The 109,620-nt window shown below is 39.5% G+C and overlaps 1 protein-coding gene across 2 annotated transcripts; it reads right to left on the minus strand.

Moving 5' to 3' along the window:
* Window positions 1-3,134: 3,134 nt before the first annotated feature.
* Window positions 3,135-93,972, minus strand: PRTFDC1 (phosphoribosyl transferase domain containing 1). Of its 2 annotated transcripts, XM_087825560.1 has the most exons (9): window positions 93,887-93,972; window positions 86,833-86,939; window positions 81,422-81,605; window positions 19,339-19,404; window positions 11,805-11,822; window positions 10,314-10,396; window positions 9,784-9,830; window positions 6,633-6,709; window positions 3,135-4,567 (listed from the first exon to the last, which is right to left on the minus strand). In XM_087825560.1, exons 1-9 carry the CDS (start codon window positions 93,932-93,934, stop codon window positions 4,520-4,522), a joined length of 678 nt encoding a protein of 225 aa, XP_087681686.1. In that variant the 5' UTR covers window positions 93,935-93,972; the 3' UTR covers window positions 3,135-4,519. The 2 variants fall into 2 exon arrangements, with proteins under 2 accessions (XP_087681686.1, XP_087681693.1); XM_087825567.1 differs by lacking the exon at window positions 19,339-19,404.
* Window positions 93,973-109,620: the final 15,648 nt, after the last annotated feature.

The following is a 109,620-nucleotide window of genomic DNA, read 5'->3' on the forward strand; positions in this document are numbered from 1 at the left end:
TACCCTTTCCATTGCAGATTTCACCTTCAGTTTTCTGAAGATGGCCACAGCGGTATGTGCCTCATTCCACTTGATCTTCTTACGATACGATGCTGCTATCCTTCTATTGAGTGGTGGCAGTCTGTGTTCCCTCCCCTTGAACTCTTTGTCATTGCCTTGACTAACACAATGTGAGGGAAGTGAGCCTGTCATATAAAAGGCAATATTGCTTCCACCTGCTTCTCTGTGTCTGTGTCTCTGTCTGCACTTGCTTTTGGAACCCAGCCACCATGTTGTGAGGAAGCCCAAACACAAGGGAACACACTTAAAACTTCCAACCGACCGCCTCAGCTAAGATTCCAGCTAACAGCCAACATCAATCACTAGACAAGCCTTCAGAGCAGATACCTGCAGGGCCTTCTGTGATCATGGGAATTTCCTCGGTGCTGTCCAATACGGTAACTTACCACACGAGTCTGTTGAGCAATTATAATGTAGCAAGTATGAATGAGGGAGTGAATTTTTAATTTTGTTTAACTTGAGATAATTTAAGTTTGAAAACTACATCTGGCTAATGGCTGCCGCATTGGATGGTTTAGCTTCATAGCCTTTGAGTCTTCCAGCTGAAGCAACAGACATCACGGAGCAGAAACAAACCATCCCACCGTGTCTTCTCTGTGCTCCTAGCTCTTGTAAACCATGGGAGATAACAAATTAATATTGTTGTTTAAGCTACTCAGTTTTGAAGTGATTTGTGACACAGCAATCAATAACAAATACACACTTTCTATAGCTTTTTCACTTATGTTTGTATTTTGTTCTTATAGAAAATAAAAATGCACAAATCTCTTCCATCTTTAAAAGCCCTCTAGCTATGGTTATGTGTCTCTGCTTTTTGCAGCCAGTTTTTTAAATGAGTCATATACACTTATCATCTTTACCCACAACTTCTTCACTGGTCAACAGCTACTAGACTCTGGACACAAATGAGGTCACAGTAACATTAGTTCAGGCTTATTTCTCCCACTTAGAAAATGCAGGGCCTCAGCACCCCACCCTGCCTAATGCTCTCCCTTCCTTACTTCTGATTAAAGTCCGCTTTGGCACAAACAGCCACCCCCCTCTGGCTGAGAAATTGCAAAAAAAAAAAAAAAAAAAATCTATTTTGAGCAGACTAGAAAAAGATACCCCTTTTAGGAAAAGGCACTTCCTCTGGAGGGCTGATGCAGTCCTCAGCCAGGGTCCAAGTGGAGTGTGGCTGGCTTTCAGGCCTTACCTGCTCCCCTGTCAAATGTCCTTGTGCAGAGCACCAGCAGCACAGGCTGTACAACCATATGCAGTAGCTGTTTTGGGGTGCTCAGAGCCTCCTCACAGGCATCCATCAACATTCCTCTCGCACTGCTCTGGTCTCCTGTGGATGCCTCTGGCCCACGAAACCTCTGGACGGTGGCATCTTGTGAAGCACCCTGGATGTGGACACCCCTTCCAGCCCAGAGTGCCCCCCAAACTGCAGAATCCTTGGGATCCTAAAATGGAGCTCTTTGCCACTCCTCTCTATACCAAAGCTGTGCCATGATCCTCACTGAGACATCGAGAGTGACGTGTCTGCCCCACCATGTGGCACAAAGGCTACCATGAAAACAGCTCTGTCAGCTGGAGTCCTTGTCTGCTTCTCTTCACAGGGTTCGGGATCAATCATAGGATACGATCAGGGCCAAGAAACAATGCAGCCCTCTCTGTGTATATCTTCTTTCCTTTCTGCACAACTCCCAGCATCAGTGAGCAAATCTCCCTTTCACAGTCCCCTTTCTCCCTTCCTGAAACTAGCCGGCCCCCAGGCCTCGGACATCATCTGGGGATCCCAAAGTAACTCCTTGATAACAAAGTAAATAACACTCCCAAATACTACTTTTGTACAAATTTGCCAGACATCTGGGTGGAGAATGTGGTTTAGGGTTTTGATTTCCTAGAACATAATACCTCTATTACAAAAGTGACGAAATATTTGCATGACACCAGCTGTCCAGAAGTGGGATAGGTTACCTTCTCTCTCCATTGGGAAAACACAAGTTCACCCCACGGGAGGCTGACTAAATGCCTGTTTGTGCTCTGAAGGGCTGTTTGCAGTCTCAGAAGGCATATTTATGGAAAAAAATCCGCATATAAGTGGACCTGAGTGGTTCTAATCTGTATTGTTCAAGAGTCACCTGTATTTGCCGTTCACATTGGCGGTATGTACACAGTTCAATATGTGATACAGTTCAGTCTAGAGAGAAAGGTCCAATTTATAATGAGGGGTTCTAATTTGTTTGGAAGATTCCAAAGTATTACTAATTATGTTACTTTATGACTATAGTAAAAGTATTATGAATTATTGTAACTAAACCTACATTTTTCCAATAAAACATATCACAAACCTTTTCTTTCTACTCATCAATTTTGGAACACTGACTTAATAAATTTATTGGTTATTAATCAGGCAATAAGCTTTCACGTTGTTTGTCTAGGTTTAATAAACTCAGTGGTATTAAACAGAGTTTTGCAAGAGAAAAAGAAATACCATTTTCCCCAAGATGACATTCTTAGATATCACTGTCAAAATATTATCTGATAGAAAAATGTTGTAAGAATGATTAAACTTCTAGTGTATTTAATGATTTTTTCTTTTTCAGCATTAACTAGGGCAAGTCCTCAAAATCTTGTGAAGTATATTATCCTTTCAATTTGAATAAACATAAAGCTGTCAAAAATGATATTGTTATTAAAATTCAAAAATTTAAAGATAATATTTTAATAAATCATACTTTATAGATAATCTTATACTTAAATCAAATGTGTCTAGATTATTTTAAGTCTTCTGATATAAATGTGGCATAATAAAAAATTGTGTTTAGAACATTAATTTTGCTAGATCAAGAAATAGGCCAGCCAGTTAGAGAGAATAATCTATCTATTATTCAGATCCTGTGTCTTCTATGGAACAAAGCTAGAAGGAATTCCCTTTACTGGTTTCCCCCTTGAGATATCTGGGTGTGGTTTATTTTCTTCTCTGGCTGGAACAAAAATATGCAGGAAAATCTTATTCTACAACTAAAATTCCTTGTTCTTACAAACAAACTTAAGGAGGAAAAAAGCAGCAGATCAAGTCTGGCATAATCGTTTGCTTATACTGGTGCATATATTGGATTTTTTCCAGGTTAACAAAAATAAAGCCACAGGGAAGATATATGCAATAATATATTTAAGCTACCAGCTCACACACATTTTAATAGCTGAAAGTATATAAAAATATGAAGATGGAAGAAAAACAGTAAGCAGTTATGAAACATAACATGGTTTCTTATTCTTTATTAGTTTAAAGGAAGCTAGAACCTGATAACAATCTGCCACATGCAGTTCAGAACCAAACAAAGGCTGCTTAGTTATTTATTTGTGCTTGCTCCTTTTAGGAAGTGAGAAAAAACAGCTCTATGGGCACTCAAGTTTATTTTCACTTAAAATCCCCGTAATTTATAAAGTATCTTATAAAACAGGGAAAATGGAAAAATATTATTCAGAAAAAACTTCCTTAAGTATGCTTTTTTTCCTATAGTGCCTTGGATTATATGATCAGTCTTAGAAGGCTACTTAAAATAATAATTCAACCTCTGTGTTCTTGTTTAGGATAACACATAATGTTTTTTTCCTTTGGTGCAAATAAGAGGAAAAATTTATTCTTACTTAGTTTTGAGCATCGAAAACACTTGCCCCTTGCCCAAATTCTGCCATTTGCTCATGTCCCACAAGAATAAAAGGATGCCACTTAGAAACCGGGGCCTTGCTGCCATTGTATTTTTTCTAATTAAAATTCAGAGTATTAAGCACAGTTGAGTACATCCATACATCCATGACTTACCGTTATCACACACCGGAAGCTCCAATCAAGAGCACTGAGCAAAGCTCATTTCATAACATCATTAACATTCATTGTATGCTGTGGTTCAGAAAGGCTTTGTCAAAGCAGATAATAATGGCCTGTCAGAACAGCGCAAACAGAAATTTATATTAAATTGTCCTTTCCCTCCTTTTTTACTATGGGAATCTAGTTGCATTTCCAGTATATGGGCTCAGAGCTTAACTTAAAAGCCTTCCAGTTTCTTAAGACTGCAAAATATTACCAAAAATAGAGCATATTTTTTAAAAAGTTGAGTGAGAAGTATTTGAGTAACTAGGTGGGGGTCAAGTATTCAAGCACAAAGACTATGAATGAAAACAAAAGAAGGCGTAGCTCAGGAGTGTGAAGGGAGATAGAACTCGTGAGTCACAAGGTGCAGTGTTTAATTTGGAACACGTCAAATGAAAACACTGCTTTCTTTTCCTTAAGAACTTTTGATACTCTCTGTTATAATTTCAGAAAAGAAAGCTCTGTCATCAAAACATTTTTTTCGTTTCTACCCTGCTGAGTGAAGATGCCTGGAGAGACAAACTTGACACGGTGGTTTTCTGAATGAAGTTGTAAGTATGATGTTATCTGGAGATTTGATGGTGAGAATTTACTTCTTTAGACTCGATACTTTTCTTTGCCGTGTTCATTGATCACGCATATGTGCTGAAAAAATAAACAATTTAATAATGCATCAGTTTCTTAATAAAATAGGAGCAGAAAATGTTATGCAATAATAACAGACTATCATCTCATAATTGGTTACTGTTTATTTAAATATAAGAGTGCATTTATATGTGTGTGTGTGTGTGTGTGTGTGTGTGTGTGTAAAATCTAAAGAGAACCATTCAAATGCTTGACAAAAATGTCTTCATTGTTTTAGTTTTGAGCCTTTTTCTGAATTTGGCTCCTTGGGTCTATAATAACCAGAAACGCTGAGGGAGGAGTATAACTAACTGTTGTGGAGATAGAAGTCTCCTATGGTATAGCCCTGAGGGTGAATAGAGAAATAGCCACAATAAAAATAATATGGACTCGTATTTGATTCTTTTTGGATAGCAAGATGTGCCAGGAATATTTTGATTGCAAGCAACAGAAATGGAGTCAGGCTAACATAAGCAAAATAGGGAGATTTACTGATAAGATACTGGGTAGCTCACAGAAGCAAAGAAAGGGCTGAGCAATGAAGGAACTGGAAGGCAGGAACAGGGGTGGCTCCAGACTTCAGTTCATTGCGTAAGCCCCAAACTCCTTGGTCTCTGTGATTTTGCTTTAAGTTTCTAACTCTTAGGAGAGAGAGGGACTGGTTGGTCTATTTTGGATAAGATATCTAGGTCATTCAGTAATGGTCAGGATCACACAGCTGGGGGCCATGTCTATATGTTAAAATGTTAAAACTGTGGTAGGCAATTAGACAGACACGAGCAGAACAAGGACGATGGGCCAGGTACAGAAGGTCACCTGGGCAGAAAACCCTGGGTGCCTAGCAAAGGACAATTGTAGCATAGGACCTCATCCCCAGGGTGACCTTTCCTCTCCTAGCATATTGCTGGTCATGCAGCTTGGACCCCCTGACCTTTCTTCCCTAGGGATAACATCTAGGTCTCAGTTGTATTTCAGCTCCAGGCCCAGAAAAGCAGCAAAATCAGACAAGCAATGCCACGGCCAAGGCTGACCTCAGGACCAGCTGCACTGAATAATGACCCCCTATTCTGGTACCCTGTCCTGGAGCAGGGCAATTAATCAGGGGAGACCCCGACCCTGAAAGGACACACCTGGAAAGCTGCTGAATATTCTACTGAGGTTTTACCCTGGGACCTCCCCTAAAATCTCCACCCTGAACTCTTAGGACCCAGTGCCCTCTCCCTCCTGGAAACACCCCAGCACTTTTCCCCTCTACCTTCCCATTTTCCCAGGTGTGTCACCTTTACCTTCCTCAGTTCTAAGTTCCAAGGGCCCTTCCTTTGCCTCCATAACTTGTTTCCTAGCCCATTTCTTCTACACATTACTTCTTCTACCTCTGTGATTTTCCAAATAAATGGTCTCCTACAGTTTGAGTCTTGGCTCTGAATTCTTTCCCAGCCAGAACCCAAGTACTGAGGTTGCTGAACCTAGATCTGGTCTGACCCCATAGGTCTAACACCTGGTGCCATTCCCACCAACAAAACCACTGCTCCCAAATTGGGAATAGTTAGGAGCTAGCTGCAGGCCACTCTAATGGGTACCTGCTAAATTTCAAGCACCAACACAAAACAGTTTATAGAATACTGACTATTACTGGGGGGGGGGGGGGGGCAGGGGTGGAGGGAGTCAATGGGGAAAAAGGAAACATCTGTAATACTTTTAACAATAAAGATAAATTAAGAAAAGAATATTGACTATTACTATGGGTGAGTAGGCATAGTCAATGACTTGGAGAAAAATCAATATCAAGCCATAGTTCTGCTTTTAGCTTCTTTTTTTCTTTAGTATAAAATAGATAAAAAAAAAATTTTTTTAAAAAAGAAATAAAATAGAGATAATCATAATTGCTCCTATCACCCTAATTCCCACCTTGCAGGGTAGGGGGGAATGAATTCAGATTATGCATGCAAAGTGCCCAGAATATTCCCGACATAGAAGTTACTCAATAAATGGCAGCCATCATTACTACTATTTCAATAATTTGTTAAATTGATGGAACTATTAAGTTCTGGTGAAATGGGGGTGGGGATTTGCATGCAAGACTTACATTCAGATCTCTGAAGTATTCATTGTAATCTAAGGCATAACCCACGACGAATAAGTCTGGAATCTCAAACCCAGTATCTGAGCAGAGGAAGAGAAGAAAAAAAAAAAAAAAAAGAAACAATTTAGATAATTCAAATAAGTATAAAGCCACCCTATGCTAGTGTTGACATGTCAACTGTGAGGACTTTTTATTTAGGCAGAAGCAAGTGAGAAAAGTGATAAGCAATGCATAGGATGAGCCGGGCAGGGTCCTGGACCAGAGTGAGTACTCAGGGAGACAAGTCAAACAAGCCAACATACAATAAAGATGACTGTACTCCTGGTATCCGGACCTGAGAGAGGCTCAGGCAGCCCAGGAGTGAAGAAGAAATAGGCATGAGTTAGTCATGTAGCCCTGTTGTTCCAAAGCAGTGCCCACTGGTATAATGCCAAAGGAAACACTCTGGAAAGCACGAAGCGCAGTTCACACTGCAGGTATTACAATACTGAGGTAAGGGAAGAGGTGTGCAGGCTGTTGCAACTAAGAGGTGATCCTCCCGCTGTCCTCAGTGTCCTCAGTGGGGGGGTAAATGGCTGGGAAGCAAAACCTGGGAGACAGCGTGACAGCAAGTGGGACCGTTCAGCTTGAGGAAGGGAATGCTTGGAGCTCACAATGCAGAGGACAATAATTAGCTCTTTATCTCTATTAAGGGCAGGAGGAGAGTAGCTGGATTTAAATGCAGTGGAAGGTACTTAGGTTAAGCAAAGGAAGAATTTATTGAAAGGAAGATGGTTTTTATTGAAAAGGATTTTTAAGAAACAGACCATAGCTCTCTGTTTTTGGAGGTCTTGAAACAGAATACGTGTGTTTGTGGACCAGCGATTTTCAAACTCTTTCCAGTGTTTTGGAATCTATGTTTGTTAATCAGAGTATTGCAGATGAGAGATGTACTTGTTTACTTTTATGAAACCGTACTTTGGTGCAGCCAATGGACTTATAACCCAGAGAAAGTTACTTCCACGGCACTGCCCACCACCATTTTGATCCCTATGATCAAAGACGCTTTCACATAGAGAGATCAACTGGTTCCTGCTCACAGAACATGCTAGAGGCGAGGAACTTATCTTCTGGGGAACTACCTTATGTGTCACTGTTAGGAAGCCATTTGATCATCCAAACTGTAGGTTCTTGAGAAAAAGAATCAGAGGAGATGGACGAGCAGAAGAAAAGAGGTCATTGAGTATAGAGGAAAGAGTCAATTAGGGGGAAGGAACAAAAAGTAAAAAGACTCAGAAATCCAGACAGAAAGAAGAAACAGAGATTCTGAGCAAGCTAAAAGAATATTAGGAAACCCCAGGAAACCCTGGTTGTAACAATAATAATGACCTGACAGCGAGCAATGCAAACCCGAGAACAGGTGTGGCAGCTCAGACTGGGAAAAGCCAGTGGGGAAAGCCAACCTTCAGAGCTGCATGGAGTAGAAGGGCTTGGATGAGTAGTCTGGGAACCAGAGTGACCTATCTCTAGCTGGTAAATGTGTGCAATTCCTACTCCTGTGTTTGCAATTGCAGGTGTTACAGGTATATTGCAAGTGGAAGAGCAGTGATTAAAACCAGACTACCTGGGTTCAATACTGACTCTACGCTTACAACTATGCGACCCTGGCAAGCTTTTAACCTTGTTATGTTCACTTTTCTCGTCTGTAATGTGGGCCTATCAATAGCACCTACCTTAGAGGATCAAATGTGTTAATCTCTGTGGAGCTCTTAGAACAGGGCAGGGAACATCATCATCTTTTACTAGTGTTCACTGTTATTACTTTATTAATGTAATAAATAAATATTGCTATAAGTTGCTATAAGTGATGCAAGAAATTTGTAATTAACTGGATGTCTGAAGTGAACATCTTTCAATTTCAGTTAAAACCTTTGCTGTACAGTGTCTTACATTATTTCCTTAGAAGGCTTCTGTTTACTAACCTTGTCCAACTTTAAGTACATCCAGATTATATTCCCCCAAACCGGTACCTGGACAGGAACACACTACTGGGTCTATCTGCCCAGAACTGACGCTGTTTAGATTTAATACATCCCACACTGGAATGAAACTTGTTTTTTAGAATGAAGAGTCACTGGCTAAATGTCACTGGCACATTACCCATCCATAGCATTCTCCTCTCGCTGTAATGTTTGTTCAGCTTGCTGATGAGAACCGTAGCCAAATTATCCCAGAGGCTGTAGAGCAAATGTAAGTTATAAAAAGCAAGCTGAAGTCTGCCTATGCAAGTGAAAAAAAAATCACCTCCAGTGTTAGAATAATAAATAATCAAGCTGCTTATTTATCCTTCTGCCCCAGATGAGGACAGTCTTCCAGAACACACGTCTGAAGGCAAGCGTGAAGACAGCATCTATAGATATTTGCCCTGTGAATTCTCTGTTTTTGTTCGGCTTCTGTGAAGTTATATTTATTTTTTAATTTTTTAATTGAATTATAGTCGGCATACAATATTAGATTGGTATCAGGTGTACAACATAGTGGTTTGATGTTCTTATACATGCAAAATGATCAGCACAGTAACTCTAATTACCATCTGTTATCATACAAAGTTATTATACTATTATTGACTATATTTCCTCTGCTGCCCATTTAATTCTCTGTGTTATTGAACTTTTGTTTAGAGGTGGTGGGGAGATGTCTTGGGTTTCCCCTTCTCTGTGCTAAAATTCGGGCTCGCTGAAGGTCAGCATTGTGCACTGCCTGTAACAGTTCCTGGGGATGGTATGAGAATACCCCTAACCATTACAAGTGTCTCTCTATGTCTGATTGGTGGGGACAGCGGTCACAGCAGGACGCCTGTGCATCCCAGTTAGTGCAGAGAGGTCGAGTCTCTGCACCACCTGAAACCTATCATCTGAATTCTTTGGAGTTAAGGTGCTAAGGAAAACCAAGCACGCACACAACTGAGTTCCTGTGAAAGATGCGAGTCAGAAAAGTTAAGCCCCTTGTAAAGAGTTCTAGCCTCCCGAGCAAGGCTGGGGAGATCAGGGAATATGTGTGAGTCTGTCAAACCTATGCAGCTTCCACGAATTCCTATTCGTCAAATAGGAATTTCTTAAACACAAACCACCACTAGGAAGCAACCCATTAGCAAACAAACACCAAAAGCACTTACAGTCAGGTCTAAAGCCATCACTTCTAGGTGTTCTCTTCACCAACAAACTATCATTAAAAAAAAAAAAAAAAGCTTTAGTGATCCACATAAAATCTCTGTGAGTGGCAAATAGAATGAAACATCATTAAAATACGTAGTTTTTAAAATATGTATTTTTTCCCTTGAGCATATGGGGCATCGTCACAGCCCTCCAATTCATGCTTCTGCCACTGTGGCACCACCTCAGTGACTGTGGATGAAAGGAAGGGAGGGGGCCCTGGCACGGGGGGCCCAGCCAGCTGCTCCTGGAAACAGCTAGAGGCACAGTCAAGAGGGGCTCAGCCACAGCAAAGCACGTCCGTTCCCTTTTCTCTCTCTCAGGCCAACAGTCAAATGGGCTATGTGTACAGTGTGGTGAAGCTGGAACACCCCAGAGCAAAGGGTCAATGGTTTGGAACAGACTGCACTCTCTGGACACAGCATCCTGTGTTAGCATCCCTCTAGGGCTGGTATGGAAAGTCAGAAACAACAATGATGTGTGTCCTACTCACCTGGCCACCTTAATCATGTTGGGCTTGTATTTTTTTATGCTGCTGAGCAGAACTTTCATGGTCCTCCCTGTTCCAACAACATCCTTTGCAAAGAGAACAGACAAATTCAACCAAATGCAGTTGGGCAGCACAGTAGATTTTTCATTCAGACAGATAATTATATTCCTTATTAATAATGCATCATAATTAGAATTGCAATCAAACTGGAGTCAAAGTAGGAGGCAGAAATGGTTCTATTTTTTTTAGATAGGTGCTTCTTTCTGGAAGCTGCATTTGGGGAAATACATTGGTAATTATATCTTTGAATCTTTGAGCTGGGTTGAAAGGCTAAATTCAGCCTTTGGAGAGCATGTGGGGCTCCTCACTGAGTACATTCGGACTCGGGCAACGCACATTCAAGGACTGCATTTGGCCCCGAGGTTATGTAACACAATACAGGATGCATGAATTTTCATGGACCTGGGATGTACATCTGAATACACTGAATGGATAAACACCTCCTCCTTACCCTCCCCGCTCAACAGGGGACTCTATGGCTAGGAAGTGAGATGTGTCTGGACAGCAGCTGGTGACAGCCCTTGAATTCTGAGAGTGCGGGCCTGCCGTGAGCTGAGGCTCATCTCCGCTGATGAGCTGCTGCTCAATTAGAGTAGAATGGGCAGCAGAAATTTATTGTCCTCGGGACAGAAATCAGCTGTCAGGAGCTGATTATCAAAACAAGCGGTCTGAATTTAGCCAGAGTTGGGCAATTCGTTTGGCTAGAGGGTCTACTTCATGGGTTATGTCTGAGCCAGAAGAACTGCACATACATATGGCACACAGGGCGACCGTGTAACAAAAGCTTGAAGACGGCTCCCCTGAATTTCTGCCAGCTGATAAGACAGGTGTGCTCCTGAGGGAAACAGGGACATTTGCTGTATTAGTCCATTGCTGCCACAGGGCCTGTTTTTTCTTTTTTCCCCCCTATATTCCTTCTCTTTCTCTCTTTTGTTCTCTCTCTCTCCCCCCCTTCCTTCCTCCCTCCCTCTCTCCCTTCCTTTTTAAACAGAACCAATTAAATTAATTCATAGCTTTACTTTGGACCGACATTTTAAAATTGATTATATTTATGATTTGCATGCTGAAGGCAGAGTTGTTCAGTCATTAGAAGTCATTAGCAAGAACACTGAGTTAAGGGTGAAGAGGGTTCTAACCTTGGTTTAACTATTAGATAAACTTGGCTTTGTAGGTTGTTTTTCTCTTCTGTAAAAATGTCTGGCTCACAAATAGGTGTAATAACCAATTTAGACGTGTAAAAGGAAATATATAAGAGCTTTTTTATAAGTTATTTCAAGTTAGCGACTCTAGTTGGCTCCTAATCAATGAATTTGGAGAACCATGGACACAGAGGGAAGTCAATAAATTCTTGGACAGTTTGATAACAAGTTCTATATTTTAAAACTCACTGTTCATCCTTTCAACTTCCAAATATGGGTAAAAAAGTCAGCTTACCTCAACAATGAGGACATTCTGAGGAAACAAAAACAAACAAACAAACAAAAACAAACAAAAACCCCAGTTATTTTAGGATCTCGTGCAAATCTGGCTCACAGGATAAACACACATTTTGCTTATAGTTGGAATTTTGCAGTTTACTTACTTGGTCTTCCCCATTCATCTAACCTAAATGCTGGAGGTAATCTAAGCGACCAGACTCATTTTAACAGTCTGTCTGCAATGACTTGCTGCTGCAATATTTTCTACTATCTATATTCAGGTTAGGAGCAGGCTTATCTGAGGCCCTGTTACCCGTCTAAAGAGCTATCCTCTGTCATCCCACCCAGCACTCTTTGGTATGCAAAGCTTACTATGCATTTCCCAGGAAAACAAAGCTCACATAAACTGCCTTGGTCATGGAGACAGTGCTCGGTAGAGGGATCATGCATTCGTCTGGGACAGCCCTATTTCTGCATAGCCACCAACATCACTGGGGACTCTGTACTTTCGAATTTTCAACCCTGAGGAAGGGGGTGGGATGCAGAGAGGGCTGTCAGGTGCCTGGTTTATATTTTCAGCAACATGGTTAGGTTCCTTGCTATGCGCTTTCAAGTCATTCATTGACTTCTGCCCTAAGAGCACTGGTTATATTTCATTTAAATTTCTTGTTTGATACCTGTGTTCTCCACTAGAGTATAAAGTCCATGAGGGTGGGAATCATGTTTATCTTGCTTATTACTGTATTCTCAGTCCCTCAGCACCTGTATATAGAGGCTAAGCAATTAGTTGTTGGATGAAGGAGTAATAACTAATTATACTTATTAATGAGTTAAAATCAACCAATTAAATGGATTAGTAGTTACATGTCAGTACTGTCCCACCAAATTAAAACATGACCGTGTTATTATGCCATTCCAATTAGCCGAGCAGTGTGGATATTTCCTCAGGGTATTGGTTTCTTTTTTCAGATGAACTTTCATTTATCCCAATGATTCAGATAGTAGCTTAAAAATGGGATCAAACCTTACACTTTATGTATCTTACTTATAGCTAATGCGAAAGAGATGTGATAAAAATGTTAACCAGCCAACCAAAAACTCTGTTAAATTTGCACCATGTTACTTTAATGTGTCAATTGCATGCTGAGGCGAAATTCTTTCTGGAGGTGTTTTTCTCTCATGTATGGTATTTTATTCATTAAATCCGTTTTCAATCTTAATTTTGTCATTACAATGTATGATTATTCTGTCAATTTTTGAAGCAGGTGATATTCCCAGTATCCTCTCTACCCTGAGAATATGACTCACCCCAGTATTCTAAACACATGTGCTCCAGTCTTAACCACCACTCGTAACAGTTAGTCAGGATGTGATTTTTAGTCTGATTGAGATGTACCGACGATGCTCATGAACCAACAAGAATACTTGGAGAATATCTATCTGCAAGGCTCCCCACTCAAAAAAAGGCTGGAGGGTGGGGGATTTTAGATCTCCTAGTGCCAAATTAAAATCAGTAGTTCGCAGTCTCTTTCTGTTTTAATCTGATAATGAAAAACTTTCCAATTCTTTCATTAGTAGTATATGCCACTGTCTGGATTTTTCAGTGGCCCATATGTTATGTGAAAAGCTCACCTCCAACCAAAGCAATGCCTTTCGCCCCTTTGGAAGCTTGATTCTATCATGTGAAACAAAAAGTAGCCCAAGAGGAGAGATAAAGCAACCACCCCAATTTGGAAGCATTTTTACCAGTGTCTAAAAGAACTAATCTCTTTACGTTTTCCTATAGCTTTACAAGATAAGGCTAACTCATCTTATACGATCAACATATAACATGGAGACAGGTATAGAGCAGTTGCTCAAGAAATGCCTGTGGAACAAATCAACAATTCTGACCTCATTTCTTTCCCTTTCTCTAGTTCACTATACTTTCGATACACCCCCCCATTTTTTCCTTAAGGATGTACAACTCCTCTTTAATTGAGCTACACTTAATGTCTACTGATTTTAATTTGGCACTAAGAAATCTTCTAAAATTCCCTTTTTTTTTTTTTTGAGTGGGCAGCCTTGCAAATTTCTTCAGAACACATTGTGCCTCCTAAACACTTGCAATCCGACAACTGATCACTGAATCTGATACGTTCGCCAGTTTCTGTCTTAGTCATCTCATCACACCTAGCTCATTTCCTCCCAGAAAGCCGGCAAAATCTGCAGCCTGGGGCCACCAGCGAAATTCTATGCGGAATCTCTGAAGTGTTTTCTTTCTCTGCTATTGCATGATCCTAATTGAAGCTAATCACGTCAAGCTTACTAAAGAGGAGGGAAGAAGCAAAGAAGGAAGGAAAGAATGATACAAATCTAAATGGTTTTCTTAAACAGGTTATTCCTACTTTCAGTCTTTTAAAATAAAAAAATTATATCACAGATCTAATCGGCAGCAGCGCAGTGTTGCGGCTGTGGTCACACCACGCAGAGGGGATGCCAAGCAGGAGTGTGAAGGTAAACCCTGGGGAGAAAGAGATGTAATTCAGCATTCCATTTTATGTGATAATTCACGAAATTGCCAGAAACATCAGTCGGTGGGCATTTCCATTATTGTTCTCAGCCTAGTCATATGCAATAAAAAGGAATGATTTCAAGAGTTAAGGCAGCCAAGGAGGACATGTTGGCAGGCTCCCATGTTCCGCTCTGGCATTGGATTAGGAACTTACTTGGGGCTGGGGGTGGGCACATCTCCCGAATCTTGCACTTAACCTGCACATCTGTGTTTTCCCCTTGCCAGGCCTGAGCTTGTTTCCGTGCATTTGGTTTTAGTCCACCCTTTCAGAGATTTCTCTTGAACATGAATAAAATCTTCTTGCTCTACAGACATTTTATGAAGTGCCAGGATTAAATCAACTTTGAATAAAATCAGCCAGAGAGCAGGGTGCACCGACAGCTTAAACTCACTGAGTAAAATGCTTTTAATACTGTGAGTGAAGAGACTATTGAACTTCATTATTGAGGGCTCCCTTTATTCAACAGCCATGACCTATTTAAAGGCATGACTCAGCCAGCTTCCCTTGTGAGCTTCTCTCTCTTTGCTACATAAAAAAAGAGGAGAGAAAGAAAGAATGAAAGGAAGGAAGGAAGGTAGGAAGGTGCATGGGGGCTGTCTAGAATCTCCCTTTTCTCAATCTTTAAACCCACAGGTCTTTAGAGGGTTTGAGAGTTATATAGGACAGTTATGGGGCTTATAATGCTTCTAACTCATAGCATGAAATTACACAGGTAAGCTATTTTCCCTTTTTTTTTTTTTTTAATATATCTTTATTGATTTCAGAGAGAGGAAGGGAGAGGGAGAGAGAGAGAGAGAAACACCAATGATGAGAGAGTCATTGATCGAGCCCACAGCCCGGGCATGTGCCCTGACCTGGATAGAACCTCGATCTCCTGGATCCTAGGTCGATTTCAACAGCTGAGCCACGCCCGAAGTAGTTCAATTACGCTCAGGTTTGCTCCACGCACACCACCTCCTGGCTGGCCTCCCTGCTGCAGTCTCTCTCCCTTCCTTCTGTCAACTCGACCCTCCTGCCAGGTTCATGTTCCCAAAACACAGCATCATGATGTCAACTCCACTCAACAAATTTTGTGGCTCCTCTCTGCTTTTCTGAGCAATTCAAGCTCTTTATTGAGAAATTCAATGTATTCTACACACCAAATCCAATTTACATGTTCAGTTTTTTGAATTATTGTTTCCCTACTTCTGACTAATTTCCTTCACTCGCACTGGTCCATACCTGTCCTCTGCTCTCCTCTCCCCTCCCCTCATTCCATGCTGTTCTTCCTCTCTCTTATGTGTTATTCTTGGACCTTCTGGTCCCAAGGAGAACCTCATCTTTCTCTCACTAAGACAGTTACAGTCCCAATAAATCATTCCTTCTTTGAATTTCTTTAAGCTCAAGGAAAGAGCCTTGTGTAGAGAGTATTTTAGACAGAGAGCCAGGGAAGTTCTCTCTTACGTAGGAGACTGTAGGCTGAGACCTGAAGGATAGGACACTGGATTCCAGGTGGTGGCCACAACTTGTCCAAGATCTTGGCAAGAAGGAGGTTAGGCAGTGTGGTTATAGCACTGTGAGGAGGTTAGGGTGGTGTTCAATGGTGCTGGGAAGGAGACAAGGCCAGATCACCCAGGTTTTACAAGCTGTAAGGAGTTTGGGTCATAATCTCAAGTACTGGGTGTGGGGCTGCCAGGTGAAATACAGAACACCCAGTTCAATTTCAATTTCAGATAAATAACAACTAACTTTTTAATTGAAGTTTGTTCCAAATGTTACATCGGACATACTTAAATATTTCATTATTTATTTGAAATTCAAATTTAACTTGGTATCCTGTTTTCCATTGTTTTTGCTAAGTCTGATAACCCTAATTGAGAGGTTGCTCAGAGGTTTTGGTAGGCAAGTGGTGCGATCCAATTTGTATTTTAAGAAGACCCCTCTGGCTGGTTTAAAGAGTGACAAAAGTTAAGTAAAGGTAGAAGTTCAGGGAGATGAGTCAGTCTATCATAGGTGGCCTCGCCCTGGAAGACCTGTGCTTCTCAAACCTTAATGTCCAAAGAAATCATCTACGGATTTTGTTAAAATGAACTTAGTTCAGAAGATGTGGGGTGGGATCTGAGATACTACATTTCTAATAAGCTTCCAGGTGGTACTGACCTTGCTGGTTCCTAGATCAGAGGCTGGCAAACTGTGGCCCATCAGCCAAATCTGGCTCACTGTCTATTTTTGTAAATAAAATTTTATTGAACTATCGATACTTGTTTCCATGTTACCTATGGCTGCTTTCATGCTATGACGGCAGAGTTAAGCAGTTGCAACAGAGACTGTATGCCCCACAAAATCTAAAAGACTTACTATCTAGCCCTTACTTGAAAAGTTTGCTGAACCCTGCCTAGATCACACTTTGAGAAGCACGGGTCTAGATTTGGGCACTTACCAAGGAGATGAGGGAAGTGGACAGATTTGAGATATACTTGAAGGCACAGAGTGTGGTCTACACTGGCATATTCGCATTCCCTTCTGCTGTGAGCTAGGCTCCTTGAATGGCAGGATCTTTAACCTTACAGTGTTGTGATGGTTGAGAACCTGGCTAATTGATACTGATTCATCTTAGAAATACTAACCCAGTGTGTCCTAAGCCCAAGGGGTTTTACTTGGCATATGCTGAAAAACATATAGAAACACATCCATGGACACACGGAGGGTGTGAAGATGCTGCAGAATGGTACCTGGCAACCTGAAAGAATCATTTATGAGGCTAGCAAAAGTCGAATCTGACTGTTGGCTGGTTTCCCCTCTCTCCTACCTGAACTTCCATGATCTCTACTTTCTCATGAGGGTGGCCTTTGTAGTAATTACAGGAGGGGATACTGAGGCAAAGAGCTATCACCCTTTCTGCTCACTTTACCCCCAGTAAGAAAGTATCCTTCCTTCAACCTCTTTTCTGTCTCTTCAGGGGAAGGACTATCCAGTACTTACCTAAGAGGTAAATCACTCTAAAAGGAAATAGAAGATGATTTTAGAAGGAAGGACAGAAGGACCACAATTCTGTGTGCAGTTTTTTTCATGGAGGCATTCATTTGAGGTTCTTAGAGTGTCCAAATTGACAGACCCCATGGTAAAAGCACAAGGCACATTTCTATTGTGCCATAAACCTGTAAGGCAATGTCATACAATGAAGTACTAAAATGTCTTACCATGTGAACTAGATGTTAACTAGACTTATGTTGGTCATTTTGCAAATACTGAAACATTGTGTGGTACATCCGAAACTAATATAATGTTACATGTCAATAGTACCTCAAGTTTTAAAATGTGTATTCACTTAGAACACAGTTGCTATTTATAAACTTATCTACCTGAGCTTTCATTCAGCTCTTAGGAGAAAAAAGTACAGTAATAATATTAGCTCGGTATAATGACTTAAATTAGGTTTGCCTCATCTTTTCCTAAATGAAAGCAATGCTTCATATAGAACTAACATTTGCTTACAAAAACTATATAAAACAGATGTAGTTTCATATTGGGCTGTGTTCAGTATCACTTGCCAGCTTTTGACCTTCAGGAATTCTAATGACATATTTCCACAATATTAGTGGCTGCAACCTAGCTTTACCTCTGTTGTTTACTTCCCCATTTGATAAGAACATAATGCTTAAGATGGGTGATCTGATACCACACACATTAAGTTAACTATAAAAGTATAACTATAGACTTACACATGTATACATTGATGTGTTATAGAGTCTGAAATGATTGATACATGCAAATTTTCAAATATCAATAAAATTACACATTTCATAAAGATAAAATAAAGGTAAGTGAAAAGATTTTTAAAAAATGACATCGTTTAAAGACCATTCCAGGGGTGTTAAAAGTTATGAATTTCTGGAAATTACTTTGAGTATTTTAGCTTTCTAGGATGTTATTTTTATATATTGAAGAAGTAACATTAAATGGTGGCCTAGTGATACATTAACATCAAGTTAATTCCAATTTCTATGGGACATAATTTACTGCTAGATAGTAATTTAACACTTGAATGCCCCAAGCTGCCTTCAGAATAGAGGGAAGTAGCTGTTTTGTCGTGAGCCCTTGTGGTGGTAGAGTGTCCCCAGTTATTACTCATTTTTGTATCAAATGTGACTGATACTCCTTTCAACCATCCGCTCATTGCATAACAATAACAACCACAAATCTGAGAGATTAAGCTTGTGCAACAGACTGAGCATTTTACTTAGAAATCTGTTGTTCAGAGATAATGAATACAAGATATATCAGGAGAGCTGAACAAAAACAAATTCTGTGTTGCTTTCATTCACGGCAAAACTTTCACTTAGGTCACACTGCAGCGAAGGGCATCTGCTTTAGGACACAGCTCTTCTCTCAGATGCACACATTTCTGTCAGAATCCAAACTTTTTTTTTCACTTGACTACCAGCATTGGCAAGTTTTGGGATACTATGTTAAAAATGAAAGCATTTCCCTCATGATCTAATGGGTTAAATCTTTTTAATAATGGGGAAAAGGGCAAAGGGCTGAAAAATGTGCTGTCACAAATGTCTTTTTTTAAAATTCCTCCCCAAATTTTGTACATTTCAACAAACCCGTTTATTAAATGTCTTACTGAAATGCCTGGGTGCTTAGGCAGAGATGAGAGGCATAAAGCAGACAAATAAAGGGAAAAGCTTCCTTTTCAGGAGGTACCTGAAAGGGTGAGCAGAAAAGAAAGAACAAGGAGTGCCAAGAGGTTTTGTAATACGAGGTTGTCTGAAATAAGATTGGAAGAAAGCTCGCAGACGAAAGATTGGGTCTGCATCATGTCCTGGAAGCATTATAAAAGGAGTGTTTTATAAAGGAGAAATCATTAAAAGAGTTCACACATCCATTTGCATGAATTAGCAAACCCTGGAGAGTGTCTGAAATGTACTGCAAGTGCTGACCTGCGATGAAGGTCACTGATTTCCCCACATCACACATCGGTGCGAACTGAGCAGAGTTACATTAACAAACCTTTCCAGCCAGGGATGAGAGATCATAGCCTCCAATTATCTGCATCTCGCCCATGAACTGGTCGTTCTAAAAAAAAGAGAAGCCGATATTTTACTGCACAAGAAAACCCGTAGAGCATATTTTCCCGTCTACCCAGCCAGTGGCTGGATTGCTCCGCACAAAGATAGCGCACATAGCTAAGGCAGGTTCTTGGTTGCCTATGGTTACCAATAGCCTGGCTGCTCCCTGCTTGAGACAGAGCATCCTAATGACTGCGGGAGAGGCGACGGGAGGAGTGGAGAGAGGACAGACAGACCTAATTTGGGAACAAAAAACTGGAAGGTGTCTCAACCTCTCCTGAGGCAGACAGAATGGGAGAAGACCTCCCCGGGGTGCAGAGGGCCACGGGAGCCCCAGGAGTGGGCCAAGCATTTGTCAACTGTGCCAACACGTCCCGGTCATAGTTCTGCAGTGGGGAATTAGATTGTGATTCCCAAAGCAATCAGAGGCCTCCTCCACTACCTACCAGCACAGGTCATTTTCCTCAGTAGATGTCAAGGGCAGGACTAACAGGCCGCAATCAAGAGATGACAAAGCCTCAGGAACTCCCTGCACTTCCAGGAAAATGAGACCCAGAACCTTCTGTGGAAGACTTTTCACTGAAATCCCCTCAGAGGTTATGAGCATTTGCCTTCCCAGTGTTTGTGTATGGTACATCATCCTGCCCTAATTAAAGCTCCCATACTCACAATAAACAAAATATGGGTTGTTAACTTAGTCAACATCACAACAAAATAACATGGGGGCAGGACAGCAGCCAGAGTGCAGGCAAGTTGTTTTCTGGCCTGTTACGGAGACACATTCAAGGAACTGAAGCAGATACTCTCCAGGCAACTGGCTCCCCGACCTAGCAAGACTGTAGCGATGTTGCAACGCCTTGATGCAAACAATGACCTCAGGGAGAAGACGGCAATGTAGGCACCACGCGTACACCGTGTGGAACCAGGACGCCTCTTCCATTACTGCTGTGGGCGGCTCTTGCTTTTGCCAGTTCAGTGCTCTCCTTTTTTTTCTGCCAAGGCGGCCCCGTCTCTTTCTGAGGGGAACTCATCCCTCATGGGTCAGGTGGGCCTAGGCCTTAACCACGCAAACCGGCTGTGCCTGAAGATACACCCAGCCTTGGACGCTCCACCCACTGAGGCTAGTTTATGCCCCTAGGAATTTCCTTGGGTTGGTTTGAACTGGACTCTGTCACTTGCAACTGAGTCTCATTCTACACATAGAGTTACTTTGTCATAGAATTGTTCATCTGGGAAGGGGAACAAACAGCCAAACGACCAATGTAACAGTTTAGCCAATAAATCAGGGTTTGTCTTTTTACCTTTTTGCTCAAGAGGAAAAAGAAATGACCTTAACATGCTTTTACTTCTGCTTGGTAAAGCATTGTTCACTCCTTACTGCAAAGGGGTGGAGAGAGTTCTTGAAAGTGGCCCACCACCCTAGCTGGTTTGGCTCAGTGGTTAGAGCATCGCCCTGTGGACTGAAGGGTTTTGGGTTCGATTCTGGTCAAGGGCCCCAGCTGGGGAGCCTGAGGGAGGCAACCAATTGATGTCTCTCTCTCACATCAATGTGTTTTTCTCTCTCTCTGTCACTCTCTCTGAAAAGCAATGGAAAAAATATCCTCTGGTAAGGATTAAAAAAAATTTTTTTTTTAAAAAGAAAGTGGCCCACTAAATTAGATAAAACCAATAATTTTCTTCTTATGGGAACAGATCTCAAAAGGAGAAAATCAAAGAATATCCAGAATTTCCAGATCTTTTGCTGCTTTTGTACAGGCATATATAATCATATATCAGCAAGGCATTATGTCAATAGGAAGAACTTGTAAAAAATGCTGGAGAAAGTTTTGTCATTTCTAGAGGTGCTGAGATATAGGAGTTAATATAGGAGTTAACATATGGAGAATTTCTTCATATTAGACTCAGATATGTTTTTATTTTTTTAAGACGTGTTTTTATTGATTTCAGAGAGGGAAAGTGAGAGGGAGAGAAATACTGATGTGAGAGCAGAACATCGACAGGCTGCCTCTTGCACAGCCCCTACTGGGGCCTGAGCCTGCAACCTGGGCATGTGCCCTGATGGGGAATCGAACCAGTGGCCTCCTGATGCATGGGACGGTGCTCAACCAACTGAGCCACACCAGCTGGGCTCAAATATGTTCTTAATAGCAGCTGGAAAAATAAAATTTCAATACCTCCAGAGGACTGAGGTATGCAGAACTGGATACAACTATTAAACCACAAAGTTTGATGTAACAAATGAGATTTGCCAGAGCAGTGTATTTCACAATACTTCTATCATCATCTCTATTCTATTGATTAAAAACAAAAAAACTCCCACAATATCTCAGAAAGCTAAATAATGTACTCTAAGTCACACAGTGGTGTGTGTTGCTAAGCAAGTCTTAGTTCAGAAAGTCCTACTTAGTCCAAGTTTATATCATGTTTTATTTTTTATGTTTAGTTATTTATTGTTGACAGTATTACAGAAAACCTCCATTTTCTCCCCCTTTACCCACCTCCACCCAGCCTCTCCCTCTGGCCATCACCACACCGTTGTCTGTGTCCATGGGCTACACATATATGTTCTTTGGCTAATCCCTTCACCTTCTAGAACATGTTTTAAATATTGGATTTGTCGTATTCATGTGGAATTTATATCTTCCAAGTATATGTATAGTCAATTGTTGGAATACCATTTATTTAATTGTTTATTTTTTCCCCTACTGGTTTGAAATGTCATTGGTTTTGATTTGATAATATTTAATTTGGGATTGTTCATCTTATCTTCATAAGTAATACTGGCCTTTAGTTTTAAAGCAAAGTGATATTGGCTTCATATAATGAGTTGGGTGGTTCTTTATTTTTTCTGTTTTAAATTTTATTTTTCAATTACAGTTGACATTCAATATTATTTTGTATAAATTTACAAAGTGATCGCCCTGATAATCCAGGTACCCACGTGGCACCATATATAGTTATTACAATATTATTGACTTTATTTCCTATGCTGAACTTTACATCCCTATGACAATTTTGTAACCACCGATCTGTACTTCTTAATTCCTTCAACTTTTTTATCCAGTGCCCCAACCCCCCTCCACTCTGGTAACTATCAGTCTGTTCCCTGAATCTACGAGTCTATTTCTATTTTATTTGTTCATTTATTTTGTTCTTTATGTTCCACATATAAGTAAAATCGTATGATATTTGTCTTTCTCTGTCTGATTTATTTCACTTAGCATAATATCCTTTAGGTCCATCCACGCTGTCACAAATGGTAAGATTTCATTCTTTTTTATGTCTAAGTAATATTCCATTGTATATATGTACCACTACTTTTTCTATCCACTCGTCTGTTGATGGGCACTTGAGTTGCTTTCATATCTTGGCTATTGCAAATAATGCTGCAATGAACATAGGGGTGCATATATTCTTTGGAATTAGTGTCTAGGATTTTTTCAGATATATGCCCACAAGTGAAAATTGCTGGGTCATAAGGCAGTTCCATTTTTATTTTTTGAGAAACCCCATTCTGTTTTCCATAGTGACTGCTCCCATATGCCTTCCCACCAATACTGTATAAGAGTTCCCTTTTTTCCACATCCTTGCCAACACTTGCTATTTGTTAATTTATTGATGATAGCCATTCTGTCCGGTGTGAGGTGATATCTCATTGTGGTTTTAATTTTTATTTCTCTGATGATTCGTGATGTTGAGCATCTTTTCATATATCTATGGGCCATCTGTATGTCCTCTTTGAAGAAGCGTCTATTCAGGTCCTCTACCCATTTTTTAATTGGGTTGTTTGATTTTGGGGTGCTAAGTTGAATGAGTTCTTTATAAATTTTGGATATTAACCCGTTATTGGATGCATACTTGGTAAATAGGTTGTCTTTTGATTTTGCTGATGATTTTCTTTGCTGTACAAAACCTTTTTAGTTTGATGTAGTTCCATTTGTTTATTTTTTCTTTTGTTTCCCTTGCCTGAGGAGATATATCAGAAAAAATATTGCTGAAAGAAATGTCAAAAAGTTTATTGCCTATGTGTTCTTCTAGAAGTTTTATGGTTTCAAGTTTCATACTTAAGTCTAATTTATTTTGAGTTTACTCTTGTATATGGTATAAGAAGGTGGTCTAGTTTTAATTTTTTTGTATGTATCTGTCCAATTTTGCCAACACCATTTATTGAATAGACTTTCTTTACCCCATTGTATGTTCGTGTCTCCTTTGTCATATATTAATTGACCATAAAGGCATGGGTTTATTTCTGGGCTTTTTTTTGTCTGATTACTGTGACTAACACTTCCAGTACTATTTTGAATATGAGAGGTGAAAGCAGACATCCTGCCTGGCCTGCATGGCTCAGAGGTTGAGCATACCTATGATCCAGGAGACTGAGGTTCAATTCCCACTCAGGGCACACACCCAGGTTGTGGGCTCAACCCCCAGTGGGGGAAGCGCAGGAGGCAGCTGATCAATGACTCTCTCATCATTGATTTTCTCTTTCTCTCTCTCTCTCTCTCTCTCTCCCCACCTTCCTCTCTCTGAAATCAATGAAGACATATTTTTTTAAAAAAAAAGAAAACGAACTTCCCTGTCTTGTTCCTGATCTTAAGGAAAACAATTTTAGCTTTTCTCTGTTAAGTATGATGTCAACTGTCGGTTCATTGACCTTTACTATGTTGAGGTATGTTCCCTCTATTCCTACTTTGCTGAGAATTTTTATCATAAATGGGTGCTCAATTTTGTCACATGCTTTTTCTGCATCTATTGATACGATCATATGATTTTTATTCTTCCTTTTGTTTATGTGGTGTATCACGTTAATTGATTGCAGATATTGAAACAAACTTGCATCCCAGGAATAAATCTGACTTGATCACAGTGTATGACTTTTAATGTATGGCTGTATTTGGTTTGTTAATATTTTTTGAGAATTTTTGCATCTATATGCATCAGAAATATTGGCCTATAATTTTCTTTCTTGTAATGTCTGTCAGATTTTGCAATCATGATAATGTTGGCCTTGTAAATGAATTTGAGAGTCTTTCCTCTTGAATTTTTTGGAATAGTTTGAGAATAAGTATTAATTCTTTGAATGTTTGGTAAAATTTACGTTTGAAGCCACCCATTCCAGGACTTCTGTTTGCTGGGAGATTTTTGAATACAGAATTGATTTTGTTGGTTATAATTGGTCGGTTCAGATTTTCTGTTTCTTCTTGATTTAGTCTTGGAGGATCTGTATGTTTCTAGGAATTTATCTTGTTGGCATATAATTGTTCATAGTGTTTTCTTATAATCCTTTGTATTTCTGTGGTGTCAGTCATCACTTCTCTTTCATTTATGATTTTATTTATTTGGGTCATCTCTCTTCTTTTCTAGATGAGTCTGGTTAAAGGTTAATCAATTTTGTTTATCTTTTCAAAGAACCAGCTCTTCGTTTCATTGACTTCTTGTACTGTTTTTTTTAGACTCTGCTTCATTTATTTCTACCCTGATCTTTATTATTTTCTTCTCTTTACTCACTTTGGGCTTTGTTTGCTTTTTTTTTTTCTAGTTTCTTTAAGTTAAGGTTAGATTGTTTATTCGAGATTTTTCTTACTTCTTGAGATAGGCCTGTATCACTATAAATTGCCCTCTTAAGGCTGCTTTCGGTGTGTGTAATAGATTTTGTGTTGTATTTTCATTTTCATTTGTCTCAAGGTATCTTTTGATTTCTTCCTTGATACCATTGTTAGCCCATTCATTGTTTAATAACATGTTAGTCTCTGTGTGTTTTTCAGTTTTTTCTTGTAATTGATTTCTAGTTACATACCATTATGGTCAGAGAAGATGCTTGATATGACTTCAATCTCCTTAAATTTATTGAGACTTGTTTTGTGGCCTAATATGTAATCTGTTCTGGAAAATGGTCCATGTGCACTAGAAAAGAATGTAATGTCCTTCTTTGTTCGTTATTATAGCCTTTGTTTTAGTCTAGCTTATACGATATAAGTATTGCTATCCCAGCTTTTTTGTTTCCATTTGCATGAAATATCATTTTTTATGTCTTTATGTTAGGTCTTTGTGTGTCTTTCGATCTGAAGTGGGTCTCTTATAGTGGGTCTCTTATATATCAGTCTTATTTTCTTATCCATTCAGCCCCCTTTGTCTTTTGATTAGAGCATTTAATCCATTTACATTTAAAGTTATTATTGATAGGCATTTTATTTTTTATATTATTATTTATTATTTATATTTATGTTCCTTTTCCCCCCTTTTTCTTCTTATAATACTGGTTTGGTGGTGATGTACTTCTTTAGCTTTTTCTTGCTTGGGAAGCTCTTTATCTCTCCTTCAAATTTAAATGATAGCTTTGATGAGTAGAGCAGTCTTGGTTATAGGCCCTTGCTTTACATTACTTTATTTCTTACCACTCCCTCTGGCTTGCAATGTTTCTGTTGAGAAATCAGCTGATAGTCTTATGGGAACTCCTTGGTAGGTAACTAACTGTCTATCTTTTGTTGCTTTTAAGATTCTCTCCTGTCTTTAACCTTCGCCATTTTAATTATGATGTGTCATAGTGTGGGCCTCTTTGGGTTCATCTTGCTTGGGACTCTCTGTGCTTCCTGAATTTGTGTATCTTTTTCCTTCACCAGGAAAGTTTTCAGTCACTATTTCTTGAAATATGTTCTCAGTTCCTTGCTTTCTCTCCTCCTTCTGGTACTCCTAGGATATGAATGTTGTTATGCTTGATGTTGTCCCACAGGTTCCTTAAACTACCCTCATTTTTAAAAAAAAATCCTTTTTCTTTCTGCCCCTCTGATTGGGTGTTTTCTGCTACCAAATCATTGAATTGATCTTCTACTTCATCTAATCTCCTGTTGATTCCTTCTACTGTATTCTTCATTTCTGACTGGTTCTTTTTTATGCTTTTTATGTCCTTTGTTATGCTATTGAAGTTCTCACTAAATTTCTTGAGCATCCTTATAACCATTGCTTTGAACTCTGTATCAGGTAGATTGCTTGACTCCATTTTATTTATTTTTCTGGAGACTTCGCCTGTTCTTTCATTGAGGCCATGTTTCTTTGTCTCCTCATTTTGGCTGCCTCTCTGTGTTTGTTTCTGTGTATTATGTAGATCTGCTATGTCTCCCAGTCTTGGTAGGGCGGCCTTATGTAGCAGGTGTCCTATGGGGCACAATCATGCTGTCTCGCCGATCACCTTAGCTGGGTGCTCCAGGAATGTCTCTTGTGTGGTTTATGTGTTCCTTCCTGTTGTCATTGAGTCTTGACTGCTGTTGGGACATCTGTGGATTGACCCTAGGTTAGCTGGCTGGCTATGAGGACTGGCTACAACCACAATGTATAATCTGCTCTGTGAAGGTTGACCCGACGAAGCCAAATTTGCCCCATCAGGGTCTGGTGCCTACTGAGGCCTCTCTTTGGGTGTGCCACTTGTGGAGCTAACTGAGTGGTGCTCTATTGTTATAGCCTCAAGCCAGCCTCCAGTTGTGTTGGTTCTGGAGCCTTTTGAGAAGGACTCCAATGCAGATTAATATCAGACCCTGCCAGTGACCAGCACTGGCCTACTTGTTAGGAGCTACAAAGTAATCCATGGTTTGTAGCTGCCTCTGCTAGACCTGTGCACATGCAAGAGGCCAAGCTGCCAACTGAGGCCATCTGCCTCCAGTACTGGTCCTGGGGCAGGTCAGTAAAAGGCCCAAGGTACCTGAGACCTGGTGCTACCTGCTTTTAGGCTCAACCACTGTAAGATCCTCAGGTAGTGAGTTGTGTGTGGCAGATTCTCAGGGAATCACCAGGTAGGGGTGAGTGGTGTTTACCAGGTTAATAACTGTTTCAAACTCAGCAGCTGTGCTGGGTCTGAGACCGTTCAGCAAAAGTCTCTGGGTACATTGAGGCCAGCTGCCAGCTACCTGGACCACTGCAGTGAGAGTGGGGCCTCAGGGGGTTATCAGGGTGAAGCTAGTAGAGTCATCAGGCAAAAGCAGATTTAGATTTGGTCATGTGGAGTGAAGGCTTAACATAGGAAATGTGGCCTTGTTGAAAGATGGCCCTTGTCCTGAAGCCAGACAACTCAGTTTCTCCCTGTGTCTCTGGCACTCTAGAGCTTGACCAGAATTCCTGGGGAGTTTTTTAAGGAATGCAACACGAGCCCAGGCTAGTAGCCACCACTGACTGAACTTCTGGCTGCGTGTGAGACAGTTAGGGCAGGACCTCAGGGCGTCATCAAGATGGAGCTAGTATAGCTCACCATGCTAATGTCATGTGGGGGAAGGGTTCCACACAGGAATGGGTGATGCCCGCAGGCAGCTACAGCTATGCTCAAGCTGGTTATGGTGGGGCCTCAGGGGGAGCCAGTGTCAAGATACTGACACTGGGGGAGTGCTGAACCCAGGAAAGATGGTGCCCATGGTTCGTGTAGTAGGAGGACTCAACACAGGGACATTGGAGGCTGTCCTTCCAGCCCTTGCCTTGAAACCACACAACTTAGTCTCTCCTTATATGACTCTGGTACCCCCCAGAGCTACTATCCCTCCACTGGAGCCCAGGGTGAATGTCTGTGAGGGAGAGTTGTGTGTTAGCTCTTTAAGAGTACCTCTGGGTTTCCAGCAGCCTCTGTTTCCCTGGGAACGAACGAATGCCCACTGATGTCCACAGCCAGGTGTTTTCTTGGCACTGGTGCTCTGGGCTGGGGAACCAGTGTGGGGCTGAGACCCTTCATTTTTCCAGGGGAAACTTTGCAGCTGAGATATCTCTCCGGATTCTCAACCGCTGCATCTCTGCTCCTCCTACAAGTCTCAATGTGGCTTCATCTTTATACCCTTAGCATAGGACTTCTGTTCAGCTACTCTTCAAATGGTGATCCAGGTTGATTTTGTAAAATTTAGTTTTAATTTTCATGTGGTCATGGGAGGAGGTGAGGGCAATTTCCACCTACTCCACCATCTTGGACCTACCTTTTTATCTTTTTTCCTATGGTCTAAAAGAGTTTGCATATGAATAGATTTAGCTGTTTTGCTAAGGTTCAGTAGAGCTCAAAATAGGTATCATTTAATCCCCAGTTTACAGATGAGGAATTTGAGGCAATGAGAGTTTAAGTAACTTGCCCAAAGAGGTGTTGGCTAGTACGTGAAGAAACCCAGTTCAATCCTAGAATCACCTGTCTCCATATTATTCTGGTAAAAAAACCCATACCCCCCAAATTCCTAGAAGAAAGAAGCACATAGAACATCTTTGAGAGTAACACAGAGAAGTGGATCCTAGTTATACTAATGAAGTAAACACATGAGTTGAAATGGCTAGGAGAAATCGACATCTTGGTAGAAGTGTTGGTAGCAGTGGTGTGGATTTATTTAAGTAGCAAAGGAAACCTCTGACATTGAGTCTAGGCATACTTGGAAGAAATATTTTAGAAACTATATGAGCTTGGGTGACCTGATCTCCAGCTTAAAAAAAAGCACACCAAATAGCCCAGCAGATGTGGTGATACCTCATGCAGAGAATTTGGACTGCTTAGATAATGTTCAGAAAAAACATAACTAAGGAAGAATAAATATCCTGAATTCCTTTTGAAGAACCAGAAAGGGAAAAGTCAAGAAAACAAACAAAAGAACCACTCTCTCAGCTATTCATTTCCAAAGTCAAGCTGACTTTCTTTAAAATCTATACTACATGCCAAAGCTTTCTCAATATTCTCAACTTCCACAGATGCCTTATCTTTGCTCCCCCCCTTTTTCAGCCTAATCCTTCCTCTCAGCTATTCTCCTGTGCTTAATAAGGCCATCTAGACTATATAAAATGAATAGGAATGCAAAACGACTCCAAAAACAGTTCATTATAAGAAGTTTTAATGATCAAGCTGGAGGGCTTCTAATTAAAATGTTGCAAACTGCTGGGAAAAAAAATTTAACTCTAACATTTAATACCAAGTCAGATAACGAGGACAAGTGAATTGATTCCAGTATCCCCAGTTTTCTTTTCAGCCAGTGGTTGATGTAGGACATGGCTTTTAACTGAGTCCCTTAGATGTTTAAGCTGCCAGGGCCAAAGTGGAGGGCACAGTGCAATCAGAGCTGGTGTGGCTTTTGTACTCCAACCAGACCAGCTCCACCTGTTTCTATCACATTGATTGGGTTGAAATAAGATGGTGGAGGCAAAAGAAGCTTGAAAACTATCAAGTTAATGTTTTCTTCCTTTGACATGGGCTTCTTTTGGGTTTCTTGTTCATTTAATTATCCATTTGCTTCTGAGATTGTATATGTTTAGAAACACATCCTTAAAACCTATGTGGGGTGAGTTGTGAGGAAGGAGACTATTGAGACAAAGGAAACAGGCAGCTGGTATCCCCTGCACTCAGACTTGGGTTCCAGTCACAGCTCCACCTTCTATTAGTTGTAGGACATTGAGGAAGTCACCTCACCTCTCAGTGCTTCATTTTCCTCATCTATGAAGAGAGTATATTAATAGTTCCAACGTATAGGATTATTGGGAGTGCTGAAAGACTATGCACTATGCACTTAGAAAAGTACCTGGCAAGTGATGATAAACAGGACATAAAGTAGGCCCTGTGTTCTCACCGTCACCTCTAGTTTTAAGAAACTTGGCCATCTCCCTGAGTTTTCCGACACTGGCTGTGATAAACTCCTTGTTCAGTTCACTCAGCACATTACTACCACGTGTACGCCGTGTGCTCTGTGGTTGGTTTTACTGAGGCTGACCACAACCCATGAGGCATGTGGTTAAGGAGGACTCATGTCCTGCCATTGCCACTCTGCATTGTGGTGAAAGCCTTGGTTGAAAACGACCTTGTCTGTGTGCTTTGGGGGGTTCCCCAGCTCCCATGCTGTAGTGTCTAAAGCTTTAAAGTGGACAATTTGATGGGCATCATTTGCCTCATTTCACTTTGCTGTTTCCATCCTTTGTCTCAATAGACAGAAGCCACCTGAAGGTCGTGCTCTGACCTACTTTGGAACTACCATCCATCTCTTGTCAGATCCTTCTTCGTTATTCTATGGAGCCATTTATAGTCAGCAGAGCAAGGGGTTCACCTTGAAACTGCTTTGCAAGATGGCAGCAGATGAACTATGGTGGCACATGAGGCTCGGTGGCTGGAATCCTGACACTTTTCCAGGCCTGGCTGCATTTTTACCTTAGGGATCATGAAATACCCCAATTCCTTCCTATAAAGCCACCATTTTAGCTTATGGTAATTTAAAATAGATTTGTACTACCTGTCAACAAAAGAACCTTGACTAAGATATGGCGTTAATTTATGGGAGAAGTCACTATTAGCAAATTTTGATAAATATTATTATTGAAAAATTACTTGAGTCACATCTCACCACTGACAATAGACACCACTGTGCTGCATGCACTGAGACCCTGGGCATTCCAGACACGTAACACACTGTTTCGTCGTCTGTGTCTTAGCTCATGGTAGCTCAGGCCACACCTCTCCATCTTCCTTCACAAGGGTAATTCTTACTCTTCCTTCAAGACTCAGTTCAAGCATCATCTTTTAGGAAGCCTTTCTGGACTTCTCAGGACTTCATGTGCATCCCAGCAACACTCTAGGCATATCTGCATGGTAACAGACCATGTCCTGCTGGGGTTTTCTGAGAATGTAGCAACTGCCAATGGAATGAAAAGTCCTGTAGCACAGCAGCCTTATTTCCATTCTTATTGCACTCCCAGTGGCAGCACACGGTGGCATCCAGTGTTTGCCAAGGTGTCAGATGTTAAAGCATCTGAGGCCACGTGTCAGCTATATTTTGAAAACTTCTCCTACCTACTTTAGACACAAAGTGTTCTCAGGCAGCGCTTAGTGTTCCTTGCTTTAAGATCTTTCTCTGGTTATCCAGAAGCCTGAGGAGCTTGCTGCCCAAAGGTAGACAGAGAAAAAGTAAAAATGATAAACAAACACATATGAAAACCTATCTGTGAAACTCAAGTGAGAGAGACATAAATGAAGCTGATCTGAGTAACTCAGAAGATGGGGAGACTAAAAAAATACAGACCTTCCTTTGTTATGTCTGAGTGATTCCCACCCAAACTATATTTTTTCTTCTCATGATTATTATTTTATGATCTCAGTTCCCAAACAGCCTCCTCAATATTTTTAAACACTTAAATGCAAGAAGCCACTTGAATTCTGAACACGAAAAATATGAAAATTTGCATTAAGGTGTATTAATATCAGTAATTCATTTCATGATTAGTAAAGGATACTTTTAAAGCCAAACTAGCATTTCAACTTGGAAAATATGTGTTAGCATGTACAATTTCGCTTATTTGAAAGTACACATACATTTTGCATTCCCTGAATTTGGTGTGTTTAATTTTACAAACATGATGTGACTTTATTCAAAGACAGCGTGGCTTTCTGTTTATTGACAATGATTTATTACTCTGTTTTGATTGGTATTCTGCTCCACCCAGTCTGCCAGAGGGGCACTGGTTAGCTAAGAGCAATCCTCACCCAATAGAGAAAGGCACTTTTTCTTAGGAGAAAGAAAGGGATGTGGGTCAGAATAAGGGACCGCAATCATAGGTAGAAGCTACGGGCTAGAAGGAATAACGCAGGGTCACCAAAAAAAGAAAGAAAGAAAAAGGGAGGGGGGTAGAATAAAAGAGACCTTTACCTCAATTTAGTTATAACAGACCCCAGGAAAGAGGAAGTTCAGTTTAAAAACAGATTCAGTGACTTTGGTTTACATGAACTCTGTTTGCAACCTTGAAGGAGGATATCCTTCTGTTTTGAACACTGGTATGGACTTCTTTCGGTTTAAATTATGTTTTTAAATTATGGATCAGAAGGACAAAGAAGCTGGGCCTCTTGACACATCTGAATGGCCCCAAAAGACTTCGGTACAATCTGTGTTTTAAAATGTGTACCACCACCACCTTATCAGTGATGACTTTTTCTTGAAAGACCATTTTTTGCATACATTTCCCCCCACCAAAAAAAATCCAGCAAAGATTTATAACTTTAAAAAAATAACCAAACAAAAATTATTGTTCAACAGTGATGATATGTTAAACCAGCTCTCCTGAAACTTTCTTAAGATTGCCTGGGGATGGGACGGTGAACAGGAGGGGTCGCAGTGGCAGATCCCACACTGGGGAAACCTCTAGAACACATGCTGCTGTTTGGAATTCGACTGGATCTATCTTCATTCCCACCCAATTGTATTCTCAGTCCAAAAAGTTCTGTTATCTTGTGTCACTTCTCAGTTCAAAATATTTCCAGAGATGCCCATGCCCTGAAAATAAAGTCCAATTTTGTCATCACAATGGGCAGGACCACCATGACAGCCAAGCTAGAGGGGCCCTGGATATAACAAATACTGAAACACAAAGACATTTGCTCTTTTCTTTCTGGTCTTATAAGGAAGTTTTCTGGAAAATTCTGTAACCATTTGAGATAATGGGAATTATACAACAAGCACATGTATGCTGAACTGGGTCTTGACCCCCTGCTCCTCTGCCCCCCTTACAGGGCTAAATTGTGGCAGGAGGGTGGTGGTGGAGAGAAGCAGTTACCTTGGAATACTAAAGAATGACTGAGATTTTTCAAGTTGGTCACCCTAAATCATCCAAGCAGATAAATAAGAGACTGGATTCCTCAGGTAACTGTGTTCCCTCCTGCCTTTCTGCTCAGAAGGTACAGTTTGAGTTGGAAGGAGGCATCCAAATTGGGAAGATATGCATGGAGAAGAACCTAACTGCCCCAGATCCCTGAAGAGTTTAACTGGATTGGTCCTGTGCAGGATTCAGGTGGACTCAGTCACCACCCAGGAGCTTGTTTGGGGCCCAGCATATGCCCTGCCCTGCCCAGCAGACACATGTCTCTGCTCAAGCTTGCAGGCTGTAGGGATGAGCATGGCCCCTTCAGTCTCCAGCCAAGGTGATCTGGGTAGAAACATGAGCTGGCCATGGACAAAACTGCCAAGTTTTCTTTTGTTGTTTAATATTTTTATTGATTTGTAGAGAGAGAGGAAGGGAGAAGGAGCGAGAGAGAGGAATATCGATGTGAGAGCAGAACATCGACGGTTGCCTCCTGCATGCCTGCTATCAGGGATCAAGCCTGATATACGGGCATGTGCCCTGTTCAAGAATCAAACCAGCAAACTTTTGGTGCATGGGACAACACCCAACCAACTTAGCCACACCGGCCAGGGCTAAAGCTGCAAAGTTTTAAAGTTTTTAAAGTTAACTATTTAGTCATGTAGTATTTAGTATGTAGATCTGCATTTGTACTTTTGCCCTGAACCCCTTAAATATTAGGGGCAAGACTGACTTTGGGCACCACTTATTGAGCATTTGCTAAGTGCCAGGTATGATGCTAAGCACATTACTTACATGAATCCCAACAAAATTTAACGGGGTATGATCTAGAAATCACGCTCCTTGGCATTTCTCCAAGGAATTGAAAACTTATGTCCATACAAAAACTTGCACATGGATGTTTATAGCAGTTTCATTCATAACGGCCAAAACTCGGAAGAAACCAAGATGTCCTTCAGCAGGTAAATGGATAAATAAACTGTGATACATCCAGACAACGGAATATTACTCAGTGTTAAAAAGAAATGAGCTACCAGGCCATGAAAGGACATGGAGGAACCTTACATGCATACTACTAAGTAGAAGAAGTCAATCCAAAAAGGCTTCTTACTGTATCATCCCAACTATGTGACATTTTGGAAAAGGCAAAACTATGGAGACAGTAAAAAGTGGTGGCCCGGGACTGGGGGAGGAAAGGATGAGTAAGTGGAGCGCAGATGATTTTTAGGGCATGCAAATACTCTATGAGACTGCAATAATGTATACATGTCACTATACATTTGTCCAAACCCATGAAATGTACGCCAACAGTGAACCTGAACGTAAACTATGGACTTTGGGTGATGGTGATGTGCGAATATAAGTTCATCAATTGTAACACATACACCACTCTGGTGCAGGATGTTGATAGTGGGGAAATGGTCGGTGGGCGGGGACAATTTTACTGTGAATCTAAAACTTCTCTAAAAAATAAAGCCCATTAAAAAAATCCTATGAGGTAACAGGTACTGTTAAGTAACTTTGTTAAGTAACTTTACTTAAGGTCCCTCAGTTGGAAAGTGATGGAGCTGAACACTGAGCAGAGATTAACCTTCTGTCTTGCTCCCAAGCCTCCACCTACGCACACATTCAACAGCTTCTCTCTTGGATCTGATCAGAATCTGCATTTCTGTGTGACTTGCTATTACATTCCCTCTTCACCTGTGAAGACTGTGATGCTGTCTGGGGTGGGGCCTGAGAGCCTGCATTTCCAACAAGCTCCCAGGAGATGGTGATGAGGCAGGTCTCATAGGCCACACTCAGAGCTGCCAGGGTCTACATTCCAGCCATGCCAACCTACTGGCTAAGCCCAGGGCACACCCTGGATTTTATCATCTTTGTATCTTACCATGTTCCCTCCACCAAGAATGCTTTCTGCCATATCTCTGCCTCTCAAAATCATAATAATCTTTATATACACAAATGAAGGTTGACTTTCATTATAAATCATCACCCGATGTTCACCCCACCACCACCGTTACCCAGAACTGATCTCTCCCACCAGTGCACTTCCTTCGTGTTTAGCACCAGCTCATGAAGCACCAGTTTCTTCCTTGTTATACTGGCTATTCCTTGCTCTTTACCTCTGAATCTGTTTACTTCTGTTATTTTGAAATCAACTTGAGGATAGGGACTTTGTGTCATACATCTTTATAGGTTCCCTAGCACTGAGCTGGGCCTTGTATGCAGAAAGGAACACGGCGTGTCAAGGAAAGGGGCTCAGACCCTGCCTTGCCCCTCCTTTGTGTTCCCTGATAATAGTCACCTCATCTTTAAAATGGGGACAATAACACCTACATGTTAGAATTGTTGTGAGGTTTAAATTAAATGTCATATGTAAAATGTTTCACTCACAGCAAGCCCTTGATAAATATTTATTGAATTTGATTTTCCCCTTTTATTATCTGTATAAGGGAAGGGGGAGCACATGTGAGTGAATTAATGACAGAGCCAAGTGGAGCACCAGATGTCTTAACTTTTATTGAAATTATTTTTCCACTCTATCAAGCTCCACTTTACTTTATTTTGGTTATGTGAGTGACTCCCAGTCATTGCTATAACTAAAATTGATCAGTATTTACAGAAGAGATATTAGAATATTATTTCCTGGTTCACATTTTCTATGCAAATCACTGACTAAAATTCAAATAGGGCTTAGAAATAATAGGCATTGATGTATCTTTACATCTTGGTAAGCCAAAGTAACAACATACTATACTTAGTATACATCTATAGTGGTATGCCAATGTAACTCAAAACAACCAAATTTAAAAATAGGTAATAGTTTTCAGATTAAACGTGATCATACAAGAAAAAAAGAAATGATTATGATCAGCCATAATAATTGCCTTAACCGGTTCTTCAGTGAGACACTTTGGCAAACTCATTTCATTTGTCATTGGCTTCGTCTGGAAAACGGAGATGCCACTAACTGCTTTACTTGCTTTTCAAAGTTCACGTGACAAGCAAACAGATTGCCAATATAGACAAACACTACAAAAACTATAGCAAACTTTTTATGTGCAAGACATAATTAGCAATATCTTTAGGCATAATACAGAGCTGGGGGAAAGGCAATTTATGTGAAACACACAGAAAGTAGAAGACTTGAGGAGGGCCAAACATCAAATGTTTCACCTACTGTTATTATTTTTTAGATTTAGTCTCTGCTCAACCTTCTCAAGGTATCCAATGAGACATGAGTAGTATGTAAGGAGGTCACAGAGTAGAATGCTTCTGGAGCCACCTTCTATTTTTCAGAATAAGAAAAGATGATTTATCTGATGTAGGCATGTTGATTGGCATTGCAGGCTTGCAAATTCCTTCAGTATTAAGTCATGTCTTCAAAACTGGGTGGGGCTCTGAGTTATTAAATTTTTTCGTTTCCTCTGGAGGCCAGGGCTTGGAAGTAGCTGAAGGCTACATGTGAACGGAGTTGGGTGGTCTCAGGAAAATTCTGTGTAAACAGCGTTGCTCATCTAAAAGTAACACACAACACTGCACATCTGTCTGTCCATATTATACAAACAGAATCTGGACTCCATTAATGTGCCTGAGGAAAAAATTATTCTCTAATAAATGTTTTTATAATTACAGTGAAAAGGAAGGTCCAGGACACCAAAGGAAATGAGACTCTTCTGTACCAGTTTGTTGGCGGAAGCCTGGAGGAGGCGTGGGAGACGGGAGTCGTCTACAGCTGTGTCTGACTTAGAGCGGTTGTGTCTTCTTAAGGGTGGGAAATGGGTTCAATCGAAAGGGCTCCAGTAGTGTACCTTATTTTAAACTGCCAACGAGGAAGGACAAATCACCCAGGGAGGGTGGCTTTCACTCTCAGTTTTTGCTGAATGATCTAAGAGCAACTCCTCAGCGAGACATTCAACTAAGGCTCCAGACCTGACAACCTCTGTGCTCTGAGTGTCCACATGACCTGGCTTAACAGGTGACAGCAGCTACGGAACAGGGCATATGGGCTGTTTCTTGCATCTAGATATTGCTAATGCATAAAATACGTAGTCCTCTCTCTTTTTGCCCCTCTCAAATATTTTTTGTCATTGGCTGATGAACACAAGGGCCTCAGTTTTATAAGGGGTGAGGGTGGGTGGGCAGGAGAAGTTTGATTGAGTCAGAGGTGGCAGGAAAGAGAGAAGATGGAGGGTGATATGAACGCTGTTCCCTGTCTGGTTCGTTTGACTACATTTGAGCCCTGATGTTAGGGGATTGAACTGTTTCCATTAGAGCCTGTAAGATTCTGGGAGGGGTGAAAGGTTTAAAGCAAAAATTGGCAAAATACTTAAACAGACACTTCTCTAAATAAGACATATGAATAGAAACAAGCACACTAATCACTGGGGAAACACAAATTAACAGCACAGTGAGATACTTCTACTTCTTTGAATGGTTAAACTTAAAAACCATACCAAGTGTTGGTAAGGTTGAGGAACTGGAATTCACACACTGCTGGTGGGGCTATAAAAAGAAGAGCCCCTTTGAAAACTGTTGGACAGTTTCTTAGAACGTTAAATAAGCATCTGCTATAAAGTCCAGCCATTCACTCCTAGGTATTTACCCAAGAGGAAAGAAAGCATATGTCCTTACAAAGATCTGTTATGAATATTCATAGATGCCTTATTTGTAATATCCCCCAAACTGGAAACTACCCACATGTCCACCAACAGGAGCCAAGTAGGTGGGCTCAGAGGAGGGTCTTGATAGTAGAAAATGGGAAAGCCTCACTGCTTGGTGATTGGCCATTTTCAAGGAGTATTTCGCACCAGATTTGAATATTTGAAAATGTTTTTTCTTTTTTTTTAAAGCTCAGTTTTTAAAAAATCAATAGACATATTTGATTATGTTAATTTATACTTTACTGCAGCCAAAAGTTCTCAGAACTTGCTCCCAATCCTCAACCCCATTTCCACCACAGAGACTAACAAGTGAAACCTCTTTCAGATGGGCCTTTTAAATGGACTCAAGTCACCAGTGTTCTGATTAAGTCACTTCTTATGTAGAACCCTAGCCTGCTTCTCTTTCCTCATCACCATGTTTCTTCTGCATGTTCACTCCCGATTCCATCTGCGCAGATGGCTGTGCACTGTTATTTTTACTCCTACAGTCAAAGAAAATCCTCTATTCCCATTTCACTTCTGATAAATGCTACTGGGGCCAGTTAGGTGATGCAGCCATGACCCTGTGCTCACACGCCTTTCAAACACACACCTGACTCAACTGAAATTCAGTAAAGGGACTGAGATATTTTAGGAGGCAAGTGGCAATAAAACTAACATTCTTCACTAGAAAACTGATATTCAGATTCTATTAAAGCATTGGTTATCTCTGGAGGGTAAAAGACCTAAAAGCACATTTTGCTACTGCTGGCAGACATGGCTACATATTTAGGATGCATTAATGATTCTCCATCCTGCCAAACAGAAGATTTGATTTTTATAATTCTGGATTTTATTTGGCTGAGAAGAGTGAGAAGGAGTTTCCAAATTCTTTTAAAACCCTGAGATTTAGTGATCAATAGATATAAAGTCCATCTAAACTCTGATCATCTAACATCTGTTGTTGCAACGCAAATCTGATCGGCAGGAAAATGGAGCACATCTTACATTACATGATGTTACATATTTGAAAGAGTGATTCACTTAAAATTCAAATGCATCTTTCAAATATATGATACAGTATTATTATTAACTATAGTCACCGTGCTGCGCATTACATAATATCAAGAGAGTAGATCTTAAGAGTTCTCATAATAAGAAAAAACCATTTGTATCTATGTATGGTGATGGATGTTAACTAGACATATTGTGGTAACCATAAAAAAATTCAAATGAAATTCAGAAAGAAACCAAAACTAAAAAAAAGTTTCATGGGTCCATCTCTTAATAATTAGGTAATGCCCGGCCGGGCGTGGCTCAGCGGTTGAATGTCAACCTAGGATCCAGGCCATCAGGGTTCGATTCCTGATCAGGGCACATGCCCAGGTTTCAGGCTCAAGGAAGCCAATCAATGACACTCTCATCATTGATGTTTCTATCTCTCTCTCCCTCTCCTTTCCCCTCTCTGAAATCAATAAAGATATATTTTAAAAAAATAATAATAATAATTAGGTAATCATATACATTAATAAGGTTTTTGAAAACAGTGATTCTTGTCATTTTCTTATAACTAGAAGAATATAAGTTTCATTAACTTATGTTATTAACATTAATAGCTAACTTTTGTTGTAAGACATTCTGTACTGGGTTTTACTGATCTTATTTTCTAGATGAAAAAATGGGATCTTAATTAAATAGATGGTCCAAGCCCACTCAGTAATTGGCAGGGCCAGAATGGAAAGCCAGGCCTGCCCATAGCAAACTCCTCTCTCGACCGTTATGTTGAACTTTAGGAAAATGATACAGATTAATAGTAATCGACTTGGCAATGGTAGTGGCAATGGTGCTCAAAAACGAGGTCTGTGGGCTCCTGCCTTATTATGTCTATTGGAAACGTGATGGGGTCAAGACAGAGGAAGTGCAGAAACTGCTTGTTCCCTGATAATGTTACTGTGGCCCTCAAAGGAAGTGTTAAAATAGGGCAGCTCTGCCAGCACTCTGGCTGTTAGACCTGCTGCTTAAGCTGTGAGTCATGCTCTTGGGCCTCTTACTCCATGGACAGTGAGCTGATCTTCACCCAGAGACTGTGGAGATGAGGCACAGTGGGTTTTGCTCTGTCACGGCCGTGCCTAGTCCTGGGAGAGTAGTGGTTTCCTTTGCCACTTCATACAGCTTGGGGTTCTGTGAGAGCACCATGGGCCAACCTGGCTTGTAGATGAGGCAAAGTGGCCGATACCTGGGTTCCCCCTCTGCTTTACCCTGAGCAGCTCTGCTTCTGAGGTTTTATGGAAGATAACACTTAAAATGTTTGAAAACCACAAGCCTACTGGGAAACAGCATAGCACAGTGGTTAAGATTATTGCTTTGGAGCTTGACAAAATGGGTTCAAATCTAGGTTCCACCACTCCTGAACTAGTTAGTGCCTCACAGCAAACTAGTCCACCCTTTTGAAGCTCAAATATATATATATTCTGGCTCAGAATTGGCATCAGGAAATGTCAGTTTTTAACACTGCTGTCTGGTACCATTAGTGGGTGAGGAACCAGAGGGGAATCAGGTTAAAATCCAGAAAGAGAAGGCAGATATCTAGTGGTTTGTGAAAGAAAGAATTGGGAGCCTGGCAGGTCAGAAGTAAAGAGAAAGGTTTACTTGTATTTTATCTTCTGGTTATAAAACTGGATGCTGCCTGTATTTTACCTGATGATTGTAAAACTGAATGCCACCATAGAGAAAATTTAATTCCGCTCCTGTTATAAATATGAAAACTGAGGTCTAGGGAAGTTGTGATTTGTACCGAGGTTAAATTACAAACCATTCTATTTCTATATCCATGTAGGTTTTTTCTTCCTTCTTGAAATTTCTAAATATTCTTAAATAAATAAAGTAGTTTTCTATATACATGTTGTGTGGGGGGTAGGGGATGGGCTGATATGAGCTTAGGGAATAGATATAGTACTGGAATACAAGTGAAAGAAAACCTTAACACCTAGGAGGGTTAGAGCTGAGGCTGGCAAAAAAGTATATATATATATATATGTGTGTGTGTATATATCTAATTAAAAACAAAAATCAATGTACACAAATATAATCTTTTAAAACTTATTACATCAATAATGATGATATATTAATATAGACACTATTATATTAAAAAATTAGCACATTATAATTTTCAGGCCACTGAAAACTAGGTCAACACATACCTAATCTAAAAATAACATGAAAATCGTGCCTCCCCTCTTTCTTTTACTGCACTGACACCGTGAAAACTCTCAAGCATCAGCTAACTCTCGGGCCACATCACACTCATACCACATGCGCACAGTGGGCTTACGGTCCCGGACAACAGAAGTCAGTACATGTGCTCTGAAGGTTGCTCCTGCAAGCCTTTAATTACGAGACATGCCAGTTTCCACCCGGAGCCTCTTGATGAGAATCCCCGAGTTCCCTACATTCAAATTCTGACAGTGTAATGCTAGTTTTAGTCTGTCCTAATGGAAGGGGAGAAAAAGATGAGAGCGAATGCACCCTGTTTGGAACCACTACAGAGGAAAGACAGAAAGCGTGTCATTCCGTCTGTTGCGAGGAGCACTGGGCTGGCAGGCATTGCAAACACTTCGGAAAAGGGTGACGTGGAAGAGTCCCGAAAAGAGCCTCTGTGAAGTTCAAGGTCATCCCAAACTCCATACCCAAAGGCACACTATTGTGAGTGCATTAAAAAAAATCAACAGCAACCTGAGTCAAAATAAAGTCTCCCTAGAGTCCACTTCCCGGCCAGTTAGAGGGCTTTCCCATCCCCTTCAGTCACTAAGTCTAAACTGAACAAAACGAAACAAAATAAAGCAAAATGTTCCTGCCGCCTCCTATCATCTTAGGATGTTTACTTGCTGATTTATCTTCCCCTCCTCCCCGAATGAAGAAGGCTGCTGGCATTTTGGATTAAAATGAGGCAATGTGATGTTTTGACAAGGCCCTGCGAAGGCAGGAAACTCTGTGAGCACGTTGATAGAGTGAGTCAGTCAGCAACCGAGGCCGGGGGGTGACAAGAGTGCCACGAGCATGACGCGCTTCAGCGTGATGGCCATCCCCGGCTTCTTTATAAGAATGACCTGTTTTTCCCGAGAATTGCAAACGAAAACCAAACCAAAACAATGAGGTAGCACTTTTTGCCTGTAAAACTGAGAAACACCTGAAAGAAACAGAATGATCATATCCTGAGGTTGGTGACAATGAGAAAAAAACAGACATTTTCATGAACTGCTGCTGGAAATACACATTAAGTACAACTGTGTGACAGGGAACTCTGGTGATAACCTATCAGAAGCTTTCAAGGTGCACACAGTTTTAGGAGCAAGTGTAACGAAATAATCAGAGATACAGACATCATTTCATGAATAAGGATGTTTATCGCAGCATTATTTATGAGCCAGGAAGGCTACAAGCAATTTAAATGTTCAATAATAGAGGATTATTTGAAAAACCTGTAAATGTATGCATATAACAGGATGCTACCAGCCACTAAAAGTGATACTGTAAAGTACTCTTTTTGATGTGTGTTCAACTCAGGACTCTCTCGAGCGTAAGTGATAGGAACCTCATTTGAGTGAATTTAAACAGAAAGGTGATTGATGGAAAGGAAGAGTAGAATAACCAAGCTTAGGAAGGTAGGACACAGGGCAGTTTGAGGGACAGTGAGATAGAGGGACTCAGATGACCTCAGGTGGCCTCTCTCTTTCTTTTCTCTGTTCCTACTTCATCTGCAGGCTCACATCCTAACAATCTCATCACCCAAGAGGAAAGGATTTTTTCCTGCAAACTCCAGTGTGAAAACTTCCAAGGAAGACTTGATTCGTCTGGCTTGGATCACATTATACCCCTTGGACCAATGACTGTGGCCAGGTAGATACACTTGAGGTCTAAGGATTAGCCTGCCTTGTGTCAGATATCTACCCTTAGATCAACTGCTGTGACTGAGGGGCCAATTTGGACCCTCTGTGAGAGGACTGGAGTGGATGAAGGAGTGGGGTGGATGGACTAGCACAGCCAGGGCCACTGGGGCAATTTGTCTCCCACAATTTCAGTTGGTAACATTATTTGTCAGTGCTTTCTTTCCACAATAGTTGGAACTAGTCTCCTTGTGAGGTTAAAGACTAACTCTGTCTTACTTTATTTCAAGAAAAAGGATTCCTTTGGGGCACTATGGTCGGGAAGAACCCTGGAGTAAAGGCACTGGACAGGGGCTACCCTGTTGGAGCTGTGCTTGACTATCCCCAGCCACATCGAGTGGGATCAGATGCATGAGCTGCCACCACTATCAAAAGACTTCATATCCTCCATAAAACTTAGTGGGCAAGAACTGGTCATAAGAAACAACAATTTATCTATTATATAGAAATCTAGCAGAGTATTTCTAAAACATACGGAATTCTAACTAAGCAGAAAGTGGACTCTAGCATGCTAGCATCAGCGATGCCATATTTGTACCATGCACTTTACAGAGCGAGAAAGAGAAATAGAACGTGAGTCTGTAAAAATCCCAGATCTCAATACAATACAGACGGATGACTATGACAAATGATAGTTATGTAAAATACGTTACCACAACAATGAAAAGTTCTAATTTTGTCAGAGAGTAGCCAACAATGTTGCAGGAAGTATTCTGAATTAAACAATAACGTTGCCTTTACGGATTTTCTTTATTATACAGACATGGATATCATGGATTATTGTCTACTAGACATTCTTACTGCCCATCAACAGGCAGGATCCCACAGCTTACCTAATTTCCTGATACAACCTCCTACTCCCTTTTGAAAACCACACCATTTATTTTATATCATTTCTCATATTACTAAGTTGAGAGAATTTAAATATTTTCCTCTTCGGAGTTTCTTTCCAATATAAAGTCTTGTGACAACCTAAACCAATACTGAGGAGATGTAAGAAGCAGACATGGCAGTGGAGTTGACCCAGAGCCCCCTCAAGCCCTGGGTGTGCAGTCCTCACACCATTTCATGACTAGGTTCAAAAAGGGGCGAAAACCCAAAAGCCAAAGACTCTGAATCAAGGCTCTAGGGCTGACTTTTTACAGAACTTTAGTACTTGGCATTTTTGCAAGTAAATTTTCCCCATCAACTTCTGCACTTCCAGAGAAGTTGCTCTCTTACTCTGCTCAATTAACAGAGAGCCAATACCTCAGACCCTTCTAGGATCCTGAGAGGAAACAGAAGAATATGTTAACCAATTTGTGAGAGAGTAACCTGGTGAAGGAAAATATACTCTTTGGGATACATATCTCTTTATTCTTTTAAATATTCTCATCAAATCCACTCATTGGATTTAAAAAAATCAATTGTTTCTCCTACAAACCAAATAACAAATCTATATGTTACTCGCAAGCCCAGTGAGTTTGGGTTTTACTTGCTAAATTTTGTACATGTTTATTTTTAGAATTAAAAAACCAATAACTAGATTGAGCACTTTTTACAAAGACTTGGGATAAACACTTTATATAAATGAAATCTATACATAAAGACCATTTTAAAAAAGAAACAACCCTGCTTCCTGTGCATGTCCCAAAAAAAGGAAGTTATTTCATGGCCACCTGTCACTAATGGGTATTTGAAATTTCTGGTCCGAAGATTGAACCTCAAATTATCAAAGTACAAAGGAGTTATGACCTAGAAATCATATTTTAGCATTGGAAATGTGTCTAGGTTTCTAAGTGCTTCAGAATCATATACCAGACATCATCACACAGTTTAATAGAAAATTCTATATTGGTTCCTTCATGCATGTGTAGTTGATCAGAAGGCCACAATTAAAATCCCTCAATTTGTCACCCCAATAAGTTTAATTTAATAAAAAGTAAACCAAAATCTCTCAATTGTCAGGCTCTTGTTTCTTGAATAGCCAAACAGGGTAACATCAAGATAAAAGGAACTTGCAACTGTGTGGGGAAGAAACTTTGTTTTTTGGCATAATGTCAGCAATTAGAAGGGTAAGGGAAACCAGGTGAGAGCATGCCCATGTTGTAATTGTAACAGAAAAATAGAAGTTATAGGTGGAAAGTTGCTTTTTAAGAGAAATGAATGCCATGGCCTAACCTCACTAATACACTAAAATATGTTGTTTAAAAGGCAGAAACAGAACATTTCTAATCTTTCCAATATTGCCGCACTAGTCGCACCTACAAGGTCTTATTGCTGTATTGAATCACTATGCATTTGCAGTGAATTTCTTTTCCTGAACATCTATAAGTATCCAACTCCCCCAACAGAGATGATCAAAAGGTGGAGTGACTTGTCACAGGTGTCCATCCATGAGGGCCAAAGCCCGGATTCTCTACCCTAGGAATATTATTGCAATTCCTATTTTGTTTATACATGGAGTGGGTGGATGGTTGTTAGGCAGGGGAGACTACACAATTGGAGTTGTCTTTGGCAGTGCAAGAGCTCTGCCGCAACAAAGGATGGTGAAAGAAGAAAGTGATGGCTTGGAATAGGACGATTACTCATGGAAGCTGCCCATTTCACTGGATGGTAGAGCAATATGATCGCCCAGGAATTTTTTTCCCTTAATGTTTAAATTGCTCTTTTGCAAATCAACAATTCACATTCTAGTTAGGCATTAATCTCTGCTTGGCTTGTTTGATCAGCCAACTCATAAAGCTATGTACCCAGGCCAAAGGGCTCACCATACAGGACCCCAGTTCATTTTTATCAGTTCTATGGCCACAGACTGCACCCTTAGCTACAGCCAGTAACTGTGGAAAAGTGCGTGTTGTTGGAATCTTGGAGCAAGAATGAATTCTAGCAACTGTCCAGTTCTGTCCTTTCATAGGTGACAGATCCAGTCAGCTTGTGTCTATGACCTTGCAATTCAAGAGGTCACATCAGAACCAGGACTAGAATCTAGAACTCGTAACTCTAATCTCGAGCAAACATCCTCTCTTAGGAAAGGAGACTCTTCCTAGAAGCCTCAGGGGAAGTTGACTTTTACATTTTTCTTCACATTTTGGACCAGAGAAAGTGACACTGGAAGTTAGAGCTTTCTTCTCTCACCATACAGTGGCACAGTAATAGGAAACAGGCATTGTGAGAGAAAGTCAGTAAAATGTAGTCTAGCAAGATTAGTTAGATTTTTTTCTTTCTCATTGTTGTGGTACTCAGCCATAATAGTTGGCTCAGGTAGTCACTTATTCTGTCAACAAAATATATGCTACAACAGTGTGGTGATTGCAGAGGTGGGGATGGGGGTGGAGGGAGGTGGGGGAGGTGGAATTGGGCATAGAGGGGATAAATGATGATGAAAAAAAAAGTCAAATGTCTGCAGATTTTCTAAGGCCATAAAAGATTATAATAGGTTATAAAAGATTATTTGGCACAAATTCTCCACTATGAATGGAATACCTGGGTATAGAGAGTGTCCTGAGAAGAGATGACTGGATCATCTTAGTGAATTGTTATTTATTGAGCATCTCCTATAAGTTGAAAACTAACAAAGCGAACAGTTGGTGATGTTCTATTTGTTGTTAACTAGTTATGATTACACAGTATATTCATGTTCACTTGGTGAAAAATTCATTGAACTGTGCATTTACAATGTGAGCACTTTTCTGTATGTAGTTACACTTCAACAGAAAGTTTTTATAAGGTACAAATAACAGGAAGCAATTAATAGACACAATTTCAGTTCTCAAGGAGCTTATATTTTAATATAATCACCTATGATATTTATAGAAAAAGGAGCCTCCTCTTTCATTTTACAAAGGAGAGCACTAATGCCTAGTGGTTGGTTTTGGCAGTCAGGAGTAGCACCTGGTTTCCTGGTTGATATTCTTTCACTGTGCTTCCTTTCTTTATCAGTATAGTGCTCTCTTCTAAGGGCCATCTTCAAAGAGGGTCGCTGAGAAAAAGGTACCATCTTATTTCTTCTTGGCCTTGTTCTAGTCTTTCTAAACTGTGATTGAAAATTTTGGTCTTTCTTTTGATTTACTAAACTGTAAAGTTCTGAAATTTAATAGAGGTACCTCACTTCAAAGAAGTTTATCTCATGGGGACAAAGTGGGTTGCCTTTGTACCTCAAGTGGACTGCAAACATATATCACTGAGATTCTCTTTCATCTGAAATGTTTCTTTTTTACATTTGCAAGTCTAGGATTCCTTTTCATTTCTGAAGCTGACAAAAACTAGTATGTGGAAATTACCCACCTTTGAGAACTGGTCACACTATTATATATCTTCACTGCGATATCTCACCACAAAGAAGTTTGTACAACTGAAAATGCCTGTACACCAACAGTGAGTGTGGTACCAAAGAGCTCCTGAAAGGCTTCTAGGTGGGCGTGTGGTAATCGTGAAGGCACATCATGCCAGTCAGCTGGATGGAAGGCTTGGATCACCTCAGGCCTATGGCTCTGGTCATCTTCTATGCCGCTTCTTGGATCCCCTCTCCCTGACTTAATATTCTAGAGCTTTCTCTCCTAAAAACCCCAAGAATACATCTAAACTTCTAAGGACCTCTAACTATCCAAGAACCATACCTTACTTGGTCTTTACCTATGCAATTGATCCTTTCTAGTATGGACCCCTCTTCCTCAGCCCACCTCTTAAGTAGATGTTATCCATGACCTTATCCCCCACTTTCAAGCCAAGTTCATATTCTTTAGGCAATCTTTCATAGTACCAATTCCTACCTGCATGCTAATAGTACCCTGATTTATTTTAAATTCTTGCTAAGATATCTTAACAGTGTCAAGGTTTATCTTCCTAATGGTCTACTGGAAATCTCCACAAGAGTATCCCATGAGCCCTTCAAAGTCAGTTTGTACAAAAGTCCCTGTCATCTTTCTTGCTGAATGATTTCTTCCTCCTGTATCTCAGTAATGATACATTATCCATCAGAGATCTAAATTATCTTCTCTTCCTTTTATCAACCATATTCAGTCAGTTACCTATTAATTTAATCACTTAGAGAAATTAGTAGCTATTGATTATCTATTTCATAATATTATGAAAATTAAATGAGAAAGTCCATGTAAATCACTTATGTGGTACCTGAAAAGTATTCAATGAATTACTATTATCAGTCCTAGTAGTATTATCACTACTATTATAGCTGCTTTGATCAAATGGATGGATGAATGGATACATGGATAAATATATGGGCAGACACAAAGAATGGTTATATGGATTGATGAATGAGATGTTTGATGGAAGAAAAAGAAAGAAAGAAAGAAAGAAAGAAAGAAAGAAAGAAAGAAAGAAAGAAAGAAAGAAAGAAAGAAAGAAAGAAAGAAAGAAAGAAAGAAAGAGGAGGGAGGGAGGGAGGGAGGGAGGGAGGGAGGGAGGGAGGGAGGGAGGGAGGGAGGGAGGGAGGGAGATTCAGGTTTCTGGCACTTTACATTCATTTTTATATATTCATTCAAAAATATAGTATACTACACTAATATTCTGAGACCAAGTCCAATGTGTGGGTCCTTTCCCCATACCATGCAATTATCTAACACCAGCAGTGTGTCCTACAATTCAACTCAATTCTGACACTAGCTACCTGGAGATAGCATCAAATTCCACAGCTTAACAGCTCAGTTCTACAAGATTGTCCTTACTTCAGATGCCAATCAAAAGTTCAGGTTGTGTTTCTAGCTAAAAATCAGAGGTTCCCATTACCCTGTCTATGGATTTGATTAATTTGCCAGAACATCTCACAGAACTCAGGAAACCAGTTCACTCACTAAATTACTGGTTTATTACAAAAGATACTGAAGGATATGAATCAATAGCGAGATAGTCACTGTAGACAGCCAGTTGGAGGGGTGGGTTTCATGGGGGTTGTGCAGAGGATGCAGGCATGCTGGGATCTAGGGGTGCCCTGTGGATTCCAACCGGCTTCCCTGGATGTGAGGGGGTGTGGTGTCCGTGTCCAGCACTGGGAGGCGGGCTGAGGGATGCAGCATCTCCAGGCCTCCTAATGGTGGGTCCTGCAGCACCCCCTTCCCCACTGACCCTGATACCATAGACAGTTAGGAAGCACCAGGGAGTTTTCCCCATTGGCCTAGATGGTGCAGGGGGAGGTTCTCACACTGAGTGTGCCAAAGGCTAGAAAGATGAATGGATAGGGTCCGAGCATGCCAAAGTTAGCAAGATAATAGGATGGGGGGGAAAGTTCTCCCTTCCCTATTCCTATAAGAACCTCTTCTTCAGCAGGAAAATGAGGTGGTCTTTGGAACAGGAGTCCACCATTCTCCCAGGTCATGTCACCTGAATAAAAACCTCTTTCCTTTTACACAAGCATCTGTCTCCCAAGTTTGGCTTTCATTGTTGCAGGCAGCCAAACACAGTTGTTTAGTTACAAGGTAAAGTGATACATACTGTGAGGCCCCGAAGACAACAATACGGAGTTTTGGGCCAAACCAGGTGGCTCATGGATGCATTCTGGTTCACCAACCTGGGAGCTCTGGAAACCTGTCCTTTGGGTTTTTATGGTGGCTTTATTACATAGGCATGATTGATTGAATTACTGGCCACTGGTGATTGAACTCAATCTTTAGTGCCTCTCCCACTCTAGGAAGTCTAAAGTGGGGTGAGTGGAAAGGGAGTGAAAGTTCCAACAATCTAATTATATGGTTGTCTCCACTGGCAACCAGTCCTCATCCTTAGGTACTTTCCAAAAGTCCCCTTGTTAACAGAAGACACCCTGCAGGAAACTACAAAGGTTTTAGGAGCTCTGTGCCAGATACTGGATGAAGACCATATAAATATATATTTCTTATAAATCACAACATCACAACTACTATGTGCTAGACCCTCTTGTAGGTTCTGAGGATACTTTAGTGAACAAAACAAAGTATCTACTCTTATGGACCTTATATTTTAGTGGAGAGACAGGAAATACATACATAAATTGATAAATTCCATCAAGATAATAAAGCAGGATAAGGAGAACTATTGATGAAGAATAATATTTTAGATAAAGCAATCAGAAACAACATCTCTGATAAGATGACCCTTACGAAGAGTCTAAAGGAATGAAGGTGCAAGCACCCAACTGGGGGAACAGTGGTGCAGTGGCTTTGAGTGTGAACCCATGTATGTATTTAAGGAGATGCAAGGAGGCGAGTATGACTGGCATGAGGAGTGGGAGTTGGGAGGGCTCACTGATGGTGGTCATTATCTCATATCATTTTGATTATAATTCTTCAAAGTAAGAGTTATTATATCCACTTTACAGATAAGAAACTTGAGGCTCATAAAGATTCAATTATTTGCCCAACTGACTTCAAAGTATTTCCATAAAGACTCAAGGTAGGTCTGTTGTATCTGAAGCTTCCCCTCCATCTCTGCCTTAGTTCAAGGACCTCTTCATGTCTTGCCTGGATTATTACAATAGACTCCTAACTGGCCTCCCCATCCCTAGTCTCTTCTGCCTACAATGGTCTACCCCATCCTCAGAATGACTTTCTATGACACAGCTGATTGTATCAATTCCCTGTTTACAATCCTTCCATGGTTTCCCATCCTCCAGACCTCAGAGGCAGACAGGCTCATCTTTGCAGATCTGCTTCCTATCACATCCCATGCAAATGATCTTCCACCCATCCCAAATGAAGTTTCCTTCTATTCCTTGCAGTTGTAAATGCTGCTTTTTCAGCCCAGCCTCAAACTCTCCATCTCCTCTTGTATCCATGGAGAGCCCTACTCCACGTTCACAACTCAGCTGAGGAAGCCTCCCTCATCCTCTTTCTGCTCCCACACTTTGTGTATATGCCTCATTACAGTTCTGATTGCACTGTGACTGCCAGGTCCTCTCCGGAGTGAAGAGAGGCCTAGGCCACCCATCTTATGAGGGTCCTGATACATAGAGTGTCCCCCCAAAAATGTATACACACTTTAACAGCTGATAGCTCAATTATGAAAATGAAATGTGTTTTAATAAACACTGCCTTTATAATTATTCAAAGTGTGTGTATACATTTTTGGGGGACACTCTATATTGAATATGAAGAAATATAATCACAAATGTGTTATAATTTAAATACTTATATCACACACACACACACACACACACACACACACACACACACTCCAAGACAAAAATGACTTGTATAAGTGAATGAACGTATCTTACCATGTGGAACAAAGACAATCATATCTCCCTTGGTAAGTGGACAGAATGTGGACCACACAGAAAGAACACAAAAGGCTGTCTTTTGTTGTTTGATATCTTTGGCATTTCTGCTAAGAAACCAGTGAACTGTAACATTTTTATTTATCAAGGAAATAAAAGTGAGATTGTTGCAAGACCTCATTTCACAGGAGCAACTGTGGCTATGGAGCTTACACGTAAGAAGTTTTCCTTAGCGCCCTTGAGAGCAACTAGCTGCTTGCTCCCATTTGAGCATCGCAGGCTCTGGATCTGAAAGGCATGGGATCAAAGGAGCGGAGAAACGGACAAGATGTCAGGAGATCTTGGCACTCTCCCTGGTTTTGCTGCTTGTTTATCTTTCCTTAAAGGATTTCTTTGGAATATAAGCTTATAGCTATGTTATAGTTATGTTCATTTAGGATATAAAGCAGCTTATGTCTTACTTTCCTGAATAAAAATGTCACATGAACACATTACAGGAAATAGAATATTGTAGATAAGTATAAAAATGGAAAATGACCCAGGAAATGGAGGCTGAGAGAAAGTTGCATGAGTTAGAATTTCCGCAGGATAAAAGTATTTCACTTAATCCTTTCAAGGCAAATTCTTCAAAGAAAACAATCATTTCTATGAAAATAGCAACACGGTCATTTTTGGAGTTATGACATCATTTCACTTGAGCTCAGAAAATCCTGGGCGGCTTCACCAGCACCACTAAAGAAGTTACATTCTTTCAAATGTAATGTCTAACAATAAAAATAAATCTTTGGAATGATTGTTTTCTTTCTGGCCCTTTTCATTTTAAAACTACAACCAAATACATTTCAAAGTAAAGTATTCTAACCCAGCATAAATAGAGAACACAGAATAAAAGACTATTTCATTTTGGAACCCGGCAACCAAATGTCATGACCTTTGTCCTAAGAGTTTGATTTTCAGTAAAATTTCTTTATAGAGTTTTCTAGCAACCAAGTGTTTTGAACATCAAATGTGGGAAAATTTTACTTGAGGGCAACACTGCTTTCTAGGATTTGATCCAAGACATTGAAAGTGAATGTTGAATAGGGCCTTTTAGAATGTTTCATTGACTTGCTCCATCTGCAAAAACGTCCCCCAAGGCCCCGGGCTTCATAGAGTGCTACGTCCCCACCACTGTGGTGCGGAACACCCTCAGTACTTTTTTGTTGAATTGCATTTAATTGAACATGCTGTCTACAGTTTATTGAATAAAGATCTGGAAGACCACTACAGTGTATTTCAAGGCAATATTTTAAATGTCTAAACAATGTTCCTTTACATATTTTGATGTTTTTCACAATCTCAGGCAGAAAGAAATATGCTATCAAGTGATAAAGCGCCTGGTTTTCCCCCTCAGTACTGCTGGTACAGCCAGGGTTTGAAGGGGTTAGGAAGGGGCTGAGCACTAGAACTTTCCATGTGCTGCCGTGTACCTCACCGGATCTATTTCCACTCTGGCCCTGGTAACAGAGGTGAAGTGTGGAGGCAGGGATGAGCACTTGGAGTGCATGTCTCTTCTTAATAGCCCCTTTGATTCTAGCTACTTTGAGAAAAACAGAAGATTGTTGGTTGAGATGAGTTTGCAGGAGAGAAGTCTCCTGTTTGAAACATAACCCCCCATCCTGGGATGATCAACTTTAAACAGGGCGTCTAACCTTCCTGAGCCTCGGTTATCTCATTTAAGTGGCGATAAGAATATCTACCTCAAAGATTAGAATGCAACATTAAGGACCTTTAGTAAGTAGCTGGGATGCAAGCTGTTTTTTATTATAAAAATATCCATTACCCACTATCTCACTGTTCAGCATCCATTTGTTTGCACATCTGTTTCCCTTACTCAGCTACAGGCCCTTTAAGGACAGGGACTGTGTACGGCTTATGTTTTCCTCAATTCACAGGATCTAGCAGAACTGTGTGCAAATATCAATTGAATGGATGGATTTTAAAAGAGTACATATATTTCTTCTTAATGTTTATAGCTTTGTTTAGGAAAGAAAAATCTTTATTTTCTAATAGTGAAAGACTAATAGGCTATCCCTGACACTAAATTTAGATTTCAAATGTTCTCATTCTGTATTTTACCTTCTATATTGAAAAATGCCATCTTGTTCCATCTTGTCTCTTACTGAAAGTCCAAGAAGCCCTGAGCACCCCAGTGAAATTAGGTTGGGGGCTAACTTAGCAGCAGGCCTTTCCCAATGCCCAAGGCCAGACCTTATTAACACTGCTGGGTTTCCATGTAGACATATTCCAATAAAATGCATACATTTGTCCAGTGAGCTGAACAATGGTAGAAGCTGGGGATTCAGCAAACTAAGGGCAACTATTATCTTCACAACTTACATATATTTTAAGGACCAGGGGAATAAGGCAACTTTGGTTGAGAAAAGACAATAAAGCTAAAAAACTTAAGATTTAATTCTGATTTTACCAGTTACAAGCTAGGTGACCACGAGGAAGTCATTCGACAACTCAAATATTTTTATCTCATTCTGTGTATAATGGGGACAATGATACCTATTTCGAAAGGCTGTGGAATATTAAGATAATGTATGTCAAAATACAATGTATGATCACTGTAAATACCATAATCAATGTTTGGTGGGTGTGAATTAAATAAAAACCTAGAATTTCTGGTTGTCAGTATGAGAGCAAGCATTTTTATCCCCTCAGGAATATGTAATTATAGATACATCCAGCTTTAATAAGAATTTATATTCAATAATACAAGTCTATAAAATAATTCAATCCCACTTATTTCACTATAAAGGAATATTTTATAAATGGTGATTTACCAAGTGAATCACCATTGGATTCTATTAAATAAAACTCAACTTGAGGCAATTAAAATTCAGTACTATTTACAAAAATAGTTATTAGACCTGATTTTCAGGTTTCAAAAATCACTAAATAAAGAACTATGGTCTCCAATTTATAGCTGAAAAGACCTTCCTGGAGCGTTAAGTAATTTTTCAAGATTTCTTATGTGCTGTATAGCTGTGCATTTATTTATCAAATCCCAAACAATTAAAATGTGCTAACCTAAAAAAAAGCAGTAACATTTAGCACCACTTTTCAAAAAACTCAAGCCCTTTGAGGTTTCATTTATATAGGATGTCCCCCTAAAATGTATATATACTTTAACAGCTGACAACTCACTTAATTTTCACTCCTTTCCAGGTTTAACTGATTTGAAATAATTGGTGAAGTCAGGCTAAGCTTTGAACAGGGAAAATTTATCCTAACTTGCCACTAGATTTTTTTAATGGGGAATCATAAAAGATAAAGTTTACGGTATAAAACCCGGCCACAGTTGACGAATTGAGGGCGCGCCAATACCGAACAAAATGATTCTTGATGTTTGCAATTCCACTGCTTTGCGTTATCAGCAGTGCCTGGACCAGAATGATCATCAGTTTGAAAATAGGCATTGACAAAAAAATTATCCATTTCTGTAGATACTTTTAAGTTTTGAAAATGAACTGTATGTTAATAAACATTGACTTTATAATCATTCAAAGTGTGTATACATTTTTTGGGACACCCTGTATATACATATTTTGAACAGATAATTCAGTGAATTTTGACAAATATATACAGCCATGTGTCCATCTCTACAATCATAGAATACTTCTATCACCCTCCCCTCCCCTCCACCTGCAGCCTCTAACAAACATTGATCTGCCTTCTGTTATGATAGTTTTGTTTTTTTCTAGAATTTCATTTATGTGGAATTATATAGCATGTAGTTTTTCGAGTCTAGCTCTTACTTAGCATAATGCATTTGAGATTCATTCATGTTGTTATGTTATTCCTTGCAAGTAATTCATTCCTTTTTATTGCTGAGTAGTATTCTACTCACGGATGTATCCCAGTTTGGTTATCCCTTCACCAGTTCACAGACATTCGGATTGTTTCTAGATTGAGTTATTATGAATCACTTATTAATGGGTTGTACAAAGTCTTAATGCCTGAGTATAAGATCTTTAGCAGATATGTTTCACAAAGATTTTCTTTTAATTGGTGTCTAAGTCCCAACTCTCATTCTGTTTCCGTTCACATTCAATCCTCCTGATTCTACCTTAAAATGTACCCAATATCAGACACTCCTCGCCACCTCCACAACTGCCACCCTGCTCCATCCCCTCTCACCTGGGTTACTGCGGTGACCTCTGAACTGATCTCCTTGGCTCTGCCCTTGGCCCTGCATTCTGTTCCACACAGAGCATCCTGAGTGATTCTCTTAAACTATAAATTAGATCAGGTCATTTTTCCACTCCAAATCCTTCAAAGGCTTCCTTTTACTAAAGCAAAAACTACAGATAGTTATAATAAAAACGGAGAAAGTGCCAGTTTTAGTTTTTGAACTCAGATTTGATAATAGAGTATAATAAAATATTTTTACTAAGTCAAATATAAAGCATATCATAAAGTATGGAACTAGAGTTCTAATACCATTTGCCACTGAAATTTCAGCCACTTTATGGAGAAAACACTAACTTTTCTAAGGCTGCTCAGCTTCCATGGCAGAGTCACCAGGTAAATTCTAAGCTGAAAAGGGTAACACTATAGTTGGTTTTCTTTTATTGGTGCAAAGTTAGATTAGCAAAGAGATGGGAGTGTCACGGAATAATGTCAAGCAATCTTACGGTTCTTTTTGGCTTGACCCATTAAGTAACTTCATGTGTACATGTTAGGTCTATGAGATGATTCATTTGGCAGTTTTTAATTATTGGGTGGTATCAATAATGCTTGATATGCTTGTTCCCGTGTCTCCAAATACTTTAACAAATTTCAGGCCCACACTAACAACTCTTTATGCCCAGAGAATTGGTTAAGTAAAACCTGGTACCATCTTCACAACAAAGAGAGGTTAGAATCAAGACAGGCTAATTCATCTAATTCGAGGGTTTGGGAACTGTCATTTCTGGCACAAATGACCCTAAATGATTTTCAATGCCCCTATTAGGATGTATTTTCATTCAGATTATAGTTAGATGCTAATAAAAATAAGGCTCCTAGGGCAATACTTCTAAAGCAATTTTTAGAATCTCTTTACCTCCAATATAGGAACCAGAATGCAGATAAGTGAAGGTCGGGAAACACAGCAGCTGTGCATTTGAGATGCACAAGCCAGCCTTTCTTTGAGTCTCATGTGAAGAAAGAGGGTCCCCATGGTTATCTTTAAATAGGGTCAGGAGATTCTTTAAATTTGTGAACTAATAAAATTTTATTTTCCTCTGGGGAAATTTCTTCACTTCTGGGAATATCCATTTTGTTGGGATTTTTTTGTGTGTGTTGATAAATCGAATGACCACGAACTGTAATACAAAATGAAATCCAAAACTAACACTGACTTATGAACCTCTTGGCTAAAGTGCTTCATGCCATAAAGTTTCATAGTCAGGTCAGCTAGAAAAAATAAATCATAGACCCGGGGCCCAAAATTATATATTCAAATAAGAAAATAAAGTTAATAATAGTGACAAGTCAACATTGTTTTAGGACAGAGAACCCATTTGCCAAATTTCCAAATATTTTATTCAAGTGTGAAGAATGTGACTATTTCCACTAGAAATATTCCAATTTGGTCTGAGTTACTGTGAAAATAAAAAGAAAGTCAAGATGTGCTTTCACAAAATTATTTCTTAGGCATTTGTTATTTGCTTTCTGTTTTGTGAGCCAGTGAGAACAAAACCAACACCCTTGTGCACATAGCGTTCTAAAGTAAAAATGTATAAGAGTTGGAACAAAAACATAGGATGAGGTGAGCTTAGGGCCACTAAGTACCTCACGAAGGTGTGCTTCTTGGCATGGCAGCATTTTTAGGCAGCAAGGTGTTCCCTTCTTTGCCCTCAACATCCCAGGGGTGTGGTATTATCTTAACCTTACACATGCTATGATCTGGTTTCAAGAGCAGAGTTTAAGAGAAGTCAGTGAAATTTGTTTTGGAATATATCGAGAAAATATGGCCTTGAGCCCTGCTCTGCTTCTTAAAGGTCTAGGCCATAATAAATGCCTTTCGAAGAATTTTGTTAAAACTGCGGGCACAGCCAACCCCTTCTCCAGCAAGGGTCATGTCAAGAATACTTCATCTTTGCCACATCACAGTGAGTGGCCTCTACCTCAGGCCTAACAAGGATCTAATAATAATGATAATAGTAACAGTTGTATTCATTGGTCATCTCTTTGCATAGGTCTGTACTTGGGGCCTTGTGTATGTCATCCAATTATTACTCAAAATCTCATGAGATAGGCATGATTAGCCTTATCTTACAGAGAACATTAAGACTCAAAATGGTTCATTAACTTAGTATCAAAATTAGTATATAATGTTGGAATTTGTACCTGATGCCTTTTATTCTAAAGTTTGTGCTTATGGCTTTCAAATTCCTTTTTCAAAGACCTGTGACTTTTGGACGGGGAATAGGTCACAGAGTTTCCTGTACCATGCTTCCAAATAAATAAGAGCTGCAAAGAGCATACCTATTCAACTTGAATGGTAAAACCAGAGCTTCTCATTGTCTTTTTAACGACCCTTTCCCACATTTGGCTTCCAACCCCTGTATGCAGTGTTAGAATTGAATCCACCTCCAGGGTAAGGAGTCATCTATTGAATTTATTGGGGTTACATTGGTCAATAAAATTACATAGGTTTAAAGTGTACAATTCTGTAATACATCAACTGTATACTGTACTGTAAGTTCACTACCACAAATCATATCTCTTTCCATCACCATTTATCCCCCTTTACCTTCTTCTGCCTACCCCCAACCCCATTTCCCTCTGGTAATAACCATATTGTTTGTCTGTTGTCTGCCTAAGAGGTGTTATTTATTTACATATTTATTTTTGCTTAATCCCTTCACCTTTTTCACCCAGCCCCCCTACTCCCTCCCCTCTGACAGCTATGAGTCTGTTCCTATTTTTTTGTTAGCTTATTTTGTTCATTAGATTCTACATATAAGTGAAATCACATGGTATATGCCTTTCTCTGACTGGCTTATTTCACTTAGCATAATACTCACCAGGGCCACCCATGCTGTTGCAAAAGGTAAGATTTCCTTCTTTTTTTTACCATCAGAGTATTCCATGGTGTAAATATCCCACAGCTTTTTTATCCACCCATCTGCTGATGGGCATGTGGGCAGTTTCCAGATCTTAGCTATTGTAAATAACACTGCTGTGCACATAAGTTCTTTCAAAATAGTATTTCAAGTTTCTTCGGATAAGTTACCAGAAGTGGAATCAGTGGGTCATAAAGCAGTCATATTTTTACTGTCTTGCGGTTACTCCATACTACTTTCCACAGTGGTTGCACCAGTCTGCGTTCCCAGCAAGGAGTCATTTTTGACGTTGCACTCCACTTTCTATGACCGGTTGTCTTAGATTAGTCACTATTGCTGACAGATTATCATCTGCTGAAGCTGTTCTTCTCTCTTTGTTCCTAAAGATACCTGGGCCCTTGTCAAAACCACTAACAAGTTCCAAACCTGGTGGTCAATTTCTTCAGTCTTCTTCCTTGACCTACCAGCTGCTTCCTCTTCACACTCCTTTGCTAGTTCCTTTTTGTCCCCTTACTTTCTAAATACTGGGATGGTCCAGGGCTCAGTTCTTGGGTCTCTTCTCCTCTTACTCTCACTCCCTGGGTAACTTCATCCCTTGTCATGGCTTTAAACACCTTCTGTATATTGACCACTTTCAAATGACAATAAGTGCTCACTTAACATCCTTGATAGGTTCTTTGAAGCTGTGACTTTCAGCAAAACTATGGATACCAGTTTTACCACAGACTAACTGATAAACAAGAATTAAGTTCCCATAGCACATTTTTGTCACAAAAAATCCCTAAACTTCTAAATAAAAACACCAAGCACTTGTAATATTAAACATTGAAATAAATGTGAGCTCTACATACATTTAAGAAAGCTTAATAAAAACAAGGAAGCTAATTATTTTCCAATCCTCTTATTCCAGTTCAGGTCACAGGTGGCCAGAGTCTATCCTGGCAGCTCGGGTGCAAGTTGGGTGCCCTAATCCTGGATAGGACACCCTTCCATCATAGGGCACACTCATACACACCCACACTCACTCAGGCTGGGACAATTTATACACGACAATTCACCTAACTGCACATCTCTAGATGTGGGAGAAAACTGAGTATACAGAGAAAACCCACGCGGACATGGGGAGAACATGGAAACTCCACACAGGCAGCCGCTCCAGCTGGAAATGGATTATTTTTTCTCTCATTAACATTATAACAAAATGACATTATTTGAGGACTTGCTGTAATATTTTCATCTTCAACCTCTTCCTTGAACTCCAGATTGGTATATGCAAGCTCCCACTCATCTTGGATGTTCAAGATGAAAGATACTGCAAAACCAAACTTACAAAGTTTCTTATAAAGTTAAATATACACACTGGTTTCCCGTTCCAAACTTCCTCTTTTTGCATTCTTCCTCATTTTAGTAAATGGCAACTCAGTTCCTATTTTTTTGCTCAGGTTCAAAGCCTTGGAGTCATTCTTGACAAGCAACATGAACTTCATCAGCAAATATGGCTGATGGTTCTGCCTTTACTCTAAGGTATGTACAGAATCCAAATACTTCTCACCACCTGCTCTGTAACCATCCTGGTTCAAGCTATTATCTCATACTGCGATTACAGCCATGACCTTCCAAATGTCTCTCCTTCAACCTTTACTCCATTCATTCCATTCTCAACAAAGCAGACAGACCTTTTCTTTAAAACTTCAGTAAGATCATGTCACTCTGTTCAAAGCCCAACAAAGTCTTCCCACTTTTTCAGAGCAAAAGGCAAAGTCCACACAATGGCCTGCCAGATTTAACAAGGTTCCATTTTCCATTATTTCTCTGACTTTATCTGCTGTTAATCTTCCCTCACTCTTCTCTGGCCTCTTTTGCTTATCTTCAGAAGTACCAATCACATTCTCACTTAATGGCCACTGCACTTGCTGTTTCTTCTGCCTGGAACTCACTTCCCTTGTCTACATGTTCACTTTCAAGTCTCTGCTTCAAACGACTCCCAGTTAGAGACCATCTTCCCTGACCACTGTGCCCACAATCCCCTTTAGCGTACCTTATCTCTTTGACCCAACTTTATTTTTCTCTACAGTATTTTTCACTATTTGACACATTTCATATTTCTTGTGTGTGTTTTTTTACATTTTCTGTCTGTTTTACCTAGAATGTAAGCTCCAGAATGGCAAGGAATTTGTTTTGTTCACTATTGTCTCACTAGCACCTAGATTAGGGCCTGACCCATAATATAACTCTTTGTTGAATGACTGCACAATGGCAATTCCGTGCTTATAGAATCCTCAATATCATCATCTCCTATTTCCTGACAAGGTTTTGTATCTCTTCCACCTAAACTTTAGACCTTTCCTTGTGGTCCAACTGCTGTATATTCATATCTTCCCATTGCCCTCTAGATCAGAGTAGGCTCCTGAGTCAGTGGTGCCATTGAGGATCAGGCTCTACCCTCTTTCCTCTCTGCCATCCTCAGTAATTAGCTGAGTCCTTATACTTTTCTTGTGGTTCCCAATTGCCACAGTTCCACGGGTCATTTTACTGTTGTAAACAACTTCTTGCTAAAACAAGAGAGATTTCTTCTCATGGTTTATTTTCCATTAGGAAAACAAAACATTTCCTCTGTGAAGACAGCACAGCAGGCTTCCCTTTACTGTGTCAAATGCCTAGTTCTTAAGTACAAGGGAAGCTGGGAAAGTGAGCTGTTGGCATCAGCAGCCTCGGCAATGGGAGGCAGAATAGTTGTGGTCAGGGATGATTGAAATGATTGATAAACAGGCAAGCAAGAGCATGATGCAGCTCACATATTTTTTACTTCCAAGAAATTTTCTTCTCTTACTCATCTTTTTCTGTTACAGAGTCTTACTCTTGCTTTGGAGATACAGTATCTTATTTTGTCTCTTATGTTTAATATTATTAAACAAATTATTTTGAAGTTTTCTTCTGCTCCCTGCTTTATCTCTGTTTTCTTGGAGTTCACTTTATATATTTTGTTCTGTTTTGTGTGATCTTTCTCATCGATGTTAGAGACTGTTTTTCTTGGCTGTCTTTTCCTATTTAAAAGACACCGAAAAAGCTGATTGGAAAGAGTTATGTGTCCACTGAGGGCAGAAAGTGATGAGAGATGGATTTACCACAGGGTTCCCTGGGAAGTAATGTCCTTTTCCATGGAGAACTCCCAAAGGCAATAATATGTGGAAGTCTTTTCTTCAGGACCATTCAGTTTCTTCAAAGAAGAATATTCACTCTCAAACTTCATGGGCTGGGATAGGGGTAGGAGTGGGCATATGATTGGGCTTGTAAGGAAAGGGATGATGTTCTCAGAATATTATATAGAAAGTTTTGTTCAATTCTCCCAGGCTTCTGCTTTACTTGGTGTCCACACTTTTGGCACCTCTTTGGTTCAATTTTTCTGAAAAAGTGACCTTACAATTTCCTGCAACAGTGGAAAAGGGAGATGAGGGCTAGTTGGGAGGGGAGGAGAGCAGTCACCTGACTTCAAACAATGGAGGTGGGGTAGTGGGACCAAAAGTCCAAGTGGTCTGTATAGACATTAGTCCACTATCTACTATACCTGACTCAAGGCCCTGCTTAACTTGCTCTTTGGTGTCCCCATTTGCAGGCACTTGGATCCTACTCACCTCCATGCCTCTGGCACTGTTATTTCCTCTCCTGTCCAGTTTGTCAGGAAAGGAAATATATATATGCATGTATATATATTTATGTATATAAATTTAATATACATGTATATATATACATACATATATAAACTTAAATGTCACACTTTAGTGGAGAACGCACACCAAATATGTGTGGTTAATCTATCATTTTTATATAGATATTACAGAATTTTAAAGGTTATATAAATTCAAATCTGTTAGGACCCTATTGATTTTGAAAGCTGACTTCATCATTTTACAAAAGAAGAAAAGAAAGTCCAGAAAAATGAGTTTCTTGCGCAAGTGAGCTGGAGTAATAGGGTCCTTCTTCTGAGAGGCATTGTGGAGACACTGTCAGGCCTTCATGCTGTCGAATCAGGCTGCCTCGCTCTGCATCTCAGCCCCCGTCTCAACCAGTTCTGTGATCTTGGAACAGTTTTTAAAAATCTCTATGGCTCACTTTTCTCATAGGTAAAGTGGGGATAATAATAGTTACCAAACTCATCAGATGGTGGTTGGTATTAATATTTGCAAAGCACTTAAAAAAGCATTTTCATACAGTAGTTGATGAATGAATATTATTATATGGCTAAATCAATCATATTATAGTATATGAATAAATGTAACTTAACTTTTAAAAAATCCATGCATAGTACTATTCTAGTAGAAAGAGATCTTAATTTAAGAATTTGTACAAGTAATATTAGGAATAATTTATTCTAGTATATGTATTCTGTATGTAGATATTAGCCTAAAAATAATGCTGGCAGAAAAATCATTATCCTTGGAAAAGTCTGCATTAATCTATTTGAAATGTGTTTAAATTTACCCAATAAAAGAAGCAAACTGAATTACATAATAGTTTTCAAATGAAAATATACTCATTCATCATGTAAAATTACTAACAATTCTAATTGTTACAAGAACACTACCTAAAACCATCTAAAATTTTATCTCTGTTTGCTGGTCCAAATTGATCTGCATTAAAAGTGAGTGATTTTTAAATAAAGAAATAAAGCTAGGATGCATTTCTTTCATAATTAAGGATTTCCCTTCCTACAATTCAAAAACAGTTAAAAGTAATTTAAAGAACTGAACAATAGAAGCATAACTAGTATCTTCCTGAGTGACTTGGACTCAGAAAGCAGCAGAATAAGGGAAAAACCTATCACCATCTTAAGAAATTATCTTAATAGGGGGAGGAGAGATAACAATACATTTCACCTCTTAGCTCTCTTAAACACAAGCCATGATGGACTTCAGAAGTGCTCCCATACCAGATTCTGGTTGGAGCAGCTCTGAGTGTCCTTTCCAATTCAGTGCCTTTCCTAATTTAAAGTGTCTATACAAAAAAAACATGGAGAGGATAGTAGGACACCAAAGTCCATGTCAGTACCTTCAGCATGAGCTTAGGAGAGAGGAAAAAGTAATTCCAGGCTTCTACAAGTCACGCGCCTACCAGTATTTTCCAGTGCTGCATTAGATTAACACTTTTAGCAAAGGCATTGCTGAGTCATCAGACTAGGGTCTACAGTGACTGCCCAACCCTTTCCTGAGGCGTTTCTGCCCAGTCATTTCTCTTCTGCTGTGAGCTTTGGGGCCCTATGTGTATCATTGTGCCTTCTTTCTCACCAAGGGTCACCCTGTTTTCATGGTGCTATTCTCTAATTTTTCAGTGTCTGCTTGGATTCCATTTCTGTTCTTGAGGAGAAAGCAATGCTAGGCAAATAAAAAAAAGATTTTCAAAACTTCCCCAAATGAATGCCAAATTAATAAATAAAAAGAAAGCTAAATAATTCTTGTCCTGGAAAGTTATGAATCTCAAGCATTTTAATATATATCAATATTACCTAAGTTGTTAACAATAATATTACATTTAATAATGGAAAACTCGTGCCATAAAATAACCCATACTAAAATCTAAAATGACAATAAAAACAATAAATTCAAACTGTATTATAGCACAAAGATCTTCATAAAAGATTTTTAAAGAGATTAACTTCCATAAATACTTTCCCCAAATTATTTTATTATAGCCAACTATCTTCCCCCCTCCAAATCCAAATGATTTCCTGGTAACTCTTGCAGCATATAAAGTCCACATGCTTTATAAAATACATATGGAATATGTATTTTTCATAACGACTTTTATGGCCTTGATGTTAGGTTTTATATTCTATATCAGTTACAAAATGTTGATTAAAAATAGCCTAACATAAAGTAAGGGAAAGGATTATTTTTGTGCTGAAAATTAAAAATTATATGGACGTAATTAATAAAATGTCACATTGTATCCTTTTTGGAAAAGGACAGGTACAAATAAATAAAAACGATTAACAGCATTCTTACTATACCTAGGCAGCATGCTTAAGTTCCAGGGGTCCAGAGCATGCACAGGAAAGATAAATGGGGCAAGCAGGGACATGACATGTAACTGGAACCCTGAGGCACTTGATGGAATCAGTGCTCTTCTACACACATTGTCTGGTGGGCCGGGTCTTGCCTAGTTCCCAGGTTCTGCAGCCTTCTCTGCTAATAGCAAAGTCACTTGACCCTCAACCCCACCTCATCTACTGGCTCAATCTCAGTGAATCTCTAGGAGTAAACCCAATGTCAGCTGGGATTGGCACTCTGGAACTGTATGTTGGGCAGGCAATGGAGCCTAATGCCCCACCACTCTGTATTTGCCTCTCCTGTTGGCTTTGGCACTCTGCCTTGTTCTCAAGATCCAGTCCTTTGTGTATGCTGGATTTTGCCTTGTCTTATCTTCTCTGCCCAACCCTTCCCTGGAAAGTCACCCAGCACTCCTAAAGAATTGGGAAGCTCCCTTCTCGTGCTTGCCCACCTCCTAGGCACTGAGGTCCTTTTTCTCACCCATAGCTCCAACAGGCAGCCGTGGTGTTGTGGTTACAAGCTCTAGTTTGGGAGTCTGACCAACCACTACTTCTGAGCCATGTGTTCTTGGGTTCTAACCAACCTCTCTGGCCTCCATGTCCTCACCTGTGAAAAGGAGTATTAGAGGCACCAACTTCTTAGCGGCCTTGTGAAGGTACAATGAGTTAAGACATATAACGCACTTAGAACAATAGTTGGCCATAATATATAAGTACTCAGTGAATATTAGATTTTACTAATAGTCTAACCAAGAGTGGAACACAATCTTGCTGATACTACCAGCTTAGTTTTTGGAGCTCTAAAGGCTGTGGTCTTTCATCCCATCTCTCAACTACTTGCTCAGTGCATTCCTCAATACGCCCTACCCCAGGCTGGGTCATGTTCCTTACCCCAAACTCAACCCCGGCCTGTGGCAGTCACTGAGTTAAGCACAGCTCTATCTTCAGAGTGATCTCTGAAAATCTGATTGCCTCTATAATTTAATAATTACTTCTGCATTATTCTCTTACTTGCCCTCAGTGTTTGCTTTTCATAAAGAAAGACAAATCCTTTAATAATCATCTTTATAGGCAACTAAATTTGAGTACAAAAAATCTACATTAATTAAAATGCATATATACTTACAAATATATATTCACACACACAAATATACACCTGTCTTGGACGCATCCAGCACCACCAAAGAACAGGGGACCTCTCTTTTCCACCTGCCTGTCTCCAAACAACTAAATTGGAGTCTTTTCCCTCATCCTGTGCCCAAGATGCTAAAGGTGGACTTCCTGCATCAAAAAGAAAAGAGAGTATTCAACTCAAGGCCCCCTTATAGCATGGAAAAATTTCAGCGAGAGGCTTGTCATAGGGCAAAGTGAAAACTACTCACTAAATCTAAGGATGCTGGGTCTGGCTTATCTATCTGTCCCCATTCTTCACTAGCGCAGATCATCAGGGATTGACTTAGACCCTTTGTTCTGAACTGTGGGAATGAGAGAGAAGAAAGTGTTTTAGCTTTTCTCTTCCCTCAAGGGATTGGGTTTGTGGCCAACCCTTAGTTCTAATGAGCCTCTTTAATGAAGATGCCAGCTTCCCTAGGGGCCCACGTCCCCAGCATGGCAAATCCCAGTCTACTGCAGCCACATTTTGGATTGTATTTTATCTCCAGAAAGCGTCCTCTTGGTGCTGCCAACACACAGGAAGAATTAATTAATACAAAGCAGTGCATGTTCAAACAGCATGAGGGAGGGATCTAGGGCAACCACAGCCTCCTTAAAATAAAATTTCTCTTCAGTTTTTAATGCGTCGAAGTTTGACGAAGGTTTTACTTTGCTCACAGCAAAATTGGTGGAAAACAAAGGAATCTGAGTACTGGCCCTGAAGTGCACTTTATCCTCACATTGGATTGTATATAATAAACCTTTAATTCATGGTAACATTTAAGAGGAAATGAAGGGGGAAAAGTTAGCAAATAAAACATCCACATACAAAAAGTTGGCTGAGAAGTCACGTGCTGGCATCTACTCCCCACCAACTTCTCAAACCCTCTTAGCTCTCTGCCCCAAAGCCTGCTGGCACAGATACTCCAAAAGGCCTCCCACCCCTTCCCTCGTAGAGCTTTCTTAAAACACACTAAAGTGGGTGGCTCCAAGGGTAGCTGAATTACACTTGTTTCTCTTTGATTCAGATTTCTAAACCCTCAGGAGTTGGTGGAGATTCTGCTGGATTTGTCTTCCCAAGAGGGGCAACTTGAAGTGAATCCGGAGAGGCGGCAAGTGGCATCAGGATTCACATCTTTGGAACACTTCCATGTTCCAAAGTAAGGAAGAAAGATGAAAAGAAAGTCCAAGTTTCACAGGACTTACGGGAAAACCAAGTGTCAATATTTATTTATTTCCTTGGAAGGTAATTCTTCATAGTTTACTAATATAACAATATAAAACATTTCAGAAAAATGAGCAATTAATTGTCTATTTATAGATACTGCCATTCTTCCAGAAATTATGGGACCTGGCTTACCTGAGTTTAGTAAATATCAAAACTAAGCTCAGGAAAAAATGATGCTGATTCATTTGGTGGAATTTTCATCCTTTTAGCTTACTACATCTCAACACATCAGCACGTCTCTAGAGAGTGTTTTAGTGGCCTCAGGCTTGCGCTCTGGAGTTGAACTTGGGTTTGAACATTAAATCCTCCATTAACAAGCCTGTTGACTTAGGACATGTTGCTTAACATTTCAGGTCTCAGTTTTTTCATCTGTGGAATGGGTATACTAAGGTTACCAAGTTGTTTCTCATTTTCTGTCTACTATTGCAAATCAACCAGGTTTTAAGTTGTCCTTATTCCTTCTCATCCTCTCTTCTAACTTGGAAGTTAAACATAACATACACGATGTTCCTGTTCTTTCACTGGTCACCTGTAAATTTTTCAAGGTATGCCTGACTTAAAGTTTGCAAGTCATCAACATCTCTATGCTTCTCCTAAACAGTAACAGGAGACTAGAATGTTTTTACCCTGATTATTTATAACTCAGTGTGAACTGGTATTCTAATTCTGCTTTGTTTGTTTTACTACCAAAATGTGTCATAATCGGTATTATTATTTCATCAATTATCATTTTAACCAATTAAAACTTTATTTACCTACACGCTTGTCAGTTTCTTTACATCACATTCATTCTTTTAGGTTCAATTTCCTTTTTACAAAAATATACCCTTAAGGAGGTGCTTTCAGCCAGCATCTGTTAGCAGGAAACTTTCAGAACGAGGCTATACTGATGTCTTTAGCTGGCGCTCACACTTGAGTTAACAGTTACTTCTCTCAGTATGTTGACGATACTACTCCATGTCTTCTGATTTCTGTTATTGCCTTTGAGAAGACTGTTGATAGGACAGTGGTAATTACTATAGAGACAATTTTTTCTTTTCTCCCCAGTGGCCTTTACAATCTATTATTTGACTTTGGTGTTTGGTTTTTCAGTTTGACTATGTCATGTTTAGGTGTGGTCTGACTACTCCCTGAATCTGAATATTCTTTCATCTACTCCAGAGTATGATTAGGCCTTAGCTTATGAAAAATGGCCTCTCCTCAATTCTCTCTAGTCTTTTCTTATAGAATTCCTATGTGACATATTTTGGGTCTTTTCTTTCAATCTTTCATATCTCCTATCTTCTCTTTCTTATATCTATGCTACCTTTTGAATAACTTTTTCAGATTTATCTTCCAGTTCAAAGTTCACATCCATAACAACATTCAATGTGCTGTGTATCCTGTTGTTTGAGTTACTGTCTTATCCATTTAATTACTTTTTCTTTGCTAGACATTCTATTATTTCACTTCTAAAAGTTATTTTATTTTTTCTTCTCATGTTGTCTTACTTTTTCTTCAAATACTGTCATTTATGCCTTTAGTCATATTAAATAGAATTATTTTATATTCTTTCAGATAGTTTGCCTAACTATTTCTGCTGTTTATTTCTGCCAACTAATCTTGCCCTTGTGGATTGCTTCCACTCATCCTTTTTGCTTTGGGTTTGTGAGTTCAGGTTAAGTGAAGCTTATCTGTAGCAATCCTGTCTAGGTTGAGATGCTCCTTCTAGAGAGGTTTTCAGTGTGCTTCTACCAGGCACCTGGGGGTATTGTGGTCTGAGACCAATTTTTTATTTTTATTTTATATCTTTATTGATTTCAGAGAGAGGAAATGAGAGGGGGAGAGAGAGAGAGATAGAAACATCAATGATGAGAGAGTCATTGATCAAGCCCGAAACCGGGCATGTGCCCTGACCGGGAATCAAACCCCGATCGCCTGCATCCTAGGTTGACGCTCAATCACTGAGCCACGCCTGGCCGGGCTGAGACCAATTTTAATATTAAATTCTCTGGTTGGGGTTTCTCAGACTACATGGGTAAAGAAAACAAAAACCCTCAAATTCAAGCGTCGTACAGATGCGTATTTAAAAATTCCCAAGGGATATTTTACTTCCCCACTATAGCCAATGCCAAGAAAGGCAAGCTAGATTTTTTTAGATCTACCATTACTAATGGGTAAATTTTTTCACCGAGGGCATATATCTTTGAAGGCATGAACTTTACATAAGGGTCTCCCTGAACTTCCCATTTTATGTAGGTCCAAGGCTCTGTGATCTGTCTCTGCATGGTTGTGAAAACCAGATTCCTGAGACTGACACCCCTTCTCTCCAACTGGCTCCCGGGAAGCACTAGTTCACACTTACATTGTGACTCTCAGATACTTCATTTCTGTTTCTAAGGTATCTCTTACCTTCTTGTGAGCTCCAGTAAGCTCTTAAAAGGCTTTTAGATTATATTTCACATAGCATTTTTATAGCAAAATGGTTTCCAAGTTATTTATTCCATAAAATTGCCACAATCAAATTCTCTCTTTTTGGTCTGTTAATCCATACGAATGTATTACTTTGAGAAAAGGAAAATATTTCTAAAATGTGTAATGTAGTGATAACACAAATAGGTGTTCATAAGATGTAGTGTATCCTTGGATTGTAGCAGCTGAAAAATTAGGCCCCATAGTTGAATATATTCTTTTTTTTAATCCTCACCTAAGGATATTTTTTCCATTGCTTTTCAAAGAGAGTGGGAGAGAGAGAGATAGGGAGAGAGAAACATCAGTGTGAGAGAAACACATAGATTGGTTGCCTCCCCTCAGGGCCAAGGATTGAGCCTGTAACCGAGGTACGTGCCCTTGGCTGGAATCGAATCCAAGACCAATCAGTCCATGGGTCGATGCTTTAACTACTGAGCAAAACTGGCTAGGGCTGAATATATTTTTATGAGAAAAAATAATCAATAGTTGATTCTTTGTTAAATAAACACTGAATACTTCTGCAAATTTTGTTGCTCTTGTAAGTCAAGCTACAAGTGAAGCCTGTTGCATGAATATGAGATGTCACACATGTAATAAGTTCTCTCTATCACACAACTTCCAGATTTTCTCAATTTAGGTCACCATTTCATAAAGGCAAATTATTACATAATGAGAATAATAATTGTACATGGCTACTTAATATTTCTCTGGCATATATTTTAGGAGAAAATATAACCAACTCCTGTATAAATGTTAGCAAAAGCATATTAATATCTTATGAAACAGTAAAGTTTTGTGGGAAACCTTAGAAAATTCAGTGGGAAATGCTGATGTGCTGCAAAGGGCACAGGCTTGAGAGACTGATGAGTCTGGGCTCTGTTGCCACTTCTACCATGTATTTCTGTGTGACATTAGGTGAGCTAATTATCCCCTCTGAGCCTCCTTTTCATCAATAAAAGAAGATGAGAGATACCTTGGCAGGGTTTGCAGTCAGGATTAAATGAGATAATAAATTCATCTAGCAAGTGCTGGATAAACAGTGGAAAGACAGAAGGAAAAAAAGAAAAGGGGCAGAGGGGAAGAAAAACTTGAAATGTTAAGGAATTCAGGTTGCCAGTGTCCTCATTTCATTAAAGAACAGGAGTAAGTTGGCCATGCTCTCCAGTGATTTAACCTAATGCTAATTTCTAAACAAATGTTGTCTAGATTGCTATCATTTATGCAAATTCATTTCATGTCTTACAGGAAGTTTAACAAAAGACAAGTCAAATTACCTAAAGCCCTGAGATGTTTGGAGCCATACCTCAGTAACGTCCCTTAGTGAACAGTGAAGGGCATCTAACAGAGACCCCCCCTGGGAAAAGAGCTCCTAACGCTGATGGCTGCAACAAGGGAAACACTGCCTCTGAGTAAACTCAACTTTCATCTTTTTTTTTTCCTTCAAAAAAGAATTTTAGAATCACTGAGCAGAAGAGTAGGAGAGAGTAAAACTACTCAATGCTTTTGACCAGAACCCATAACAGTATACAGAGTCCTGATCGCCCTCCAAAAATTCCTGAAGAAAGCGAAGGACACTTTAGTGGCCATTGTTTCTGCTGAGATGTTTTTGGGGAGATGTCTGCTCCCTATGAATAGGTTTGGAGGTAAGCAGGAGCAGCAAACACCCTCAGAGGAAAATGACCCAGTCCTGTTCCCCTTATTTGGTGATGTTTATTAGTTTGGTTTTTTAAAGTAAGTCTCTGCCCTCAGGAATGTTGAAATTGCTCAAGCATGTAAAGGAAGGTCAGCTCAAGCCTAATGAAACAGCAATTAATTCATCTCTGCATGAGGACAGTTTATATGCTATGAGCAGAGAGCTGTTTCCAACATACCCCTGACTATGAATATGTTTTCATCATTTCTAAGGATATTTAATTAGCAGAAAAGCTTCCTCTGAGTGAGCAGGTAGGCTTTTATGTCAGGTAATCTCTTAGGAGATGATCTGTGTCACTTTGGTGACAGGCAAGAGGAAAAACAGTTAGTTAGAATGGAAGGGAAGAAACCACAACATTCTTGGGTCCTAAAGAATTTAAGTGTGGGACAAAAGCTAAAATACACAGTGTGTAGAATGGATGAAGCTGGGGAAGATTTAAAATATAGTATTGCCTTCCTCTTTCATCAGAACCCTGGGTAGGGGCTCCCACATCTTTATCCCCAGGAAAAATATGTTGATTTGAAAATATCAGTCTAGATGCAGCAATAGTGATTACAGTGTTACTGGAGTTACAGAAATGCAAATATTTGTTCTGAACCAGTATCACATAAACATGAGTTAATAGCACTGTTAAGTGTTAATAAGTGTTAATGACTGTTAATAAGTGTTAGAATGTGGGTCTCTAAGTTAAAACATTGATAGAATAGAGAGGTTGTTTAGAGAAATGGACAATGAGATGACAGCAGCATTGTTTAATCTGACACGGATTACAACACTGTTAGTTTCATCAAGATTGACCATGGTGTACAGGTAATACTGGTTAGTGCAATAAGGCAATAAAAAATTAAAAGTATAGCCCTGCCGGGCATGGCTCAGTGGTCGAGCATGGACCTAGGATCCAGGAGGTCATGGTTTGATTCCCAGTCAGGGTACATGCCTAGGTTGTGAGCTCAGTCCCCAGTTGGGGGCATGCAAGAGGCAGCCAATCAACGATGACTCTCTCATCATTGATGTTTCTCTCTCTCTCTCCCCCTCTCCTTTCCTCTCTCTAAAATCAATAAAGATATATTTAAAAGAATCAATTAAAAAAATTAAAAGTGTATAAATTAGAAAGGAAGATTTTTCAAAATGGCAGTGGAGTAGGTAGAAGGTACATTCATCTCATCCTTGGACCAAGCTGGAATTACAACTAAATTAAAGAAAATCATCCTGAATAACCAACTGAATACCAGTTGAAGAGAAGTCTTATAAGCAAGGACTTACAGAAGGAGCCACATTGAGACTGGGAAGGGTGGGGGGGAAGAAGGTGGGGACATGAAAAGGGCTGGTTCGCACCCACAGGTAGTGGATGAGGTTCTGGAGGGATATCTCAGTAGCAGGGGTTCCCCCTGAGAAGTGTGGGGCCTAAACCCCAAGCCATGCTCCCCAGCCAAGAGCATCAGAGCTGGGAAGAGGCTCCCACCTAACACCCAGATGTGAAAAGCAGCAAAGTTTCTGTCTGACATGGAGTCTGCTAGAGACACAAACACCTTCTTAAAGGGTCAACACACAAAATTTCATTCACAGCCACTCACCCTGGGCTCCAGCAGAGGGAGGGTGAAGTGGACTAGAGTCTCCTGAGGAGAGTCTGGGTTTTGTGGCCCTGGGGAGGGAGGCAGAGAGATAACTGCCAGGGTCTGTGTGCTGAGTCATTCTTCAATATAGCAGCCCCTATCTTTCTTGGGTGGAGTACTACCTTCCATACAGCATGAGCTTGGGGGAAAGCAATTGCCCCACCCTCTGGACTCCCTCTCACCTCACTCTGCAGAACTTAGGCCTTGCTGAGGAGTCAGCCTGCCTTGGCCAGGGCAGACTCAGGGAGTGTCATGGAGTATGGCTTTGAGATAGGGACCATTTCCACCCATTTTCCTGTGAACATGACTGGTGCTTTCCACTCTGGGAGATCTGATAGAACTACTCTTCTGGCTTCTGGCAGACCCAACCTCTGGGCCCTGGAGGCCCCACCTGCCCAACTCCTAGTGGCTCCATCTTGCCAAGGTTGGAGCAAAATCCAGGACAGACTGAGTCTTGTGGCTCTTGGATAGGGACCATACCCACCACCTTCCCTGAAATCTGCCAGCAACTCCCTCTAATGGGAGATCCATTAGCCCCACCCGCCTGACTCCACCAGAGGCTCTTTCTGTGACTGAACCTGACAGGCAGCCAGCAGGAGAGGAAGGTAGAGGCAGATGTTGGGGTGCCTTGGGACTTTTGCTGACGTGCCCCTGGGGCCAGTGCTCGAAAAAGTCAACTTTGGTACTAGACTTGGTTCTTCCCATGTGCACCCAGGCCCAACAGAGGTAGCCATAAACAGTGCATTGCTTGTAGCACCAAAGTTGCCAAGGGCCAGGCATAGACAGTGTCTGACATTGGCCTGCACCAGAGTCCTTCCCAAGAGGCCCAGAAACAACACACCCAGTTTCCAGCTTCAGACAACATCAGGGCAGGATTTGATAGCTTCACAAACAGTATACCTAAAGGGAGATCTCGGCAGGCATCAAACACTGCTGAGGTGAATTCTGCTTTGTGTAGTCAGCACATGCACAGCAGCTAGCACGCTGTGGTCTGTTCAGCCTCACAGTCAGCCAGCCTAAGGGTCAATACCACACACAAATGGGCCAATAGCAATCAAGACTCAACTACAACAGGAGAGGGCCCAAATAACCCACACAAGGAATCTTAGAGCATCCAGATTAGATGATCAAGGAGACTGTGCCACTAGGTCCCACGGGACACTTACTACAAAAGACCGCCACACGAAAACTTGGGAGTCATAGCTGATCTATCTAATACATAGAAACAAACACAAAGAGGCAGCCAAAACTGGGAGAAAAAGAAACAAAACCCAATTGAAAAAGCAGGAGAACTCTCCAGAAAAAGAGCTAAATGAAATGGAGGCAAGCAATTTATCAGATACAGAATTCAAAGTAATGGTTATAAGGATACCCAAGGAATTTAGCAAGAACTACAACAGCATGCAAAATACATAGAAAACATAAAAAAGAACCAGTCAGAAATGAAGAATACAATATCTAATATCAAGAGTACACTGGAAGGAATAAAAAGTAGGTTGGATGAAGGAGAGGACTAAATCAGCAACTTGGAAGACAAAGTAGGAAAAAACACCCAATCAGAGCGGCAAAAAGAAAACAAAAAAGAATTTAAAGCAATGGAGATAGTTTAAGGTACCTTTGGGACAACATGAAGCATAACAGCATCTGCATTATAGGGATATCAGAAGGAGAAGAGAGAGTAAGGGATCAAGAACCAACTTGAAGAAATAATGACCAAAAACTTTCCAAACCTGGTGAAGGAAAAAGACACACAAGTCCAGGAAGCACAGAGAGTACCAAACAAGGTGAACCCAAAGAGCCTACACCAAGACACATCATAATTAAAATGGCAAAGGTTACAAAGAGAGAATCTTAAAAGCTGCAAGAGAAAGACAGTTAGTTACCTGCAAAGCCGAAAGGGACTGGCATAAAATATTCATAAGGGATGAAAATCAAAGACCTACAACAAAGACTACTTTACCAAGCAAGGCTATCATTTAAAATTGAAAGAGAAATAAAGATCTTCCAAGATAAGAAAAAGCTAAAAGAGTTTGTTACCACCAAACCTATTACAAAAAATGTTAAAGGGCCTGTTTTAAGAAGTAGTAGAAGAAGTTAAAAGAATAAAATGGCAACACATACTCATCAGTAATCACTTTAAATGTAAATAGCTTAAATGCTCCAAAGATATAGGATAGCTGAATGGATAAAAATAACAGGACCCTTATACATGCTGTCTACAGGAGACACTTCAGAATGAAAGATACACACAGACTAAAAGTAAAGGGGTGGAAAAAGATATTTCATGAAAATGGAAAAAAACCCTGGCTTAACAATACTTATATCTGACAAAACAGACTTCAAAACCTTCAAAACAAAAGCTATAGTAAGAGACAAAGAAGGACAGTACATAATGACACAGGGAGCAAGCCAACAAAAGAATATAAACCTTGTAAATATTTATGCATCAACATAGGAACACCTAAATATGTAAAGCAAATCTTGATGGACATAAATGGAGAGACTGACAGTAATGCAGTCAAAGTAGGGGATTTTAACACCCCATTGACATTAATCAATAGGTTTTGCAGACAGAAAATCAACTAGGATACAGAAGCCTTAAATGACACACTAGATCAGATGGATTTAATCAGTATCTTCAGAGCATTTCACCCCAAAGCAGCACAATATACATCCTTTTCAATTGTACATGGAATATTTTCTAGGATAGACCACATGTTAAAACACAAAACGTCTCAATAAATGTAAGAAGGCTGAAATCATATCAAGTACCTTCTTTGACCGTAATGGAATAAAACTAGAAATCAATCAGAAGAAAAAAACTGAAAAACACTCAAAGATCTGGAGGCTAAATGATGTATTTCTAAAGAATGAATGGGAAACAACGAGATTTAGAAAAACTCAAAAGATACCTTGGAAGAAATGAAAATGAGAACACTACAACTCCCAAATTTATGGGAAACAGTGAAAGCAGCCCCTAAAAGGACTACCTCAAGAAACAAGAAATATCTCAAATAAACAATCTAACTTTACACTTAAAGGAAATAGAAAAAAGAACAACAAAGCCCAAAGTGAGTAGAAGGAAATAATAAAGATCACAGCAGAAATAATGAAATAAAATTTAAAAAATACAAAAGATAAATGAAACCAAGAGTTGGTTATTTGAAAAGATAAACAAAATTGACAAACCTTTAACCAGATTTATCAAGAAAAAAAGAGAGAGGACCCAAAGAGATAAAATCAGAAATGATAACGGCAAAGTAATAACTGACACCAAAAAAATACAAAGGATTGTAAGAAAATATTATGGACAACTATATGCCAACAAATTGAACAATGTGGAAAAAAATGGATAAATTTCTAGAAACAAAACTGAATCAGGAAGAATCAGAGAATCTGAATAGACAGATTACAACTAGTGAAATTGAAGGAGTAATCAAAAAACTCCCAGCAAACAAAAGTCCTAGACCAGATGGCTTGGCAGGTAAATTTTACCAAACATTCAAAAAAGAACTAACATCTATCTTTCTCAAACTATTTCAAAAATTCAAGAGGAGAAAAGACTCCCAAGCTCATTTTATGAGGCCAGCACTATACTAATTCCAAAATCAGATAAAGACACAAGAAAGAAAGAAAATTAAAGGTCAAAATCTTTGATGAACATATATGATAAAATCCTGAACAAAATATTAGCAAATCAGATCCAGCAATATATTAAAAAGATCATACACCATGACCAAGTGGGATTTATTCTGGGGATGCAAGATTGGTATAACATCAATAAACACGATACACCTCTAAACAAAATGAAGGATAAAAACTACATGAACATAGCAATAGATGCAAAAAAAAAATTCGATAAAACCCAGGACCCATTTATGATAAAAACTCTCAGCATAGTGGGAATACCAGGATCATACCTCAACATAATAAAGGCCATATATGACAAACCCACAGCCAACATCGTATTTAATGGGCAAAAACTAAGAGCATTTCCCTTAAGATTGAGAATAAGACAGCGATGTCCACTTTCATCACTCTTATTCAACAAAGTACTGGAAGTCCTAACCACAGCAGTCAGACAAGAAGAAGATATAAAAGGCATTTAAATTGAAAGGAAGAAGTAAAACTGTCATTATTTGCAGATGATATGATACTGTACATAGAGAACCCTAAAGATTCCACCAAAAAACTACTAGAACTGATAAGTGAATTCAGTAAAGTAGTAGGATACAAAATAAATATCCAGTAATCAGTTGCATTTTTAGACGCCAATAATGAACTATCAGAAAGGGAAACTAAGAACACAATTCCATTTAAAATTGCTTCCAAAAAATATCTTGAAATAAATTTAACCAAGGATCTAAAAGATCTGTACTCAGAAAATTATAAGACACTGAAGAAAGAAATTGAAGCAGATACAAATAAGTGGAAGCATATACCATGTTCATGGATAGGAAGAATTAACATCATTAAAATGTCCAGACTACCTAAAGCAATTTATAGATTCAACACAATTCTTATCAAGATACCAATGGCATATTTCAGAGAACCAAAACAAATATTCAAAAAATTCATATGGAACCACAAGAAACCCCGAATACCCACAGCAATCTTGAGAAAGAACAAAGTTGGAGGAATCATGCTACCTATTATCAAATTATACTACGAAACCATAGTGATAAAAAAAACTTGGTACAAAATCTCACTAATCATCAGAGAATTGCAAATTAAAACCACAAAGAGGTATTACCTCAAACCTATCAGAATGGCTATCATCAATAAATCAACAAACAACAAGTGTTTTCAAGGATGTGGAGGAAAGGGAACCCTTGTGTGCTTTTGATGGGAATGCAAATTGGTGCAGTCACCGTGGAAGGCAGTATGGAGTCACCTCAAAAAATTAAAAATGGACTTGCTTTAAAACCCAGCAATTCTAGGTCTGCGAATATATCTGAGGAAACTCAGAACACTGATTGGAAAGGATACATGCCCCCCTATGTTCATTGCAGTGCTACTTACAATAGCCAAGATTTGGAAGCACCCAAGTGCCCATCAGTAGATTAGTGGATAAAAAAGCTGTGGGACATTTACACAATGAAATATTACTCAGCCTTTAAAAAGAAGAAAATCTTTCCTTTTGTGACAGCATGGATGGACCTGGAAAGAATTATGCTAAGTGAAATAAGCCAGTCAAAGGAAGACAAGTACCATATGGTTTCACTTTTATGTGGGCTCAAATGAACAAAATAAACTAACAAACTAGAGACAGACTCATGGATAGAGAGAACAGACTGACAGCTGTCAGCGGGGTGGGGGCTGGGGGCTGGGTGAGGAGGGTAAAGGGATTGAGAAAAGAAAAAAGAAAGACTCTTAAAAACAGACAAGAGTATGGTGATTGCCAGAGGGAAGAGGAGTGGTGGAGATAGAATAAGGTAAAGGGGGATAAATGGTGATGGAAGGAGACTTGACTTGGGGTGGTGAACACACAATACAATATACATATGATGTATTATAGAATTGTACACCTGAAACCTATATAATTTTATTAATCAATGTTACCCCAATAAATTCAATAAAAAATAAATTTTAAAAAAATTGGAAAGGAAGAATAAAATCATCTCTATTCAGAGAAGAAATCATTGTCTTTATAGAAAATCCAAAAGAATCTACAAAAAAACTATTAGAACTAGTAAGAGTTTTCAAAAGTCAATTTTTCATATGTAAAATCAACAGTATTTCTAATATACTAGCCATAAACAGTTGAAAATTAAAATTCAAAGAAAAACTTAGCAATTATAATAGGACCAAAAACATTAAATATTTAGGTGTAAACCTACGAAATATGTCTGAAACCTGACTCTTGAAAACTCAAAAAACAAATTATATTAAATAAGACCTAAATAAGTTGTAAAATATACCCTGTCCATGGATTGGAAAACTAAATAATGTGAAGATTTAAATTCTCCCCAAATTGATCTATAGATCCAAAGTAACAAAAATTCTAACAGGTTATTTTGTAGAAATGAACAACATGATTTGAAAATTCATATGAAAAGGCAAAGAAGTAGAATGACTAAAATGGTTATGAAAAAGAACAAAGTTGGGAGGACAAGTACTACCTGATTTCCAGACATACTATACAGCTACAGTAGTTGAAACAGCGAGGTATTGACAAAAGGATATGAATATAGATTAATAGGACTGGATAGAATGTTCAGAAATAGACTTACACATAGTCAATGGATTGTTAAATGATCTGAGTAATTGGACATTCACTTGCAAAAAAATAAATAAATGAATAAGAATAAAATCATCTCTATTCAGAGAAGAAATATGATATGTTTTGATATGTTCCTAGAACAAAACTCTAGGGAAGAGAAGTATGACCTGTATCATACTAATTAATACAATATGAACCATAGACCTAGTTTTTTGTTGTTTTTTGTTTTTGTGTTTTTAAAAATATATATATTTCAGAGAGAGGAAGGGAGAGGGAAAGAGAGAGATATAGAAACATCAATGATGAGAGAGTTGTCATTGATCAGCTGCTTCCTGCACGCCCCCAACCGGGTATCGAACCACCAATCTGGGCATGTGCCCTGACGGGGAGTCGAACCAGGATCTCCTGTATCCTAGGTCGATGCTCAACCGTTGAGTCATGTCCAGCTGGGTATAGACCTAGTTTTAAATCTAAAACGATGAAACTTCTCAAAGACAAGAGATAACATCTTTATGACCCTGAATTAGGCAAAAGTTACTTAGATACACAAAAAAGCATGATCTCCAAAATAAAAAAATTGATAACTGGGGTTTATAAAAATTTTTAAAGTATGTTCTTTGAATAAAAAGTACTGTTAGAAAAATAAAAAAGCCACCCACTGGCTGGAAAAATTATTCATAATACATTTAAAAATAAATTCCTTTATCTAATAAAGGATCTGTGGCAAAAAATATATAAAGAACTCTCAAAATTCAACAATAAGAAAACAACTTAATTTTAAAATGAGCAAGATATTTGAATAAACAATTCATCAAAGGAGATACATGAATAGCACATAGGCAAATGAAATTATGCTCAATATCATTGTTCAATGGGGAAATGCAAATTAAAACCCAGTGAGATACTGTCAGCTATTGGATTGGGCAAGATAAAGAAAATAAAGAAAAAAAATAAAGAAAAACTGGCCATACCAAGTGTTGCTGAAAATGTGGAAGAACTGGAATTCTCACATGCACTGCAGGTGGGAATGCAAAATTATTCAATCTCTGGAAAAGAGTTTGGCAATTTCTTTATATACTGACCACATGACCAAGCAATCTCAAGAGAATCTAAGATATAAGTGCACACAAAAACCTGTGTGTGAGTATTAAAGGAGTTTTATTCATAGTGATCCTGAAAATAAAATAAATTAAATATCCTTTAGCTGATGAATGGGTCTAAAAACTGTGGTATATACAAAATATAATATAATCAAATCCTACTTGACAATAAGAAGAAATGAAGTACTGGTACAAGTAAAAATTCAAATGAATCTCAAATGACTTATGCTAAGATTTAGATTTACTAAGGCTACATAGCATATGATTACATTATATGACATTCTGAGAAGAGCAAAACTCTAGGTCAGAAAACATATCAGTGGTTGCCAGGGCCTGGGAGTTAGGGAAGGGGTTGACTTCAAAGAACACAAGGGTATTTTTTTGTGGTAAGAAACTGTTTTATATCTTGAGTGTGGTGATTTACATGACCACAGGCTATTGTCAAAACTCAGAACTATAAACTAAAGGAGATGAATTCTCCTGCATGTAAATTATAGCTCAATAAATCTGACTTATTTTTTAAAAGATTTTTAGAAAACTGTTTGCTTTGAAAAAGATATAATAAGGATCAGAGTCAAGTAAATGAGAAAAAAAAAATTCTTATAAGAAGGAAGCACAGCTACTTAATCCAGGATAAAAAGAACCTAAAGGAAGAAAAGGTTTTCAAAGAGATGACACCAATAAATTAAATAAGGTTAAGGTGTCTGCAAAAGACAGCTTCATCCTGGCATGAGAAGTCATCAAGAAAATACAGAGGATCTTAAGAAACAGAAATAATTTGCCAGCTCCTCTATAGCTGAGCAACTGAGTCACAGAGAGTGGTAGGCAGAACTCTAAAATGCCACCACCCCATTCCTGTCCCCTGGAGTACAGGCCCTGCATAATCTCCTCCACTTTAGTGTGGGTGAGACTTGTATGTCTCATGGGAACTCACTCCCATGGATTAGGAGACTAGTCAACTGACTTTGAGTTAATCAAAAGGGAGTTTATCCTGGGTGAACCTGTCCTAATCATATCAGCCTTTAAAGGAGGGTCTCCTGCAGTGCTGTGAACTGCTTATGGGGGAGTCTAGGAGGTTAAGACCTGAGGGCAGCCTCCAGGAGCTGAGAGGTCTCCAGCCAAGGGTCAGGGGAAACAAGAACTGAATTCTGCCAAAAACCAGTGATCTTGGAAAAAGACCCCAAGCCTCAGATGAGATTGAAGCCCTGGCTACACCTTGATTTCAGCCTGGGAAGGCTCAGCAGAGAACCCATACACAGGCTTCTAACTAGAAGATGAAAAACGAGTGTTGCTTTAAGCCACTAGGTTCATGGTGACTTTGTCACGTAGCAGTAGAAAACCAATTCAAAGAGTGAATTAAAGTGTGCAAGCTAGTTTAGTCAATGTGAATACTTTCCTGATTTTGACTCCAACAGCTCCTTACCCAGTAGTAAGCCAGTTTTAATGACTTACCACACATTGGATGGAAAAGCATCACAAAAGGTAACATCATAGAGAGAAGAGGGGAAGGCTACAGGGATGACATCTTTGGAGAATAATCGCTGTCAGTTCTGTTCAGCGGTGGCCAAGGAGCCCAGCCTGGACTGGTAGAGGGGCCTTCTGTTGGAGGTTCCCTGGTCTTGCCTCATCACGCATGATAACTCACTGTTCCTATAGCCTTCCCTTCTCTATCTCAAGGCCATGACTGCAGCCATCCAAGTATTAACACTCTCATCTCTGGACTGGACACCCTCACACAGGTCTCCAGGGCCAGCAGTAACAACCAGGGCAAAGACGTCAATGTTCACTGGACTTTCTTAACACTCATTCTTAACACCCTCACTTGTGAATCTGGGCACCAGGAAATAACCACTCAACTCTACAACCACAAAAGAAAGCATGAATCATTCCTGAAGCATCTTTCCATACAGGTGAAAATAGATAGCAGGAGTCCCACCCCACTCCCACCCCACCCAAAAGAATACTATGTGAATTATAAGTTGCAGTATCTTGCAAATTTAAAAGAATTACAATCTTTATTTTCATAATGTTATTAGTTCTTTTATAAAGTTGTTCACTCTAAAGGTCATATAGTGAAAATGGAACAAATAACTTACCCTGTAACTTTTTAGTCTGATGAAATCAACCTTCATAGAGACAAATCTATCTGAATTTTGACTGATGTTCTTAAGGTGTTCTACAAGATCAGCACAAAATTTGTAACCTCCTTTAAGCACACACAGGACCATAATGTCACAGTATCCTAGGTCTTTCATAATATCCTTAGCCAGCCGCTCAATTCTGAAAGAAGGAATTAAAAGACATATTAAAGTATAACTACTGAGTATTTTTGTGCCTTTTAGAAAAATGCATGAGGCACTATGTATATTAGATTATGCAGGAGACTGTGGAGAAGAGCTTGGGAGACAGAGCCTACAGATAAAGAAGCTTTGTTCAAGTTGGACAAAGAGAGAGTGTTCAAAACATATTTCTGATAATTACATCATCAATAGCACATTGTTGCTTCTCTGTGTCACAAAAAGTGATGAAGGTGTAAAACATAAAGTCAAAGATCATGAATGCTGTTATTTTATCACCACAGAGCCTGGTTGTTAAGCTTAATGCAATGATGGTATTTGCTGATAGTATGCTCACGTTATTGCATGGAGAAAGGAAATGGGAAATGACTCACCCACCTTACAACATGAGAGGAGACTGGAGGAAAAGTCAAGCCCTTAGTAACTATCAAAAGAATAACATTTGCCTCATATTTCACAAAGATAACACATTACCTATGTGAAAGGTGCCCCAGACTACAATTCCAGTAGGCACCATTTCCATGGAATGCAATGTGAACGACACCTCATGGAGTTATGCAATGATGAAACCTTGGGTTGGCACCCAATACCTAATTTGGAACTGTCGTTTTATTTTTTCCTAATTGTTTCATGTCTAGAAGTCCATTGTCCATGCACGCATACAACATTAAAACCTTGAACAGAGGCAAGATCTAAGGTACATACTTAAAAAAAAATCCTCACTGGCACTTCAAATGGAATTAGATTTAAAATAAATAAGGTGAATGATCTGTGTGTGTCTATATATATACACACACACACATATATATATAAACTTTCTATTATGTATGGTCTATATATATTATATAATTACATAATGTATTTTATATATTATATATATTTTTGATTGCTCTCTTTTATTTAAAAACATTTTTTATATAACTTACAAGGTGATCACCCCCCCACCCCAAGTCTAGCACTCTTCTGGCACCATACATAGTTATTACAATATTATTGACTATAATCTCAATGCTGTATTTTGCATCCTGGTGACTGTTCTTGTAGCCCACAATTTTTACTTCTTAATCTCTTCATCTTTTTTTGATCCCATTATAAATGTTTTATGTAAGTGTGTGTACACACACACACACACACACAGCTATATACATATAAAATGATAGCCATGGTTTCAGGCTAAAAATATGATCATCAAAAAATGTACATCAGTCTGCCAGATACTCTATAAAAAGGGACATTTGTTTCCCTTTTTATATGGAGTGAGGAGGTCAACACATCATCTCCACAAACAGCAACTATAAAGCTGGACAAAATTGTCAAAAACAACCACTTCAGCACTCTGGAAATCAACCAAAGGCATACAACAAACTGAGAATCATTTATTCATCAAAACATTGAACACTGGGTAGAAACAGAGCAAGTCTATGTATCCTTTCCCAAGAATGCCCCCATTGTGTTCCCCAGCCCCCCATCAACTCCGTTGCTTAACCAGGTAGTTTAACCACGGTGGGGAACTGCCAGAGGGAGCTCACCTGACATGTGAACAGGGAGGCTCCATTCTTCAGTATTTACAGTCTTGTTTGAGCAATTAACTGGTTAGACCAGTCTGGGATTTGATAGGGAATTCCAGGAGATAACAGTCATAGGAGAGGGCAAGACAAACTCTTCACATGTCACAAACTGACCACAGCTATGTGTATGTGTAGCAGAATCTAGAGTGGGCCCAAGCTACCCACATATCCCTGCATGATGGAGCCTGTAAACATGTTCAGAGGAGACTCAAGAAAGCCCAGGGGAATGTAAAAGCCAAGGAAGACTTGAAAAAGGCTGGAAATCTGAACATGTTTGCCAATTCCTATACACATTCATCAGCAGAGAGTGGAAGCCTTACTGGCTTGAGGTGTTTAAGTACAATTTCTAACCAATCTAAGGCTGAAAACTAAACCATTCAGACAGAGGAGTGAACCCTAGTAAGTAAGGCTTAAAAATAAAAGCAAGAAGAGAAAACTGCATATCATCAAAGGCCACACACACTGTGGGGGAGATAATTTCACAAAGTGGAAGTCAAAAAAACAACAACAAAGAACGAGGGTAATGAATAGGAAATAGTTACACATATGGTAGATATTACACTATAACAATAATCACTTTAAATGTGAATGGTCTAAATACAACAATTAAAAGGCAGAGACTGTCAGAGTGGCTTAAAAAAATAAACGCTAATATATGTTGTCTATAAGAAACACACTTTAAACATAGAGACACGGATAGACTAAGAGTAAAATGATAGAGAAAGACATACCATGCTAACATTAATCAAAAGGAAGCTGGAGTTGTTTATTAATTTCAGACAAAGCAGACTTCAGAGCAAGGAAATATCAGGAATAAAGAAGAGTGTGACATAATAGAGAGGTCAGTTCTCCAAGAAGACATAACAATCCTAATAGCAGTGTCAAAACACTGACAAAACTGTGAGGAGAAAGATGAATCCACTACTGTAGTTGGAGACTTCAAAACCCCTCTCTCAGTAGCTGACAGATCCAGCAGGCAGAAAACAAGTAAGGATATAGTTGAACTGAACAATACCATAAACCAACTGGATTTGACTGACATTTATAGAATATCCCATCTAACATTGACACTCTTCTCAAAAGATGTCAATATAGCTTTCTTCTCAAAAGATGTCAATAATAAAATGAAAAGACAAGCCGCAGCCTGAGGGAAAATACTTGCAAATCATATATCTGATAAAGGACTTGTACCCAGGAAATATAAGGAACTCTTACAACTAACTCAGTAAGATGACAAACAACCCAATTTAAAAATTGGCAAAAGACATACATCTTTCCAAAGAAGACATATAATAGCTAACAAGCACACTAATCATTAGGAAAATGTAAACTGAAACCACTATGCGATACACTTGTGTATCCAATAGAATAGCTATAATTAGAAAGACTGACAATACTAAATGTTAGCAAGTGTGTGGAGAAACTGGAAACCTCATACATTGCTGGTAGAAATGTAAAATGGTACAGCCACTTTTGAAAATAACTGGCAGTTTCTCAAACTTACCATAAAACTCAGAATTCCACTCTACAGAATCCATCCGAGAGGAATGACAAGATATATCCACACAAAGAATGTTCATACAAGCATTATTCATCATAGCCAAAAACTAGAAATCCAAATATTTATCAACTGATGAATCAATAATTAAATGTTATATAATTTAATTTATAAGAAATGTCCAGAAAAGACAAATTTATAGAGAAAGAAATCAGATTGGGTGATTGTCTAATGCTGAGGGTAGGAGCAGAGACTGAGCAAACAAACTTTTTGAAATGATAGAAATATTATAAAATGATGGTAGTGATGGTTGCCCAACCCTAAAAATTTACTAAAAAAAAAAATCATTAACTCATTTACCTACAGTGGGTAAGTTTTGTAGTATGTAAATTATATCTTAATTCATTTTAAAGGTGGGAATGGGCAATCCTGGGCCCCACCCCAGACCTTTGGACCAGAATTTCTGGACATAACGCTTAAGAATATACATGTTAGCAAGTTCACTGGGTGATTCTCCTGTAAAGGGATCTGGCTTTGGATAACCTTACCAGGACTCAAACATGTACTAGATCAGGTTGTAATTAGTTTAAGTCATAAAATTCAGGTTAGAAAAGTAGGAATTTGTTTAAAGCAGGGCATTTCCAAACTGGTGTTAAGGGAAAATTCTGAGAGTTATAAGAGGTGAACTAAGTACAAAGATGCCCACTGCACAACAAAAGTTGGTTTAAATGTTAAAGTGAAGGAAGTTTCTTTCCTTTTTTCTCCTCATATTTAAATATAAATTGTCAAAAGGGAGATTTAGCTAGTTGGGAGATGCAAGTTTATTGGATCACAAAACCTTTTTTCCCCTCCAAAGATCGGAACTTGTATTCCATAGAAAGCCATATTAGGCCATGAGAAACCCCAAACTAGACCTTATTTTAATAGTATGCTATAGTTTGAGAGAAAACACACAATACTGAAGTCTTATCCAATGGAAATGTTTAGAATTTGAGTGGAAGAATGACATTTCCTTTTGCTTGCAGACAGAAGTTGATAGGAAGAAAATATCCTGGGAATAGTAACTACCTAGTCTATTTCAAACTTTCTTTTGGCTGAGGACGTATATCATAAAGTTAAATTTTAACTCAGAAGAATATAACAAATGAAAAAAGGAGGGGGCAGAAGTTTAGGTTTATGGTTTAAGGAAAGGGTAGAGCCCAAAGCCTCCATTTGCTCCTGCTCCCCAATGCCTTCCCCACCCCAATTTCTGGGTCTTGGAAGAATTTCTATGATTTCTGGGAAGGCACTGTAAAATCCATGAAGCTTGCTTTCCATATAAATGTGAAGGCTTAAGAATATGACCTTTGTACATGGAAATGTAATAGTCTGGGCATTAAGACCTTTTTGTGAAAGTGCATGATCTGCATATAAATCCTGGCACTTGTGGTGGGCTGAGCTGTATGGGGGCTCTCTGAAAACCAAGGGCCAAATAGGGGTGACTTAGGGGCTTAGAACAGGAGAGAAATGTTGGCTTTAGGAAAGCCAATCAGCTAGGAAGGAGCCAGAGGATATCAATGTAGACAGATCAGAAAGAACTAGAAATAGTACTCTGGAATGAGTTCCATGCAGATCTTTTTAAACTGCAAATATACCAATTCCCAAAACTTTACCACTGGTTGGAAAATAAAATTGTGCACAGACTGGTCGACCACTGATACATTATTTGCTCCAAAATGAATGCAAGTCACAGGAAAAGCTAGGGCTTTAGGGGTGTGTCCTATGAAGGCAAAGATCACCTCTTAACTCTCCCTGGTTAATTCAAGAGTCTAAAAGATTTGAGACAAAGGTCCTTGGGCGAGAAGCAATGCTTTACCGTCTTCCATTTTCATCAGTTTGTCCAAGATATTATTTTCAGGCTGTTACTTATAATGTAATACTTTATGTATGTATATCCTTCTTACCATTTCCCCTGAACAAATGTCCAGGTAAACAGTTCAGTTAAAGCACAGATGATTTTTATTTCAAACTCTCGTCCTAAAAACTGCTGTCCGCCACTGCATACAAGAGATCCAGGAAGAGGGTCCTAAATTGTATCGCATGATTCACACAAGAGACAGCCCGCCCAGTGCAGAACCAAGCCCGACACAAGAAGTAACACTCACCTGTCCACAATGATGCCATGAGGTATCAGGACATATTCCAGATCTCCATAATAGTGCTGTGGGTACGTGAATAAATTCAAGTCATACCCTGGCCAATCGTCCATAATCTGCAAATCAAATGATTTCGGTTATGGTATTTTTCATTGGAAATTTATTTTAGAAACATAAATAAACAAAAAAGTGTCATTTGAGAAACAAAATAATACTGAAAACAAAGTAGGTTCTATGATCAATATGGCATTAAGTTATATTCTGTGAACCTATGAAAAGCTCAGTGGGACAAGGTAAAGTTTCATTCAACCTGATAAAGGACCTAGTACTGAAATGAACAGAGTACACACTCCATTCTTAACTCTTGGCTTCATATGATAAAAATATAAATTCAGTGTCTTATAACCAACCTGATAGTATTGTTTGAAAAAGTATATATGTATAAAAATATAATCTATGCCTTAATTATAAATGTTACTGCAAATATAACAGGTGTATATATAACATTATATTTGTAATTATATTAATATATACACGATATCATATATTATTATAGTATTATATATACTATTACATTTCCATGCATTGCATATGCCTCATCTGCCTGAGAAAGATTACCTATTAAAAATACGTGTCTCTAGGGATTAGTGTAGACGCAAACTTCTGAGTCATCTAGTTCTTCTAGTAAAGACCTCTGCAGGATGTACTATGGTGGGAACTGAAAGTCTTATTGGGAAACTGTTGCTCCAGAAAACTGACCCATTCCGGTACTGGGAAGACTGCTAGCAAGTCTTCCCCTTGCTTAGGATGGGATGTGCAAGTTTTATAGTTAAAATAGTAAAGAGGTGAGAGGGAAAATGAAGGTGAAGGTGTTACTTTTACTTTCAAATCTTTAGGAAAAGATGCAACACGAAAGTTTTAATGCACTCAAACCACATCAGGGCTGCACTGTGGGTTCCGGTTCTTTCATTACTCCCACCCACTTTCATCAGACTCGTCTGTCCAGCTTTAAGCTTTCCTGGCCTTTCATTATGCAGACTATCCTAATTTTCCAGCCCAGTTCCCTAAACTATCTCCTTCCTGCCCTCAGATTGGTCTTCAGTTGAGCTGTCTTCCTTCTGGGCCCTGGGTTCCGTTCATCTGTCTGTCCTGCATCTACACCCTCTCCCTCTCTTCCTTCTGTCCCTGTATTCCAAGCTCAGCTCCCTCTGGGGAAACCCGGGTCAGGACCCCCTTCTTTCTGGAGGCCTTGATGCCTGCTTGCATCCTCTGATCTTCCTTCTCAAACTCCTGGTGCCCCTCACAGCTTTCTGTTCTAGAGGATTCCATTCAGGCTCCTTGAGAAAACTCCTGTCCCTTCCAATCAGTCTGGTTTGGTTTTTTGTAGTTTAAGGACCCATCTGAACTTGATTTAATGCTGGGACATTCTCCTGCTTTCCATTCTCCTCCTCAATCAGGACTTAAAGCCAGTTGTCTTTTGCTCAGGTTTGGGAAAGGCAACTTATGGTCCAGCCCCCATATGCTCTCACCCCAAACTTGTAACAGTTCCCCCCAAATTTCCCCTTCTCTCTCAGGAAAGGACAACTCATTTTTCCAGTTGCTCAGATCAAAACCTCAAAATTGCTGTCAACTCCATTCTTACATCCCCTTCATGCAACCCATTAGCAAGTCCTGTCATCGATTCTTTCAAAATGTAACCAGGGCCACCCCTCAGCATCTCCGTTGCCTCCCCTCTGTCTGTGTCACCATTATGTCTCCTGGGACTATTGCCATAGCTGTCAAACTCACCTCCTTGCTTCCACCTTGGCACACATACCCCCGCCCCCATGGCAGCTCGAATGCTCCTTTAAAAATGTACATCATATTGTAGCAGTCTTCTGTTCAGATATTTTTAAGGGCTTCCCATTGCTCTGCGTCCAACCCAGAGTCCTCGCCATGGCCTTCCTCTCTGACTTGTCTCCAAGCCCTCTCTTCCTTCCTCCTGCATCTTGTTGATCCCTGAATGTGCCAAGCATGCTTCTGCCTCAAGAGTGTTGCACTTGCCTTTTTTTTTTGCCTAGAATACTCTTCCCCCAGATATTCACATGGCTTACCCTTTACTTCTTTCAGGTCTCCATTCAGATGTCACCTCCACAGAGAAGCCTTCCCCAACCACCGCAATAAAATAGCACCCACTTCCCGCCTACTCATTCTTCTCTGCCTCTTTACTTTCCTTCAAAGCATGTATTCCCACTGGACGTGACGTGTGTGTGTGTGTGTGTGTGTGTGTGTGTGTTGTCTTGTCTTCTTCCACTGGAATATTAGCTTTTTTGGGCAGAGACTTTGTCTTGTTCATGGTTGAACCCAGGGCACTGACCTGGGATATGATAGGTGTTCAAAAATGTTAAATGAGTGAATGAATGACATAATCTCCATCCACAGATTACCCAATACTACCTTAGCTGCAGCCTCGACCTTCAGTTGTCACCTTGTGATAAAGAGCACCACTGTTCACGGCAATGAAAATTCATATCTACCAGGGGCAGACTCATAGCCAACATTGTATGTCATATTTGAAGACTAGCACATTTGCTCCGCCTCTACCAGCAAACTGGCTGGGTGCAACTGTCGGATTTGCACAGAGCGGCTCTGGCTTCCACCTCTGAGAGCCCTCGGGTCTGCTGTAACTATCAATACCACCGTGGCTGGTCAGAGCCTGAACCACCAGCTGTACATGAGCAGCTTCCAGAAGGTCCGCTGGTAGGCCAAGGTAAAGCCCAGGCAGGAACCCTGACCAGCACCAGGAAGATCATCCAAGTGAATAGCACTTTCTGGCTCCCCCTCCAGACCACACACACTGACCACTCTACTGGGAGCCCTTCCAGGTGGTGGCATCATTAACTGACGGTCATCTGAACCCATTTCTCCTGCCATGCGAATCCTTTACTGCCCTCTGCTCTGTCCAAATCTCAGAGACAACTCTCCACTCCATGTTCCAGAGCTCAGCTCTGACACTTGCAAGCTATGAAATTACTTAACCCTCTCTGAGACTCAGTTTCCTCTCCTGTAAATAAGACACATAAAGCCTATGGACAGGGTAGTTGTGAGGATTAAGGCACAGAACAGATAATGTACTTAGAGTTCTTAGTACATTTGCTGATATAAAATAAGTACTTAATAAATGATGCCACCCCCCAAAATAAGAAAACAGCAAATTAAACCAACCTATAGATAAAAACTATAATGGTAATCCATGGCTCAGAGGCAGATGGAGTAATGGTTAAGAGCATAGACTTACAAGTCCAACATACCTGGAGGTGAGTTTATGGACAATGAGACCTTGGGCATTTTAACTTCTCTGAGTCCCAATGTATTCATCTGTAAAGAGGAGTCAATGCCTACCATGTGGTTACTGTGAGTAAGTAAGATAGTAATAGATATAAAATTCTTATGTCCATATCTAGTCTATAGTACTTATGTAATAAACATTAACCACTTAGATGTACTGAAACATCAATAGTTTACTTATAACTGATATGTGTTAATTAATTTAAAGAAGTGCCACAAACCTTACTTGCAGAAGTCTCATTACTCTAGTTAAAGCTGTAAATGTAAAAGCAGGAAAAATGTATTTCTCTAAAACTATTCTATAATCCAAACTGGCCTTATTTCCAGTGAGTCTGGAATAGTGAGTTTTCATTATTGAGATAAAAGAAAACTAGAGATAAAGGAACTACTGGTTTACCCTTTGTTATCCTTAATGTTGCATATAAATTGTATTGTAAATGAGTCCTAAACCTGAGGGAATGGAAACTGCTGTGGACTGTAGATAATTATGTTATTAATCTGCTTTTTAAAATATCAAAACAAGAAGCCTTTAAACAGTTTCAGTATCACAGATAATATGCCTTAAGTTTATTCAGAACAATGCTTTCTCTGTTGGAAGATGCAAAACATGGCCAAGCTGGGCAAATGACAAACACATTAACTGAGCCATTTTATACAACATCAAATCCCAGAACTCATTCCAATTCTCTTTTCCTCATTTAAAGATATATTGAAAACCTTCTTTCTAAGTCATTAAAAACATGTTCTTTTTGCTTAGAATATTTCTTGCATTATTTTTCAAGTGGTGAAAAACAGTTTGGAAACACATATAGAAAGTGAATCTCTGCTCTTCTCTGCTGCTTAGTCCCTCACTCTGTGCCCCATTCTCTCCTTCCGGCCTTGACCGTGGCTGCTGTCAGTTTCAGGCTCAGGGCTATCCCTCCACTAAAAAAGAGGAAGGGAGTCTCATCCCTCAGCTCTGTTTCCAAGAATCCCACACGGGAACATCAGCACCTTGAATTCACTCTGAGTTTGCCTTGTCTGCCTATATCCGACTTTGGGTTAATCTAATTATCTTCAATTCTACTGGAGAAAACGGTAAAAATGCAGGAACTATCTATATTATACATTGATTATTTCCAACCAAGGCAGGCCCTCTCACTGCCTCCCTACATCTCCCACAAAATTACTTCGCTTTTGAGAGGGCTTCTTTTGACACAAATAGATTGGGCTGTTTACACAGTTCCAACATTTGCTTTTACTTATTTTTTTTTTTTTTTAAATATATCTTTATTGATTTCAGAGAGAGGAAGAGAGAGGGAGAGAGAGAGATAGAAACACCAATAATGAGAGAGCCACTGATCGCTGCAGCCTGCAACCCGGGCATGTGCCCTGACCAGGAATCAAACCCTGATCGCCAGGATCCTAGGCCCATGCTCAACCGCTGAGCCACACCCAGCTAGGCCCAACATTTGCTTTTAGACTTTAACAATCTACCTTTCCTATTAGTCATACAGATTTATTTCGTTCCCTTTTAAGAGTATCAATTATTAAAGAGGAGTGCTATATTTAACCATTCTACTGATGGAATGGCTTACTTTTACTAAGGGCTTTGTAATTGTTAAATACAATGGGCATTTTTCCATCTTGATCCTACTAGCTTTCTGTAGTATCTGACGCTCCTGATGACCTCTTTGCCCCCTCACACCCTCCGCAAAACTCTGTTCCCTGTAGGAAGGGCACCTACCAGCCTTCCTGCTCTCTCCTACTTTGCTCCTCACTCTTGGTCTCTTTAATCGGCTTCTCCTAGATAAAGGTTTCTTTTACAGGTTTCTATTGTAACAGCAGTTCTTAATTTTTCCCCATTTTCATTGGGCATCCCTATCCACTCCCAAGCATCAGATATTTTTCTACTTGCTAATGACTTCCAAATATACTCAGTCACTCTCCTGAATTCCAAATATGAATTTCAAATTGCCTACATGCATTCTGACCTGTAGGCCCTGTGGTCACTATAGACTTTGTCCAGAACTGAACTTACTTCCCTTCTATTTTTTTCATCACCCTCACCCCAACCCCAGGCCTGACCCTTCTCTCCATGGCAACTGGAGTGACTTTTTTAAAATTAATTTTTTATTGCATTTATGGAGTGGCATTGGTTAATAAAATTCTTTAGATTTCAGGTGTAAAATACATCATCTGTACATAATATTGATGTTCACACCCAAAGTCAAGTCTCCTTTTACAAAGTGACATTTTTTAAAGTATAAATTGGGTGTAAAAATTTCTTCTCTGGATGTAATGATTTCTTAGCACTTGGTATGTGCTGTCTTGAGTACTCTGCTTCAGTCTTCCCATGGCTACATCCTGCTTACCCTTCAGATGGTGGCTCAAACGTCACGGAAAAGAGGCCACCCTGACCACCTGAGCAAAAGCAGTGCCCCCAGCCCTCCTCCACACTCTCCTTGTTCTCTTTCCTTCTCATTGCACTAAGAGAAATGATCTTTATTCATTTGCTTTCATACTGCCTGCCTGTGTCCTTTGTCTAGACTGTAAGCTCCATGTTCTCTGCGGTATCCTAGAGCCCAGAACACCGCCTGGAACCCAGCAGGGCAGTAAAGCGTGTGGAATGAATAAATAAATGAACTAAAACTCTTTTAAGAGCAAAGGCCCTCCTGTTAAATTAAGAACTGAGCAACACATTTCAAGTTGAACCTTTCTGTTTGAGCCTGAGGTGTTTCCTTCCTTCACCCACTTACTCATGCAGTCCATTCATAATCACAGGGTGATCTCTGAAAAAATAATCTTAAATGTAATATACTGGCTCCACCTGCCACCCCTATCACCGTCTCACATTAAACCTGACACAGAAACAGCCACCACCTGCTACAGAAATCATTCTCCATGGGAGGCACCAGCAGACGCCAGTGGCCACAGGGCAAAACCAGATTTGATTCCAGGACACTGAAAGTGGGGTGCCCTCCGGTCGACGCCTAGAGAGACTGTCTGGGATACAAGGCTCTGGTCTGGAAACCCATCTTCCCACGTGCTCCCCTCCGGGCGCACTACTACATATTTTACATATAAACTCTCCAGATCACTCCGCGGTCCTCTCGTGTCGTGTCCCTTTTGCAGACGAGGAAAGTTAAGTCAGGAGGCACTAGGTTGTCTCGAGCTTGGGCAGAGGTCCCACAGCCAGAGTTTCAAAGCGCTTGTTTCAAAGCTCAAACTTCCCCCGCTTGTGCTACTTTATTTCCTAGCTGCCCTAGAGAATCCTCGGCGTCCTTTTGGAAAACAAAACGAGAGGCCGGTGCTGGAGAGCTCAGGGGGAAGCACAAAGGGAAGGAGGCCCCCAAGGGTGGCCAGCGGAGGTCTTCACAGACCCGCCCCGCTCCCAGGGGTGACTCCCGGCGGCTGGCAAGAGTGGGGACCCGGCACCACGCGGGCTTAACGCTGGAGCAGCGGATTCCCGGCCGGGGCAGGGGTGGGGACAGAGGTGCACAGAGAACCCCGGGGGAAGGGATGTTAAGTGTGCGGTCAGATTACGCGCGGGGCGCGGGGCGCGGGGCGCCGGGGGTGGGGGCCGGGGTGGAGGGTGGAAGCGATCCCGTCGGGAGGGAGAACAAAGCTGTGGCCCGCGCTCACGCGAACGCGCCGCAAGCAGTGAATCCGAGAGGGGGGTGCCAAGGAGGGAGGGATGGGCGAGCGCGCGGGACGCACGGCTCAGCCCGGAAATCAATGGGGAGTTTGCATTTACCACGACGCCTCGCCCGAAGTCTGGCGCCTCCTCACTGCTCCCGGCCATGTTCCTTCCGGGGAAAGCGGGGAGGGAAGGAGGGCGCTGGAACAATCTGGGAGGGGGACGGGGTTGGGACTGGGGGAGGGGTTGGGGTTGGGGCCGCCCCGCCCCGCCACTCGGCTGCGGGCGGAACGGGGCGCGCGCCTCAGATCCAGTGCCTGGCCCGGGTCCAGCGTCTCCGCCTGGACGCGACCCTCTGCCCGGCCTCCCCCCTCGACGGGTCGACGGGTCGGCGGGTCGACGGGTCGGCGGGTCGACGGGTCGGCGGGTCGACGGGTCGGCGGGTCGACGGGTCGGCGGGGCTGAGATGCGAGGCCCGGAGCGCGGGGTGGGGGCGCGGGGAGCAGCCGCGGAGCTGCCCTCGCTCCACCCGCGCGCAGGGCCCCGACCGGCCCTCGCCGCGGCCGCGGGTCTGCGAGCCCCGCACCCAGCCTGGTCCGCGCCCAGCTGGGCGTCGGGAGAACGAGGCTGCGGGGCTCGGTTTTTACTGGGAGAGAAAGTGTTCCCTTGTCCCGGTCCTCCTAAGTGTCGTCCCAGTTTCAGGCTAACCATGTCCTTGCTAATTTTTGTGCGCTTTTTATCCCAAGTAAACCCGCGAAGGAGCCTGCGGTCTAGGACGTTCTGGAAGGAGGGCTGCGCACGAAACTCTCCCGATAGGTTTTGTAACGTCTCTGAACCTCCAAGCCAGGAGTTTGAAAGAGCCACGCGATTGCTTCTCCTCGCCCTGGACTTTGAAACAGGGCCTTTCCCACTTTCTGTGAGAACATACGGTTAGATGCGATTGTTTCAGGTTGCAGTTTAAAGCAACCACTGTGCTCAGGTTAGAAGTCCTCTTATGAATCTTATTGATTCAACCCGGAATCCCAGGTCTTTGCGCATTTCCGAAGGGCCCTTGCTTTCCCGGGGATCCATGTCTTCATCCTCTGGTCTTTGCTACCCTGCCCCATCCTTTACAGCCCTGAGGCGCTGAGCTGAGTCCAGCTTTCTGACTCGGCCTCTCTGGCACACAGCACGTAGAGGAATGCTGATTTTGCCTGGTTTGAGGGCAAATTGTTAGTCAGTTAACGTCGCTCTAGCTTTGAAAAAGGGCTCAGCACCATTTGGTCTCAGTCTCCCCTAAAAGCCAGCGCCCTGGAAGGATCACAGCTCCGTGGATCGCTCCCATTAGACACCTTGCGGCACCCCCCCGCACCCCCCCGCACCCCCCCCCCATTAAACTGAGTAATGCTGTTTCCTAGCGCACAGGTAAACATTTTCTCTAAGAACTGTCAGAGGTCCTTGTTTGGGTCCATTGATACAGTCTTCCTTTCACCTCTTTTCCAAAAGGTAAAGGACCATCTTTTTTTTTTTTTTAATTTTTAAAATTTATCTTTATTGTTAAAAATATTACATATTCCCCCTTTTTTTCCCATTAACCTCTTACATCCCCACTCTCACCCCACTCCAGACCTTCACCACTCTATTGTCTGTGTCCATGGGTTATGTATATATGCATATAAGTTCTTTGGTTTATCCCTCCCCCCCACCTTCCCTCTGAGATTCGTCAAGACTGACGAATCTGTGCTTCTATGTCACTGAATCTATTTTGTTCATCAGTTTATTATGTTCTTTAGATTCCACATATAAGTGAAATCATGTGATATTTGTCTTTCTTTGCCTGGCTTATTTCACTTAGCATAATATTCTCCAGGTCGATCCTTACTGTACTAAAGGGTGCGAGATCCTTCTTTACAGCTGCATAGTATTCCATGGTGTAAATGTCCCACAGCTTTTTTATCCACTCATCTACTGATGGGGACTTGGTTTCTTTCCAGATCTTAGCTGTTGCAAATTGTGCTGCTATGAACATAGAGGTGCATAAGTTCTTTCTGATTAGTGTTTCAGGATTCTTAGGATATATTCCTAGAAGTGGAATCAATGGGTCAAAGGCAGTTCCATTTTTAAGTTTTTGAGGAACCTCCATACTGTTTTCCATAGTAGCTGCACCAGTCTGTATTCCCACCAATAGTCTACAAGGGTTACCCTTTCTCCACATTCTGGCCAGTATGTGTCATTTGTTGAGCTGTTGATGGAGCCATTCTGACAGGTGTGAAGTGATACCTCATTGTGGTTTTGATTTGCATCTCTCTGATTCACCACACTGAGCATTTTCTCATATGTCTCTTGGCCATCTGTATGTCCTTTTTGGAGAAGTATCTATTCAGGTCCTTTGCCCATTTTTTAATTGGATTGTCTTCCTTTTGTTGAGTTGTAGGAGTTCTTTGTACACTTTGGAAGTTAACCCCTTATCTGATGTATCCGTGGAAAATATGCTCTCCCATACCATGGGGTTCCTTTGTATTTTGAGGATGTTTTCTTTTGCTGTGCAGAAGCTTTTTAGTTTGATGTAGTCCCATATGTTTATTTTTTCCTTTGTTTCTCTTGCCCTAGGAGATGTATCGGTGAAAATTTCACATGAGATGTCTGTGACTTTACTGCTTATGTTTTCTTCCAGGATTTTTATGGTTTTGTGACTTACATTTAAGTCTTATCCATTTTGAATTTATTCTTATGTATGGAGTAAGTTGGTGATCTAGTTTCCTTTTTTTGCATATACCTGTCCAATTTTCCCAACACCATTTATTGAAGAGACTGTAATGTATTGCTGGATCCAGTTTGCTAATATTTTGTTGAGGATTTTAGCATCTAGGTTCATCAGGGTCTGTAATTTTCTTTCTTTGTAGTGTCTTTATCTGGTTTGGGGATTAGGATAATGCTGGCCTCATAAAAAGAGCTTGGGGGTCTTTCCTCTTCTTGAATTTTCTGGAATAGTTTGAGGAGAATAGGTGTTATTTCTTCTTTGAATGTTTCGTAAAACTAGCCTGTAAATCCATCTGGTCCCAGGCTCTTTACTCCATTGTATGCTCTTGCCTCCTTTGACAAATATTAATTGACTATAATGGGTTGGGTCGATTTCTGGGGCCTCTGTTCTGTTCCATTGATCTATACGTCTGTTGTTGTACCCATACCAGGCTGTTTTGATTACAATGGCTTTGTAGTACAGTTTGATATCCAATAAAGTGATCCTTCTCACTCTGTTCTTCTTTCTTAAGATGGCTGTGGCCGTTCAGCGGCTTTTTTGGCTCCATATAAATTTTTGGAATATTTGTTCTAGCTCTGTGAAATATGTTGTTGGTATTTTAATAGGAATTGCATTGAATCTATAGATTGCTTTGGGTAGTATGGACATTTGAATGATATTAATCCTTTTAATCCATGAACATAGTATATTCTTCCACTTGTTTATATCTTCCTCTATTTCTTTTTTCAGTGTCCTCTAGTTTCCCGAGTACAGGTCTTTTACCTCCTTGGTTAACTTTATTCCTAGGTATCTTATTTTTTTAGTTGCAATGGTGAATGGTATTGTTTTATTAGTTTCTCTTTCTGAGAGTTCATTGTTGGTGTATAAAAATGCTGTTGATTTCCAGATGTTAATTTCGTAACCAGCTTCCTTGCCGAATTAATTTATCAAAACTAGTAGTCCTTTGGTGGAGTCTTTAGGGGGTTTTTGTACAATATCATGTCATCTGCAAGTAATGACAGTTTTACTTCCTCCCTTCCAATTTGGACACCTTTTATGTTTTCTTCCTGTCTAATGGCTGTGGCAAGGACTTCCAGTACTATGTTGAATAATAGTGGTGAAAGCGGACAAACCTGTCTTATTCCTGTTTTTAAGGGAAATGGTTTTAGTTTTTGACCATTGAATATGATGTTGGCTGTAAGTTTGTCATATATGGCCTCTATTATGTTGAGGTATGTTCCCTCTATTCCCACTTTGCTGAGAGTATTTATCAAAAATGAGTGCTGGATTTTATCAAATGCTTTTTCTGCATCTATTGATACAATCATATGATTTTTGTGCTTCATTTTGCTTACATGATGTGTCACATATATTGATTTGCGAATGTTATACCAGCCTTGCATCCCTAGTATAAATCCCACTTGGTTGTGGTGTATGATCTTTTTAACGTATTGCTGGATCCAGTTTGCTAATACTTTGTTGAGGATTTTAGCATCTGTGTTTATCAAGGATATTGGTCTGTAATTTTCTTTCTTTATAATGTATTTATCTGGTTTTGAGATTAGGATGATGCTGGCCTCATAAAAAGAGCTTGGGAGTCTTTCCCCTTCTTGAATTTTCTGGAATAATTTGAGGAGAATAGGTGTTATTTCTTCTCTGAATGTTTGGTAAAACTAGCCTGTAATTCCATCTGGTCCTGCACTTCTGTTTGCTGGGAGTTTTTTGTATTTTTTATTACTGCTTCAATTTCATTAGTTGTTATCGGCCTATTCGGGTTTTCTGATTCTTCCTGATCCAGTTTTATATGATTGTATATTTCTAGGAATTTGTCAGTTTCACCCAAGTTGTCCAGTTTGTTGGCATATAATTGCTCATAGTATTTTCTTACGATCCTTTGTATTTCCTCTAGGTCAGTTGTTATATTGCTTCTTTCATTTCTGATTTTATTTATTTGGGTCCTCTCTATTTCTTCGTAAGTCTGGCTAAAGGTTCATCAATCTAATTTATCTTTTCAAAGAATCAGCTCCTGTTTTCATTGATCTTCTGTACTGTTTTTGTAGTCTCTATGTTATTTACTTCTGCTCTGATCTTTACTATTTCCTTCCTCCTACTTACTTTGGGCTTTTCTTGTTGTTCTTTTTCTAAGTCTTTAAGTTGTAGGGTTAGATAATTTATTAGAAGTTTTTCTTGTTTTTTGAGTTAGGCCTGTAGTGCTATGCATTTCTCTCTCAGGACTGCATTCATTGTGTCCCATAGATTTGGGGTTGTTGTGTGTTCATTTTCATTTATTTCCAGGAAGTTTTTGATTTCTTCCTTGATTTCTTTGGTAACCCATTCATTGTTTAATAACATGTTATTTAGCCTCCATGTGTTTGAATGTTTTTTAGTGGTTTTATTTTAGTTGATTTCTAATGTCATACCATTATGATCTGAGAAGATGCTTGATATGATTTCAATCTTCTTGAACTTGTAGAGACTTGCTTTGTGTCTTAACATGTGGTCTATTTTTGATAATGTCCTGTGTGCACTTGAGAAGAGTATATATTCTGTATCTTTGGGGTGGAATTTTCTGTAAATGTCAGTTAATTCCATATGATCTAGTGTGTCATTTAGGATTGCTGTATCCTTGTTGGTTTTTTGTCTAGAAGATCTATCCAGTGATGTCAGTGGAGTGTTAAAGTCTCTTACTATGATTGTATTGCTGTCAGTCTCTCCCTTAAAGTCCTCCAGAAGCTGTTTTATATATTTGGGTGCTCCTATATTGGGTGCATATATGTTTATCAGAGATATATTCTCTTGTTGGATCGATCAGTCCCTTTAGTATTATGTAGTGACCATCATTGTCTCTTGTTATGGTCTTCATTTTGAAGTCTGTTCTGTCAGATATGAGTATTGCTACCTCAGCTTTTTTTTCATTTCCATTTGCATGGAAAATTTTTTTCCATCCCTTCTCTTTTATCCTGTGTGAGTCCTTTGTTCTGAAGTGGGTCTCTTATAGGCAGCATATATATGGGTCATGTTTTTTTATCCATTCAGCTACCCTATGTCTTTTGATTGGAACATTTAAGCCACTTACATTTAAGGTTATTATTGATTGGTACTTATTTATTACTATTCTTTCTTTATGTCTGTGTTCCTTTTTCTCTACATTTCTTCTTCTTACACCAGCCCCTTTAGCATTTCTTGTAGTGCTAGTTTGGTAGTAATGAACTCCTTTAGCCTTCCTTTGTCTGAAAAACTTTTTATTTCACCTTTAATTTTGAATGATAGCTTTGCTGGATAGAGTATTCTTTAGTTCAGTCCCTTATTTTTCATTACTTTGAATACTTCATGCCACTCCCTTTTGGCCTGAAGTGTTTTTATTGAGAAATCATCTGTCAGTCTAGTGGGTGTGTCCTTGTAGGTAACTTTCTGCCTCTCTCTTGCTGCTTTTAAGAATTCTCTTGCATGTAATTTCATGTTAATCTCATAATCATATGCAATAGAGCAGAAATGCATTGCCCCCTCTTACAGATGAGAAAATTGAGGTTATATTATATTGTCTAAGGTCATATGGATCATTACTAGAAAAATTGGAATACTAGTTGGAAGTTATTCTACTAAACATGTAACAGAAATTTGAGATTTAAGAAGAATTTTGCTCTAAGACCTCATAATGCAAGATTAAGAATAAATCCTGAACAGATGAGTTGTTATTCTTGGATATTGGTCCTTGAAAATATTATTTGTGACATCAAGTATTAATTTTAAAAATGCTATAAAACTGTAAGGTGTTATTAATCAGATGCTGTGAAAATGTATGACCAAATGTTTGTAAAGTCATTTGATAAGAAAATGAGGTAATTGCTTTTAAAGATGGGACAGTTATAATCTAGGGACAAGTTTAGGCTAGTATGAGAATGGATATAGTAAAATGAGAAAATTACTAAAATAGTAGAATTTTCCATAAAATAAGATATTTTAGCTAAGCCATCTTCTGCCAGAAGAAGATGTAAGAATAAAGACATGCATCTTTACAAAGTTAATAACCAGTAAATATACTTGCATTTTTCTGTCATTCTCTTTATCCCCTTTTATTTGTTGGTTCCGAGCGTTTTAAATTCTGAAATTATTTTGTGCCACTACCATGGTGAAAACACAAATATTTATATTTACCTGAATTCTCCACCAGGCTGAAGACTTTTGTCCTGGAAGTATATAATAATCTTTTGACAGTTTGGTAATTCTTTGACTTTAGCCAATACTGAAGGCACAATTCAATCTATGCACTCAGTTGTTCAGAGCCAGTCACTCAGTGACACTAGATTTGAAATACAGGAGGGCATTTCATTCTTTCTGAGTCCTGAAACATGAAAATAAATTAAAAGGAAAAACCCCCTCTCAGCCTGAGAGTTGTGTTGAAATACATAAACATATGAAACTTAGTGACTCAGATTGTGAGTCACAGAGTCACTGGTTAGGCTGGATGAGATCCACTGTGGACAAAGGCCAGTCATAATGATGATGATATTTTGCTTTTCTTTAGTGCTGAACAAAACCCTTTACAAATGTTATAAGTACAAAAGAAAAAGTGGCAAGATACTTTCTTCCAAATGTTCAGCTAAGTAAAAATCTTGCTACCTTTGAGGTATTTCCCCCCTCTACATAAATACAGAAAAAATCTAGTTGCAAATGATTGTAACACAAAGCAACTTGAGCAAAAGCCTCATTAGTATTCAATTAGCATAGTAAGCCCTCTTTCCTGGCCTCTTGTTTGAAGCACATCGAATCCGACTCGTAGTTTTAGAGTAAAGAAAATAATGGCTCCATAGTAGTTCTAACAAATAAAGCCAGGAGCTACCTTCAGAATTATATTTTGTATTAATACACTTTCATTAGTAATTAACCTTCCACTGAAGAATGTGCTGTGGGGTAGATTTAAGCCCGTTCTTTTGCAATGTTAGGCGTGAGTAATAGCATCCACAGTAAGTGCTGAGCTGCTTCAGAGATATCCTCCCACTATCTCCCCATCTGACCGGAACAGGAATTGGATAGCTTCAGAGCGAAAGAATAATGTGTCCATGTGTTCCTCCAGATCTCAGAGTCCTGGCAGCCAACCTCAACTCTCTTGGCCACCATAAAGCAGTCATTGAAAGGACACAGCTGCAGGAACTAGCCGCTAAGCACTAAATAAATCCACAGGGCTGGAGGCACAAGTCATGTACATGACCCTAACACAATACCTTGTGGTTATGAATGAATGGACTAGCATCTAATGGTGCTGTGGCAGCTTATGCAAAATTAATTGGTGCCTCCGTCAGTGCTGGGTTTCTAATGGAGAGATGACCATTTCAAAAAAAAATCCCCCAAAACCAAAAACCACCAAAAAGGCCACAGACAACAACACCAAAAAACCCAAGGCTGCTTAGCTGACAAAGACTTTGGCTGGTGTTGTGGGGGAGACTAAAGACCAAAGGGAATGGGAATGGAACTGTTTATTGGCTGTACGTGGGTTCTCTTCAGATCAGAGATGATATACAACACCCACTGGCAATATCCCAGGAACTGATCTAGTTATTGCCAGGCTCTCAGTTATATTTAATTTTAATTTTAATTTTATTTATTTATTTTATTTTATTTATTTATTTATTTATTTATTTAATACTTCTTTTTTTTCAATTGTATTTTAGAGCTGAGGTTGGGGGAGCTTGGGAAAGTGGTTGGGGAAATGTGTCATGAAGTCTAGAGTTGTCTCACATGGGGCAAGAGACTGAGAAAGTAAAAGAGATTAGACACTAATCTACCTGGGGTAACACTTCCCAAAGTGTGTTTTGATTCACTTTTCTTTATATTTGAAAAAGATGATGTTGTGATTCATTAAATTTGAAAATCAATGAAATGAGTGAAGGTAAACACACATCTATGCTGTAGGACCTCTGGAAGCCTTCGCTATGCCAAGGTGTACTATCAGGATTCAGGAAGACTGTGGCGAAATGCAGCGTTTCCCAAACTTTTTTTATTATAGAAACCTTATAGGAGGTGTTTACAAAGGTTTTTTAAATTTGCATTATTATAAAATACTTAAATTTATACCTTTAGTGTTATTTCAAAGTAAGAGATTTTAGTGGTCTTAATGATACACTTGAAAAGACTAAATATTTAAAATACGTCATTTTCAAACTGTGCCTTGGTATTTTTTCTTTTTAAAAATATGTGGTGGTGGGTGTGCGGGGAGAGATTAACCAAAGAACTTACATGCATATATGCATAACCCATGGGCACAGACAATAGTGTGGTGAAGGCCTAGGGTGGGGAGTGGGTGTGGGGTGGAGGGGGCCAATGGGGAAAAAAAGGGGACATCTATAATATTTTGAACAATACAAAAAAAACACAAAAACTTAATAGACATGGCTAAGGCCTTATTCTACCTCTGAAAGGCCCTGGCTTTACAATTGGTCCCATTCTTCAAGATGAGGTGAAACTTTGTATTGTTATAGAAGACAAGGAACTTATTCCCGCCCACCTCCATTTGTACTTTTCCTCCAGGTAACAAGATCAGCCTTCTGGGTATCAAGAGATGAAAGCCATTTCATTGTGGCAATTCCCTTTTGTTCCTCTCAATGACAGTGTGTGCTTCCAATGCAATTGTTTTATTTATTTTTTTATTGATTTTAGAGAGGGAGGAAGGGGAAGAGAGAGAGACACATGGATTGGTTGCCTCCCATACATGCCCTGACCTGGGATGAAACCTGCAACCCAAGTATATGCCCTGACCAGGAATCAAACCCGTGACCTTCCTGTGCATGGGACGGCGCTCCAGTCCACTGAGGCATACTGGCCAGGGCAAGGCCATTGATTTAGACACCGCCAGCATGTAGAATATCCCTGGGAACCGGGAAGCAAAGTCGGGATGTAATACAGCAAGCCATACAATGGCATGGGCACCCTGGGCTCCTGGTTATTTTTAAAGAGCTCTCTATCACTTACAGGTTAATGGAAATCTACTGCAGCATCCACATTAATAATCCTGTGATTTGTTCTTGAAGGATCTGGGTTCTTTGTGTTTTCCAACTAGGAATCTCTTAACTACACTCACTACCTCAGCTTTCCCGTAGGGTTCATGGCAAATCAAACCTGAGTTACAGAAGATCAAATTTTGTAAGTTTTAGCAATTCTGCTTATAACTTTTATTTTTTATTTTTGTTCCAGCTTTATTGACATATAACGGACAAATAAATTGTACATATTTAAGGTGTATAACATAACTTGATACTGCTATACATTGTGAAATAATTGTCATAGTCATGCTAATTAACATAGCCACGTAGATATCACACAGTTATCTGTGTGTGTGTGTGTGTGTGAGAGAGAACACTTAAGATCTACTGTCTTAGCAAATTTTTTTATTTTTTATTGAATTTATTGGGCTGACATTGGTTAACAAAACTATATAGTTTTCAGGTGTATAATTTTATTAATACATCATCTGTGTATTGTACTGTGTGTTCACCCCCCAAAGTGAAGTCTCCTTCTGTCACCATTTATCCCCCTTTACCCTCTTCTCCCTGGTAATCGCTTCCCTCTGGTGATCACCGTACTGATTGATGTCTGTGCCTATGAGTTCCTTTTTCTTTTTTGCTTAATCCCTTCGCCTTTTTCACCCAGCCCCCCAACCCTCAGACAGCTGTTAGTCTGTTTTCTCTATCTATGAGTCTCTTTCTATTTTGTTTATTTTTTTTTTAGATTCCACATATAAGTGAAATCATATGGTATTTGCCTTTCTCTGACTTATTTCACTTAGCATAATACTCTCCACGCCCATCCATGCTGTTGCAAAAGGTAAGATTTCCCTCTTTTTTATGGCTGAGTAGTATTCCATTGTGTAAATGTCCCACAGCTTTTTCATCCACTCATCTGCTGATGGCACTTGGGCTGCTTCCAGATGTTGGCTATTGTAAATAATGCTGCAGTAAACATAGGGATGCATATATACTTTCGAATTAGTGTTTTATCTCACTTCAAATATATTCCCAGAAGTGGAATTGCTGTGTCATATGGCAGTTCCATTTTTAATTTTTTGAGGATTCCATAGTGGCCACATCAATCTGCATTTACAGCAAGAGCACTTGAAAAGAATGTATATTCTGCTGCTTTGGGGTGAAATGCTCTGAAGATAGTAATTAAATCTATCTGATCTAATGTGTCACTCAAGGGTGCTGTTTCCTTGTTGATTTTCTGTCAAGAATATTCATCTATTGATGTCAAAGCAGTGTTAAACTCCTCTACTATGACTGTTTTACTGTTGCCCTCTCCCTTTAAGTCCATCAAGATTTGCTTTATATACTTAGATGCTCCTATGTTGGGTGCATAAATATTTACAAGGGTCATATCCTCTTGTTGGATTGTAGGTAGTTTCCTTCTTTGTCTCCTAGTATAGCCTTTGTTTTAAAGTCTGTTTTGTCTGATATAAATATTGCTACCCCAGTCTTTCTTTCACTTCAATTTTTATAAAATATCTTTTTCCAATCCTTTACCTTTTAGTCTATATCTTTCATCCTGAGGTAGGCCTCTTATAGATAGCAAATATATCAGTGCTGTTTTCTTGTCCAATCAGCTACCCTATGTGCTTTGATTGGAGCATTTCAGCCACTTAAATTTAAAGGAATTATTGATAGGTACATATTTATTACTATTTTACTCTTTATAACTATGTTGCTCTCTTGTTGTTCTCCTTCCCCTCCCACTCCCTCTCTCCCCCTCCCCCTCCCCTTCCCCCTCCCCCCCCTCCCCCTCCCCTTCCCCCTCCTCCCCCTCCCCTCCCCCTTTCCCCCTCCTCCCCCTCCCCCTTCCCCCTCCTCCCCCCTCCCCTTCCCCCTCCTCCTCCTCCTTCCTCTTTAAGAAGACCCTTCAACATTTCTTGTAATAGTGGATTTTTGGTAATAAACTCCTTTAGGCTTTTCTTGTCTGGAAAGTTACTTCTCCTTCAATTTTAACCAATAGCCTTGCTGGGTAGTCTTGGTTGTATGTCTTTGCTTGCACAGTATTATTGATTACTGTCACCATGCCATACATTCGATCCTCATAACTTATTGAAAGTTCTTATCTTTTGATCAACATATCCCCATTTCCACCTCCCAGCCCCAAGCTCTTGGAAATCACCACTCTAATTTCTGCTTTTGTGTATTTGACTTTTTTAGATTTTACAGATAAGTGAGGTCATATAGTATTTGTCTTTCTGTGTCTGTCTTATTTCACTTGGCATACCATTCCCACCAACAGTGTACAAAGATTCCCTTTTCTTTACATCCATGACATTTATCTTTCTCTCTCTTTTTTTTTTTTTTTTTGATACCAGTCATCCTAACATGTGTGAGGTGATATCTCATTGTGATTTTGATTTACATTTCCCTGATGATTAGTGATGTCAAACATCTTTTCATATACCTATTGGTCATTTCTATGTCTTCTTTGGAAAAATGTCTATTCAGGTCCTTTGCCAATTTTTTAAATCAAGGTATTTGTTTTTTGCTATTGAGTTGTATGAATTCCTTGTATATTTTGAATATTAACCCCTTATCCAATAAATGGTTTGCAGATATTTTTTTCCCATTCTTTTTTATTTTTTTCCTTTTGATTGTTTCTTTTGCTGTGCAGGGTGTTTTAACTTGATGTAACCCCATTTACAGTTTTTTGTTATTGTTGTTTTTAATTGGAAAATATAGAAAAAGAGAAGTAAAATATAAAGGCATTTTCAACATGTTTTGGTGTGTTCCAATTTTGTGATTCTGGAAAGTTTATCTAACATAGTTGTGACTAAATGCTTGCTCTAGAGTTCTATACCCTGCTTCTCTGCTTCATATTCTAAGTAAAATAAACATCTAACACAAGTGTTTTTCCAATGTGTAATAAACTCTAAACATCACCTGAAACGGTAGTGCCCTTATTTATTTAATCATTCCCCAATGTATTTTTATTACTTCCAAATTTTGATTTTATAAATATATCTAAATAAATGTGTTTGTAATGAAACATTTATATGCATTTTAACAATTTCTGGGGGATAAATTCTCCAGAAATGAAATTTCTAAGCGGGTATAAATATTTTAAGGTTCTTGATATATATGTATTGCTAAATTTAGCTTGCAATAATAATGTCTGTGTTCAGTGGAAATTATAGTAAATCTTATGGGATATTTAACTGACATGAATAATATTTTATTGCAAAAACACTTTGAGGTTTGAGGGAGAAGAGTATTACTTAACATATGTTAAAAGCTGAGTAATTAGAATGAATAAGGAAAGTCAGTTTGAATTTGTGATTAATTCTTAACTACAGACTACTTTAAAACAATGTGCTTTTATTGTTGTAGCCCATAAAGTAATACCTAGACTAATGAAAAGTTTATGGTGCTCTGTGTCAGGCTTTTGGCTCCAAGTCAGGCAGACTCAGCTTTAAACTGAGACTTCACCACCTACCACCTGACCTTGGGCAACTTTCTTAACTTCTTTGCTTTATTTTATACATCTGTTTAATGAAGATAATGTTAGTTTCTATTTCTTAGGGTTAATCTGAGACATAAAATAAAATCATGTGTTCAGAGTACCGAATACCTAAGGAGTGCCCAATACATTTGATCTCTTATTAAAATAGAGTAATTTTAAATGGAATTTAAAATTTATGAATTTAGAATTCAGTTAGAATTTCTGCATTAGTAAACATCAGTTGGAGTGTTTTAAATAAATAAACCTACACTCTATACAAGTTTCTTCATGTAAATGAGCTGACATATTTCATGAAGTTATATTTGTTGTATTAAAAACCTGTTCTCTATATGTTCTCTGTGTATGTGTGTGTGTGTAAAACAAAAGTAAGTCACAAGAAAAGCCCCTGTTATTACAAATGGTGATGAATCCTGAATTAACAGGTCTATTTTTTAATATGTTGATGTCTATTTTTTTAATTTATTGTTTGTTTTTTACATTTTACACTAGAAAGAAAAAAATTACCATGACTTAATGTTCTTAATGTTTGAAATATGAAGGAAAACAATTTACTTCAAAATTAATGAATATACTTCAAATAAGCATATATCAAACATGAATACATAAAAAATCTCAATATTTACAGTTCATAACCAAGGAACAAGTATAAATGGATCAAATGAAAAAACCTTTTTCTAAGTGTTTCTCTAAGGAGATGGGGGAAAGCCTCATACTGAAAAGTTGTCCCTCCATGCAGAAATGGGCATTGCATTGGGTATTTTGCTGAAGCAGTATTCTGTTTCCATAGGCTATTTTAGATGCTATTTGGTTACTGTGGTTAGTGGTTTTTTGTGTGTTTTTTTTCTTTAGCACTCACTTTACCTCAAATTCTCCACTATTTCTTAGCTCAGCAAAACTATCATGTCCCTTTTGAACTCGAAGCTCAGGCCAACATTGTCATTATGTGACTTTGTCTCTTGGCTTGAGAAACAACCTTTGGGTTCTCTTTGGTTCAAACCAAGCACAGAAATAGCGAACAGTCCTAAAAGTCACAAAAATGATAAATTTCAACGTATCTTTAAATTAAGGCCATTCAAAGGAATAAGTGGCCAGTAAAACCTAGCTTATATGGTAAGTCCAAGAAATCATTTCTTTCTGACTTTAAGACTGATGTCATTGCCGTTTTACTCTCAAATTTCTCAGCATGTTCAGCCCACTCAGTCACAGAATATATACCCAGGTCACCTTTCACAGAGCATAAAGGAATGAGAGATGGGTGACTCAGACTTCCCTGTGGGTCTGGGGATTTTGCCAAAGCTTATGTGATATAGACAGTCTTTGAGATTGTAAATGTCATACCTGGACTTTGTATTCATTGCCTTTTCACCTTGATAGTCAAGTGATATTGCCTTTTACATTATGACTCTTTTGGTTACCCGTGACCTTTCTGCATTCTTTTTCAACATTTTTTTTCCAGGTCTTAAAACTAGTTTGTGTTCCTAAGGTCTTGCATTAGGCATACTTCCTGAGTTCAGTCCAGTTGTCTAATCAACTGGATTAAAATTTTTAAATAGAAGACTTTAAAAAGCGATAAATAATGAGACATTTTACTAAAGTTGTCATTTGGTAGTTATTCAGAAACCTCTTTATGTTAATTCAGAAAAACTGAAAGATAAGTTTCTAATGCTTTTTCTTATTTTTAGAGACATTAGACATTTAAAAAAGATTTTTCAAAATCTTCCACATTTTCTTCTTCTTATAAAAGAATAATAAAAAGGAAAACTCTGGTCTAAAAGCAAACCGTGAAAATGATATAAAACGACAGACAAGCAAATATTCTCTGAAGTCAGTTTGCTTTGGGTAATGTAAAAAATAGAGAAAGAAGATGGTAGAAATAGCTATCTAAGAAACACTCCCCCATTTCACATAGCCCATTCTATGAGCTTGTGAAAATTAGTGGAGAATGCAGAGAAAATGTTCCCTCCCCATTTGTGAAAAACTGTAGGCAACACCACGCTGAGATTCCCTAGGTTTGGGGGTCTAGGGGATTTTGCCAGGAGGGTTGCCCAAGTATGCAAGCTCCCATGTATTTTAACTAGTCTTAGATCAGAGTTTCTCAGCCTTAGCAGTTTGGGGCTGAGTAAGTGTCGTGGGAGCCGTTGTGTGCATGCAGGATGTGTAACAGCATCCCTGACTTTTACCCATTAGAAGCCAGTAGCACTCCTAGTTTGGGTCATCAGAAATATCTCCAGAAAGTGCCAAATGTCTCCTAGGAGGGAGGGAGCACAAAATCACCACCAGTTAAGAACCACTTTCCTGGAGAAACAGCTCTTAATGCTGGCCTCAACTGCTTCTTACTGTTTTGAAGACAAAAGAAAACATTCATCCAATAGCCAAAAGACCCATAGACAGTAAGTCTAGAGCCTCCTTGGCTATGCACTGATGTGAGAAGAGTTTGTGGGATGGTTTCCTTTCTTTCCTGCTTCTGGGAATCGAGAAACATAACACAACCACCTGAAACCTAGTCTCATTTCTTGCATTTGGTGGGGGTTGTGTAACTTAGAAGACTACAGAACTGCAGATGAAAAGCTTGCAATGAGTATGGCCATCAAAACTTCAGAATAAGAGATCTAACTGGCAGAGAAAATGAATTATGTTTGGTATTGTCTGC

This window comes from Miniopterus natalensis, chromosome 1, assembly GCF_054644295.1.
Source record: "Miniopterus natalensis isolate mMinNat1 chromosome 1, mMinNat1.hap1, whole genome shotgun sequence".
NCBI lineage: Eukaryota > Metazoa > Chordata > Mammalia > Chiroptera > Miniopteridae > Miniopterus > Miniopterus natalensis.

Bases quoted from the DNA above. Each gene is read 5' to 3' on its own strand.
- PRTFDC1 (XM_087825560.1), bottom strand. From the start codon at position 93,934: ATGGCCGGGAGCAGTGAGGAGGCGCCAGACTTCGGGCGAGGCGTCGTG. The intron at 6,710-9,783 runs GTAAGTGCTTTT...TCCTCTGCTCAG, and splicing joins TGATGGCTTTAGACCTGACT to ATACTGGGTTTGAGATTCCA. The intron at 4,568-6,632 runs GTAAGTCTTGCA...TTATTTTTTCAG, and splicing joins AATACTTCAGAGATCTGAAT to CACATATGCGTGATCAATGA.